Source organism: Eptatretus burgeri, chromosome 11 (assembly GCF_056783735.1).
Source record: "Eptatretus burgeri isolate ZD-2024b chromosome 11, Ebu_testis_v1, whole genome shotgun sequence".
Lineage (NCBI taxonomy): Eukaryota > Metazoa > Chordata > Myxini > Myxiniformes > Myxinidae > Eptatretus > Eptatretus burgeri.
In genome coordinates, this window is record NC_140971.1 from 7,239,167 (window position 1) to 7,373,587 (window position 134,421).

The window sequence follows — 134,421 nt, forward strand, 5'->3', positions numbered from 1 at the left end:
GATTTCCCTATAAGATTCCTTCAATACATGATGCAATGTAAGGTGCAAACAAATCACCGTGTACCAGTTGGTGGGCCACCTTGTAGGAATATGAAAGAATATTTGGGATGAGAGAAAACCAAGCAGTTACAATTGTGCTCACTACAGTCCACTACCCAACCCCATCCTGAAGGTCTGTTTGAACCAGGAGATATGAAATACGAACAGGAAAGGAATAAAATAACAGACCCTTCACTCCTCGATATGGTGAAAAAGGCAGTGGAGATACTGAAGAAAAACTCCAAAGGATACTTCCTTCTGGTTGAAGGTTGAAGGGCATGACACAGCATTCGTGCACACACACACAAAATGAGAAATTTGTGTTTACACATTTAACAGGTCTGCATTAACCAAAACACTAACTTACCAACACCTGACCTGTCAAGAATTTCACAAACTCAGGTTCTGACTCTAACACATCCTCCCTTTGTTGATGATCAGGTGGACGCATCGATCATGGCCACCATGATGGTTGTGCTCATAAGGCACTAACTGAGGCAGTTGCTTTTGACGACGTCGTCGGGAGTATAACAAACATGGTGAACAAAGATGAAACCTTGCTGGTGGTCACCGCAGACCACTCGCATACATTCTCCCTCGGAGGCTACGCCTTGCGTGGAAACCCCATCTTTCGTGAGTACCTGGGGAGATGAGGCATAGGGTGGTTGATCTTGAGAGACAACTTTAACATCCTGACAAACATCTGGCAGTAGATGACAATTGTTGCTTCTGGGACAACTATTCAAATGAATGGGGGAAAAGGGAAAAACTTTCTGACCCAAGCCCAAACAGCTCAAAATGAGAGATTCACTTCCTCCCCACCTATCCCCTTCCCTCCCATATAAGCAAATGAAAACTTGAGACTTACTGATTTAAACACTTCTTCCCCCCAACATAATCGCAGTCCTTTTATATTTTCATTATACTCAAAGAGCGAACAAATGAAAATTTTTTCATGTTCTACTTTAGGGAATAACTTAATTTTCTTATAACATTCATTTCCATCGAGTATATTCACAAAGCATAACTTGGAACTTGGTTCTTGGTTTAAGTATCTTTGTTGAGCAAAGATGAAATGATAAACTTCTCTTCATGCTCTTGTCTGACCACCTCCTGAGCCACATATCATTTTGAGATTGCAGTAAATAGTTTTTCCATTGTTCAATTGATAACAATCAAAGTTTTCAGTCCATTCAAAGATATTAATTTTTTTCTTTACATCCTCCAACTTGTTTGTAATTAAATTTATCCACTTATTTGTTTTATCTACTTTTACTCCAGTTATTTCTTCAATAAGACTTATTTGATACTTCTCAAATTCATTAATTATGTTTCCCATTTAAATACCAAGGTTGATTACATCTCCACTCTTTGGTTTGGTTATTGCTTGGTTCTATCATTTATAAATCAGCAAAAAAGACGGCGGAAGCTCGTTAAAATCCCCAACCCAATATCTTAACACTTAAATATATTAACACTCATACTTATAACCAGAAGGGAGATTATTGATTCCATTCTCTAAAATATATCTTTTATCATCAAAAGCTCCTAATGCTTTCTTATTTACATCTTCTGTATATAATTTATGTTTATAACTTCTTATTGCATTCATTTTTCTCTCCTCTTCCTTCTTTAAGGTTAAACAGTTGTAATAATGTTTAAAGTTTATTGTTTCCTTGATTATATTTTTCCATGTTCCCTTGAGCTTCTTATCACACCCTTCAATATTATTATTATTATCAATATGCTTATAAGCATAAGACTTTGATCTCAATCCCACAAATTCACTCATTACCTTCCCACCCAATTCATCTTTAAACTTACCAACAACCTTTTTATTCTTTGATGAAAACAACACATCACCTGATTTATAATTACTTGTATCATATATATCAATATTATCAATCATATCGTCATATACATCACTTGTTTTAATTTTGAATATAAAACTATCTGTATCCATATATAACAATGATACATTATCCTTATTCCTTGGTTTTAAATTAGTATCGTAATAGTCATACATTAACGACTTTGAAAAGCCAAGAATTGATGTTCCCATATCAATTGGTTTGTCCATTTCAATACTCTCTTTTTTCAAAGGAATCGCACAAAAGTTCTCTGAAAACACCTCCACTCGCTCAAAACTTGGTCAATGATTTAACTTTAAAGCCTGTTTCCAAGATGTAGCAAGTCTTATGTTTTGTCAATTCCTAACATTTTCCATAGTCTTTCCAAATACAGCATTATTCATTAATTTATAAAAGTCCTTAAAATCTGTTTTTGCTTCTGTTCTCCGTTTTGTATTAAAATCAATATACTTCTTCAACCAATGACTTTGTTTAAATTTCAAAATCTGATGAATTTTCCTCACTCTCAACCCAGCAGATAAATATTGTCTCTAGTTCCTTTGATGCAAAACATAACTTTCTTTATCATTTAATGTAGTAAGTAGTTTTTCTGGAGATTTACCTTTTATGTTAAATGACTGTTGGTAATCACTTAACCATTCTTTTCTTGGACTTTCTTTATCAGGGGCAAAGGGTAGGTCTTTATGTTTGTTATAAAGTTCTTTTGGATATTTTGAATCAACCTCAAAATAATATCCAACTTCAGCTTCATCCAATTCTTTTTGAGAGGAGATAACAATGTCTTGTAAAACTTTTTCATAATGTTTTTCTTTAACTCATTTAAGTTTTCCGTAAGGTAAAGATTGAGACATAGCCCACCCATACAAATTGTTTGCATCATCATACATCAGGTAAGAGTTGTCCTCATTCTTATTATAATCAGGAAGATATTTGTTATTTGCTTTAGCATATCTCTTGGAATGAACTTGAGACATTCCTCCTCTTTTAGCCTTCTCTATCATTAAAAGCATATCTATGTCACTGATTAACTCCAAATGCTGTTGTCATTTTTAACATGGCACTCCAAGCCAAACCCAGGGCTGTGTAATAGTGAGGAGGGTCTAATCCATTGTTTCTCAACCGGGGTTCCCTGGAACCCTAGGGTTCCGCGAGAAACAGTAATAAATAGGCTAATGTATTTTTGAGTAGTTTTTGTTTGATTTAATATTCGTAATTTTACTATACATGTATGGCATATTGTTGGAAACTCCTTGGTTATTATAATAGAGGCTTCAACCTCTAATATCATTTACAATTATAACAACCATAGGGAATGTATTTAATGATGTCTATATGGCGCCAGTGTGAAACCGCACTCACTGGTTAGTGGACGTCCTGTACACGGCGGATTCGTGTATCATTGAGTATGGGATTCGTGTATCATTAACTCAAGTACGGGACGCATGCATGGTGTCCATCTATCTTCTCTGTGCTTCCGAGCGCGAAGTCTGTCTGTCTGTCTGTCTGTCTGTCTGTCTGTCTGTCTGTCTGTCTGTCTGTCTGTCTGTCTGTCTGTCTGTCTGTCTGTCTGTCTGTCTCTCTCTCTCTCTCTCTCTCTCTCTCTCTCTCTCTCTCTCTCTCTCTCTCTCTCTCTCTCTCTGTTAGTTCTTCTGGTTACCTTTATTGCTTCAGCTTTATTTGTTTAAGTTTTGTTTATCAAGTTACATGAGGTGTTTTTTAAAATTGTCAAACAGACTCGGGGTTGACAAACACTTTCAAAAATGATGTTTTTAAATTGACCAAGCAGCATAACCCAATTACAAAGCAAGCAGATTGGCCCAATTCAATCAGATTTTTTAGTGGTTTGAAACATGTGTTTGAACAGTGAATCGCGGAAACTTGCAAGAAACGACCTCGTGATGTCATCAATGTAAACAAAACAAGAGTAATAGGAGGTACATCGCAGCTGCGATAGCGCATAAGTCTAATATATATATATATTTATATATATATATATATATATATTTTTTTTTTAATCGAATATTTAAAACCTCGGTGTGAGGTCTCATAAACGAGCAGTATGTTTTTTTTTTTCATTGTCAATAAATTTGACAAAAAGGGGGTCATTTTTCCCTTAAACCAGGTATCCGAAAAAATTATTATATTTACCACGTGAACTACGATAAAAATATAAAAGAGCTAGATATTAATAATGGTATGTAATAATTTTTATGCAGGGGTTCCCTGAAACATGAAAACTATTTCAAGGGTTCCACAAGGATAGAAAGGTTGAGAAACACTGGACTAATCCATAAGAATTTTGATTATGACAGACTGTTCTAAAAGTCTCAAACACATCAGTCAATAATAATACATCAGTTTTAAGATAAAATCATGATATTCTCCAAGATTCTTTATATTAAACTTCTCCCAAACCTTTTTAGCTTGGGTATAATTTCTCTCAGAAATATGAGTTTTATTCAACTTGCTATAGAAACTTCCCCTTGAAGGAAGTTGTGTTTCTTTAAACTTCTCAAATGAATCCATACAGTCATACGGATATATTCCCTTTTGTGATAAGAGATCAATCCCTTCTTGATTTGAGAAATGTGATTTAAGATTTGGTAAGTTTTTAATATTTGATGTTAAGTTAGACAATGGACTTGCCATAAACTTGTATGTGTCAAGAAATCTGATATGGGTTATGGGGGATGTATGAATTGTTTTTGTGAATGAGATGTATTTTTAATCTATGTTAGGAATGGCAGAAATATCTCCAGATGTCTTTGAAAGTTCATTTATAAATATATGTGTGTCATAGTGAGCGTTGTTGTGAAAAAAGACAGGAATAAAGTTTGGGGGCATGTAATTAAGATTACAACGGGAATGATCTGGACCTCTATATTTACCAGTAAGATGACAATGCTCCCTAACCTTGACCTCTCCCTCAATTTTCTCCTCACAAATATGGCAGATACTGTTCTTCCTAAATTCCTTTTTCTCTTCCTTTGTTAATGACATTGGCTTATAGGTTTTAACCATGATTTCTCTTAGTCTTATACAGTCTTTTTCCAATCGTCTTACAAACTCCTCTGAGGTATCTTGTCCTCAATAAAGTTTGAACTTGTTGTATTTATCACCAATAGATGATTTGATATAATAACAGAAACCACAAGGAGTATGTTTTTGATATTTATTTGTGTATGATTTATTTGGATTTGGAGAAACAGTATCTATCTTTTCAAGGATACTTTCAAAATCAGCACATATCACAAATGGATGTTTGTGAGATTTGTTGTAATCTTTGAAAGATATTTTCCTTCCTACTTTTGGTATATTAATTACGATCGATTTATGATTATTACAGTATTTTGAATGTTGATTTAATCGTTCTTTCGTATGAAAGAAGTTGAGACATCTCTTTCAGGGATATGCTTTATTTGTTCTATTGAATACTTGTGAGGCGATTAGTCTTGATAAATTTTTGATATAAGCATAATGTGAATTTTTCCCCGAACTATAACAAAGAAGATCAATGTGTGTTTCATCATTTTTATTGTTATTTGAAATTTTCAATATTTGAACTTTGTTTGTATCCGTTAATCCATATGCATTAACAGATAGATGATTCATTTTCTCAAATTTAGGAATATCTCTCAATGACATTGGAAACTTTAAATCTTTAACATTTAGCGTATTCTCATATTTCTTATAATGTTCAACCCTTTCAGGTTTCCATTGTGGAGGATGTAAGTGGGAAAGAACAGACCATAGAAAACATTTATTATCTTTGTTTTGAATATTAACCGCTTTCTTAAGTTTTATCTCTTTTGTTAAATCAATATAAGAAGAAGCATTAAGAGGATCTGATTTTAAGATGTGAATATCTAAAAAGATTATTTTTGTCATAGCAAATCCACAACCTACTACAGTGTTATCAACATCTTGTTCTTGTCTGGAGTTCATCGAAAACATCACATCTTACAAAATCTTGAAATGATGTGATAAAGTGAGGATTTGTCCTCATGTAGGGAGTAGTTTCATCACCTTCTCTTACCATATTCAATTTTACTCCCATATATAACTTAAAAGTTTTCATTTCACTTAATGTGTTTTGAATTATAGTTTCAATACTTTATTTAACCACATCAACAGCTTCAATGATTGAACATGATCCAGGGTCTTCAAAGCAAAACAATCTTATTTTTATGTCCTTGAAATGTTGTCAGGTCAGGTTCGATCTGTGACCTGCTACAGGTACCATGTAAACCTGCACTAACCTGTTCCATGGTCGGGTTGTCGGCGACTAAACCGTCTCCCCCACCAGGTTTTCTGGTGAGGAGGGTGTTTGGATATGGACACCCAGCAGGATTAAAAACAAAACCTGTCAAAGGGCGGAGGAGCTCCTTGTGAGCCAACGGCCATCCATATCTAGTGCCCAACAGTGTCTGCGGACGTCCTCCTGCAGTTGGGTTACTTCTTATTAGGAGGTTGGTGGCAGGATTTGCACTCCGGCCACCGTAAAACCCTTCATTCTGCAAAACGCAAAAACGCAAAAAAATATGAAAACCCACTCCGTGGGAGTACCTCCTGTGCAGCTTCCCTTCGCAGGGCAGCTCACCGGATGACGGGATTGGGGCAAAGCCTTCGGGACCCCCAATCTTTGATAGGAGGGAAACCACGGGGTAACATCCCTGGGTCAGATTGCGGGAGAGTGTGTCGGAGTGGTGCTGAGGTATCGTCCACCAGACTGCGGTCTCCTTGGGTTAACCTGAGGCGGTCCCTTCGGGTGGGTGCCTGGAATGTCCTATCCCTAAGAGAGGATGATCACCTGTCTCTGTTATCATCTGAGCTCAAGCGTTTGGACATCGGGATTGCAGCTCTCTCTGAGGTTCGGAGACCGGATTGCGGCGAGATAATGGTGGGTGGTTACACCTACTATTGGTCTGGTCGCTCTGATGAATTACCATACCCAAGGAGTTGCTGTAGCTGTGTCCAATAAGCTGACCCCAATGATAATTGAGGTAACACCGGTCAACGAGCGTATTATGAGATTAAGGATTCGTCACTCCTTAGGTGTCATTTCCCTGGTCTCTGTTTATGCTCCGACTGAGGCGAGTGATCTCACCGTGAAGGATGCATTCTCGCCACACTCGAGTCTGTGGTTGATCAGTGCCCCAGACGAGATACACTTCTAGTCTTGGGGGATTTCAATGCATCGACTGGAACAGATAGGGACGGTTATGAGGTGTGTGTTGGTCCCCATGGGTCAGGAACTATGAACCAGAATAGCACTAAGTTCCTTGACTTTGCAAGAAGTCATGGACTTAGGGTGGCTGGTTCATGGTTTCAGCGCCCACAAGCTCATCGCTGGACTTGGTATTCCAACGCTGGCGGTGTGGCAAGGAGATTGACCATGTCCTCATTGACGGTCGTTGGAGGATGATCCAGAACTGCAGGGTCTACCGGAGTGCTCAGTTCCTCAATACTGACCACAGGCTTGTTGTAGCAACTCTAAAGATGCACCTTAAATCCTGGAGAATGGTACCATCCCAGCCGAGGCTGGATGTTGCCAAGCTCAGGGATGAGAGAGTAGCTGAGGAGTTTGCGAACAGGCTGAGTGGACACTTGGGGGTCTGGGTGCTTTGGGGGGTCCTGAAGAGTTGTGGAGCGCCTTCAAGACCACCGTCCTTGATGTTGCCGGTGGATGCCTTGGAGCTCAGCGCAGGGCAAAGAAGAATTTTGTCTCTCAAGGGACACTGGATACCATTGACCAGAGTCGCAGGGTCAGGCTGAATGGCAGAGCTGAGCTGTTCAGGGAGCTGAGGCGTAAAACTGTACGTGCACTGAGGGTGGACAAGGAGGCCTATGTGCGAGGAATCTGTGAGGGGGTAGAGCATCACCTGTGGACAGGTGATTCTCGTCCCGCTTACAGGGGAATTCACGCATTACGTTCATCCAAGCCCATCCCTCGGAGCACTACAGTTCGAGCAGAGAGTGGTAGACTCTTGACAGAGGAGTCTGAAGTGAAGGCCCGCTGGGCCGGTTACTTTGAGCGGTTGTACCAGGCTGATCCCCCAACTGTCGAGTTGGACGTCAAGGGTGTTACAATCCCTGTTGCTGACCTTCGAATCAACTGTGGTCCACCTTCGCTTGTGGAAACACGGGCTGCGGAGAACCAGTTGAAACGGGGCAAAGCTCCAGGGATTTGTGGCATCCATGCCGAACTTCTCAAGGCTGGTGGAAATGCTGCACTCGTGTCGTTGCATGCAGTTTTGTGCTCTGCCTGGAACACAGGCATCATCCCAACTGACTGGAAGAGGGGCCTTGTTGTCCCTCTCTGGAAAGGGAAGGGTGATCGCCAAGACTGCAACAACTACCGAGGGGTGACGCTGCTCTCAGTGCCGGGCAAGGTCTTTGCTCGGATAATTCTCGAGAGGGTTCGTCACCATCTGCTTGAGCACCAGCGTCCAGAGCAGTCAGGCTTTACACCAAAGAGGTCAACGATTGACCGTATCCTTGCACTTCGTGTCCTCACCGAACGCAGGCGAGAGTTTCGGCAGGGGCTGCTTGCAGCCTATGTTGATCTCTGTAAAGCGTTCGAATCAGTGAATCGGGATGTCCTCTGGAGGATTCTTGGTCTTCGTGGGGTGCCACCAAAACTGATCGATCTGATGTCTGAACTCTACTCTGGTACTGAGAGTGCTGTGAAGTGTGGCGATACCATCTCTGACTTATTTCCAGTTGTTACTGGAGTTCGTCAGGGATGTGTACTTGCCCCCCCCCCCCACACTTTTCAGCACTTGTATGGACTGGATTCTAGGGAGGATGTCGGAGAGATCAAGTTGCGGTGCGTCATTTGGGAATGTCAAGATCTCGGACCTTGACTTTGCAGATGATGCAGTCATCTTTGCGGAGACTTTAGACATCCTCTTGGGGCCCTCGAGGTGCTGAATGAGGAGTCGGAGCCGTTGGGATTACGGGTTTCTTGGGTCAAAACTAAGATCCAGGCTTTCGGTGACATCTTGGATGCTGCTGTCCTGTCTGTGTCTGTTTGTGGTGAGGATGTTGAGGTCGTGGAGAGATTCACTTACCTTGGCAGTGATATTCATGTCTCTGCTGGCTGTGAGTCAGAGGTCAATAGACGTCTGGGTCGGGCCTGGGGAGTCATGGATTCACTGGATCACGGGGTGTGGCGCTGCCGGTACCTGTGCGGGAGGACGAAAGTCCGAGTCTTCAGGTCCTTGGTACTTCCAGTCCTGCTCTATGGGTGCGAGACTTGGACTCTGACCAAGGATCTGAGACGGAGACTTAATTCCTTTGGTACCGGGTCTCTTCGGAGAATCCTTGGCTATCGCTGGTCGGATTTTGTGTCCAACGAGCGGTTGCTGAGAGAGACTCGGATGAGATTTGTTACCTGCATAGTCCGTGAGCGTCAGTTGCGGCTGTATGGACATGTGGCTCGTTTTCCTGACTCTGATCCTGCTCACCAGATTCTCTCAGCGAGGGAGTCTCATGAGTGGAGGAGGCCAGTGGGTCGACCACGTGCCTCATGGTTGCAACAGGTTGACCATCATCTCAAGGAGATGGGGATGGGCCTGGCATCTGCCTGGGGGATGGCCAGACGGAGGCCCCTGGAGTACCGGCGGAAAGTGGACGCAGCGACGTGCTGTTCTGGCACATGCTCCCATACCTGACCTGACCTGAAATGCCCCATCAGTGTTTTCAATGGAGAATTTAGTAGCCCCTTCCCTTTCTTCATTCTTCTTGTGTTTGCGTGATTGAAGGTGTTTATGATAATTTTTTAAAAAGAATATCAATATTACATCTCTCATCATGTTTTGTTTCTTGTTCAAATGGAGATTTATTGTTTCCTGTCTGAAGAGATTTGTCTGAAAAGATTGAATGTGTGTTTGTTGGTTTGAAGTTGTTTTTTTTAAAATAACATTTATATTCATGATTATAAACGTCGCAGTACGTTGTATTCATCATATTTATATCGCAAAACTTTGCTTCAACTAAAATTTTCTTGATGAAAATTTGATTTAATTTATAGGTGAATCTGTGCTTAAAACTATTTCATTCACCAACTTTTTTTTACTTAAAAAATACAATGTATCAAGATACAAAAGACAAGTTTCAATCAACCTCTCCATTTGTAAAAGATACTGAGAAATATGTCGAGGATGTAAAATTGAACAAAGATAAATATAACAACTATTGGATAAAAACAATTATGGCAAATAATATAAGTTCTTCAATTTCCTTCAGTGGAAGGGCTTTTAATATATCTGGAAGAACATCAATTAAAGTAGCTTGAACAAAAGTTTCTCTTCTCCTTCTGACAATATATTCAAAACTAGAAAAAGCAATGAAACAAGAAAAAGTATCAAAAAAGAAAAACCTGATGGATGAAACTTTAGAAAGAAAAGATAAGATCATCTGCAATATGCAAGGAGAAATTTGTATTTTTTCAACAACCATAAAGATATGAAATAAAGGATGTTAATATATCAGGTGAAATGACATTTTGTTCAGTGGTAGTTAAGGAGCATTTTAAAATTACCTTGAATATAAAAAAATATATAGTGGTTGAATCTGTTAATGAAAAAAAGTATATAGATATAAATGGTAATGATTTTTTCTACTAATTAAATGAGTCATTATTCAACTGAAGATTTTGAAGATTATGACAGTGATGATAAAAATCTCTGTGGAACAGAAGACAGTTATGATTCCGAGAGTTTGTGTTCAAACGATAGTTATGAAAGTAGTTTTATAGATGACTGTGAAAGCACCAATGAAATTACGGAAGATGATATCGAAGATGAATTTTGTTTGAAGTAAAGTTTTACTGTATAAATATGAATAGTATACTAGATGTTGAGCCTCTTGAATTCCCTGATTTTCCATTTGACAAATTTTAGAATTGTCCTGCATGTAATAGAGTGGGATTAAACAGAGTCAGAAGCCCATAAACAATGTATATTCTGTGATTATCTTCGAATTAATGAAAATAAAAAATATATAAAAAAGAACATCACTGTTTCAAAATTACATCAAAAATGAATTACTTTACAAGATTAACAAGATAAATGAATGTTAAGGATGAGGGTGATAATACACCTTTTCTTACAAGAGACGGTAATGATAATTTTCTTTTTTTTCTTATAAAATGTTTTAATTTTTTTATAAAACAAATGTAATTTTCTTATCAAACAAATGATGGTAATGTTTCATGGATTGATGATTTATATTATTAACGATTGTCATTTTCAGGGAAATATCAACACAAGATATTGTACAAATAAAATAATGGATTATCTTGAAATTAAACCCGAACTTAGGATAAAACAGTTTCTAAAAAAGCCAATAAAAAATTAAATAACCTGTTTTCCAAATATATAAATGAATGATTTTTTACCCATTTGGGAAAATAAGATAAAGATACTGAGAAATAAGAATTTAACAACCATAAAAATCTTCCAAATTCATTAAGATATCTCATAGCTGGTTCAAGAGGATGTAAGAAAACCTGTCTGCTTTTAAAGATGCTCCTTACTCCCAACTTTTTAGATTATGATAATTCAATAATTTTCACGAAGTCAAGTTTTTAACCTGAGTATCAACTACTCTCACAAGGTTTTAATGCTCGTCTTCAAAAAGAAGATATAATCGGTTAATTTAAACTTCAAAAGAAACTACATGATTATAACATTGAAGATATAATACAACTATTTTGTGATACACAGGGATGTAAAAAGAAATCAAAACTGATAACTTGTATTCTTAGAGATAATACGGATGATATACCGTCTCCCCAAGACTTGGATAAATCAAAAAAGAACCTCGTTATCTTTGATGATTGTGTTAATGAGAGAAACCAAATGGTAATGGATAGCTTCTACACAAGAGGGAGACATTATTCTTGTAATTGTATTTATCTTAGTCAATAATACTTTCAACTCCCTCGTCGCTCAATGAGAAACAATGCTAATACATTTATTTTATTCAAGTTAAATTCAATAGATATACACAATTTTTGGAGAGACAATTGTTCTACATTATGTAGAAAAAAGGAATTTGGGAATTATATGAAGCACACGACTGAAAAATATAAATATATTGTTGTGAAACAAGATGAGATATTAAGGGATATATTTTTTATTTTATAAACAATTACATATATAAATGACAACTATTATTAAAAATCTTGTGGGTAAATCTGGTTCTGGAAAAAAAACTTTCATAAATCAAGGTTCTTGTATCGTAAAAATGAAAATATTGTAAGTTTTTTTTTTAAAACACCACGTGATTCATATTGTATCTACAACAACCAGAGCAATGCGACCAGGAGAAGTAGAAGGTGAAGATTATTACTATATTTCAGTCGAGGAACATATGCGATTGAGGAATGAAGGTCAAATATTTGAGGAGGTTTCTCTTGGTACAACAAAATATTCACATTGTAAGAGTGAGTTAAAGAAACTAAAATCTGGTGATCTTGGGATATTAGAAACTAATCCAGAAGGAATGAGACAAATTATTAAACATCTGAGTGGTAATGGAGTTAAGATTTTATCATTCGGTTTTGATGTTGATGAAGAAACTCAACGCAAACATATGAAAAGCAGAGATACAGGTATTAGTGAAGAAGAAATTACAACTCGCATTAATATTAATAAAAAGTTTGATGAAATATTTAAAGAAAAGGATTTATTTGAACACATCTACTTTCATGATGAAGAAAAGGAAAATTTCCCTGTTGACCTTTATAATTCAGTAAATGATATTTTCCAATAAATAAATGGATGCGAAAGAAAGAGCAAGAAGATTTAAGGAACATCAAGAGTTGGTTTCAAAAGTTGTAAAACAACAGGAAGAAATAAAGAAGAAACACAGACAGAAACTAATGGGTGAAGAAGCATTTGAAAGAAAACAAGATAATTTTTTTTAACCACTTTCAAAACTTCCCAAGAAAAAATTATAGATGCTTCCACAGTTCCCACAATAGAATATACTCCTAAAAAATTTCAAATGCTAAAATATTTCGGTCAAATGACGGAGGAAGAATTAGAGAATATAGGAGAATTAGAATATGATGATGAAGGATTATGTCAACAACTGGAAGAAATTAATCAACCCCCTGATTATATTGTGAAGGCTCTTCAAAACAATGAATATTCAGCAGATTCAAAACCCAAAGCAGCACTCATTCCAAAAGAACAACCAGCAATATTTCATCTTGTTCAAGAAAAGGGATTGATATTTCATGATGAATTAAGGTTCTTGAGTTCTGCTCAACTCCCTGTTAAACTAACTCCGAGATTCATGTTTCTTCCAAACAAAAGATGGAAAACAAGGTTCAACTGTGAGGGATGAATCAAAGTATTTTGATAAACCATTGGATATGAAAAATAATGATGATAGAGTATACGTATATTGATCTTCTGGACTCTTAATTATAGGGTCAATATATCTGGTAAAAGTAGGAAGAATGAGAAGGAGAAACACATTATTCAGGCTTTAAGTTGGCTTGGTTCAGGTGTTAGTTTTCTTCCAAATGACCTATCACAATTAGTTAATAGACAGTTATTGTTGTTCGGTAGCAAGAAGGCTGGAAATAACAATTGTTTTAATGAAGCATCAGCCATTTTAGACGACTTGATGAACAGGAAAATAATTAATAAATGTCAATACAAAGATATTTTATTTCATATTAAATAAGATGAGAAGCACAATCATTAGTTTTAATTTCACAAGCAACCACACATCTTCATTTCTATACCCACTACAACTAGATACAACAAAATAATATGAGGAGTCTTTATTGTCTATGGAAACTTATAATACCTTGTTTAATATCACAGAGAAAAATGATAAGTTTAGTTATAATGGATACAAAACGATAAAAGTTTCACCCGGAGCACATGAGATTTCTCAACTATCTTCCGAAATTGCTCACCTTATGAAAGAACAGGGTGATGAACCAAGAAATATTGTTATAGATATTCTAAAACATACTTCAAAATCAACGATTAAACTTAAAAAATAACTACAAAGTTGATTTCACAATTGACAATTAATTTAGAGAGTTATTGGGTTTCTCCTCAAAAAAGATTGAAACTAATGGGACGTTTTACAGTGATAGTCATTCAAATATCCTCAGGCATAAATTCGGTATTAATTCACTGTGAATTGATTGATGGCACAGATAGTGATGGAATAAGAACAAATACAATATTTTCATTCAGTGCATACTCAACCCCAATTGGTTATAAATTCAATATGGAACCCAAAAATCTGGTTTATCTACAAGTGTCAGGAAAAACCAGATACAGAGTAAATTTTAGGATAACCGACCAAGATAATCACATGATTTCTTTTAATGGAGAAATTATATCCATCAGAATTCACCTACGTGAAGTTTTCCAATAAATAAATAAATACGATGGTTATTGTGAGGAAACACGAGTTGGGAAAATATAAAATAATTACAGGGGATGGGATGTTCCTTTCCCCATACTACAGGGGTGAAGGTATGTATCTTGGTAGAGGACACTATAAACCTGAGAGACAAGGGGTGTAGGACATCAATTTAGAAAAAAAGGAGATGGGATAATTGATACTCTAATGGGTACAGGTTCAACCATTCTTAAACATTAAGACCTAATTGGTTCAACTGTTTCTGCTGTGGGAAATGTAGCGGGTGCTATAAAGAGTATAAAAGATGCCCAAAAGGAATCTCATAAATTACAAGCAATAGAAGAAATTAAGAAAGGCAAAACTCAGTTGTCTCCCCAAGAACGCCAGAAAATAATTCAAATACTTGGATCAGGGTTTAAAAAGTTTTAACATCTTTTTTTCTAAATAAATACAAGTATGGAAGCAATTGATAGTATCTATGATTTGGATGATTCTATTGTCATCTCAAACTCTACTAAAAAAGAAGACTACTTCAAGGTAAATGCCAGAACTGGAACAGACTGGAATACAAATGGAACAAAAAGTTTTGAAATAAATAATCAACAAACTTATTTGAATCTTGCCGAAAGTTTCTTGTTGTGGAAATTTACATTCACGAAGGCTGCGAATAACACAAACGCTATACTCGTAAATGATTTCTTCTGGAAAATGCTTGATAGTGTTCATTTGTATATTGAAACAGAAGAAGTTGAAGCGGTTGATTATGTCTCTGCTACATCTGAAATGAAGTTTACACTATATTCATTTAGTGAAAGAATGGGAAAGGGAGCTGTCAAAGGTTTTATTCCTGATATGGCAACGGGAACAAACACAGACCCTGGATATAGTCAAAGAAAAGGAATGTATAATGATGATACAAAAGCAGTGAATAGTTTTACTGTGGCAGTTCCTCTTCAAGGTATATTTGGATTTTGTGATCATGATAAAGTTCTGCATGGTCTTAAAATTAGATTTCAACTGCAAAGGAATGATAATGAAAATAGATTGCTTTTTGGCATTGCGAATGCTTTTGCTGCTCAGAATAAATTTGTTACTGATGAAATTAGTTGGTATATTAGTGAATATAATCTGAATCTTAAAACAGAAGAGATGTTGAATCGAAGACTTAACTCAAAGAAACCACTCGATGTATCATACCTAAAAAGAAGATGCCAACACAGTAAACTGAACCAAACCACTTACACATGGAACTTGGGTGTTCTGGAAGGAAAGCCATGATATCTGTGGCTCATTAAAAAAAACACCAGATGGTGATAATGGTACTGATAAGAATAATACGTTGGGTGATAATGCTAAGGTGAAACAACTTGGCATTTCTCGAGATTGAACATTTTATCCACAAGATAGATTGGAAATTAATTGGGGAAAAAATGGTTATGCTGAAGCATACAAGTCTTCCCAAAAGGTGTGTTAAAGAACACCTTTTGGTAAGACTTGTATGACCCATGTGGAAATAAAGAACCCATTTTGGATAAGACAGCATTTAAAAGCCTGCACACAATCTATGCGATTGACCTGAGTACTCAAAAGGAAACCATAAAGTCTAATAGAGTGGATACTTCCCTCCACATTGAAAGAGGAGAGAGTGAAGAAGTTGATACATATTGTTACGAATTTGGAACTCGAATGCACACAACATACAGGTTCCTTTAGTCAGCTATGTCGATAAGTGCTTGTTCCATAGATAAAGAGTTTTATATTTCATCACCTTTAGAAGTTCATTTTTATACGCCTGATATGTATATATATATATATATATATATATATATATATATATATATATATATATATATATATATATATATATATATATGTATATATATGTATATATATATATGTATATATATATATGTATATATATATATGTATATATATATATATATATATATGTATATATATATATATATATATGTATATATATATATATATATATATATATATATATATATATATATATGTGTATATATATATGCGTATATATATATATATGTATATATATATATATATATATATATATATATATATGCGTATATATATATATATGAATATATATATATATATATATATATATATATATATATATATATATGTATATGTATATATATATGTATATATATATGTATATATATATATATATCAGGCGTATAAAAATGAACTTCTAAAGGTGATGAAATATAAAACTCTTTTAGAAATCATCAACAAATATTATTGGTTTCCTTTATGAGAAAAATAATTGTGGATACAAGAGTATGGCAGAATCCAGAGGAATCTTCTTCTTTCGGCTGCTCCCGTTCGGGGTCGCCACAGCGGATCATCCGTATGATCCGCATAGTGATTTGGCACATGTTTTACGCCGGATGCCCTTCCTGACGCAACCCTGGTCGCCTCTTTCGACACAGGGATATGGTACACCTATTTTAACCGGGGTATACACCGGCCCAGTATACTGGTACTCATTTCGCCGACCTCGGAAGGATGACAGGCTGAGTCAACCCCCTAGTGTATTAATTCAGTGGCTCAACGGGGCTTGAACTCAGGACCTTTTGGATCCCAAGCCGCTGCCCGAACCACTGCGCCAACACCAGGCTCTAGAATCCAGATGAATATATGTTTGATATTCTCTGGGATGAAAGTGGTTCAAGGATAGTAAGGGATGAGGAAGGAATTGAAGAAACTGAGGCAAGAGAGGAGGAGAGGGAGAAAAAAAGAGAAAGAAGAGAGGGAGAATAGAGAGAAGGAGAAGAGGGAGAATAGAGAGAAGGAGAAGAGGGAGAAGAGAGAGAAGGAGGAGAGGGAGAAGGAGAGGGAGAAAAAAAAGAGAAAGAAGAAGGAGAGGGAGAAGAGAGAGGAGGAGAGGGAGAAGAGAGAGAAGGAGGAGAGGGAGACGGAGGAAAGGGAGAGAATAAATAAATATAAAAATATGGAAACCAGTGAGATTATAAAAAGATCAAGGGTATTACAGAAAATAAATCAATCTCTACGCACTGAGGAAGAAAACAAAGAATTGACAAGTCTATTCGAAATATATGCGTCGAGTGGAGTGGAGATAAAGAAGAGAAAGAACAAACCACACCCACATAAGCCCCACCCACACAAGCCCCACCCATTCATCCCACCCTCCCCTTTCCCTTGTGCACCCCCACCTTTGACCCATCACACCCCCTCATCCTTCCCCCACCTTTCCCCACACACACATGGGGAGGGGAAGGGGTGGGATGAGGTGGAGTGGTGGGTCGTTGGGGGAGCGCACCTACCCCCTAACCCTCCCCCCAACCCCAACCCTAAGCCTCCCCCACCCCACCCTCCCCTTTACACCTCCTTTATTCTTTTCTTGTAATTAAGAATTAAATAATTATAAGCAAAGCTTATACAATTGAATAACATTGAAAACATTAAACACTTTTCTTTCGGTAAATATTCAATTGTGAAAATGAACGTTCTTTCCCAGCAGTCTGCTTTGGATATCTTGCAATTTTGAAACTCGGATACTACATTCTGTTCAAAACAATGAGGGGAGAACCAGTAGGGTACATTAAGATGATTACATAATGATATTAATAAAATAATAAATAAAACATTTACCTCCAGAAGACTGAGTTTTGTGCCAGATTCATCCAGACAGGCGTTTAAACTGAAAAAAAAATTAAAAACCGAAAATTAGTCAACACTCTGTGGTTAGACAGACAGAGACAGAGATACAGACACAGAGACAGAGAGACAGAGACACAGAGACAGAGATAAAGAGACAGAGACAGAGACAGACACTCAGAGAGAGAGAGAGACAGAGACAGACAGACACAGAGACAGAGAGACAGAGATAGAGACAGAGACAAAGACAAAGACAAACAGAGAAAGACAGGGGGATAATTTCTCACCTTTCTTTTGACATCCAACGTCAGGGGATGTGAAAGGTCTTCCAACATCCGAGACATGATGTCATTTAATTATCTTCAAAGTGATTGAAGATCTATAAGGATTTCATTGATATTTTGCCATTCTTAATGATCGACGTTAGCTTCATTTTCAATATCAGTTATCAACGATGTTGTTATTGGGGACAACCTGTCAGAAAAAAAACATACAATAATTATTATTGGTTGTATAGTGATTTAATTCTGTATAAAACAACAAATAGTGAATTGGTTTAAGGATCTCACCTCTCATCTTGTGAAAACGATTGATCTGCAAGGTTGGAATAATCACCTGAACACTCCATATTCTGAATAAAACATACTAAGTTCACGTTTGGTATGAAATAGGAAAGTTGATGACGTCAATGAAATGTGAAAACAATAGGTTTTTTTTCGGGTGCGTCTCATAAAGGAAATGACATTGGGCTTTCGGGGCTTGGTTCGGGCAAGGGAGCTTGTCTGACTCATTTTAATACTAAAATAAAATGAGTCAGACAAGAGCATTAAGAGAAGTTTATCATTTCATCTTTGCTCAACAAAGATACTTAAACCAAGAACCAAGTTCCAAGTTATTCTTTGTGAATATACTCGATGGAAATGAATGTTATAAGAAAATTAAGTTATTCCCTAAAGTAGAACATGAAAAAATATTCACTGGTTCGCTCTTTGAGTAGAATGAAAATATAAAAGGACTGTGATTATGTTGGGGGGAATAAGTGCTTTAATCAGTAAGTTTCAATTTTTCATTTGCTTGTATGGGAGGGAAGGGGATAGGTGGGGAGGAAGTGAGTCTGCCATTTTGAGCTGTTGGGAATTGGGTCAGTAAGTTTTTCCCTTTCCCCCTTCATTTGAATGGTTGTCCCAGAAGCAACAATTATCATCGACTTCCGGCCCTGTGCCCAAACGATCAGTTTTGGACAATTGAGAAGAGGTTCCAGTTGGAACACACTTTAAAATTGTATAACTTTTCTTTATTTGTTCTTGTATTGTTCCAATTTGGTGAATCAACTCCATTGATGCGTGTTTGCAGGATTTGCAAAGGACCTGAGTGATAAGGATAACATGACGTACACATCAATCCTGTATGGTAATGGCCCAGGATACCTAGCCAACCGCACAAACCTTACAACTGAGGAAGTTGGTGGGTATTGAACTCATGTCTGCCTTCCACCCTTATGTCTACCTTCCACCCCCATGTCTGCACTAATAGAATAGAAATACGTCCATGACATGTCCGAGAAATGAATCAACCACACAGTTGAACATGAGGGACATTGGCACCGAGTCTCAGAGCAGACCTCTTTCATTTCCTCTCCGGGTCTGACCTCGCTCTACTAACACTGAACAACAAATTTCAAAAATTTTTTTTTACTGGAGATGTGTAAAGTGATTAAGACTAATTTGGGTACGCTGATTTCAAAAATCATAACCGTTTTGCTGTATCACGTCAGGATTTTCAGGAACAGAAATATTCCCATTGCCGAGAAGTCAGGATTTCAATGAAATTTACATATGTCTTTAACATGGCTATTTCGTACAATTGTTGTTAACTTGTGTTATATTTCTTTCTTTCAGATAAAGATGAGTAGGCGTTCCTGTACCAATCATCCTGACAACTTCTGTTATGTCTGTGGTCGGTATACCAAAAAAGATCAACAGCGAAGTATATCTACAGCAGTGAAAATGAAGGCCGCCTACTTTCACTACTTCGGGTGTAAGGTGGGGGACCAAGAACAGAGCTGGACACCACACATCTGCTGCACAAGCTGTCACACAACCTTGACTCAGTGGTTTGTGGGCAAGCGCGCGAGCATGCCATTTGCGGTGCCCATGATATGGCGTGAGCCGCAGAATCATCATGATGATTGTTATTTCTGCTGCACAAGCATCGCCGGCTTCAACAAGAAGAATAAAGGTCACATCAAGTACGCTGACTGCGTCTCTGCTCGTAAACCTGTGCCTCATGATGACGAGAACCCTGCTTCCAACACCTCCAGCTGATCAGAACATAGCTGTAAGCAGTGGTGAAGAGGATGGTGATGATGAACCTTTTGAACCCGACACTCAAGAATCACACCTTCTGAACCAGGGAGACTTAAATGATCTTGTAAGAGATCTCTCGCTGTCAAAGGCGAAGGCAGAGCTGCTTGGATCAAGGCTGCAGCAGTGGAATCTACTTGAACCTAACACCAAGATATCCTTGTTCAGAGCACGTCACAGAGACATGGCTGAGTTCTTTGAGATGGAAGACACGATGACATTCTGCAGTGACATCAACGGTCTGTTGAAAGAACTTGGGTGTGATCACGATCCTGCAGACTGGCGCCTCTCATCGACTCGGGGAAGAACAGCTTGAAGGCTGTTTTGCTCCACAATGGCAACGAGAAACCATCAGTCCCACTGGCTCACGCGTTCGGGGCATGACAGAGACCTATGAGACTATGCGGCAGCTGCTTGATTCCATCAAGTACAATGACTTCAACTGGCACATCTGCGGAGACTTGAAAGTGGTGGCGCTGTTGTTAGGCTGCAGTCAGGCTACACGAAATACATGTGCTTCCTTTGTCTCTGGGATAGCAGAGACGACAAGAATCACTGGACGAAGAAAGATTGGGAAGAGTGAAAAGAGCATGTACCTGGTCGACACAACGTGAAGCATGTCGCCCTTGTCGACCCAGCCAAGGTTTTCCTTCCACCACTCCACATAAAGCTCGGCTTGATGAAAAGTTTTGTACGGGCAATGGATCTGAATGGGCGTGGGTTTTATACCTCAAGGAAAAGTTTGGCAACACCTTGTCGGAGGCCAAGATCAAGGCTGGTGTCTTTGTTGGACCGCAACCGACAGATTATGAAGGACGAAACTTTTCCGACAACTCTAAACCCCAAAGAGCTGGCAGCGTGGGAGGAGCTTCAAAGCTGTGACGGACAACTTCTTGGGGAACGCAGCGCGCGGACAACTATGAAGAAATAGTGCAGCAGCTGCTGGAGTCCTTCAGGAAACTTGGCTCCAGGATGTCCCTGAAAATCCATTTCCTACACCAGCACCTGAACTTCTTCCCTGACAACTTGGGAGCAGTCTCGGACAAGCACGGCGAGCGATTCCACCAAGAGATTTCACTCATGGAGACGCGTTACCAAGGGCGGCACAACCCGAACATGATGGGCGATTTCTGCTGGTTCCTGCATCGTGAAACTGACACAGAGCAGCACAAACGCAAAGCCAAATGCCTAAAGCATTTTTAATTACATTCTAGTGGAGTTTTTCTGTAATTTCTATAATTTTGAAGCATTCATGATGAAATAAATGAATAAATGAATTTTTGTAAATTTCATTGAAATCCTGACTTCTAGGCAATGGGAATATTTCTGTTACTGAAAATCCTGACGTGATACAGCAAAACGGTTATGATTTTTGAAATCAGCGTACCCAAATTAGTCTAAATCACTTTACACATCTCCAGTAAAAAATTTTTGTTGTTCAGTGTAATCTACCTCCCATAATCTATCTATCTTCGCTTCAGATACTCTTGTCCATACATACACAATCCAAAAAAGCCACAATCATCTTCAAAATGAGCTGTAGCCTCGGCCTCACCATGACCTTTGCATGTGTCTCAATCAATCTGATGTCGGGTCTTAACCCAACCCTTAATGAAGTGTACGATGTGCTCCCCTCCTCTGTTCCCTGCAGAAAACAAGGACTACAAGCAACGAGCAAGCGTTCCATTAAAAAGTGAAACTCACGGCGGTGAAGACGTGGCGATCTACGCCCAAGGTCCCATGGCCCACTTCTTCCAGGGTGTGAAGGAACAGAATTACATCGCACATTTGATGTCATACGCCGCCTGCATGAAATCGCCCGTCGACTACTCCACTGAACCTCACTGCAATTCTGCTTCACCTCCTGCGATCTCACCATTCCTCTTCAGCTCCTTATTTGCCACTTCAGGCCTTCTTGGCCTATGGTTATGCACAGGGACATTGGAGTAGGAGGGTTTGATGAGCTCGTTCCAGGGAATTGCATTTTCGCAGCTTCTTTTTAATGTTGGTCTTTCGGCGGTGACTGTTGCTCTTTTTGCACAAAACGATTGTGTTGATTTTGAAGACAATTTTAAGAATCAGGGAACTTTATGCTGCATCTTGCGTATCTGTCAATGGAAAATAAACTTCAAACTAAACAGATGGGTGTGTGTACTCGATGTACGATATGTGTGTGCCCTGGGCGTGCATCTGTTCTCTCCGAGACCTAATCCAAAATGCTGGGCGATTAAGCACACTGCTGATGGAATTAGATAACACCTCAACGAAGTGAGGTCACGATGATATGGATATGGTCTGTGGATCTGGTACGGTGAGATAGGTGAGGTGGATAGCACGGTGACACAATGGGCTCTGAGTAAGCCAAAAGGCAAAATACGATTAAGACAAGAGAATGTGATCGAACCAAATGGAAGCCAGTGCAACTGCCAAATGGAGTGTGAATGAACAAATGAGTGGCAATGGGTTTGATTACTTGCGAGTGAAATTGAATGATTTCTCCTGCACATGCTCAGAATGTTGAAATACCCAAAATGGCTCTGCAAGTCCCACCAATAATGGTTGGGAGAAAAATAACGCCTTTTCTACTGCAAACTTACAATGGGTTTCGAGACCTACGACGAATTACTCTTACTCCATATGTGTCAAATCAGACACAGCTCCAATTTGGTTCCTTTACCTCTCCAGACACATTTGAGACATTATCGGGATGTCCTCTGGATCCACGGGAATCTGATGATATGCATGAACAAGGTCGACCTTGGAGAAGATTGCAGCGTCATGTAGTGGAGCGGTAAAATCCTGAACGTGTGGAATGGGGTAACCGTCAGGAACAGTCGCGTTGTTTCAGGATTGGTAATCCTCGTAAGAATGCCAATCCCCAGGTGTCTTTTTGGGTATCATGTGTAGCGGTGAAGACCAACTGCTGGACGATGGTCTCCTGATCCCACGTTGTAACATTTAGTGAAATTCCTGGTGGGTGATACATCCATCACACTGGATGACACCAGGTTTGCTACTGGGGTGTTGGAATAAGTCGAGTATGCTGATTTAGAATCTGAAATCAGAAATAAACCAACATGTCAGGATTTTTCGTGACAGAAAAAAATTGGAAATGCAATGTCACATATTTTGAATGGTTATGTTTTAACACTGTGTATACTTCAATATTATAATTTAATATTATTAGCTTATCTGGAATTTATATTCCAGAAAAGGTGTCATTGCGCACCGTCCGTCCGTCAGTCCGTCTCGTCTCCTATTTTGACTTCACCAACCAAATCACTGGGGCCATCCGGCTGAAATTCGGCAGCAACGTTCCCCTCCTGACTGGTAACAGGGTGTTGTGGATTCTCACCACTCCGGTGTGCGGACAGCCGCCTTTATACCGATTGCGGCCGCGCGCCCACCGATCATGGCAATCCAGTCGCAGCTTTCGGATCAACGCCCAAATCCAGCTACGGGTGTGTTTTTAACCACACCACAACCTTGTCAATGCTCTGCCTTGACCCTTGTCAATACCTTTGACAATACAGGATCGATCGCCGAATTGTCGATTTACCTAATTATTCGCACGGTCAGACTACCGAGAGGTTGTACCTCAACGGGACCTGTCCGGAAACGAGCCGCTTTAAGCAGCTCTTTCCGTCTGCGATTGCCGAGCGGTTTATTATCGCCAAGCCCCATTGGACCCGATTATCTTATCGGCTATTAATTACCAGCTGTTTATTCCGAACGCTATTATGGCAGTTTAATGGAGGAAGGGACACAACGAGCAGATGAATATTCAAACGATGCGGACACTTATTTGTACATGCACATATGCAAGCAAGGCAATGAATGGGCGTAAGGGACGAGACACGAACAAAAAGACCTACAGCCGTTGTCTATTTATTATGTACATGCACTTAGCAACAATTCTACTTATCGGACAAGGCGCCACAGACTTCCATGCAAAAACCCCAAGAAAGAAAAGGGATAACTGGGCCCGTAGGCCTTTAATGTTCCTCGGAGCTTGGAAGACCGAAGGAGCTCCGCGAGGCCGTGCAGGTTACCTTGTCACCCTGGAGACAACTCGATTGGTCTTTCGGTCGGCGACCCTCCGTATGTCTCATCGTCAACACGGCAGCTGGTGTAACGGCAGCTCGGTTGGTCCAGGCCTTGCCGTGCGGCCTGGTCGATCGGGCCTGGCGAACGACGCTTCAGAGGAGCGAACGGGCCTTGCTCTTTTGGAGTTGATGCTCTTTTAAGAGCCCGCTCACTCCTCAGTGTCGCTCAGACTGTCCCGGGGCCCGATCACTTCGGACCGTTATGTCGCTGGCTGGCGACCTCTCTCCGGCTGGCGACTTCGCTGCCGCCTCCACCAACCCACAACTCTGCACTGCACTGCAGGCTCGACTGGACTCCAGGCTCCAAACTCCACCGACCGAGCTCCACTCCGAACTCCAGAGCTCCACTCCGAACGAACTGATGTCGACGTTTCAGACCGGCCTTTTATGGGGTTCGGGGGTGGTGTTTGGTCTTTCACCTATAACCCTTCACCCCCGGCTGGCTCCGCCCCTTTTGTCATTCTGATCCGATCTTGCCGTCAAACGCGGACGTGGTAGGAATCACCGGCTTTCACTCCAACGAGGAAGTCGTCTTGTTTGTCGGCGGAGATGTTGTTCGTTTGTGGATGCCGTTGTTGGCGAAGATGTGAAGATGATGTGAAGATGATGGTGAGGAGATGTTGTTCGTTGGTTGAAATGGTTGCTGTTGGTGAAAAGATGGCGTTGTTTGTGGAGATGATGGTGAGGAGATGTTGTTAGTTTTAAAATAAAGATGGCAAAAGAATAACGGCTAACTCGAATATGCACAGCCCGGTTCACAAATAATTTCCGTTATACATCGGTGGAGAAATCTAATCTGAACACACACTTATCGACATAACTGATCTCGGGGGAACCTGAATGGTGTTCTGTGAATTTCCACAACTGTAACAACGGATTGCAAAGCTCATTCCGGTCACGTAACTTTAAGTCGGTCAAAATGGCCAACTTCGTAAATTTCTTTAAAAATCTTCTTCTCCAGACCCATCAGTCAGAATGCGACCAAATTTGGGTTGCAATATTAGGACGGAGTCCTGATGTTAAATTGTGGAGACCATGTTGATCACATGACTGGAAATGGGTCAAAATGGTGGTCATGCAAATTCTTTTCAAAATCTTATTTTCCAGACTCACCATGCAGAATGCTACAAAATTTGGGTGACAACATTAGGCCAGGGTAAGGATGTTAAATTGCCGAAGTCATACCAATAAGGTTAGGTCAGGTATGGGAGCATGTGCCGGAGCAGCGCATCACTGCGTCCACTTTCCGCCTCCGTCTGCACTCCAGGGACCTCCGTCTGGCCACCCCCAGGCAGATGCCTGGCCCATCCCCATCTCCCTGAGATGCTGATCAACTTGCTGCAACCAGGAGGCATGTGGTCGACCCAATGGCCTCTTCCACTCACGAGGCTCCCTCGCTGAGAGAATCTGGTGAGCAGTATCAGTGTCAGGAAATGAGCCACATGTCCATACAGCCGCAACTGACGCTCACGGACTATGCAGATAACAAATGTCATTTGAGTCTCTCTTAGCAATCGTTCGTTGGACACAAAGTCCGACCAGCAAAAGCCAAGGATTCTCCAAAGAGACCTAGTATCAAAGGAATTAAGTCACCGTCTCATATCGCTGGTCAGAGTCCAAGTCTCACATCCGTAGAGCATCACGAGAAGCACCAAGGACCTGAAGACTCATACTTTCATCCTCCTGCACAGGTACCGGCAGTGTCACATCCCATGATCCAGTGAATCCATGACCCCCCCAGGCCCGACCCAGATGTCTATTGACCTCTGGCTCACAGCCAGCAGAGACATGAATATCACTGCCAAGGTAAGTGAATCTCTCCGTAACCTCAACACCCTCACCACAAACAGGTACAGACAATATAGCAGCATCCAAGATGTCATTGAAAGCCTGGATCTTAGTTCTGACCAAGGAAACCCATAATCCCAGCAGCTCAGACTCCTCATTCAGCACCTCGAGGGCCCCCAAAAGGATGGACATACAGAGTCTCCACGAAGATGACTGCATTGTCTGCAAAATCAAGGTCAGAGATCTTGACATTCCTAAATGATGCACCGCAGCTTGATCTCTCTGACATCCTCTCCAGAATCCAGTTCATACAAGCAGTGAAAACTGTGGGAGCCAGTCCACACCCCTGACAAACTCCAGTAACAACTGGAAATAAGACGGAGATGGTACCACCACATCCCACAGCACTCTCAGTACCAGAGTATAGTTCAGAACTGAGATTGATCGGTTTTGGTGGCACCCCAAGAAGACTAAGAATCCTGCGAAGGGCATCCAGATTCACTGAAGAGCACTTTGCAGATATCAACATAGGCTACAAGCAGCCCCTGCCGAAACTCTCGTCTGCATTCGGTGAGGACCTGAAGAGCAAGGATACGGTCAATCGTTGACCTCTTTGGTGTAAAGCCTGACTCTTCTTGAGGCTGGTGCTCAAGCAGATGGTGGTGAACCTGATTAAGAATTATCCGAGCAAAGACCTTGCCTGGCACTGAGAGCAGCGTCACCCCTCGGTAGTTGTTGCAGTCCTGGCGACCATCCTTCCCTTTCTATAAAGGCACAAGACCCCTCTTCCAGTCAGTTGGGATGATGCATGTGTTCCAGGCAGAGCACACAACTGCATGCAATGACATGAGTACAGCATTTTCACCAGCCTTGAGAAGTTCCACATGGATGGCACAGATCACAGGAGTTTTACCCCATTTCAACCCTTCACATTCCTCACCCTTAAACTCCTTGTCCACCCTCAATGAACGTACAGTTTACACCTCATCTCCCTGAACAGCTCAGCTCTGCCATTAAACCTGGCCCTGTGACTCTGGCCAATGCTATCCAGTGTCCCCTGGGAGACAAAGTTCTTCTTCCTCTGACAATAACTGGGTTCCAAGACATTCACTGGTAACATCAAGGATGGTGGTCTTGAAGGTATTCCACAACTCTTCAGTATCCCCCGAAACACCCAGCCTCCCCCACCCCTTCAAATTCCCACTCAGCCTGCTTGCAAACTCCTCAGCTCTACCCTCTCATCCTTGAGCTTGCCAAGATTCAGCTCATGCTGGGATGGTATCTTTCTCCCGGATTTAACCTGAAACTTCAGAGTTGCTACAACAAGTATGTGTACAGTATTGAGGAACTGAGCACTCTGGTAGACCCTGAAGTTCTGGATCATCCTCCAGTGACCATAAACAAGCACATGGTCACTCTCCTTTGCCACACCACCAGCGTTGGAATACCAAGTCCAGCGATGAGCCTGTGGACGCTGAAACCATGAACCAGCCACCCTAAATCCACAACTTCTTGCAAAGTCAAGGAACTTAGTGCTATTCTAGTTCACAGTTTTAGACCCATGGGGACCAACACGTGTCTCCTAACCATCCCTATCAGTTCCAGTCGATGCATTGAAATACCTCAAGACGAGAAGAGTTTCTCGCTGGGGGCACTGATCAACTACAGACTCGTGTGTGGCATACGATGCATCCTTCACAGTGAGATCACTTGCCTCAGTCGGAGCATACGAAACAAGTGATCATCTCTTTGGGATAGGACATTCCAGGCACCCACCCGAAGAGACTGCCTCAAGTTCACCCGAGGAGGCCGCCTTCTGGTGGACGACACCTCAGCACCACCCCGACATACACCACCGCAATCTAACCCAGGAAGGTTATCCCGTGCTTTTCCTCTGATATATAATCAAAGAATGGGGGTCCCGAAGACTTTTACATAATACACAATCCCGTCATCCGGAGAGCTGCCCGACGAAGGGCAGCTGCACAAGACAAACTCCGACAGAGTGTGTTTTCAGTTTTCTTTGTGGAATGAAGGGTTTTACGGTTGCCGGAGTGCAAATCATGTCGTGAATCTCCTAAAAAATGGTACCTAACTGCAGGAGGACGTCCGCAGACACAGATGGGTACCAGATATGGATGGCCATTGGCTCACAAGGGACTCCTCCACTCTGACAGGTTTTGTTTTTAATCCTGCTGGGTGTCCATGTCGATACACCCTCCTCACCAGAAAACCTGGTGGGGGAGACGGTTTAGTCGCCAATAACCCGACCATGAAACAGGTCCGTACAGGTTTACATGGCACCTGTAGAAAGTCACGGATATGATCTGGCCTGACCTGACAAGGAGGTTGAAATGACACAACAAATCCACACGCAGGACGGAACATCATGTGTCGGCAAAAGCAAAAATCCACGGATATGAGTGACGTAAAGCCAAATCAAGCTGGAGTAGACATTCTCTAAAAGTATCAATAGCATTGTTGTTTTGCGACATGTATTGTATATTCCTGTCGATTTTTCCGTTCAGCGGGAGATGGTGGCGCAATTCTCACCTCTGCCCCTCTATCCACAAGAAAACGAATTCCGCTAGTACGATCCACGAGGAAGAGAAGGCGACTGACGTATGGCCCAGGTGAACTCGTCGCCATTAGTTGTGGACCTCATCGTTTTTCTGTGGCCGGTTCAAGCACGGTGCTCGACCCTTGACAAGCATTAGCACCGAAGGTCACATGGTACCAACACCAATCGGGAGTGTTCACGGAAGGTGAAGGTGAATGGTAGCATGAGGTACGGCATTCCTCTGTTCTGACAAGGGGTACACAAAGACGACCATGACTGTCGTTGCACAACATGGAGCTCCAGGATAAGCTTCTTAAGGTCCGCCATTTCAGACTGTAGCTGTCTGAAGTGCTGTGGTGGAGGTGGGTGTCACATTAGCCATGGGTCGGTGGCAGGTAGAAGAAAAGACGTTCGGATTAGGAGTCAATTCTTTATTAAACCACAAATGAGAAAAGCTCTCAAAACCACCTACCGGGAAGGCCCGTTAAACCAAAACAAAGGCAAAATTATACCGGTAGAAGTTAAGCCAGGTGTCCCGTCTTTTAGCATTCGGAGTTAGACGTTGAAGACCTCAATGTCTTTCACAAAGAGCAAGCGAGATATCGCCAACACCCTGAACACATTTCTGTCCAAATCGGCTCGAGTCGACCATGAGGCCTCGCTTATATTCATTGGGTCAAACTTGTACGTCAGAAGACCCCAAAATAAATGGGATTCATTGAAGTCGCTGGAGTAGTGGTCATAGTTAGTTATTTAGGTAAAGGCCAGGATTTGGAATTTACAGGCAAGGTGACAAGTCCACCACTAATGCTACTCTTCAACACAAGACATCGTGGGATATTTGACTGCTCTACCCCTCCCCCCAAACTAATGCTGACAGACTGGACACCCATCTTATCGTCCATCCAAGGGATGTTGTACTCATTGATGCAATACCCTACACGCAAAATAGAGAGGGGTAGTTTATGTCGTCTGGTCTGGGATCAAACCCAGATGAGGGTTAGGATCACGAACCCAGATCATGTTCGACGACGTGAGTGCTGAAACCGCTTATTGGATCGAGCCAAAATTTTCACCATAGAAGTGACTACTCGTGTATAATATTTTATTGATAATTATGACGTCATCAGTCACGTGGTTTGGCAGCCATATTGGATTCACACGAAAACCTAAAAAATAATCTTCTCCAGAATGGCTGGATAGATCGAGGGGAAACTTCACACATATGCTTCCTTTGGGGGATACCAGGGTATTCATGAATAATTGATGTCACATAGTCTGGCAGCCATATTGGATTGAGCAAAATCTTTTTTTTTTTTTAATTCCCTCTTGAACCGCTTCATCGATCAACGTGAAACTTCACATTTATGATCCAGTAATGAAAGGGAATATATGTTATAAATTTCAACCTTATCAGACACATGGTCTGGCAGCCAGAATTATTTAATTTTGATCCGAGTTTTTTTTTTTTTTTTGAATAAGGCTCACTTGGCTGCACCTGGATGGGTCTGAGGGTAGAGGAGAAGCAGCTGAAACCCGAATCCTATCCAGGTTCCTCTTGATGACTTATCTTTGCTTTTTGCTTGTTTGGGTTCCTTCTGATGACTCCAAATGCAAGACTGTACGTACAGTATTTGGTCTTCCATTTGATTTGAATTGAATTGATTTTAATGCCATTCTGAATTCAATTGAATGATAATAATAAATATCATGGGTCAGGGTCAAGTGTCTGATAAGAGCGGGGATGCATCAAAATGGGACCTCTTGGTACCCGGTCATCACTGTAAGCAGTTATAAAGTGGCAGTTCTAGTTATGTCTATTTTTAATTACATAACACACCAGTACACAAACACCACATAAAAGTACTGGCAAGGGTCTGCAATCTCTGATTGCGCTTTTTCTTGTTTACCTTTGTTTTCCTCTCCAGTGCCCGAGGTTCATGGAGAATGTGAGGAGGGTGATCTACATATTATGTACACACAAGTGTGGAGGAGGAGTGAGGATTCAGGCTGTTGCATACTAGGGGAAAGGGGTTGGGAAAGGATGGGTTAAAGCAGTGACATGTGCACAAATCATGATTGTTGCTATTAGATTTCATATTTTCATTTCTTGTCTTTCCTTTGATTAATGACTAATGCAGAGCCAAGTACAGGTGCAGCTTGTTAACATAGGATGGCAAACTGTTAACATTTTGCAGGTTGCTAACATAGTTGTTAACATTTGAAATGTCAGGACGGCAAACTCGCAGAAGAGCGAAATTAACGAGCTGTGTTACCAATGTCTACTTCATACCAAGAGGGGAGGTTGTTGGGGTTGGTTATTATGACTCTTGTGCTTTAAGGATTGGGGGAGGGATCAAATTACTACTTTTACACATGTAATAATTGCACATCCCGTTAAATAATTAAGAAATAAATGAAGACAAGTCTGGAGACGGCGATGGTTCACGAGCAATGTACACGGTTCGCCTTTTTTATCTTTTGACCTTTGAGGGGACGCCACGGGTAAACTGGCGGGAATCGGGAAAAACGTAAATGATGAAAGTTGTAGTACTCGAAGAGCACTACTTGCATACCAACTTTCATTCGAAACAGTTTAAAACCCGAGGAGCTGGATGCCCAATTTATTGATTTTTTTGACATTTTCCAAGTTCATGACCTTGTGACCTTGACCTTGGGATGAAAATGAAAAAAAAAAAAATCGAGCTCCGTGGGGCTATGCAGGTGCCATTGGGCTAACCAAATACCGAAACCCCTGCCAGATTCGACAAACCCCCTCGGAGAAGATGTAACTTGAAATCGGCTACCCCCTAAAAACACATGTTTTTTGGGGCGTGGCTCTGCCCCTAATGGGCGCACAGCACGCCCATTCTCAGGAAAACAACTCGATCATGATATAAACCTCCCACCCAAATTTTATCAGAATCAGATGAAAACCCACGGAGCTATGCTCGGGACAGACACACACCCATAACGAATATAGTGGTCACTTACTGACTCGTGAACCAATACAATGAATAGATGAACACACTTAAGGGATTTGAAACTCGAGTCCTTGGATCACGAGGTGGGTTTGGATGAAATACCAGGTATGTGGGACGCAGTTATGTTACAAATATAATACTAAAAGTTCACCAAGATTCAAATATGGGAGTTAGGGGTGGGGTGTTTTGAATGGGTTAGGGGGAGCGTTAACAATTTTGATTGACAATAAAATGTCAGAATTTTTCCAATTTGCTGGCAATGCTTTGATGTGAATGGTCGCTAAAACCAATGCCGGCATTCCACGCAATTGTGATGCATTGAGCAGTGCCGATATTTAAAAGCTGGAAATTTGGTGTGAAAATTGCTTTGGAGGCCTTGGTCATCACTGATGCTCAACTTGGGGCGTGGTTACCACCTTTTTTGGCGTGGTCATCTGCACTGTGGGTGGTCACAACCCCCTGCAAAAGTAAAAGGTCCAGTCTCATTCAGCCTCTCCTCATAGTTTAGTCCAGGAAGGCTCAGAATCAATCTGGTTACCCTTGGCTGGCGATCAAAACTGTACATAATATTCTCGGTGAGGATATACAGGTGAGTGATCTTACCGTGCCAATGGTACACAGGTGCGTTCCATTCAGGAAGTGCATCACATTCTGGACTGTAGGTAAGCAGCTGGGTGACACAAGGACACCAAATGATTTCTGCGAATCACATCACATTCCTCCGAGAGCCTTCCTCCAAACCAGCTCAAGGTTAATCCTGAACTAACAAACTGTCGAAATGCTGATGGAAAGTGAAACTTCTGGTGTAAAAGGGCACTCAGGTGAAAACCCTACAAAGGTTGACATAATCATGAATGTGACATGAAAAGCTTGGTTGTTTGAATCATTCACTCCAAAAGCAAATGGTATAAAATCATTCAAATGTAAATCAAGGGTTACGACAACATTAACCTCAAGAGGTCACAAACATGAATTGCTCGCATTTATGAAAGAAAAAGGGTTAAACTTGCAATGGGGATGGAGTGCGGAGGAGAGAGGAGGAAGGATAGCGGGGGAGAGAGAGTACCTTCCGGTACAAAAATAACTTGTCTTCCTCATTCTGATTAGATTTTACATCAACTGCAATGAAGATAAAAGCTTTTAGCGATTTTTAAACTGTCACATTGAGAGACAAGCACATTTACCTCCTTCGTGCTTCCAAATGATTGGAATGGATTGATCAAAATTAAACGACCAAAGGAAGCAAGTGGTACATTTGAACAGTCGAGAACCCTCATGGTGGGACCACAAATACAAAAGAACAATAAAGCTTCACTCGAGTTTAATAGGGATATAAAAATCCATCAGAGCTCACAAGGCAAATAAACAAAAGCAAACACTTAACTGCTCCATGTAAGTGTAAACAAAACAAAACAAGATTACAAATTCCATGATAGAACAAGGTGCAACAAAATGCAGTAAAAGGTACTCACCCAAAACCAAAGTGCATGACAAGGATGGGGAGAGGGAGGAAGGAGGGAAGATCATGGAGCAAGACGCCAGAGGACAAGGATGACAGGAAGATGGATGAAGGAAGAAGAGTTGGGGCGGGGGTTGGAGGAAGTAGGATTAGGGTGAGAGGGAGGGTGAGAGGGCGGAAGCAGATGGAGGCTGAGATGGAGGAAGTATAAGAGGAGGAGAGAGAGAAGCAAGAGAGGAGGAAAGAGAACAAGGAGGAGATGTGATGAGGGTGACAGGAGGTTGAGGGTGAAGGACAGGTGGTGAAGGTTGAGCATGAGGGTAAGTGAAACAAAAACACCACATGGAGAATCCATGAGACAGTAAAACGAAAAGGAAATAAAATAACAATGATTAATGAAATGAATACATTGTTTTCAAGAACATGTTTTTTTTTTCCTTCCCCATATATTTAACCCAAATGGTCCATCAATTTATTTGCTAATGCACGACTCCCTTGAAAACCAATCATTCATCTATTATTCACTCGAAATTAATTTCCTCTTGTCTATCTTCATTTAAGTCTTGGGACTTCTGAGCTGCAAATGCAGTTTTGGTGCTTTAGTTTCCATTCAAGTCCGAACAACTGCTTTGCCTCATTCGAGGGGCCGTCTGGTCTTGGGATGACGATCAAAAAAAACTGGAAATAACGCAACTTGTACAAATTGGATCATTGGCACACTTCCTCTTTTGGGCCGTGGTCTGTTCGAGTGGCAGCAAAGTTTACATTTCAAAATTAAAATATCGACAAAATTGATTCAAAAAAGATGGGAAAATGAAAAGTAGTAAGGAGGAGGAAGAATAATGGATTATTCACAGCAGATGGAACCAAAACAACCAAACACAGCAAATTCATACCTCATGAACACTTAATTGTAAAGTCAACAGTGCTGCACCAAAAAGGAAAAAAAAATAAAATAAAACACCTCGGTACACATTTGCGTTTCATCAAGATAAATATTTCGGACCGGAAAGATATTTGCTGTGTACAAGAGGGACCACAAGTTAAAGAATCCTTACCACCGGCGGCATGATTACCATCATGATGTAAGACCCCCCCCCCACCACCCCCATCCTCCTGTTGGCATGGTGCAACACCCGCATCCTGCCCTTTGGCACCGTGCAAGACCCCCACGCACTGAAAGACCCCCACCCACTGCAAGATCCCCCGCCCACCCACTGCCACTATGCAAGACCACCACCCAACATCTGCCACAGTGCAAGACAGTAATTCCAACCAGTCGTGGTTCAAGACCCATGCCCCGCTCACAATGGCATGAAACCCCGCACCAACTTTCTACTTTGTAAAGCTGGCTGTCCTTCCCTGCTCATTGTTCTTGTTGCTGCAGATACTGATGAGAAAACATGTTCAACTCGCTCTCCAACCAACCAGCCTTGTTTCTGTATGGACGAGGGTGTGAGTGAGGGAAGAAAGAATGAAGAACGAAGAAAAAGACAAAAGGAAAAGGCAAAGGAAGGAGAAAAGAGGAGAGGGGAAGAAATTTTTTTTTTTTGAAAAAGGATGGAGAGATGAATGGGAAAACACAAGTAAGAAAAGAGGAACATAAATATAGGGAATAGGAGGAGGGTGGGATTGAACAGAGAAAAGCATAAAATAAAATGAGAATAAAAAACAAAGAAGAAAAGAGAAATGGAATGAGCAAGAGAAAAGGAGGAGGAGGAGTGAGAAAGGATGTGATGGGGGAAAGATGACAGAAAAACAAGCAACTGAGCACGTTAACATCAAGTCACGAACATATTACAAACAAACCACATAATATACACAACACAAACAAGTAGTATCCAAAACATGCAACATAAGAAACATACCACTTCATAAACATGCAACATCATTAACATGTTATAAACACGTAGCAAACACATAGGGTCAAAGTTACGACAGCCACTTAGCGAGCCTCTGGCTAACCCATGCCTAACTCTTAAACGGTGATAAAAAAAACATCATTGTACGAGCACAACTAATCGCCCTTTACAAAGGGAGATAAACAGCTGATTAGTTGTGCGCACCTAATTTATGATTCTACGCCTTCAAAACATTTATTTTGTTCAGCGCACCATATAAGAGGTTACCGAACCAACTCGTCAAAATGACTGCGCATTGGCCTCACGTACGTCAATTTTTAGTTTGTGTGTTCCAACGACGACGTGTCGGGAAAGAAAAGAGAAGACAATTTTTCATTGGAACAACAAATGGGTTTAATTGAAGTAATCAAGGTTCACCAAGGAACAATCCAAGACGGGAGAAGCGATACGGGCACAAATAAGAAAGAGCAGCTCACATGGGAAGATATTTCAAAAAGGATGGCAGCCCATTTCCCAGAGTGCCCAAAATCCTCTGCTAGGCACCTCTGAGAATTCCGTAGGAGGTTGAGGACGAAGGCAAAGGAACAAAAATTTGATATCGTCATACGGTCACCTCACGTTTGACACACGTTTGCGTAATGTGATTTTGAAATAATGCGTGAGAATAATTAACACTTATTTTTGTAATGTGTGCACTATATTTGAAATGACATGCTCAAGCACTGGCTGGAGTATGTCATTTATAATGTATGAGATCATGGTGTACAGAACGGAGTGGCAACAACCACAAGTATGGGAAGCAAGCATCAACAACTCCTTCTTGCATGATATTTTGAAGATCTTGTCTGCGTGAACTTTGTCTCGTGCACACGGGATCTCTGCAGTGTCTTCTGTTTTTTAAAACTTTTTTCATGGTGTTACACACCTTTGCCGAACAATATGTCTGGTAAACATCCAGCTATATCCAAAAATGCCTCCATACCCAAGAAGCAGTGGAACCATTGCCAAATTGTCTATATGGCCAAGGCAGTCAGCTTTAATGAGGTGGAAGAGGATGATGTGGTGGAGTTTCTTGAATCACACGATGATGAATTGCTGATGGAGGATCTGCTCCAACTGTAGAAGGAACAGCAGAAGGATGATAGCGGGGAAGATGATGAAGAGATGAAGGAGGTGCGTTCCCTCACAAGCAAGCGATTGGCCAAGGTGTTCAGCCTCATCGAAGAAACCATGGCTATTTTAGACGAGGACGATCCGAACAAGGAGCAAAGCTGTAAAGTAGCCAGAGATGTTTTTTCCATCATGTAGTGTTATCGGGAGTGTTATGTTATGTAGTGTAGTGTTAGTGTGTAGTGTATGTTATCCATCATGTAGGATAGGGGTAAAAAGAAAAAAAAATGATGAAAGCAATGCAATCTTCGTTGCTTTCATTCCTCTGAAAGGAGAAAAAGAATCAGGAACCTCAGCCATCCACGTCGAACATGCCATCATCCCCGCCATCATCCCCACCATCATCTTCCGATGTAGATGACCCCCCCCTCCCAAAACCCCACCACTCGCCACAGTGTGCCACCCAAGTAAAAAAAAAAAACATTATTTGAAAGAAATATTTATTTATGTATTTTTTCTTTCTTTGCATAGGCTATTATTCTTTTTAATACAGTATGTGTATGGTACGGTCGTACGTATTGCAATTATAATATGTACGTACTGTAAACAGTGAAATATGTAGATGCAAGAATAAGGTTCTACAGCATGCTCTCCCTAACCCTACCATTCCCTTTATTTCTTATGGGAAAATTATGTTTCATTTCCACAATTTTGAGTCACACGCTGGTTTTCAAGAACACAACCCCCATGTAAAAGGAGAGGTACCTGCACTTCTCCAGAGGACTGCATATATCCTCAAAGATTCTCAATGAACGCTGGTGAAGTTCCCTATTCCTATCCTCTTCTGCCTGATCTTGAGTAAATTCAAGCACTCCGAACCCATCCATATTCACCGTCCCATGTAAACTACCAATGACTATAGGCTACTGGGCACAAATAACTTCGTGCCCCAGCAGGTTGTTAAGGCCTAAGTCACATTTGCTCTGACGGCTAGGATACGGCGGCCGTACGCCCTCTGAATTGACAGAAACGTGCGGCGGCCACAGAGTTTCGGCGGTGGCCTCAGGGTGGCCCAACACCGTTTGGCTATCTTTTACAGGCCGTAAGGTCGTCGTGGAATTATAACGCGGAGTTATAACTTTTTCATTTCTACGTTCGCCGTAGCAATTCGACAATCCGAAACAAAAAAACTGGTAAAAAAAAACCCACTCGTTACCGTCCGTCTGGCCGCACGTTTGCCTTAGGGCCCCTTGCAGGCACCTTGAGGCTACCTTGCATCTGCCTTGAAAATTCTATGGCCGCCGCAGGGCCCCCTTAAGGTCACCGTGCGACATCAAATCAATGACCGTACGACAACCCCACGTTTTCGGTCTCCACAATTTCTAAGACCTAAGGCCTATGTCACATTTGCTCGACGGCGAGGATACGGCGGCCGTACGCCCTCTGAATTGACAGAAACGTGCGGCGGCCGCAGAGTTTCTGCGGTGGCCTCAGGGTGGCCCTACACCGTTTGGCTATATTTTACAAGTCGTAAGGTCGCCGTGGAATTATAACGCGGAGTTTTAACTATTTTCATTTCTACGTTCGCCGTAGCAATTCGACAAGCCGAAACAAAAAAACTGGTAAAAAAATAAATAAATAAAAGAACCAACGAGTTACCATCCGTCTGGCCGCACGTTCGCCTTAGGGCCCCCTGCGGTCGCCTTGCGGGCACCTTGCATCTGTCTTGAAAATTCTATGGCCGCCACAGGAACGCCCTAAGGTCACCGTGCGACATCAAATCAAAGACCGTATGGCAACCCCACGTTTTCGGTCTCCACAATTTATAAATATGCCGTGCGGCTCCCCGAAAAATAAAAACATATGTGACTGCTACATTGTGTGACCGTAGAAATACTGAGGCCGCCGTATAATTGCTAGTGGTCGTAGATTTTGAAGACCCCACGGCCGCCGTGGCAAATGTGACTTAGGCCTTAGCAACGATGAATGCTGATTGGTACTGCCAATCCTGGCAGGGTTTCACTACTTCGCATGTTACTGTTTCCGGTGGATTGGCAGCATCAAGGGGGGTCTCGTGCCCTCGATGTATACTTGTGAGGAGCTTACCGCATCAGATGCAGCCGAGCGGACCTGCCAAGTACGCACCGGCTAACAAGAGCAAATCACTTGGGGTAAAACTTCCCGGATAACTATGTATGGACGATGCTCGACGAATGGATGAAATGGGTACATTCACAAAAGCAATAGGTGCAGCAGGGGAAAGAGAAAGAAAGGATTGATGAGGTGCCGTGAAAGAAATGCAAGCATTTACAAAAGAGGACACAGGCCAGAGCTATTCCGATCTAATACGTACACAGGCTTATCTTATACAAACATGATAAGCACCATCAGAAACATACTCCAAGGAAATATAAACACATTACATCTTAAAAACATGAAAAACTCCTGATAATAGAAACACTTTACATCATAAACATGTAATAAACATTAAATATGTTTTCCATTATAAACACATCTTATCATAAACATGTAATAAACACATTACATTACAAACACATGAAAGACACGATATGTATATATATATATATATATATATATATATATATATATATATATATATATATATATATATATATATATATATATATATATATATATATATATATATATATATATATATATATATATATATATCCAGTCATGCGCCACTTAACAACGAGGTTACGTTCTGAGAAATGCGTCGTTAAGCGAACATCATTTTTTTTTTCGTTTTCGAACATCGTACTTATACAAACCTAGACACCTAGGCTCTATGGTGTAGCCTATTGCTCCTTGGATACAAACCTGTACAGCATGTTACTGTACTGAATACTGTCGGCAATTGTAACACACATCCAAGAGAGACGGAAGACACGTTAGTTATACCTTTGTGCTGTTCATGACGGTCATCGGTGTTGTTTGCAGCAGCCGCTCTCGCATCGATTATAGAAAGGTGAATAAATAGCATTTGTATTTTATAAATACGTAATCATCGCATCGATGTTATAATTTACAAATGAATAAACGAGCACCTGTCAATTGTGATATATATTTTCAGAACAGTGCGATTGTTTTGACAACATAAAAAGCTTCACTAAAAACAAATATGTGTTTTAATTTCGACGAACAACAACGATTTATTCGCGGAATTCTTCAATTCAAAGGTAATTTACATGCTCGAAGGTAAACGTGCAAACATTGGTTCAGTTTGAAAGCAGATTTCCTTGAATCCCGATTTAGCATGACCCTGCTTTTTCGCGATGACATTTTATGGACCTCAATGATCGCATTATAACAGGGCCACACTGTCATTGTTTATTATCATTATGAGGTATTATGTACTGTACCGTGTACATAATTGTACGTGCAATTTTTATACGACTGGCAGCACTACGTCGGCTACATCACTCAGCGATAGGAATTTTTCAGCTACATTTTTTTTTCAGAGCTGGCAGATCCGTCGTATATGCGATCCGTCATTGCCCGGAATGTCGTTAAGCGACGCATGACTGTATATATATTGTTACAAATTCGCGCCCACCGGCGTGCGATCGACCGCGTTTCCCTTATAGCAACCGCGTCACCCACCGGACGGACAATTCAGTCGTGACCTTCCCGACCAACGCCGGAACCCTGTCACGGGTGGGTCTTCAACCCCACCACGGCCTAGCCAAGCTGTTAGGGTTTGTGTGGGACTCGTGGGACTTAAACTGCGAGGAGCGAGGCGTTAGAACTGAGGAATATAAGGGCGCACAGGACACCAGTTGGGGGCTTTTTGTCATCTTCGGGTTGGTGGTAGTCTTTGTGGTGGTTCACTGGTGGTCTTCTTCGTGTGCATTGGTGGTTTCGTCGTCGTCGAGGTGGTGCCTTCTCCTTGGGCGGGTTTGGGGCTAAGCTGTTAGGGTTAGGGTTAGGGTTAGTCTGTGTGGGACTCGTGGTAGTGTGGGGGTCGCTCGTCTCGTCGTTGGTGTCGTCTCATCGCTGGGCTCGTCCCACCTTCGCTTTCACAAGCGACCAAGCCAGACAGCCATTCCCCTCGCTCGACCTTGAGCATCAACAACCCCCCACCCCCACCATCCGCGCTGAGATAGTGCCGGTGGCCCCGTTCATTTCCCACCCTAACCGTGGTGCCGACCAAACCATGTTTGCGCGGAGCACGCCGGAGAGGGCTCACCGACCACGCCAGGGGCACGGAGTCGGGGTGCAGCTGCGCTGATATTGCGGCTTTCTCGCCATCGCGTCACGAGGACGCGGGTAAGACCTTTTCAGTCTCGTGGACCTGGCCGCTCCTCCAGGTTCCGCGCACATTTGGTCCACGGACCCCATCTACCTCCCTGCCTATGGGGAGGTCTTTCCTGTTTATTTTGAATGAACGATGTGGTGCCGAGTCCCGACAAGTATAATTGTTTAAGTGTTGTAAATAATTATAGTCGGTAGTAGTGCTTTTGCTTTTGTTGCATTTTGCTTTTGCTGCACATTGCATTACTGCCTTACGTGCGTGTGTTGTATGTGTGAAATAAAGGTGCTTGCTTGTTGAACTGTTTCCCATTTCGCTTCGTCCTTTCCTTTGTTGAAAGTTCCATCTTGCATCACGTAAGGGATTGATAGTGGGTTTAAAACACACGGTAAATAATCTGAACCGTCGAGGTCGACGATAACTCCGCTCGGTTATACCTGCAGCATGGAACGATCCGCTTAAGCGGTTCGTGTCCGAAGTCGACCTGCGGCGAGGTACGATCGCCCGGTCGACCACTCGCGCAGGTAATTAGGGAGGTCGAATTTGGCGAGCAACCCTATCCTGCGCGAGTGGGCAATTGGCACGATCATGGTGAGGTTAAACCCCCACCCGTGACTGGCTCCTGGCGGTAGTTCCAGGAGGGTCATGACTGAATTCTCCGTTCCGGTGGGCGACGCGTCGAGATTCGAGTTACGTGGCCGATCGCACGCCGGACGGGCGAAATTCGTAACAAAAAAAAAAATATATATATATATATATATATATATATATATATATATATATATATATATATATATATATATAATAAACATACGAGATTATAAACACATTACAACCAAAAAATGGTATTAGCAGGTGACATTACAAACATATCATAAACATAAAAAAACACGAGCACGCACACGCACACACTTACTACAGGACTATACAATCTATCTGACAAGATTAGATCACTTCCGACGACACTGGCAGAACCATTACCCCTGAAAGTGATCCACCAATACCTTTAAATGCCTGCAGCAGATCGAGGGTGGTGATCATGCCGAATTTACCCACAATACTACGCACAAAGCAGTGAAATGATTCTTGAGCAATCACATAGTCATCGTAATTTAGCATCTTAAATGTTTGCAACACATTGCAAACCACACCAACAGTGACTGAACGACGAGTTACCTGAGTAGCTTCGCCTTCGCTCCAACATTCTCAAGCACCTGGACCTTCTGAACCAATGAAGCGACCTCGGCCTCGAGTCCCTGGCGGGTCTCGTCCACCTGTTCACTGAGGAGCGCGAGGGTACCCGTCAGGACTCTGTGGGACAAAGGACAAGGGGTTGACATTGAGATGTGATGCAGCACTGGATAACCAATAAAAGTTCCTTTTAATGCATCAAAGAAGGAAAAAAAGAAATCAGTTTGACAACGGATGGGACAAAATACATGTGAATAGTTATGGAACTTATATTCATGTTCATATTTGCTCTACCCCTACTCTCACCCCTTTTAAACCTTGTGCAAGACCTGAATTTTAGAAACGAGCCTTTGGGGATTACACACCATTTCCTTTTATTTTGACTCAAACATTCTCATACTCACCAATCATACTCATGTTATCCTGAAATAAAATTTATTACATCTTCCTCCTGATTCGTTTATTATCTCAAACAGGGGTTGTAGATCCACCGTTTGGAGAGGTTCTGGGCTGAAAGTATCGAAACCTCGATGAAAAACGGTGACCATCTGATGATCCGGGAAGTTGAGAAATCAGCAAATTGCTTATAAGTGAAGGTTATAACTTCAAATAAAATAGCTTTTGTAAGTACTTACCAGTGCATAATATGTCCATGTTTGAATGTATATAGGTGTGTGTGTGTGTGTGTGTGTGTGTGTGTGTGTGTGTGTGTGTGTGTGTGTGTGTGTGTGTGTGTGTGTGTGTGTGTGTGTGTGTTGTTGTTGTTGTTGTGTCTGGCTTTGTTCTTGGGACTACGGTGCAGTAATTGGTCTTTATTTTGATTCCTATCCCCTCTTTCCTACTTTTGCTTTTGTTCAGGCACCACATATTTTCAAAAAGCAATAAAGTGATTTCATTGATTGATTCGTTTGATAAATAAAGGAGAAAAGGAAGACTGTATGAGGATGAAGAAACTCATTTTCCCCCCTTCAAAACAGTTTTAGGGGGCAAATGCCCCGACCAATCTTTGCGACTGGGTATTTTGAATGCTCGTGAGCAGTCAAAACCGTTTTAGGGGCAAATGCCCTGACCAATCTTTGCGACTCTGGGTATTTTGAATGCTCGTGAGCAGTCTGCCACCTCCATGGGTTGCAGCAATGCAAGCCGAGAAATGTCAGACTATAAACAGGCTTCAAATGTGCAGGGAATGACAAAACTGACACACCTATGTTTTGGTGTGAAGGCACACTCCCAAAGGAAAGTTGTGCAAGAGTAATTATTATTTTCTTTCGCAAGAATAGAAAACTATGCATAATCGCAATACTAATGTCATGAGAAGCTTAAAAATGTGAACAGCTTGAACTTGACCCCTCACCCCCAAAGGAAGGTCTGCTGTTACTCACTGGAATTCCTGCATTTCAAAAAACACACTTATGCACACAATTCCACGTTAATGTAATGGGCAAAAGATTGGCAGATGCAGTTTAACATAAAGAAATATAAGATTCTGGGATGGGCAAGAATAATGAAAACAGATATGACGTGACACAAGGGGCGGTCTTGGAGCGTGTCACACAGGAGAAGAATAAGCAGACATGACAGTGCCAAACATCTCTAGATAATAGGGTTTTAGGTTGTATTTGAAGAGGGATAAAATATAAATCAAAAGAGGTCGTTTTAATAGTCGAGGAATTTAACGAAGCCTCATCTAAAATATTGTATTATGGTTTCAGTTATTACACCTGAGGAAGGACATAGCTGCAATAGAGAGGTTTCGGCATGGGACTACGAGAGTGGATTTGGGCCGAGCTGGAAAAAGCTACCAGGAATGGTTGAAGGAGACAGGACTTCATACATGCAAAAAGGAGTTTTAAAGTTTAATATATTGAAGGTTGTAGACAAAATAGGTGCAGGGTTCTTCAGGACAGCGAGAGTATGAACAGTTTTAAGGCAGTGGACTTTTAGTCAGAGAGTGGTTAATGCATGGAATGGTCTCCCCGGTAACGTAGTGGCAGCAGAGGAGATGAATAAGTGTCAGTGGGTTTTAGATTGGTACCTGGAAGCATTGGATAGAGAGGGGTGGGGGGATATTCACTCTATTGGTAGGTAGCTTGTGTTTGGATGGGTGATGATAATGAGGCTGGGATAGTGCGGGCAGGATGGGCTAAATGGCCTCCTCCTGCATCAAAGTTCCTTGCGGATAAACAAATTAAATTTTATTTTTCTCTTCACAGGATCTGAATAAATAATTAATATGTACATAATGTGGTTTTGTATTTATTTGATAACACAACAGGCGAGGGGCTGAGCCCAAAATCAAGAGGGCCTCATTGGTGAAAAGGTAAAGATAGAAGATGGGAAAACGTAATAATACAGAGGATTGATTCACAAGTTGATAGAAGTTGTGAACACACTGCTGGAGCTGTTCCAAAGAGGAGAATTTGTGGGGGGTAGAGGGATGGTAAAGGAGGAGTGGGAGAAAGCATTAAATGGAAATATACTGTTTATTTTTTTATTCATTCACCCATTTCCATCACCTTTACCAACCATAAAACTTGTCTCACTGGGTCCCCCAAGTGGTTGTTGGAATATATATATATATATATATATATATATATATATATATATATATATATATATATATATATATATATATATATATACATACATATATACATACATATATATATATATATACATATACATATACAATATATGTATATATATATATATATATATATATATATATATATCTTCTTCTTCCTCTTTCGGCTTGATCCCGTTAGGGGTCGCCACAGCGGACCAACTGTCTCCATTTCGCTCTATCCTCCACATCTTCCATTGACACTCCAACCACCCGCATGTCCGCCCTCACCGCATCCATGAACCTCTTCTTTGGCCTTCCTCTTCTCCTCCTGCCTGGCGGCTCCATCTTCAACATCCTTCTCCCGATATACTCCGTTTCCCTCCTGTGCACATGTCCAAACCATCTCAATCTCGCCTCTCTCACTTTGTCTCCAAACCGTCCTACCTGCGCTGTCCCTCTAATACACTCATTTCTTATCCTATCCATCCTCGTCACTCCCAACGAGAATCGCAGCATCTTTAACTCTGCCACCTCCAGCTCTGCTTCCTGTCTTTTTGTTAGCGTCACCGCCTCCAAACCATACAACATAGCTGGTCTCACTACCGTCTTGTATACTTTCCCCTTCACTCTTGCAGCTACCCTTCTGTCACAAATCACTCCTGCAACTCTTCTCCACCCACTCCATCCTGCCTGCACTCTCTTTTTCACTTCTCTCCCACACTCTCCGTTACTTTGGACAGTTGATCCCAAGTATTTAAACCAATCCACCTTCCCGACCTCAACTCCTTGCAACTGCACCATACCACCACCCTCCCTCTCATTTGCGCACATGTACTCCGTCTTACTCCTACTGACTAACATTCCCCTTCTCTCCAGTGCGTACCTCCACCTCTCAAGGCTCGATTCAGCCTGCTCCCTACTCTCCCTACAGATCATGATGTCATCCGCGAACATCATGGTCCATGGAGACTCCAGTCTGATCTCGTCCGTCAACCTGTCCATCACCATTGCAAACAGGAAAGGGCTCAGAGTCGATCCTTGGTGCAATCCCACTTTAACCTTAAACCGGTCCGTCATTCCTACCGCACACCTCACCGCTGTCACACTGTCCTCATACATATCCTGCACGATCCTCACATACTTCTCCAACACTCCCGACTTCCTCATACAATACCACAACTCCTCTCTCGGCACCCTATCATAAGCTTTCTCTAAATCCACAAACACACAATGTAACTCTTTCTGGCCTTCCCTATACTTCTCCATCAACATTCTCAAAGCAAACATCGCATCAGTGGTGCTCTTTCCTGGCATAAACCCATATTGCTGCTCACAGATCATCACCTCTCCTCTCAACCGAGCTTCCACTACTCTTTCCCACAACTTCATGGTGTGGCTTAACAACTTTATCCCTCTGTAATTTCCACAGCTCTGCACATCACCCTTATTCTTGAAAATCGGAACCAGTACACTTAATCTCCACTCCTCCGGCATCCTCTCACTTTCCAAGACTTTATTAAACAATCTGGTTAACAACCCCACTGCCATCTCTCCTCAGCACTTCCATGCCTCCACTGGTATACCATCTGGGCCAACCGCCTTTCCACTTTTCATCTTCTTCATAGCAGTCCTCACTTCATCCTTACTGATCCACCCCACTTCCAGATTCACTATCTCCACCTCTTCCAACCTTCTCTCTCTCATTTTCTTCATTCATCAGCTCCTCAAAGTACTCCATCCACCTTCTCAACACACTCTCCTCGCTCGTCAGCACATTCCCATTTGCGTCCTTTATCACCCTAACCTGCAGCACATCCTTCCCAGTTCGGTCCCTCTGTCTTGCCAATCGGTATAAATCCTTTTCCCCTTCTTTTGTATCCAACTTCTCATAGAGCTCGTCATATGCCTTTTCCTTGGCCTTAGCCACCTCTCTTTTTGCTTTTCGACGCCACTCCTTATACTCCTGCCGACTTTCTTCATCTCTCTGACTATCCCACTTCTTTTTCGCCAACCCCTTCTTCCTTATACTTTCCTGTACTTCCTCATTCCACCACCAAGTCTCCTTATCTTCCTTCCTCTGTCCAGATGTCACACCAAGTACCTTCCGAGCTATCTCCCTCACAACTTCTGCTATCATTGCCCAATCATCCCACCCATCTTTACCACCATCCAACGCCTGTCTCACCTCCTCCCTAAATTTCACGCAACAGTCTTCCTCCTTCAGCTTCCACCATCTGGTCCTTGGTTCAGCCCTCACTCTCTTCCTCAACCTCACCTCTAAAGTCATCCTACAGACCACCAATCGATGCTGTCGAGCTACACTCTCCCCTGCCACAACCTTACAGTCACTAATCTCTTTCAGGTTGCATCTCCTACTTAAGATGTAATCCACCTGTGTGCACTTTCCTCCACTCTTGTATGTCACCCTGTGTTCCTCCTTCTTCTTGAAATACGTGTTTACCACTGCCATTTCCATTCTTTTTGCAAACTCTACCACCATTTGCCCTTCCACATTTCTCTTGTTGAGACCGTACCTCCCCATCACCTCCTCATCCTCTTTATTCCCTTCCCCAACATGTCCATTGAAATCTGCTCCAATCACCACTCTTTCATCCTTGGATACACTCTCCACCACTTCATCTAACTCACTCCAGAAATCTTCTTTATATTCCATCTCACACCCCATATGTGGGGCATATGCACTGATGACATTCATCATCACCCCTTCAATTTCCAACTTCACTCATCACTCGGTCAGACACCCTCCTCACCTCCAATACCCTCTTGACATGATCTTCCTTCAGGATTATCCCGACACCATTTCTCCTCCCATCCACACCATGGTAGAACAGTTTGAAACCACCTCCAATGCTCCTCGCCTTACTCCCCATCCACTTGGTCTCTTGTACACACAGTGTGTCCACCTTTCTTCTCTCCATCATATCAGCCAACTCTCGCCCTTTGCCAGTCATCGTCCCAACATTCAGAGTTCCAACTCTCACCTCCACACTTCTACCCTTCCCCCTCTCCCACTGCCTCCGGACTCGCCTTCCCCGTCTCCTTCTCCTCCTTTGCCCAGCAGTAGCACAATTTCCACCGGTACCCTGCTGACCACCGGTACCGGTGGCGGTCGTTGGTAACCCGGGCCTCGACCGATCCGGTATGGAAATTCGTTTTGTTGTCCGCATAATGATTTGGCATAGGTTTTTACGCCGGATGCCCTTCCTGACGCAACCCTGGTCGCCTCTTACGACACACAGGGATATGGTACACCTATTCTAACCGGGGCATACACCGGGCCCAGTACAACTGGTGCTCATTTCGCCGACCTCGGAAGGATGGCAGGCTGAGTCAACCCCCTGGTGTTTTAGACTTGGTTTATATATATATATATTTATATATATATATATATATATATATATACATATATACACATATATATATATATATACATATATACACACATTATATATATACATATACATACATATATTAATTCAGTGTCCCAACGGGGCTTGAACTCAGGACCTCTTGGGTCCCAAGCCACTGCCCTTACCACTGCGCCAACACCAGGCTTATATATATATACATATATATATATATATATATATATATATATATATATATATATATATATATATATATATATATATATATATATATATATATATATACTAGCGATACCCGTGCACATGCAGGGGATAGCTGTACAACATAGCTGGTAGCAGACGACAGACCGTACATGGGGAATGACAAAAATATGCATTGTGCAAAATGCAAGTGGTACTATGGAACGCCAAGACTTCCCAAACATTGTCGGCATGTCCGCGAGTGCCACAGCAATTTCATAGGGATCGTGTGACGGCGAGCCGAGTTTTTAGTGTGCAAGCTTGGTATTATAATAGAGATACAGTGGGGAGAACAAGTATTTGATACACTTCCGATTTTGCAGGTTTTCCCACTTACAAAGCACATAGAGGTCTGTAATTTTTATCATAGGTACACTTCAACTGTGAAAGACGGAATCTAAGACAAAAATCCTGAAAATCACATTGTATGATTTTAAAATAATTAATTTGCATTTTATTGCATGAAATAAGTATTTGATCACCCACCAACCAGTAAGAATTCCGGCTCTCACAGACCTGTTAGTTTTGTCTTTAAGAAACCCTCCCATTCTCCACTCATTACCTGTATTAACTGCACCTGTTTGAACTCGTTATCTGCATAAAAGACAGCTGTCCACACTCAATCAATCAGAGTCAAACCTCTCTACAATGGGCAAGACCAGAGAACTGTCTAAGGACATCAGGGACAAAATTGTAGACTTGCACAAGGCTGGGATGGGCTACAGAACAATAGGCAAGCAGCTTGGTGAGAAGGCAACAACTGTTGGCGCAATTATTAGAAAATGGAAGAAGTTCAAGATAACAGTCAATCTCCCTTGGTCTGGGGCTCCATGCAAGATCTCACCTCGTGGAGCCTCAATGATCATGAGAAAGGTGAGGGATCAGCCCAGAACTATACGGCAGGACCTGGTCAATGACCTGAACAGAACTGGGACCACAGTATCAAAGAAAACCATAAGTAACACACTACGCCGTCATGGATTAAAATCCTGCAGCGCACGCAAAGTCCCTCTGCTCAAGCCAGAGCATGTCCAGGCCCATCTGAAGTTTGCCAATGACCATCTGGATGATCCAGAGGAGGAATGGGAGAAGGTCATGTGGTCTGATAAGACCAAAATAGAGCTTTTTGGTTTAAACTCCACTCGCCGTGTTTGGAGGAAGAAGAAGGATGAGTACAACCCCAAGAACACCATCCCAACCGTGAAGCATGGAGGTGGAAACATCATTCTTTGGGGATGCTTTTCTGCAAAGGGGACAGGACGACTGCACCATATTGAGGGGAGGATGGATGGGGGCCATGCATCGCGAGATCTTGGCCAACAACCTCCTTCCCTCAACAAGAGCATTGAAGATTGGGCGTGGCTGGGTCCTCCAGCATGACAATGACCCGAAACACACAGCCAGGGCAACTTAGGAGTGGCTTCGTAAGAAGCATCTCAAGGTCCTGGAGTGGCCTAGCCAGTCTCCAGACCTGAACCCAATAGAAAAAATCTTTGGAGGGAGCTGAAAGTTTGTGTTGCCCAGCGACAGCCCCGAAACCTGAAGGATCTGGAGAACATCTGTATGGAGGAGTGGGCCAAAATTCCTGCTGCAGTCTGTGCAAACCTGGTTAAGAACTACAGGAAACGTCTGATCTCTGTAATTGCAAACAAAGGTTTCTGTACCAAATATTAAGTTCTGTTTTTCTGATGTATCAAATACTTACTTCATGCAATAAAATGCAAATTAATTATTTAAAAAATCATACAATGTGATTTTCCGGATTTTTGTCTTAGATTCCGTCTTTCATAGTTGAAGTGTACCTATGATAAAAATTACAGACCTCTACGTGATTTGTAAGTGGGAAAACCTGCAAAATCGGCAGTGTATCAAATACTTGTTCTCCCCACTGTATGGTAAAAGTCAGGTTGAATGAATGTATTTTAAACAATATATTATATCATTTTTATCCATTGATTATCATTCAGGTTTTCCCCTTCGACTGTCCCGCAGTCGCTCCACTTCAATGACATTACCACGTAGTTTAGTGACTGCACAACGTGTACCATTCGTGAGTTCCAGAGGATCCATAGAGCGCATTAAAATTACAGGGCACCCTACTTTAAAGTGATCCAAAAGGCAGGATCAGTTTCGTGTACATATTCATATCTTTTAGATTTTAGCTGATTCTGAAACTGTTAACAGCATGTCGATCGGATGGTTCTGTGATTTTCTACGGTAGTAAACAGAAGTACGACTTAAGCCTGTACGCCGCGATGCGGAGACCCGAGGACCTAATATTTCACAACAAACTAAAAACTCACAAAATTTGAAAATATTTTAAATAAACAATTTATAATATCAATTAAATATCATTTTTATCCATCGATAATATGAATTGTTCTGTACAGCTATAGTTGTTCTCCTGGGATCTGCGCATCCATCCACGATCTATGTTCTAATGAAGTGCAGTAGGAATAATGAAAAACAGCACCATGCGGGAGTGTAAGTAATCTCTCCAAAGCTCTCTGAAAGCCTTAAAATGCATCATAATCGGTTTTTGTGAACAGATATACGGACGGACGGACATCGAAACCGGTTTTATTAGGTCATCATGTAGGTACCGCTTGATATTACGCATTGAAATAGAGATATGAATACTTAAGTGAGTTTATTATATGCCTATGATTGATAGCTAATTGACAGCTCAATAACATGAGCAATTTACTATGGCGTATAGTGATTAATAATAACATACTCTACAAAAGGTTTTACAAACTCATCTTCGTGGTCCTCTAAATAATGGGAAACATTTTTTTATTTATTTTTTTGTGCAATAATTTCTCCCATTTTGCAAATGGAGAACATGAACTGTTTAACTACCATAATCATCAAAACGAATTTTGAGGGGCCTCTTAAGGAAGACAATAATATCATCTATATTAATATTTCGGCACGCCCCTTTTTTTGTTCCACCATCAGATTACTTTTTTGTCAAAGCTTGTTTCATTTCATGCAGTAACAAAAATCTGATGGTGGAACAAAAAAAGGGGCATGCCAAAATATTAATATAGATAATAATAATATTTAACTACCATAATCATCAAAATGAATTTTGAGGGGCCTCTTAAGGAAGACAATAATATCATTACTACATATGTCAAAGCTTGTTTCATTTCATGCAGTAACAAAAATCTGATGGTGGAACAAAGAAAGGGGCGTGCCGAAATATTAATATAGATATGTGTGCACAAATATATATATATATATATATATATATATATATATATATATATATATATATATATATATATATATATATATATATATATATAGTTACGAACTCTGGCCCGCCCGGCGTGCGATCGGCCACGTAACTCAAATCGCGACGCGTCGCCCACCGGAACGGATAATTCAGTCGTGACCCTCTTGGAACTACCGCCAAGGAGCTAGTCACGGGTGGGGGTTTAACCTCACCACAACCCAGTCCGCATTCTACCCGCACGAAATAGGGTGAATCGCCGAATGTCGATATACCTAAGTACCCGCGCGGGTAGTGTACCGAGGAGTTGTACCACGCCGCAGGTCAACTCTGGACACAAACCGCTTAAGCGGCTTGTTCTGTGCTGCAGGGATAACCAAGCGGAGTTATCGTCGACCTCGACGTTTCATGATTATTTCCCGGGTGCTTCCACCTTTCTACCAATTTATTCTGGGATTCAAGATGGCACTTTCAAAAAGGGAAAAAGACGACGAACGGGATACATTTCACACAAGGACATTTATTATAACACACAAGCAAGGGGCAGTCATGCAATTTACAGACAATGCAATGAAAATTAATCATGCACGGGACGGGGACAAAGACATGAGCAAGGCAAAAGCACTACAACCGACTATTAGTTATTCTTTACGAGCACTTAAACTGTTTTACTTATGGAGACTGGCGCCACAAACACACATACAAAACCCCGAAAAGAAAATGGTGACTTCCCTTTGGGCCGTCGAGTCCTCCTCCCACGACTGTCAACATGGTCGCGCCTGGCCTCGACTCCTCTCGCGGTCTGTGAGCTCTCTCCGGTACTCCTCGCCCAAACGTGCAGGTCCGCCACACCACCGGCGCTGCCGAGTCTCCCGTCCGTGCCTCCGTGGACAGGCCGCTCGCCAAACCGCGAGCACAGGACCAGAACGAGCCAAGACCCAGCCTCCACAGCTGCCAGAGCAGACGAGCGCAGAGGAAGAGGAAGAGCCAGCGAGGAAGAAGAAACGCGGAGCCAGGACCAGGACAAGAGAAGAGGGAGTGAGATCCACACGGAAGGAGAAGAAGAAGAAAAAGCAGAAGCACCCGGCGTGCGTCCGCCCTTTATGGAGCGGGGCTCCGCCCTGTTCTCGGCTCCACCTCTCTTTGAGGCGTTTCCAGAAAGCTCTCGAAGGGGGGCGTGCCTCCACTCCGACCGCCTCACGCCATGCATCCACCCATCGGGAGCGAGCTGCACCACCCTCCCCTTCACACCAAGTGGGGTGGGGGGATTCAGGCGGAAGCATCAGGCGGGGAAATTAGGCGGGAAAACCCCACAGGAGTTGTTGGTTTTCTTCTCCACGCGCCGTACGCCCGCGTTCTCGGACCCTTTCCAACGCGGAAAGGGTCGTAGCGTGGTCCGTGGAGAACAGCGTTCGGAGTGCGGGAAGTGGCGAAGGTGGTGCTGTTGTAGGTTTGATCAAAAATAACGATAGAACAGAAAAATGGCTAACTCAAAGCGTCGCAGCCCGAATGAATCACACATATTCCCTCTAAACAACGGGTGTGGACAAACTACACATGAACTTATCGATATATCTAACCTGAGGACCTTTCTGGTGTATTGCAAATTTCCACAGCCGTAACAATATATATATACACATATATACATATATACATATATATATATATATATATATATACATATACATACATATATACATATACATACATATATACATATACATACATACATATATACATACATACATACATATATACATACATACATATATACATATATATACATATATATACATATATATACATATATACATATATATATATATATATATATATATACATATATATACATATACATATATATATATATATATATATATATATACATATATATATATATATATATATATATATATATATACATATACATATATATATATATATATATATATACATATACATATATATACATACATATATATATATATATACATATACATATATACATATATACATATATACATATATATATATATACATATATATATATATATATATATATATATATATATATATATATATATATATATATATATATATATACATATATATATATATATATATATATATATATATATATATATATATATATATATATATATACATATATATATATATATATATATATATATATATATATATATATATATACATATACATATATATATATACATATATATATATATATATATATATATATATATATATATATATATATATATATATATATATATATATATATATATATATATATATATATATATATATATATACTGAACAAAAATATAAACGCACCAAGCGCAAAAATATAAACGCACCAAGCGATTGTTACTATTTTACCTCGAACTCATTAATACTAAATCTTCACAACAATTTGGTTATAGAATCCATGACAATTGAGCATTAAATTTCAAAGAGTTCCTTGAGAATTCTGGCGACAGTCTTTGTGCTACAACAGCCGACACAACCGAGGTGTCACTGTCAGAGTTCACACAGTCAGTAGCGGGTGTGTCCACCGTTGGCGTCGCGCAGAGCGGTGCATCTCCGGCGCATGGACATCACCAGATTATCGATGGTGGCCTGAGGGATGTTTTCCCATTCCTCCTGGAGAGCCACACGGAGCTGGCGGACGTTCTCTGGGACTGCGTAACGTTGTCGTACGCGTCGATCAAGAACGTCCCAAAGGTGCTCCAAGGGCGACATGTCGGGAGAATATGGAGGCCAGTCGAGGACATCAATGTCCTCCTCACCGAGGAAATCCATGCAGATCCTGGCAACATGGGGGCGAGCATTGTCGTGCTGAAACGTCACATGGTGAAGGCGCACAAACGGCACGACGATGGGTCTGAGTATCTCGTCCCTGTACCGCTGCCCGTTCAAGTTGCCTTCAATGAAATGAAGCAGAGTGCGCTCTCTATGGCATATGCCTGCCCACACCATAACACTGGCACCATCGTGTGACACCCGACGAAGGACATTGGTGTCAGTGTAGCGCTCCCCAGCCCGACGCCAGACGCGGAGTCCGCCATCAGCCCGATACAGCTGGAACCGCGACTCATCGGTGAACAGCACTCTCCTCCATCGTGCGAGGGTCCAGCGCAAGTGAACATTGGCCCAGTTCAGTCGGGTCTGACGCCGGACTGCAGTGAGGTCGAGTCCCTGGTGTGGTTGGCGGCCTCGGAGGTTGGCCTCCCTCAAGCGGTTACGCACCGTCTGGGCTGAAATGCGCCTGTTATGCAGCCCGACAGTCTCATCGGCAGTCCTCGTGGCCGGTCGGAGTCGATCCTGGAGATGTTGCAGCCTCATGTGACGATCCTGACTGGCGGTGGTCACACGTGGTCGCCGGGCATGTGGGCGGTTCACGGTGCTTCCAGTCTCTCTGAGGCGCGTTCTCAGGCGGCTAATGGTGGAGTGGTGGACATTGAAGTGTGCTGCAACGGCCCGTACTGACGTCCCAGCATTCAGAATGCCAATGGCGCGCTCCCTCAAGATTTGTGACATCTGTGGCATGTTGACATTTGGCACCAGTCCACATTTTGGGGAGGCCTTTTATAGGGCAAGCTATAGGGAGTGTTTGTGTCCTGGTCACGCTCACTGACCATCACTCTGTCAAGCCCCATGGTGCTCATGGGAAGGATTACTCAACGTGTGAGTCCACACACTCAGAGTGGTCAATTTCAATGGGAACATCTGTCTTGAGCAAAACAAAGGAACCATTGCTCAAACATATCATCGGTTTGACCATTTTCCCGTAATGGCAATCTTGACTTAGATATTTAGGTTGGTGCGTATATATATATATATATATATATATATATATATATATATATATATATATATATATATATATATATATATATATATATATATATATATATATATATATATATATATATATATATATATACATAGATATATATATATATATATATGTATATATACACATGAGCGATACCTGTGCACATGCATGGGATAGCAGTACAACATCATAGCTGGAAGCAGACAGCAGACCGTACGCGGGGAATGACAAAAATACGCATTGTGCAAAATGCAAGTGGTACTATGGAACGCCAAGACTTCCCAAACATTGTCGGCATGTCCGCTAAGTGCCACAGCAATTTCATAGGGATCGTGTGACGGCGAGCCCAGTTTTTAGTGTGCAAGCTTGGTATTATAAGAGATGTGTACACACACACACACACACACACACACACACACACACACACACACACACACACACACACACACACACACACACACACACACACACACACACACACACACACACACACACACACACACACACACACACACACACACACACACACGCCCTACATTTGGAATATATTGTTCAATCCAGACAAATCCTGCACTCTCACTCTGTCTCTCCAAAAACAATGTCTGGCAAACCCTCCCATCTACCTCCTTCATAATCCTCTTGAAGATGTTCAGTCACTCAAACTTTTGGACCTCACTATCAGCGATGACCGTTCTTGGTCAAACTACATGTCTAAGTTGACCTTCAAAGCCAGTCGCTGACTTGGCATCCTTTGTCGTGCAGTCTTTCCTAGACACACCTGAACCCTTATCCGCCTCCAAAGCCTTCATCCTTAGCTCGATGGATCCAGAGTACTGCTCCCCCCCCTGAACTGGCAAAGCGACCTCACACCTTAGAAACCAAGGCCTTCAAAATCATCGGTCCCTACCCCGATGAAGATGAGTCTCTGGGACTATCACTTTCACATCGCAGACAGGCCGGTGGTCTCACAGCCACAACGAGACTGATTCTGATGGAATCCCTGTGATTGTATTGAAAATGTGTTGTCCTGAACCGTCATCAATTATTGCCAAGATATTCATCCTGATCTTGTCTCCTTCGGTGTTTCCTTCATCCTGGAAAGTGGCTTCTGTTGTTCCTGTTTTCAAGGGTGCTGGTGAGTATTCAGAGCCAAATTCCTGGAAGACCACATCTTCTACCGCCTTCTTTCTGGTCTTGTACCCTCTTTCCTTTCCATGTTCTGTCCAACACCCCCTCTTCCCATGTTTCCGCACGGTGCACCCAATCTGCCAGTAACCCCATTCTGTTGAAACTCCAAAATCTAGACTCTCACTGCTCCCCACTCATTTGTTCCTGTTTTCCCACCTGTGGAATGAACTTCCACATTCTCTTCAATCTCATTCTTCCCTCCAGGGCTTCAAGAGAGCAGTTCACCACCATCTCAGAACATCCCCATACACAACAACGCTAAAAGTTAATGACGATTCTTCAAGATTATTTTTCACTGTTCTTGCCACTTGCTTCCTTTTCACGACAAGAGACACCTCCTTAATACAAAAACAAAATTGAGAACAATGGCAACAAAGGATAGCTGCAAGAGGAAAACTCGAAGCTTGGAGCAGCGAGGATGAGCAAGTGAAAATCAAAAGAGGAGGTGGTCAGCAGTTTTGCGTCCTTCCCTTTTATGAAAGACCACCTGTCTTGAGAGAGCACTTTGGCTTGGTAGGATGAGGTGGTCGCCCAAGACACAGTCATCTTGTCCTTGTTATTGTGGATCGAGGCACTTACATCTTTGCTGTGGAGCAATCATATTTGTTTTCCAAAGTAAAGACAAAAGTAAAGCTTGGTTGGTCCAGAGTGCAAGTAAGGTCACAATGTGTGCCATATACAATCAATTCAAACAGTAAAGCTGGTATCCAACAAACAGCTTCTTCGTCGTCGCCACCTTCATCTTTGGCACCTTCTTTTTCTTCTTCTTCCTATTTCTAGTCTCCTTTCTTTTCTTCAATTCTGCCATTTCTCGTCTCAGTTATTCTGCATCTTTCTTGTCCAGGACGCCCTGTGGAATATTATGAATTCTGTCCCTCTGAAGGGTACCGGAAATAAACATTGGCGGCCTGGTAGTACAGGATCCCAAAGCCTTTGGTAATGCTTTGAGAGACTGACTCTGGCTTCTTCTTCTTCTTTTTCTTCCTAGTTTGGCTTGTGCACTACCTTTTAAATCACTGGATATGGTTCTACAATCTAAGAATAATAGATCTCTTCCTGCACACACCAATCCACCAGCCAGTGCGCAGCGAAGCTCAAATCCTTTGAATACATTTCTCCAATGTCAGGGGCTTTAGTTACAACTTTTCTTCTGTGCAATCTTTTGTTCAGCTTAACTCACGTGACCTGTTGGCTCTATCTGAGGGTCCCTTGGACAGTGGCATCTCCTCAGTTTTTGTCAAGTTACCTGGTTACATTTTTTACAAACTTGATCACCCTCCTCCTCATGGTCTTGGTATCTATCTTCTTCTTGCGTATGGCAGCTTAGCTGCCAGGGTATCTATCATTCCTTGGAAGCGCGACTGTGTCGCTGATGCAGTGCCCCTCGCCCAGTACACACACTGGTACTCATTTCGCTGACCTCGGCAGGATAACAGGCTGTCACAACCCCCTGGTGTATTAAATCAGCGGCCAACGGGGCTTGAACTCAGGACCCTAGGATCCCAAGCCGCTACCCTAACCACTAAGCCAACACCAGGCTACCTTGGTATCTATGTTAAGGACTCTCCACCTTGCTCTCCTGCATTCAACAACATATCTCTTCTTTCTGTATCGCTCACCTTCCTTTCCCTTTTGTGTCATGCGCAATGCGATCTAAGACAGCAAAGACAGGGCTATTTTACTCCACCCTTCTGCACACATCATGATAATTGGTGACTTCAACATTCACCATGAAGAATGGCCGGTACACTCTCGTAATACTCACACTCATGGTATCGATACCTATAATTTCTCAATCTCTCAAAATCTCAACCAAATAGTTTCCTCTCACACTCACATTCCTGACCGTGCTTCTGCTCGGTATACTTCTGCTCAAAGATACTTGCTCGGTCTCTTTTTGTGTTGTCACCCTGATGACTGTGTTGCTGACGTACTGACTCCAATTGGTAACTCGGATCGTTCAACTGTTTCTGTTTGTGTGTCTTACTCCTCATTCTCAATTCCAGTGCATCCTTTTCATGGCACTTTGTTTCAGTTTGGGAAAGCAGATTGGGATGGATTTCCTTCATTTCTTGCTTTTGTGCCATGGACCTCAACTTTTAGTCTTGGTCCTGATATGGCTGCCGAGGAAATATCCCAATGGATTTGCATTGGTATGGACTTTTCATATTCCCTCACGTATCGATCAAGTGAAGGTTCATTCCCATCCGTGGTTCACTCCAGTTTGTGCATCAGCAATTGCTCATTGCAACCACTATTTCAAGCAGTACCATATGCAAGGGTCTCTGGAGTCCAAATGTCTGTTTTGCAAAGCAAGTAACCTCTGCATAAGTTCTTGAGGATGCGAAGCAGCAATATGCAGCTTCTGTAGCCGATTCCATTGCGACTCAGCGGCTTGGTTCTCGGGACTTTTGTTGGATTTCCAACAGTGTACTCAACCGCAAAAAAAATTCTATGCCTCCTCTTTTTCATGGACCTGGGGTTGTTGAATCATCTCTGGATAAGGCTAACCTTTTTTCAAATCACTTTGTTTCTCATTCTACACTTAATGATCAAGGCCACCCTCTTCTATTTATTACTCCGAAGAAGGCTGCCAGAATTATTCACACTCCAGAAGCCTCAAAAGAGACTGATTCCGATGGAATCCCTGTGATTGCATTGAAAATGTGTTGTCCTGAACTGTCATCAATTATTGCCAAGATATTCAACCTGATCTTGTCTCCTTCGGTGTTTCCTTCATCCTGGAAAGTGGCTTCCGTTGTTCCTGTTTTCAAGGGTGCTGGTGAGTATTCAGAGCCAAGTAACTATGGTGTATCTGGAGTGAAGCATTCAATCATTTCAGCTTTCCTCACAGATCACAAGATGAAGGTGGTATTTGAGGGTCAATCTCCGACTTGCTCCATCAATTCTGGTGTTTCACAGGGCTCTCTCCTTGGTCCCATGTTCTGTCTCAGCGAGCCACGTATACTGATGACTCCTCACTTTACTGTACATTTGCCGATTCACTCAACACTACTTAGAAGAGGTTTGAATTTCTCTGGACAATGATTTAGAGAATGTGTTGAAGCGGAGGCATGACTGGTTGGTAACTTTCAATGTAAAGAAAACTAAATTGTTGTCCATGTCTCGCTCTAGAAGCAGGTCTTTCCCATCTGTGCACACGGAGTTTTCAACCTTTACAGAATCATCTGAGCTTCAGCTTCTTGGTCTGGACATCTGTAACCTTCGTTGGGATAAGTACATTTCTGGTATTGCGAAGAATGCTTCCAAGCGAGTTGGTTGGCTTTCTCGAGCGCAGAGGTATTTACCTACTGATGCTGTCTTGTACCTGTACAAGACAACTATAGTCCCCTCATGGAGTATTGTTGCCACATCTGGGCTGTAGCACCAGCCTGCCACTTATCTTTACTTGATAGGCTCCAGAAACCTAGTTGGTGCGGAGATGAGTTCAACTCTACAACAGCTCTTTGACCGTAGGTCAGTTGCCACGCTTCCTTTGTTCTGCAGATATTTTCATGGCAAATGTTATGCTGGACTTTCCAACTTGGTTCCTCGTTTACGAGTATTTGGACACAAGACTTGGTTTGCCATTCTGTGCACACCCATGCACTATAGTTGATCCAAAATGCAGAAGAAAAGGCTATGCAAATAGTTTTATTGCTCGTGCTGTCTCGCTTTGGACTTCACTACCTGTAACATGCTTCCCATTATCCAATGATCTACCCAGCTTTCAGAGGAATGTTAATTCCTACTTCTTCCAACTTTGAGCCCACATCGTATTTCACCTAACTTCTGCTACTTCCTGTGTCTTGGATGAATTCGTTATTTTTCTTTCTTACATTTAGTTTTGCTTTATCCCTATCTTTATCTAACCTTCCCTTAGCCCCCTTACCTAGTGTGGCTTTATGCCTTGTTTTGTACATTTTTTTGTAGTTACTGCAATTGACAGTTGACGCTAGTATCATCCCAGAGTATCTATTACATAAAAGGAGCTCGGTCTCGGCACGCCTGCGTCTGTCCGTTCCACCTTCAACAATTGTCCTATCAGTGATAGCACTAATCAAGCCCAATCTACAAACAGTGTGATATAGTTGTGTAAAGTGAGGATAGATGAGCCGGGTTCAAACAGTATGATGTCATTGAGTAAGGTGAGGATAGAATGGCCGGTTTCAAACAGTAATGATATAGTTGTGTAAGGTGAGGATAGATGGGCCGGTTTTAAAGAGTAATGATAAAGTTGTGTCAGGTGAGGATAGATGGGCCGGTTTTAAACAGTAATGATAAAGTTGTGTAAGGTGAGGATAGATGGGCCGGTTTTAAACAGTAATGATAAAGTTGTATAAGGTGAGGATAGATGGGCCGGTTTTAAACAGTAATGATAAAGTTGTGTAAGGTGAGGATAGATGGGCCGGTTTTAAACAGTAATGATAAAGTTGTGTCAGGTGAGGATAGAATGGCCGGTTTTAAACAGTAATGATATAGTTGTGTAAGGTGAGGGTAGATGGGCCGGTTTCAAACAGTAATGATATCGTTGAGTAAGGTGAGGATAGATGGGCCGGTTTCAAACAGTAATGATATAGTTGTGTAAGGTGAGGATAGATGGGCCGGTTTCAAACAGTAATGATATCGTTGAGTAAGGTGAGGATAGATGGGCCGGTTTCAAACAGTAATTATATAGTTGTGTAAGGTGAGGATAGATGGGCCAGTTTTAAACAGTAATGATATAGTTGTGTAAGGTGAGGATCGATGGGCCGGTTTTAAACAGTAATGATATAGTTGTGTAAGGTGAGGATAGATGGGCCGGTTTCAAACAGTAATGATATAGTTGTGTAAGGTGAGGATAGATGGGCCGGTTTCAAACAGTAATGATATAGTTGTGTAAGGTGAGGATAGATGGGCCGGTTTCAAACAGTAATGATATCGTTGAGTAAGGTGAGGATAGATGGGCCGGTTTTAAACAGTAATGATATAGTTGTGTAAGGTGAGGATAGATGGGCCGGTTTTAAACAGTAATGATATAGTTGTGTAAGGTGAGGATCGATGGGCCGGTTTTAAACAGTAATGATATAGTTGTGTAAGGTGAGGATAGATGGGCCGGTTTCAAACAGTAATGATATCGTTGAGTAAGGTGAGGATAGATGGGCCGGTTTCAAACAGTAATGATATAGTTGTGTAAGGTGAGGATAGAATGGCCGGTTTCAAACAGTAATGATATAGTTGTGTAAGGTGAGGATAGATGGGCCGGTTTCAAACAGTAATGATATAGTTGTGTAAGGTGAGGATCGATGGGCCGGTTTTAAACAGTAATGATATAGTTGTGTAAGGTGAGGATAGATGGGCCAGTTTCAAACAGTAATGATATAGTTGTGTAAGGTGAGGATAGATGGGCCGGTTTCAAACAGTAATGATATAATTGTGTAAGGTGAGGATAGATGGGCCGGTTTCAAACAGTAATGATATCGTTGAGTAAGGTGAGGATAGATGAGCCGGTTTTAAACAGTAATGATATAGTTGTGTAAGGTGAGGATAGATGAGCCGGTTTTAAACAGTAATGATATAGTTGTATAAGGTGAGGATCGATGGGCCGGTTTCAAACAGTAATGATATAGTTGTGTAAGGTGAGGATCGATGAGCCGGTTTTAAACAGTAATGATATAGTTGTGTAAGGTGAGGATAGATGAGCCGGTTTTAAACAGTAATGATATAGTTGAGTAAGGTGAGGATAGATGAGCCGGTTTTAAACAGTAATGATATAGTTGTGTAAGGTGAGGATCGATGGGCCGGTTTCAAACAGTAATGATATAGTTGTGTAAGGTGAGGATCGATGGGCCGGTTTTAAACAGTAATGATATCGTTGAGTAAGGTGAGGATAGATGGGCCGGTTTTAAACAGTAATGATATAGTTGTGTAAGGTGAGGATCGATGGGCCGGTTTCAAACAGTAATGATATCGTTGAGTAAGGTGAGGATAGATGGGCCGGTTTTAAACAGTATTGATATCGTTGAGTAAGGTGAGGATAGATGGGCCGGTTTTAAACAGTAATGATATAGTTGTGTAAAGTGAGGATAGATGGGCCGGTTTCAAACAGTAATGATATCGTTGAGTAAGGTGAGGATCGATGGGCCGGTTTTAAACAGTAATGATATAGTTGTGTAAGGTGAGGATAGATGGGCCGGTTTTAAACAGTATTGATATCGTTGAGTAAGGTGAGGATAGATGGGCCGGTTTTAAACAGTAATGATATAGTTGTGTAAGGTGAGGATAGATGGGCCGGTTTTAAACAGTAATGATATCGTTGAGTAAGGTGAGGATAGATGGGCCGGTTTCAAACAGTAATGATATAGTTGTGTAAGGTGAGGATAGATGGGCCGGTTTCAAACAGTAATGATATCGTTGAGTAAGGTGAGGATAGATGAGCCGGTTTTAAACAGTAATGATATAGTTGTGTAAGGTGAGGATAGATGAGCCGGTTTTAAACAGTAATGATATAGTTGTATAAGGTGAGGATCGATGGGCCGGTTTTAAACAGTAATGATATAGTTGTATAAGGTGAGGATCGATGAGCCGGTTTTAAACAGTAATGATATAGTTGAGTAAGGTGAGGATAGATGAGCCGGTTTTAAACAGTAATGATATAGTTGTGTAAGGTGAGGATCGATGGGCCGGTTTCAAACAGTAATGATATAGTTGTGTAAGGTGAGGATCGATGGGCCGGTTTTAAACAGTAATGATATCGTTGAGTAAGGTGAGGATAGATGGGCCGGTTTTAAACAGTAATGATATAGTTGTGTAAAGTGAGGATAGATGGGCCGGTTTCAAACAGTAATGATATCGTTGTGTAAGGTGAGGATAGATGGGCCGGTTTTAAACAGTAATGATATAGTTGTATAAGGTGAGGATCGATGGGCCGGTTTCAAACAGTAATGATATAGTTGTATAAGGTGAGGATCGATGAGCCGGTTTTAAACAGTAATGATATAGTTGAGTAAGGTGAGGATAGATGAGCCGGTTTTAAACAGTAATGATATAGTTGTGTAAGGTGAGGATCGATGGGCCGGTTTCAAACAGTAATGATATAGTTGTGTAAGGTGAGGATCGATGGGCCGGTTTTAAACAGTAATGATATCGTTGAGTAAGGTGAGGATAGATGGGCCGGTTTTAAACAGTAATGATATAGTTGTGTAAGGTGAGGATAGATGGGCCGGTTTTAAACAGTAATGATATAGTTGTGTAAAGTGAGGATAGATGGGCCGGTTTCAAACAGTAATGATATCGTTGTGTAAGGTGAGGATAGATGGGCCGGTTTTAAACAGTAATGATATAGTTGTGTAAGGTGAGGATAGATGGGCCGGTTTCAAACAGTAATGATATAGTTGTGCAAGGTGAGGATAGATGGGCCGGTTTTAAACAGTAATGATATAGTTGTGTAAAGTGAGGATCGATGGGCCGGTTTCAAACAGTAATGATATAGTTGTGTAAGGTGAGGATAGATGGGCCGGTTTTAAACAGTAATGATATAGTTGTGTAAGGTGAGGATAGATGGGCCGGTTTCAAACAGTAATGATATAGTTGTGTAAGGTGAGGATAGATGGGCCGGTTTCAAACAGTAATGATATCGTTGTGTAAGGTGAGGATAGATGGGCCGGTTTTAAACAGTAATGATATAGTTGTGTAAAGTGAGGATAGATGGGCCGGTTTCAAACAGTAATGATATCGTTGTGTAAGGTGAGGATAGATGGGCCGGTTTTAAACAGTAATGATATAGTTGTGTAAGGTGAGGATAGATGGGCCGGTTTCAAACAGTAATGATATAGTTGTGTAAGGTGAGGATAGATGGGCCGGTTTTAAACAGTAATGATATAGTTGTGTAAAGTGAGGATAGATGGGCCGGTTTCAAACAGTAATGATATCGTTGAGTAAGGTGAGGATAGATGGGCCGGTTTTAAACAGTATTGATATCGTTGAGTAAGGTGAGGATAGATGGGCCGGTTTTAAACAGTAATGATATAGTTGTGTAAGGTGAGGATAGATGGGCCGGTTTTAAACAGGATTGATATCGTTGAGTAAGGTGAGGATAGATGGGCCGGTTTTAAACAGTATTGATATCGTTGAGTAAGGTGAGGATAGATGGGCCGGTTTTAAACAGTAATGATATAGTTGTGTAAAGTGAGGATAGATGGGCCGGTTTCAAACAGTAATGATATCGTTGAGTAAGGTGAGGATAGATGGGCCGGTTTCAAACAGTAATGATATAGTTGTGTAAGGTGAGGATAGATGGGCCGGTTTTAAACAGTATTGATATCGTTGAGTAAGGTGAGGATAGATGGGCCGGTTTTAAACAGTAATGATATAGTTGTGTAAAGTGAGGATAGATGGGCCGGTTTCAAACAGTAATGATATCGTTGAGTAAGGTGAGGATAGATGGGCCGGTTTTAAACAGTAATGATAAAGTTGTGTAAGGTGAGGATAGATGGGCCGGTTTTAAACAGTAATGATATAGTTGTGTAAGGTGAGGATAGATGGGCCGGTTTCAAACAGTAATGATATAGTTGTGTAAGGTGAGGATAGATGGGCCGGTTTTAAACAGTAATGATATAGTTGTGTAAAGTGAGGATAGATGGGCCGGTTTCAAACAGTAATGATATCGTTGAGTAAGGTGAGGATAGATGGGCCGGTTTTAAACAGTATTGATATCGTTGAGTAAGGTGAGGATAGATGGGCCGGTTTTAAACAGTAATGATATAGTTGTGTAAGGTGAGGATAGATGGGCCGGTTTCAAACAGTAATGATATAGTTGTATAAGGTGAGGATCGATGAGCCGGTTTTAAACAGTAATGATATAGTTGAGTAAGGTGAGGATAGATGAGCCGGTTTTAAACAGTAATGATATAGTTGTGTAAGGTGAGGATCGATGGGCCGGTTTCAAACAGTAATGATATAGTTGTGTAAGGTGAGGATCGATGGGCCGGTTTTAAACAGTAATGATATCGTTGAGTAAGGTGAGGATAGATGGGCCGGTTTTAAACAGTAATGATATAGTTGTGTAAGGTGAGGATAGATGGGCCGGTTTTAAACAGTAATGATATAGTTGTGTAAAGTGAGGATAGATGGGCCGGTTTCAAACAGTAATGATATCGTTGTGTAAGGTGAGGATAGATGGGCCGGTTTTAAACAGTAATGATATAGTTGTGTAAGGTGAGGATAGATGGGCCGGTTTTAAACAGTAATGATATAGTTGTGTAAAGTGAGGATCGATGGGCCGGTTTCAAACAGTAATGATATAGTTGTGTAAGGTGAGGATAGATGGGCCGGTTTTAAACAGTAATGATATAGTTGTGTAAGGTGAGGATAGATGGGCCGGTTTCAAACAGTAATGATATAGTTGTGTAAGGTGAGGATAGATGGGCCGGTTTCAAACAGTAATGATATCGTTGTGTAAGGTGAGGATAGATGGGCCGGTTTTAAACAGTAATGATATAGTTGTGTAAAGTGAGGATAGATGGGCCGGTTTCAAACAGTAATGATATCGTTGTGTAAGGTGAGGATAGATGGGCCGGTTTTAAACAGTAATGATATAGTTGTGTAAGGTGAGGATAGATGGGCCGGTTTCAAACAGTAATGATATAGTTGTGTAAGGTGAGGATAGATGGGCCGGTTTTAAACAGTAATGATATAGTTGTGTAAAGTGAGGATAGATGGGCCGGTTTCAAACAGTAATGATATCGTTGAGTAAGGTGAGGATAGATGGGCCGGTTTTAAACAGTATTGATATCGTTGAGTAAGGTGAGGATAGATGGGCCAGTTTTAAACAGTAATGATATAGTTGTGTAAGGTGAGGATAGATGGGCCGGTTTTAAACAGTAATGATATCGTTGAGTAAGGTGAGGATAGATGGGCCGGCTTCAAACAGTAATGATATAGTTGTGTAAAGTGAGGATAGATGGGCCGGTTTCAAACAGTAATGATATCGTTGAGTAAGGTGAGGATAGATGGGCCGGTTTTAAACAGTATTGATATCGTTGAGTAAGGTGAGGATAGATGGGCCGGTTTTAAACAGTATTGATATCGTTGAGTAAGGTGAGGATAGATGGGCGGTTTTAAACAGTAATGATATAGTTGTGTAAAGTGAGGATAGATGGGCGGTTTCAAACAGTAATGATTTCGTTGAGTAATGTGAGGATAGATGGGCCGGTTTCAAACAGTAATGATATAGTTGTGTAAGGTGAGGATAGATGGGCCGGTTTTAAACAGTATTGATATCGTTGAGTAAGGTGAGGATAGATGGGCCGGTTTTAAACAGTAATGATATAGTTGTGTAAAGTGAGGATAGATGGGCCGGTTTCAAACAGTAATGATATCGTTGAGTAAGGTGAGGATAGATGGGCCGGTTTTAAACAGTAATGATAAAGTTGTGTAAGGTGAGGATAGATGGGCCGGTTTTAAACAGTAATGATATAGTTGTGTAAGGTGAGGATAGATGGGCCGGTTTCAAACAGTAATGATATAGTTGTGTAAGGTGAGGATAGATGGGCCGGTTTTAAACAGTAATGATATAGTTGTGTAAGGTGAGGATAGATGGGCCGGTTTTAAACAGTAATGATATCGTTGAGTAAGGTGAGGATAGATGGGCCGGTTTTAAACAGTATTGATATCGTTGAGTAAGGTGAGGATAGATGGGCCGGTTTTAAACAGTAATGATATAGTTGTGTAAGGTGAGGATAGATGGGCCGGTTTCAAACAGTAATGATATAGTTGTATAAGGTGAGGATCGATGAGCCGGTTTTAAACAGTAATGATATAGTTGAGTAAGGTGAGGATAGATGAGCCGGTTTTAAACAGTAATGATATAGTTGTGTAAGGTGAGGATCGATGGGCCGGTTTCAAACAGTAATGATATAGTTGTGTAAGGTGAGGATCGATGGGCCGGTTTTAAACAGTAATGATATCGTTGAGTAAGGTGAGGATAGATGGGCCGGTTTTAAACAGTAATGATATAGTTGTGTAAGGTGAGGATAGATGGGCCGGTTTTAAACAGTAATGATATAGTTGTGTAAAGTGAGGATAGATGGGCGGTTTTAAACAGTAATGATATAGTTGTGTAAAGTGAGGATAGATGGGCGGTTTCAAACAGTAATGATATCGTTGTGTAAGGTGAGGATAGATGGGCCGGTTTTAAACAGTAATGATATAGTTGTGTAAGGTGAGGATAGATGGGCCGGTTTCAAACAGTAATGATATAGTTGTGCAAGGTGAGGATAGATGGGCCGGTTTTAAACAGTAATGATATAGTTGTGAAAAGTGAGCATCGACGGGCCGTCTTCAAACAGTAATGATATAGTTGTGTAAGGTGAGTATAGATGAGCCGGTAAAAAACAGTGATGATATAGTTGTGAAAGGAGAGGATAGATGGGCCGGATTCAAACAGTAATGATATAGTTGTGTAAGGTGAGGATAGATGGGCCGGTTTTAAACAGTAATGATATAGTTGTGTAAGGTGAGGATAGATGGGCCGGTTTCAAACAGTAATGATATAGTTGTGTAAGGTGAGGATAGATGGGCCGGTTTCAAACAGTAATGATATCGTTGTGTAAGGTGAGGATAGATGGGCCGGTTTTAAACAGTAATGATATAGTTGTGTAAGGTGAGGATAGATGGGCCGGTTTCAAACAGTAATGATATAGTTGTGTAAGGTGAGGATAGATGGGCCGGTTTTAAACAGTATTGATATCGTTGAGTAAGGTGAGGATAGATGGGCCGGTTTTAAACAGTAATGATATAGTTGTGTAAGGTGAGGATAGATGGGCCGGTTTTAAACAGTAATGATATCGTTGAGTAAGGTGAGGATAGATGGGCCGGCTTCAAACAGTAATGATATAGTTGTGTAAAGTGAGGATAGATGGGCCGGTTTCAAACAGTAATGATATCGTTGAGTAAGGTGAGGATAGATGGGCCGGTTTTAAACAGTATTGATATCGTTGAGTAAGGTGAGGATAGATGGGCCGGTTTTAAACAGTATTGATATCGTTGAGTAAGGTGAGGATAGATGGGCCGGTTTTAAACAGTAATGATATAGTTGTGTAAAGTGAGGATAGATGGGCCGGTTTCAAACAGTAATGATATCGTTGAGTAAGGTGAGGATAGATGGGCCGGTTTCAAACAGTAATGATATAGTTGTGTAAGGTGAGGATAGATGGGCCGGTTTCAAACAGTAATGATATCGTTGTGTAAGGTGAGGATAGATGGGCCGGTTTTAAACAGTAATGATATAGTTGTGTAAGGTGAGGATAGATGGGCCGGTTTCAAACAGTAATGATATAGTTGTGTAAGGTGAGGATAGATGGGCCGGTTTTAAACAGTATTGATATCGTTGACTAAGGTGAGGATAGATGGGCCGGTTTTAAACAGTAATGATATAGTTGTGTAAGGTGAGGATAGATGGGCCGGTTTTAAACAGTAATGATATCGTTGAGTAAGGTGAGGATAGATGGGCCGGCTTCAAACAGTAATGATATCGTTGAGTAAGGTGAGGATAGATGGGCCGGTTTTAAACAGTATTGATATCGTTGAGTAAGGTGAGGATAGATGGGCCGGTTTTAAACAGTATTGATATCGTTGAGTAAGGTGAGGATAGATGGGCCGGTTTTAAACAGTAATGATATAGTTGTGTAAAGTGAGGATAGATGGGCCGGTTTCAAACAGTAATGATATCGTTGAGTAAGGTGAGGATAGATGGGCCGGTTTCAAACAGTAATGATATAGTTGTGTAAGGTGAGGATAGATGGGCCGTAAATATTGATATCGTTGAGTAAGGTGAGGATAGATGGGCGGTTTTAAACAGTAATGATATAGATGAGGATAGATGGGCGGTTTTAAACAGTAATGTGTAAGGTGAGGATAGATGGGCAAACAGTAATGATATCGTTGAGTAAGGTGAGGATAGATGGGCGGTTTTAAACAGTAATTGATATCGTTGAGTAAGGTGAGGATAGATGGGCGGTTTTAAACAGTAATGATATCGTTGAGTAAGGTGAGGATAGATGGGCGGTTTTAAACAGTAATGATATAGTTGTGTAAAGGTGAGGATAGATGGGCGGTTTCAAACAGTAATGATATCGTTGAGTAAGGTGAGGATAGATGGGCCGGTTTTAAACAGTAATGATATAGTTGTGTAAGGTGAGGATAGATGGGCGGTTTTAAACAGTATTGATATCGTTGAGTAAGGTGAGGATAGATGGGCGGTTTTAAACAGTAATGATATAGTTGTGTAAAGTGAGGATAGATGGGCCGGTTTCAAACAGTAATGATATCGTTGAGTAAGGTGAGGATAGATGGGCGGTTTCAAACAGTAATGATATAGTTGTGTAAGGTGAGGATAGATGGGCGGTTTTAAACAGTAATGATATAGTTGAGTAAGGTGAGGATAGATGGGCCGGTTTTAAACAGTAATGATATAGTTGTGTAAGGTGAGGATAGATGGGCCGCTTTTAAACAGTAATGATATCGTTGAGTAAGGTGAGGATAGATGGGCCGGTTTTAAACAGTAATGATATAGTTGTGTAAGGTGCAGATAGATGGGCCGGTTTTAAACAGTAATGATATAGTTGTGTAAGGTGAGGATAGATGGGCCGGTTTCAAACAGTAATGATATAGTTGTGTAAGGTGAGGATAGATGGGCCGGTTTTAAACAGTAATGATATAGTTGTGTAAAGTGAGGATAGATGGGCCGGTTTTAAACAGTAATGATATCGTTGAGTAAGGTGAGGATAGATGGGCCGGTTTTAAACAGTATTGATATCGTTGAGTAAGGTGAGGATAGATGGGCCGGTTTTAAACAGTAATGATATAGTTGTGTAAGGTGAGGATAGATGGGCCGGTTTTAAACAGTAATGATATCGTTGAGTAAGGTGAGGATAGATGGGCCGGTTTCAAACAGTAATGATATAGTTGTGTAAAGTGAGGATAGATGGGCCGGTTTCAAACAGTAATGATATAGTTGTGTAAAGTGAGGATAGATGGGCCGGTTTCAAACAGTAATGATATCGTTGAGTAAGGTGAGGATAGATGGGCCGGCTTCAAACAGTAATGATATAGTTGTGTAAAGTGAGGATAGATGGGCCGGTTTCAAACAGTAATGATATCGTTGAGTAAGGTGAGGATAGATGGGCCGGTTTTAAACAGTAATGATATCGTTGAGTAAGGTGAGGATAGATGGGCCGGTTTCAAACAGTAATGATATAGTTGTGTAAGGTGAGGATAGATGGGCCGGTTTTAAACAGTATTGATATCGTTGAGTAAGGTGAGGATAGATGGGCCGGTTTTAAACAGTAATGATATAGTTGTGTAAAGTGAGGATAGATGGGCCGGTTTCAAACAGTAATGATATCGTTGAGTAAGGTGAGGATAGATGGGCCGGTTTTAAACAGTAATGATAAAGTTGTGTAAGGTGAGGATAGATGGGCCGGTTTTAAACAGTAATGATATAGTTGTGTAAGGTGAGGATAGATGGGCCGGTTTCAAACAGTAATGATATAGTTGTGTAAGGTGAGGATAGATGGGCCGGTTTTAAACAGTAATGATATAGTTGTGTAAAGTGAGGATAGATGGGCCGGTTTCAAACAGTAATGATATCGTTGAGTAAGGTGAGGATAGATGGGCCGGTTTTAAACAGTATTGATATCGTTGAGTAAGGTGAGGATAGATGGGCCGGTTTTAAACAGTAATGATATAGTTGTGTAAGGTGAGGATAGATGGGCCGGTTTTAAACAGTAATGATATCGTTGAGTAAGGTGAGGATAGATGGGCCGGTTTCAAACAGTAATGATATAGTTGTGTAAAGTGAGGATAGATGGGCCGGTTTCAAACAGTAATGATATTGTTGTGTAAAGTGAGGATAGATGGGCCGGTTTCAAACAGTAATGATATCGTTGAGTAAGGTGAGGATAGATGGGCCGGTTTTAAACAGTATTGATATCGTTGAGTAAGGTGAGGATAGATGGGCCGGTTTTAAACAGTAATGATATCGTTGAGTAAGGTGAGGATAGATGGGCCGGTTTCAAACAGTAATGATATCGTTGAGTAAGGTGAGGATAGATGGGCCGGTTTTAAACAGTATTGATATCGTTGAGTAAGGTGAGGATAGATGGGCCGGTTTTAAACAGTATTGATATCGTTGAGTAAGGTGAGGATAGATGGGCCGGTTTTAAACAGTAATGATATAGTTGTGTAAAGTGAGGATAGATGGGCCGGTTTCAAACAGTAATGATATCGTTGAGTAAGGTGAGGATAGATGGGCCGGTTTTAAACAGTAATGATATAGTTGTGTAAAGTGAGGATAGATGGGCTGGTGTCAATTTACATTCAAACAAAAACTCCTCCTCCATCTTATTCTTCACTTATAATTATGGTGAGTCTTATTCAATCCTGTCTGGTGTTGGCTTAGTGGTTGGGGTGGCGGCTTGGGATCCTGGGGTCCTGAGTTCAAGCCCCGTTGGCCGCTGAATTAAAATACACCAGGAGGTTGACTCAGCCTGTCATCCTTCCGAGGTCGGCAAAATAAGCACCAGTGTACTAGTAAGGGGGACACTACATCAGCGGCATAGCCACGTCCCAACCAATGATGCAACCAGCAGCCACAGGCTGCATTCGATAGAGAGAGATTCAATCCCGTTCCTCATATCGATTAAAGAATAGCTATATTGAGTGGTCGCTAGAGTACCCTTATTGTCGGGTTTTCCGTGTGTGTGTGTGTGTGTGTGTGTGTGTGTGTGTGTGTGTGTGTGTGTGTGTGTGTGTGTGTGTGTGTGTGTGTGTGTGCGCGCGCGCAACGTGAGGCTCCACAGCACAAACCAGCAAACCGATTTCGATGAAACTTGGCGAACAGGTGCCGTATGAGCTGGGAGTGTGCGCATTTGAGTTTTGTTGCTAAGCAACCACCCGTTGCTATGCAGCGGCCGAAAAACCGCGTTTTAAGAATCCAAACGGTATTTTCAATACTTGTCCTACAGTTTTGAATGTGGAGAAACGAGACTTCGGAATTAAACACTTTGAGATATTTAGAAAATTTTACTCGAGCCGATTTTTGATTTAGGTTTTATTTTTCAAATGGTAGTCCTTCAAAAATAGAGTGTCTATTTACCATCATTTTTTTTGTTTGTTTGTTTGTATGTAATGGACAGCTCTGGAGGCCAGAGGAGTCAACCGATTTTGATGAAACTTGACAGGTAGGATCTAGTTCTATGCTTTTGAGCACCGTTGCTATGGACACCACCGTTGCCTTGCAACGGGACTTTGAAATTTTAGAAAAATCCAAAAAAATTAACTTTTTCGAAAATCAAAAATGGGCTTCCAGGCTTTTATGCGCACTATAATCAACCTCTTGGTCAAAAAATTTCAGCCTGATTCGTCAAAAACTGTATGACTAGTATGCAATTATGTCGCGACCACCCATGTCGCCTACCAGCTTGTTTAATACTTTTTTAAATTCAACATTTCCATTTTATTCAGATCACCCTATCAAACAGCATTTCCGATTCTACACCGCCTTTTAAAGAATCACAAAGCAGGTCGCTCTACTTGCAACACAGGTGAGAAAAGGACAACAACAAAAAAAAAAAGCAGCTGATATTTAAATTTAATAATTTATTTGCACGATTTTTAAAGGGTGAAAGTTAATTGTTATTTTATTTTCTCTGGAAGTGATGGATCTTACATTCTAGTATATACAATTCAGTTTGTGGGTTTGCCGTCGACGTACTCGTAAACCACTGGACAGAAAGAGTTGAAAATTGGTGGTTGTACTGGCAGGTTTCAGGTGGTTCAAAAAAGGAATACTGTAGTATGGCAAGTGAAACTGCAGTGATACTGTTGTGAGGTGAAGATAGACTATAGTAGTAATGCAGTTTGTAAAGTACAACTACAGTGGTACTTTAGTGATCTGCAGTTGTATTGTGGTGAAGTGTGTTGCACTTTACATGGAGTGTACTGTCGTAGAAAGGAAATTCAATTTTCCAGTGTATAACTCGTGGCATACAATTGTACTACAGTACAAACTATAGTGTAGTACTTTATAGTTACTATAATATAACTACAAAATGTACTACAGTAATGCTACAATATTTAAACTGTAGTACTTTATAGTTTCTATCGTACTATGATAGGAATGCTCTTTCCTGGGTTGATGCAAGTTGCATCGATGAATGTTAATCTATAAATCCACCATTCAGATCAAATATTTAATTCTTAATTAAGGTATATCTGTATTAGTACTGTCTGTCTTGAATCTCTCTCCAAGTAAACACTGCACTTGCACCTTGCTTTGAGACAGCTTCATGCACAGGTGGTACGATAAGCCGGTGTGATTACTCGACTCACTGCTGCACTTGGTGGCTGCAGTTTGAGCTGGTAAAGCTCACGACCATTTGGAGCTTCTCGGCAGCATAAGCGACAAACTGCCGTTTAAACGCACGTTCCTTTGCACGGTTTGTCCACGTCAAGCGTTCATACACATACAGCAGGCCATACAGGCCGAAAGAAAGTGCCACAACTCGCCAACCAACAGCTTTCCACACCTGCGGATGTGGAAACGACAAATACAACACACGTTTAGAGGAACGAGCATCACAAGGCTGTAAAATGTATAAGCAAGCACCACAGGGTCACTGCAATGGAGGTTCAGAGGCCAAGCAAAGCGGGGTGAGGGGGCTCGACTTACCAAACCCCCCACCATGATAATACCCATTGATGTGCTAGCCAGCGGGGCAGCAGCTCCTTTAACCATAGAAACCATCAGCTCCTCTTGGCTCAATGGCCCGGTGGGTGGAGCAGGAAGCGAAGGATTAACAGGAGTCAAAGCCAGACCACGTGCAACCTGCAATATGGAATGGAAATATATATTATATAAGCACAAGTTTTAAAGTATTTTGACATACTGTATGTTCAATTATTAAAGAATAAGAACAAAGAAAATGCTTTCATAGACATGGCCAAATGAAAATGCAAACATGAATGATTTATTTTAAAGATCTTAATTGACTATTCATACGAAACGATACTGTACAGCCTTGGTTGACATCACCATCAGAGAGAAGGAAATAAACACATAAGCAATCTACAATTTGGAGAACATGACATCAAAAATTAAAGGTTGAACATTTGCGCACACAAAGAGAGCAGTGCTTCCTCCTGTTACATACATATATATACACACACACACACACACACACACACACACACACACACACACACACACACACACACACACACACACACACACACACACACACACACACACACACACACACACACACACACACACATACACATACACATACACACACACACACACAGTTGAAGCTCGTGGAAGAGTTAGAGCAGAATGGAATGGAACAAGGGAGAAATACCAACAGAAGAATACAAGTGGGAGTACAATCAAGGGGAGGGGAGAAGGAAACATGGGGGTGAACAAGCTTCACACACAAGGTGAATGAAACAACACGATGAGGAAGAGGAAAGTGGGGATGAAACAGAAAATAAACAAACCAACAAACAAAAAAAAGAGTGAGGAAGGGGGGGGGGAAATCACAATAACCTGGTGAAGAGGTGTACTTGGGAATGGGGTCATTTGGGGTTGAAGAGATCACCACTTCGTATGCAGCCTATCACTACTGGTTGCATCATTGCTGAGAGCACAGCTGTGCCGCTGATGCAGTGCCCTGCTTCCAATAAGCTGGTGATCATTTTGCCGACCTCAGAAGGATGGCAGGTTGAGTCAACCCACCTGATGTTTTCTAATGGTATACAGGGGCTCGAACTCCAGACACTAAGATCTTAAGCCAACCACCATAACCGTAAAGCCAAGCGACCTTAACTGTAAACACCAGGCTTGATGAGCAAGGATGAGGAATGACCTGAGATATTGCTTTTCTTCTATGGTCATATGCAGCACAAGGCTGTGGGGTGGTGTCATTGACTAAGGGTGCAGCTGTGCCGCTGATACAATGCCATCTGCTTGCTAAGGCAGGAATTTGTAATTTGTTGATGGTGATGGGGCGATAGCTCACATACTCTTCACAAAGGACACTATGGGATATTTGACGTCCATCAATGAATGCTGGCAGATGCAATTCCCATTTAAACTTTAATCCGAGGGACGGCACGCACATTGATGAATCACCCTGCCTGTGAAACACCGGGATGACAGTTTATAGCTGGGTCAGGATTCAAACCCAAGCTAGACAGCTTAGAGGCAAGTGGGCGTACCTCTCGGCCATCCTGTCAACCTTGAGATAATGATGAAGAGCTGTCTTGAAGTCCAGCAGGGAAGAATGGGACTGAACAGAATGAAAATTCGTTCCACAGACGAGAGAAAAAAAAAAAAGAGGACTAAATGAGTGGAGGAGAGTAGTGAGCCTAGATTTTGGGAGATTAACAAGAAGAGGGTTACTGACAGACTGTATGCACCCCTGCAGAAACCTAGGAAGGACACAGCCGAGAGGACAGAGGGTGTAAGACCAAAAAGGAGGCAGTAGAATACAGCGAGACCACCAACCTGTCTGCGACGTGAAAGTAACAGGCCGAGACACTCAGCTTCATTGCTGGAGATCCCAATGATTTTGAGGGACTTGCTTTCCATGGCATCAAGAAAGGCAATGCGAGGGGAGAGCAGTACTTCATCAAGCTGCGAATGAATGCCTCGTCGGCAGTCAAAAGTTCAGAATGGCCAAGGAAAGAACTTAAACAATGGAGGCTGCCCAGTCGGTGTCTGTCTTTGGAGGCCATCTTGAAAATATTGCAGAGGTTGCCTGCATTCGACGACGGTTATCCCGCCCGCGGGTATGGGACAAAAATATCTCCATGTTCACTGGGTAAAATTGCCACGAATCAGAGTTCCAGAACACACGACCAAGTAACGAATGATAATTAATAAATCACACACTACGCACTCTCGGATCCACATTGGCTTAACTTGTACACCTTAGCTCTTTTATTTGGGGAAACACGGGACAGAGAAAGGAGAAGACAAGACCACGAGAAAATCTGCTCTGCACACAACACTCGCACGTGTGGTGAAGGGCACTTTTTTGGGTGCTCATGGACAAGTGAAGTGATGGTCCGTGTCATGCATTACGTGCTTCCCTCGTCACATTCACAGTGCACCGGCTCTCTATTGTAATGTGGCTTGTGCCACGAAGCCGAAGGACAAACCACCGTACACCACAGAACCACGAAGAACCAGGCAGGCACCAGACATCAGCAGGCAGAAAACAACCTCACCGCCAACCAACTGCCCTTTACCCCCAACACATGTGTGGTGATTGTGCTTTTATAACATCCCATGAGGGTGATCACGCATCCCGCGGGGGTGGCGGGCGAGAAGAGATCCAAACGACACATTTTATCTCTTATGGGAATTACATTACACTTACTCCAATAGGTAATATTAAACAACTTCTAATATGTCCCCCATTTTACCAATAAGACCAGATGTTAGACTAACTGCCGATTCCATCAAGGTTTGAAGAGAGGGAAGAGGATGCTGCCGGCTTGTCTGAAGGATGACAGATGATGTGGCAGAGGGTTGAATAGTCAGCAAAGAGATAAACAGAATTTCCAAGGAATCAGAAAGATCATTGATGAAGGTAAAGAACAAGACTGGGCCAAATAAATTGTCTTCAGGCAGTCCAGTTTTGAGAAGATCCCAGAGGTGAGAGGATCCTGTTAACTACAACACACTGACTAGAGGAGTGGAGGAAGTCAGTGATGCATGTGTGGAGGTGTCATTGGACACAAAAGGAAGAGAGTTTGGACATCAAGGTGAGGTGTAAAACTATCAAAAGCATGAGATATGTCCAGAGAGATGGTCCTGATATCATGTCTGAGAGCGAGGGTTTCCATTTATTGTTGAGAGAGTGTAAGAAGCATGTCCAAGTGAGAATGACTAGGACGAAAACTGAACTGAAGATTTGAGATCAGGCCGTTGGAGAAAATGAATTATTTTATGTCAACTGCAATGATAGATTCCATGACCTTGCTGATGATGAGAAGTGAGCCGATAGGTCTGCAGTTAAGGAGATTGCTTTTTGCACCATTTTATGCAATGTGGTGATGTTGGCTGACTTCCAGGCTTCCAGACTTCCAGACTTAAAAGTATATATTAATTTCTGAATCAAAATCAAAGGTTCTGTAATATTAACAGTGAAATAAAGAATCCTTTCATCCGCAGCCTGCTGGAGTACTGCTCTCCCCTCTGGGCTGGTACTCCTGCCTCTCACCTTTCTCGGCTTCACGCTGTGGAAACCAAGGCATTTAGGATCATTGGTATCTCCCGTGATGAGGCTGAGTCTTTGGGCTTCTCACTCTCTCTCACCGCAGGCAGGTCGGTGGTCTTTGTCTTCTATAGTCTCCTCTTGGTCTTGCCCCCCTCCCCTCCTGCTCTGTCTACGATATATCCCCCCCCATATTTCTGCAGGGCGCTCAAGGTCCGCCAACAACCCCCTTCTGGTAAAACTACCAAAATCACAAATCACTGCTCACCTTCACTCTTTTATTCCTCTTTTTCCCCGCCTTTGGAATAAACTCCCACACACTCTTCAGACCCATTCTTCCCTCCAGGCCTTCAAAAGAGCCGTTCACCACAACCTCTTATCTTCCCCCATCCAAAACCTCGATCTTTTCTATCTCCGTTAATCCACCCCACACCCACCGCCTTCAAAGTCCCTGTAATGTCCATCTTGTTTACCCCGTGTTCCCCGCCCCATCCCTCTCCCTTCCACAGATCTCCGAATGTCTCTGTTCCCCACTGTTTTGTCCTTCCCTCTCCCGCCCCTCTTGTCTCATGCTCCCTTGCTGTGCATGTGTTAGCTCTCATACGAGCCTCGACAATGTATACAAAAAATAAAAAAATTGTGGAGACCAAATACTTTTGTCAATTTCAACATATTTTTAGAGAAGATTGTGAGTTATTTGAAAAAAGTGCAAGGGTGCCAATATTTTTGCCCACAACTATTATGTGTATACAAATATATATATATATATATATATATATATATATATATATATATATATATATATATATGTATATATAGACTAGCCGAAACCACGTCATAGACAGATTCCGTTCATTCAACCACCCTCACCTACACTCGAGGGACATGGACTGGACAGGGCGTGCTTGCCCCTGCCTACTCATCCCCCGCCCCTGCCCCATTCCCCTCCACCTTCAATTTACTTACCCCCGCCCAAAAATTTAATTACCCCAGCCCCGCCCCCGCCTCTTCACTCCCCGCACACGCGCGCGCGCGCGCACACACACACACACACACACACACACACACACACACACACACACACACACACACACACACACACACACACACACACACACACACACACACACACATACACACACACACACACACAGGTCTCTTGATTCCCCGCCCCACTTGCCCCCAGGACCCAGCCCCCGTCCACCCCTCACACTCAACCCCGCCTAATCCACTATGTACGATGCACTCTTACAGGTACGAAGTTTCTTTCAGTCCAGGTCACAGTACCGAGAAAAACGTGACGCGACCACGAGGAGGAGCACAAAATTGGTCCTTCAGTATTAATATATAAATACGATGTTTCTTGTGACATTTTTGTGCCAAATTCACATTCTGAGGTAGTCAGCATGTGTAGAAGAGGGTTTTACATTGCAGACGATATTTTCGAGGAGTGAAATTACACCTCTCAGCGGTAACGGTCTGTCGACGGCAGACGTAATGACGTCAGCGAATGACCGATGATGTCATGACGTCCTGACGCCTCTCAGTGATGACGTCACACGTCACCATGTAAACGAATGTAAAACGAAAAGTGTTTATTCTGCTTCAGAGTTGAAGGTTGACTATTGGCACGATGTGCGATGCACTCTTCCAGGTACGAAGTTTCTTTCAGTCCAGGTCACAGTACCGAGAAAAACGTGACGCAACTGCTAGGAGGAGCACAAAATTGGTCCTTCAGTATTAATATATAGATATTATATATGGTTACGGATTTCAGAATCCGGTCTGATGAATGCAGATATTTTGTCAAAATAATTATTTATGATAATGTTGTGCATCCACACATCCAGGTCCTCAGACAGTTATTTCCTTAAATGCATGTTCAGATTAGCCCCATGTCAAATGGGATTTTTAAATGTGATGCATTGAGGAGGGTAAAGAATAGATCCCCTCTCTCATGGGAAGCTTTTTTCTTTACGACAGACACGTTTACACACATTTCTTTTGCGAGCTCTGACGCGAGCCCGTATTTTTGTTCAGCAACGTTCTTTCGAGAGCTCCGACACCCGCCTTTTTTTGGAGTGCACGGGTCGTCATGGTAACCGTGCGCAAGTGGGGCGGGGTGAGCTTGGGGCAGACTGCGCCCGCCGAGATGGCCTGCAGTATAAAACGAATTGGAGGTCCATTTGGAGGAAGAAAGCGGGGCGAAAGAAAGCCAGGGAGGGAGAAGAGAAGCGAGTAAGAAGCGGGCAAACGAGCCGAGAAGCAAGCAAGAGAAGTAAGCGTGAGAAGTGAGCAAGAAGCGGGTGTAAGTGCGCAAAAGAGGAGAAGAAAGCGAGCGTGTGGTGTGTGTGTGGGTGTCTGACCAGCGCCAACAACGAGACAATTCGTCCTTCCCAGTGCTTGAGCAAGCGAGCATGTGGTGCACGTGTAGGTGTGAGCAGCACCGACGGCGAGTGAGGTATGAGTCTGTCACCAACAAGAGGCGCGGATCAGTCACCGACGGACTGTGTGGGTCAGTCACCGACAGACTGTGTGGGTCACTGGACATCACCAGTTTCGTGAAGTGTGAGAAGCTGCCCGTGTCGCAGCACCAGGGTTTAAACCCGTGACAGACGATCTTGGTGCCTTCCCAGACGTCAACTGGCGTTCAAGGCTGTTCGCGAGAGGGTACACGGCAAGGCCGGGTGCTGGCGACGGACATGACACGCACGCACATATTTCAGGACGTTTTCACTTCACGGACGACCACTTTCTCGTGAGCGAGACGATTCTTCTCTCCCCCCCCCCCTCCAAATGATCAGCTGGGTACCCTTGTCTGTGTTTAGCTGTAAGTTAGTCAACCCCTGATAAGCATCTGCTCGTTGTCTCTTTCCTGGCATTTTGATTGATTTTGCTTTGAAATATATTGTTACAGCTGTGGAAATTCGCATTACACCATAAAGGGCCCTCAGGTGAGATATCTTCAGAGGTACATGTGGAGTTATCCCAAACCCGTTGTATAGGGGGAATTTATGTGATTCATCCGGGCTGCGACGCCTTGAGTTAGCCATTTTTTCTTTTCTGTCGTCATTTTGAACCAACCACCTTAACCACCACACCAGCCATCATCACCAACTACAACCACGCTCCAACCTGCAGTCAACAACCACGCCATCCCCACCACAGCGCCAACCACACGACGCCACACCACCAGCTTCGCCTTTACCTTCACAACCTCATCCCACATCATCGCTTCTACAGCCATTCCCGCACCACCTGTGAACACTGAACGTCGGGCTGTCTCGGGCCCGTTCGGCGATTGGTGTCGAACGCACCGAGCCGCGAGCGCGAATGGCGGCCTTTCCGAGGGGAAAATTCGGATCAGAAACGCTTCACGCCCACTTCTCCTCTGTCCAATTGGCGAGCGCGGGGCGGCTTGGCCCCGCCTCCAAGCGTGTGTATGTGAAATCTGTATAGGCAAATTTTAGGATCAGGAGAGGTTCACGCCCATTTTTGCCCGACCAATGGCTGACCGGGGGGGGGGCGGCGTGGCCCCGCCTCCAATCGTGTTCTGATCCTAAGATTTGCATATTGGCTGCTCCTGCCGCCTATAAAAAGGCGATCGCAAGGCGAATTGGAGAGAGTGGGGTTTTGGAGTTGCTTGGAGAGTGTCATCGGGAGGTTGCTCTTGGGGACAAGGAGCGTTGCGTTGGCGGAGTTGAGTGCGCGCGGTGGAAATGCAAGCAAGGGAGCTCGGGTCCGAGGCAAGAAGGACGGCGGTCGGCGACGAGGTTGCGGTGTGGGGGATCGCTCGTCTCATCGCGGGACCCAAGCCAGCCAGCCACTCCCCTCCCCCAGGGCATCAACAATTCCCCCTTTCCCCCACGCTGAGATAGTGCAAAAAGGGGCCCCATTCCCACCCCACCCCAAACGTGGTGCCAACGAAACCCGCCAAGGGGCACGGAGTCGGGGCACAGCGGCGCGGCCACATTTGCGGCTTGCCCGCCAACGCGTCACGAGGACGCGGGTAAGACCTCCCCGGTCTCGCGGACCTGGCCGCTCCTCCAGGTCACGCGCACATTTGGCCTACGGGCTTGTCTGCCTCCTTGTCTGTGAGGGTGGCTTCTTTCCTTTGCTTTTGTGTAAATGTGTGTTGGCGCCGTCTGTGAAGTAAAACTGTGTAAGTGTTGCCGTGTGTGCGCGTAGTCGGTTTTAACTCTTACATTTGCTTTATGTGCATTTTGATTCTGTATGGCTGTATATACGTGCTTTCCGTGTGCCGGGAAATAAAATGCTTGCTTGTTGAACTGTGCCCGTTTCGCTTTGTCTTTTCTCTATTGACTCTCCATCCTGCTTCACGTAAGGGGTTTCTAGTGGGTGCAACATCCCGGTAATTAATCTGAACCGTCCAGGTCGACGATAACACCGCTCGGTTATCCCGATAGTACGGAACGGGCCGCCCAAGCGGCTCGTGTCCGGAGTCGACCTGCGGCGAGGTACGATCGCCCGGTTTACCATCCGCGTGGGTACTTAGGTAGGTCAAGTTTTGCGAACAACCCTATCCTCCGTGGGTGGCTGATTGGCACGATTGTGGTGAGGTCGGAAGGCCCACCTGTGACTAGCTCCCGGCGTTGTTCCGAGAGGGTCACGACAGAATTGTCTGTCCGGTGGGCGACGTGCCGCGATTCGAGTTGCGTGGCCGTCCGCACGCCGGCGGGCGCGAGTTAGCAGCAATATTCTTTATTTACCCCAGAAAATAAAAAGCTCTTTCTATTTATTAATTTTATTATTAATAAATCATTTGTCGACTTCCAACCTGTCAGTGTTTGTCCTTTCCTTCCATTGGTCTATCATTGTCCGAACCGAGATAGACTGGGAGGTAATTACCACAGATTTGACCAAAAATAGTCGGCACGCACCAGCGGTTAAAATGCTCGGCCGCCTTAATTAAAATCTAATCGAGATAACATTGGTGCTTTGCCGAGGGTGAGCTCCCTGCTCAGGTAACCACGTAACCTCTAGTGAAACGGCATAATTAGACGGTGGACACTGGAACTCGTGGTTGACTGGGTGGCGTACGTGGTTTTAAAACAACCCACCGTGACACAACGTTAATTGTGAGCGGTGGCCCCAGGTCCGGCTCTACAGAGGACCCGAGTAACAAGCTGGTGTCTCGGTACCTGTGGCCGCAAAAATATATATACAGTGCCAACAGAAAGTCAACAACCTCTTTCAAAATTTTCACCTTTCGTTACCTTATAGCCTGGAATTAACTTGCATTAAATCAGACGTTTTCCACCTTTTTTTTTATTTTTTTTTAATTTTTTTATTTTTTACACATCATAGCTCACACTTTCCAAGTGCAAAATAAAAAAAATAAATACACAAATTTCACAAAATTAATTAAGAATACAAAACTAGAATATCTTGGTTGGATAAGTGTCCACCCTCATGAGTTAATAATACTTGGTGGAAGCACCTTTGACAGAAATTACAGCTGCGAGTCTGTGGGATAGGTCCTATGAACTTTGCACACCTTGATTGGGAAATATTTGCCCGTTCTTTTGCACAAAACTGTTCAAGTTCAGTGAAATTGTGTGGGGAGTGTTGATGGACAGCAATCTTCAAAAGTTCATGCCACATATTTTCGATTAGATTTAGGCCAGGGCTCTGACTAGGCCACTCAAGGACATTTATCTTTTTGTTCCTGAGCCACTCCAACGTAGCTTTGGTTGTGTGCTTTGGGTTGTTGTCATGCTGAAAGGTGAACTTCGATCCCAATTTCAGCTTTCTTGCAGAGCGGAGCAGGTTTTCCTCTCGGATTTTTCTGTATTTTGCTCCATCCATTTTCCCTTCTATCCTGATCAGTGTGCCCCAGTCCCTGCTGATGAGAAACATCCCCATAACATGATGCTGCCACCACCATGCTTCACAGTAGGGATGGTGTTCTTTGGGTAATGTGCTGTTGGGTTTGCACCAAACGTAACGTTTTGCATTTAGACAAATAGTTCCATCTTGGTTTTGTCAGACCTCAAAACATTTTGCCATACGGCTTCAGAATGTTCAGAGTGGATTTTTTGCATACCTTAAATGGGACTCAAGGAAGGTGGGCTTTTTTGAGCAATGGGTTCCTTCTTGCCAGACTTGTGGAGTGCTTGGGATATTGGTGTCACATGCACACAGTGACCAGATTTTGCCATAAAGGAATGTAGCTCTTTCAAAGTTGCCATCAGCCTCTTGGTCACCTCTCTGATCAGTCTTCTCTTTGCTTGGTCATCCCTTTTAGAGGGACGGCCTGCCCTAGGCAGGGTCTTAGTGGTAACATATGCCTTCCACTTAATGATTGTCTTGACTGTGCTCCAAGGGATATTCAAGGCCTTTGAAATATTTTTTTTATACCCATCCCCTGATCTGTGCCTTTACAGTAACTTGGGTTTTTCTTTTTGAAAGCTCCTTGGTTCTCATGGTTGAGTCTTTGCTGTGAAATGCACTACCTAGCAGGGGAAACTGACAGGAAGAGCTGCTTTTATTCTGAAATAATCAGAATCACTACAATTTAACACAGGTGGAGGCCAATTAATGCCTGGTATTGGCTTAATGGTTAGGGTGGTGGACTGGGGATCCTAGGATCCTGAGTTCAAATCCCCTCGGTCGATTCATTAATACCAGGTGGGGTTGACTGCTTGTCATCCTTCTGAGGTCGGCAAAATGAGTGCCAGCTTGCTGGTATCCTGTATCGGAGTGGCGACCGATCCAGGATTGTATCCAATAGCCAAGGAGACCGCTTAGGCAGCACCAACGCTCTGCACAGAGTATGGTCCCAATGGATGGATGGAGGCCAATTATCTTGGTGTGCAATTTTGAAGATGAGCCAATTTATAATTGCTGTTTCAAGTCGGGGGGGGGGGCGGGGGTGGACACTGATCCAACCAAGATATTCTAGTTTTGTATTTTCAAATAATTTTCTGAAATTTGTTTTTAACTTGGAAGTTGTGGATTACGATGTGTAAATAAAGGTGGAAAAAAGTCTGATTTATTGCAATTTAATTCCAGGACACAAGGCAACAAAAGGTGAAAATCTTGAAAGGGGATGAAGACTTTCTATATATTTGAGTTTTTGGCCCCATCTCTCAATGGTGACGAATCACTATGAAATTCTCGTATCCAGATCCAGATCTTCACCAAAATCGAATCAATGCATCCTTGTCAGGCACCCAACCTGTCCATCAATTTTGTCCGAGTCTGTCAATAACTTTTTGAGATATCTCACAGACAGACAGGGGTGAAAACATAGCCACCATCCACCTTCGGTGATGGAGGTGAAGACACAGAGTCCAGAAGCAATTAGGTGCCCCTGGGTAGGTAGGGTACAGAGATTGAGGGAGTTTGGGACAGTATTTAGAAGCAAACACAGAATTGAGGATTTCGGCCTTCTCACAAGCGGAGGCGGCAGTGGTGCCATTAGAAGAGAGGGAAGGGATGGAAGGGAAGCATACATCAGAGACAGGCATAACAAGGTACCACCAGGTTTTAGAGGAGGAGGGAGACAAGTTTGAAAGTTCATTCTTGAGGTTGGACAGATATTTTCTGGCTTTTTTGAGGATAGACACATTTGATGTGGGCTTTGTGGAATGAACTGAGATTGCCATAGTTTGGGTGCTTTCCAGGAAGAGAAGGCAGGTTGTTTCAAAGCAACTGCCTCACCAGAGGATTCAGTGTACCATGGGCGGGAAGAAGGGTAGAATAATTCAAGATGAGGGATGGTTCTAATGTGCTTCAAAGAGAGCAGGTTTCTACGGAAGAATTCCCAGGCTGAGTTAACATCAGGGGCAGTAGATATGGGAGACCAGTCATGAAGAAAGATGACTGTTGGTCATCCCTACCAGTCTGCCTGAGTGTATTGCAGACTCACTGGCTTTGAGGTAGCTATCTGAGAATAGCCAGAAAGATGGTGAATCTCACAAGTATATGATCAGATGAAACAACTGGAGTAGAGGAAGAGCAGGAGACATTTGCAGAGAAGTTTGTCACCACCAAGTCCAGAATGGAGGATTTGCCATTGGGAGAAATCCAGGTTGGAAAGTTCACACAATTGAGTAAGTCCAATGGAGTAAATCCAGTGAATAAATATTCCTTGTTGTACCTGTGTAAACTTAGAAAGTAATCATGTTTGGTGTGCGAAAGTTACAGAACAAGAAACAAATTTTAAAGAAAAACCACGAAAGATAATTCCCACGAACAATAAGTATTTTGCGGTAAATGGGGCAAGACCACAGGAGGCGGTAGAACCCACAAAGCAGCCAACTTGCCTGAAGAGTGCACACCTTCAGTTTATCAACATCGCAATCAAACTGGATTTGTGCGTTATTAGTACTGAAGCAGGGATAACTCCCTTTATACCCAAAGGAGTGACATGCAATTGGAGAGGGTGGGGGGCATAGTTCACACGTCATAAGAGTCACAGAGTCACGGGAGGGTGAAATGGCAAAGATACGAGAGGGATTGGAGATTTAGAAGCTGTGGAACCTCACAAATCACAATCACATCACAAAAGGAAAAAGAAGACTGTGGGCAACATTGAATCAATATTCTCATCTGGCTGTAACAGATTTTGGATCACCGAGTTTGACATAGATCTCTAAGTTTTGTCTAAGCATCGACCTTGAATAAAACCCATAAGATGGAGTTATTGTCCCACAATGCTCAACAATCTCTACAATGTTGCAAAATTAGTGAAAAATATATTGGCCAAAAATCCATTATCTCACCAATATATAACCTTCATTAGAGAATCACCTAAAGTTCTGTCCCATACTTTGCTTCACAATGGAGCCATTGTTTATTGCATTATCATCTGGCTTCATCACACCAAAGGGGTGTGGAGCTACAGATTAGGGACGATGGTCAATATCCCTCAATTTCCACACACACACCATCCCTCCCTTACCCAAAACCGTTTTTACCAAACCGCATCAAAACCTTTCTCCCAAACTTACCTGCCCCGGTATGGAATACAAGGCATGCCTGGCTCCATCACGACCCAGGTATCGCGCTACGAGGGCCGACCAACCAAGAGAGAAACGGAACTCGATGTTCTCCTGGAAGTCAGCACAGAGGTGCTCACAGTTCAGTTCATAGCTCAGGTTGAAACAGCAGCGGGAAGTCACTGCACCTGCCATTGTGCGCTGAGATGGTGGGAGCAGTGGCTTAACAATCTCTGCAATGGAGAGAATGGGGATTAAAGACATGTTAGGTGGGAGATGCTTCTTCATCTGCCTCATACCACGTCCCTCCGTCATGGCTCTGATCAGCCTTCAAACCGATGCTCAAGGCACTGCCCTGCCCCTCTCCACAACTTTTCAAACATTTTTGGTTGGGAGGACTTTTGGCAGCGCTCTTTTCATGGAAATCGATTCAGTGCAGATTCAAAGCTGCTCTGGGAATATGCTTTTTTTTCAATCCGACCACAAAGTATGAACTACATCACATGTACACCAGAATAAACCTCATGCCTGAAGATTGAGAGTCAGCTTGGTTTTGTGGTCGACTTCAAAATATAACCAACCATGAATACAATTATCATTCAAACTCAAAATTATTGCAAACTAATGCCAAGACTAATCTTCCACCACCAACACTCCAAAAACAAAAAAAAAACCTACCAACCATATCTTCCTGCGTCGCCTGAAGGGAACTGTTCACGAGGTTTGAACAGCGGTCTGTCAGGTTCCGGCCAAGCCCATCTTCCACATGTTTATGCAATTCCTGAGAGTAAGAGTTATCAATCATTTCTTTAATGAACTAAAACCATACTTTCTTGCCCCCAATCTTACATTACAATCCCCATTGAAAGAAAAAGTGAAAACGGGACCTGTTTATAAATTTTCAAAACCACAGGGCTGGAATGAAACTCGCACTGAAAACTTTCCACCAGGTGCGCCAATCGGCGAATTTCCTCCAACATAGCTTCCGACACCTGTGGAAATCAAAGCAAACATGTAGAGGCTGCAGGAGTTCAACACAAGGAGGGCGCAGGGAGGGGCTGGGCAGAGAGCATGGGAGTGCGCACGAAGGACACAGGAGCGAGGGATTGGAGGACACAGGCGAAAGAGTGCAGAGGACAAATTGGAGAGAAATGTAGTGATCGGTAAGACAGCAGCAGAAACGTCACCTTCCTCTCAACGAGCTCTGCGAGCTTCGCTATTCGGTCACGGCATTGTTGGCTGAGAAGCTTCAGCTGTTGCTGTATAAATGCCGCTCTGTCTTCTCTCTCCTCACGCTCTTCTTCACATTGTTGCCTGCCACATACACTCGGCTTGTCAATATTTTCAGCTGTTTGTTTTGGACAAACATGTGGAAATGTGACCATTTTCATGACATCGGCTGACTGGACATGGTGAGCAGTTACCTCTAATGAAATGTCAGGAAGGTTCTGATTCACTGTTCTTCTCGTTGGGAATTTCAATGGGTAATCTTTGTCAAAGATCACTGAACAAACCCAGTCAAGACATGCATCGGAAGGGGACGAAACTGTTAAACACATTAAATCTCCACAAACCGCCAAGCCCACCTACTTTCAAATTATAATTTTTCCTTCTTGTCCATCCCTTGCACCCTCTACCCCTCATTCTTACACACATCCCTTGTTTGAGAGAGAGAGGAAACACCAAGACCCTACTGTTGGTGTTTCCCCCTTCCCTTTCTGCTGTTCCTTTTGCTCTGTTGGGTCCTGATACATTGTGTGTTTGAGCTCTTCCACGAGCCTAAACTTTTCACACCGAAAATATTTTTTTAAATGGCTGTTGAAAAGTTGATGTTTTGGAACGTCGGAAAATGCTGACCTATGCTCTGCAGCAGTCAAGTGTACAGAATCCATGACTTGCCGCATGGTCCCCACAATGGCGATTGCCCTCAAGGTGTGTTGCTCAAACTTGGTCTGAACAGCTGCCTGTGAGATGCATTCCTGTATGGGGGCACAAAAAGGGTGGAGGAAGGCAGAGGAGGGGGAAGGAGGGGTATGTGTAGGCGGGTCTAGTACCAGGAACTCAAACAATACCCGGCAGTGAACATCCCAGCCAATGAAGAAACAAACAAAACGTTTTAAACTCCCAAAGAAAATTAAGGTTGATCCACCTCAAAGCGCCGTTCAAAATTTTGAAACTCGAACAGCCGAGCCTGAAATCCCTCAGCCAAAGCTCCTCCTGTAAAAACATTCCTCGGACTCAATGAGTTTGTCTTTCACATCACAAAAGATAAGCAAGGAAAGCATTACAAAGAGAGGAATCAAGAGTGGATAAGGGAACATGAGGGCCGAGAGAGAGACAGAGAGACAGAGAGACAGAGACAGAGAGACAGAGAGACAGAGACAGAGAGACAGAGAGACAGAGAGACAGAGAGACAGAGAGACAGAGAGACAGAGAGACAGAGAGACAGACTTTTGACTTTTATTACAAAAAAGTATAAAGGATAAAAATTCAATACAACAAAGCAAAGGATTATATACAAGAGTGGAAAAACAGAAGAGAAGAAACCAATTCAATTTTCAAGTTATCGATAAAGCATCGATTACAGTTTATACACAAGAAGTACCCCAAAAAAACACATTGGAGAAAGGAGAAGGAGATGATAAGAAGAGAGAAAGCAACACAGGTTCCACACGTACCGCCGGAGACTGAGCAACAGCCCCTTGCGTTTGCACGTGCAAAAAAAGAGAGAGAGAGAGACAGAGAGAGACAGAGAGAGACAGAGAGAGACAGAGAGAGACAGAGAGACAGAGAGACAGAGAGACAGAGAGACAGAGAGACAGAGAGACAGAGAGACAGAGAGACAGAGAGAGAGAGAGAGAGAGAGAGAGAGAGAGAGAGAGAGAGAGAGAGAGAATGGAACTCAAGCAAGAACCATGAAACAGCCACAGGTAAGACAATTCATCAACAAGTCAGATTGAAAATTTTTAAAGATTTGTAAACAACAATCGATTAAATTTGTGACGAAGAAAACCAAAGTATGACCATCCATACACCCTTACAATAAACATGTGAAATGTTTTTCCTCAGTCACAGGTATGACATGAAAGAACTAGAGAGTTCATAGAACACCTTACCCCACCCAGCCTTGAGAAAAAGGACATCTGAAGGGTCTTTTCAACTCTTGCTTTGCGTTCCCGAGCACGATCTATATTAGCATTGTTTTTAAACTTTGAACAATGGGAGAGATGGCAGCAATGCAAGGCTAATGGGTCAAACGGAACTTTCTGCCAACTTTTCTCGGAGAAACTGACGACTTTGAAACGATCTTTGAGAAAAAGATGGGATAAACAAACATCTTTTGGACGAAGTTAGCTCTGTTGTTGCATCCCAAACGGCACCACTTTTTGGTTTGAATCCCGCTGCTACTCCGCCCTCAGAGCATGCGGCAAATTTGATCGGTCGAGACAGCGTGAAATCTTTTCCAGGTACTGCTAAATCTGAAGGTTTGTGGAAGTGCAAACAAGGCGATTTGTGTTATAAAATGTTAAAATATATTGTTGTGGAAATGTCTCCTAGAGGTTAATAAGGCTTCAAATAGAGCAGTTATTTCCTTAAAATGAATGTCGAATAAACGTAAAGAAACTAATCGCATTATTAGATATGAGGCACTTATGTGTCTAGGTTCAATAATGTCCACCCATCCCAATGTGTGCATCTAAAATGATCAACCCTTTTGATCCCATTTTACTGTTTTACCCTCTGTAATCCGTCATACATCTTCTTCAAAGCATTCGCCAAGCCAGCGGTGCAAGTTTTGGTGGGAAACCCTGCCACACAATCGCTACCGGGCTGTGCACCTCAAGAGATAGGGTTGAGGGGAAACGGAAGGGTTTGCCCTCCCCACAAATGGGCCCACAGTCCAATGGTGAGCAACAAGGATGGTGTGTCATTGGTGAGGCACGGACCTGAAGCAATAAAAGGCGGAGTGACGATGGAAGTAGGAAGAGAACACCCTGACCTGCACGTGGAAAGCTGTGCTGAGTTTGCTTGCCCCAAGCATAGAGTTACACCCCACAGAGACCGGAGCCATGGACTTCTTTTTCCTAAACAACTGCATGGGACGTTCACCGGCCTGAGGTGCCAGGAATTCATCCTACTGGCACTGTCAGGTTTGGTCTGAAAACTCTCCTGTCTTGTCAAACCTGCTATGTCTCTGTATTGTGATGTGTCTGATGGATATAAGGATGTAGATAATTAAGGCCCTCGTTCGTCATTTGGTCCATGGGCATGTATGATCGGTCGTGGGCATGTATGATCCATGGGCATGACATCCATGGGCATGTATGATCTAATCCACACGGTATTGCCCCATTGGAGGTGTAATTTGGTGGGGAAAATCCCTAAATGATCAACCGTGACAGTTGCATCGAGACGACTCGTGAGATTTGAACCAGGTGAATGGGTGACAATAGCAATATAATTTAATTGAAATTTTCAAAAAACTTTTAAAGACTCCAATTTTAATTTTTTTTGGAAGTTTACCACCGATGATGCACCTTCTTTTACTGCCACAACTACTACTGCTAATCTGCATGCACAAGGGGCACAGAGCAACCCCCACAACTGTTGGACTTCACCTTCTGCCAACATTCACATGGGCCAAGGCCAATTTCAATGGCACACTGGCGTAGCCAAGAGTCTTTGGTGTCCTTGAGGACTGTGACAGGTCCAATCAGGTCATTGACTGTGGTATAGGATTATGGTGAATTCCAGGGAGATGTGGGCCAGAAATACATCGCGTATGATCAGGCCAAGTTGAATGATCTTACAAATGGTGCTGTTTGAGACTCGGTCATACCATCGAACCCCAAGGATGCAGCGCTGACTTCACATATGGAAAGCTTGCAAGGTGTCTTGGTCCGTTTTCAGAAGTGTCTAACTCTGACAACCTTTGAGGAGAACAGGTAGGATGCATGTTTTATAAATACAGAGCTGGTAAACCAAGTTCATGCAATTTCCAGATGGTGTCTCGTTGCCACATGGCATAAACAGCCATGCCAATCCGTCTATGCACATCAGGGCCACAGTATCCAGATCAGTAAATATTTGAGCCCAGGTAGGTGAAGTGGTCCACTGACTCCATGATTGTACCAGAGGTAGGTATGACGTGGAAACCCATGGCAACATTCTGTACCTTCGTTTTTTGCCATGAGAACTTGAGATTCAGAGTAGTTGAACACGGCTGGCTAGTGGGCTGGGTCTCTCGCACATTAGGGCAGCATCACCTGGATAAAGTATATCGTGACGACTTCTCTACCGGCATAAATTCCGAGCTGGTCTGCACACCTTAACACGATCCAGTGCATGGTGTAGCAGAAGAGAGGGAGCAAGCATAAAGCCCTGACAAACTCCAGAAGAGGTGTAAAAAGGTGATAACTCCAGAAGGCTTCCATGCCTCAAATAAACCCGATATGATGTGAAGATTTGAAAATACCCCCATTTTACACCATCTTATTTAAAACGTCAAATTACTTATTTGTGCCCGTTGTTTGTGTCCTTTGTGACATCTCTAAAAACAGCAAGTTTCCTGTTTGGAATGATTTCACTGAACAACAAATTTCAAAAAATTTTTTTTACTGGAGATGTGTAAAGTGATTAAGACTAATTTGGGTACGCTGATTTCAAAAATCATAACCGTTTTGCTGTATCACGTCAGGATTTCAATGAAATTTACATATGTCTTTAACATGTCTATTTCGTACAATTGTTGTTAACTTGTGTTATATTTCTTTCTTTCAGATAAAGATGAGTAGGCGTTCCTGTACCAATCATCCTGACAACTTCTGTTATGTCTGTGGTCGGTATACCAAAAAAGATCAACAGCGAAGTATATCTACAGCAGTGAAAATGAAGGCCGCCTACTTTCACTACTTCGGGTGTAAGGTGGGGGACCAAGAACAGAGCTGGGCACCACACATCTGCTGCACAAGCTGTCACACAACCTTGACTCAGTGGTTGGTGGGCAAGCGCGCGAGCATGCCATTTGCGGTGCCCATGATATGGCGTGAGCCGCAGAATCATCATGATGATTGTTATTTCTGCTGCACAAGCATCGCCGGCTTCAACAAGAAGAATAAAGGTCACATCAAGTACGCTTACTGCGTCTCTGCTCGTAAACCTGTGCCTCATGATGACGAGAACCCCGTTCCAACACCTCCAGCTGATCAGAACATAGCTGTAAGCAGTGGTGAAGAGGATGGTGATGATGAACCTTTGAACCCGACACTCAAGAATCACACCTTCTGAACCAGGGAGACTTAAATGATCTTGTAAGAGATCTCTCGCTGTCAAAGGCGAAGGCAGAGCTGCTTGGATCAAGGCTGCAGCAGTGGAATCTACTTGAACCTAACACCAAGATATCCTTGTTCAGAGCACGTCACAGAGACATGGCTGAGTTCTTTGAGATGGAAGACACGATGACATTCTGCAGTGACATCAACGGTCTGTTGAAAGAACTTGGGTGTGATCACGATCCTGCAGACTGGCGCCTCTTCATCGACTCGGGGAAGAACAGCTTGAAGGCTGTTTTGCTCCACAATGGCAACGAGAAACCATCAGTCCCACTGGCTCACACGTTCGGCATGACAGAGACCTATGAGACTATGCGGCAGCTGCTTGATTCCATCAAGTACAATGACTTCAACTGGCACATCTGCGGAGACTTGAAAGTGGTGGCGCTGTTGTTAGGGCTGCGGTCAGGCTACACGAAATACATGTGCTTCCTTTGTCTCTGGGATAGCAGAGACGACAAGAATCACTGGACGAAGAAAGATTGGGAAGAGCGAAAAGAGCATGTACCTGGTCGACACAACGTGAAGCATGTCGCCCTTGTCGACCCAGCCAAGGTTTTCCTTCCACCACTCCACATAAAGCTCGGCTTGATGAAAAGTTTTGTACGGGCAATGGATCTGAATGGGCCTCAAGGAAAAGTTTGGCAACACCTTGTCGGAGGCCAAGATCAAGGCTGGTGTCTTTGTTGGACCGCAAATCCGACAGATTATGAAGGACGAAACTTTTCCGACAACTCTAAACCCCAAAGAGCTGGCAGCGTGGAGGAGCTTCAAAGCTGTGACGGACAACTTCTTGGGGAACGAGCGCGCGGACAACTATGAAGAAATAGTGCAGCAGCTGCTGGAGTCCTTCAGGAAACTTGGCTCCAGGATGTCCCTGAAAATCCATTTCCTACACCAGCACCTGAACTTCTTCCCTGACAACTTGGGAGCAGTCTCGGACGAGCACGGCGAGCGATTCCACCAAGAGATTTCACTCATGGAGACGCGTTACCAAGGGCGGCACAACCCGAACATGATGGGCGATTTCTGCTGGTTCCTGCATCGTGAAACTGACACAGAGCAGCACAAACGCAAAGCCAAATGCCTAAAGCATTTTTAATTACATTCTAGTGGAGTTTTTCTGTAATTTCTATAATTTTGAAGCATTCATGATGAAATAAATGAATAAATGAATTTTTGTAAATTTCATTGAAATCCTGACTTCTAGGCAATGGGAATATTTCTGTTACTGAAAATCCTGACGTGATACAGCAAAACGGTTATGATTTTTGAAATCAGCGTACCCAAATTAGTCTAAATCACTTTACACATCTCCAGTAAAAAATTTTTGTTGTTCAGTGTTTTCAAGACTGACAGACAGACCGAAGCAATTGCTTCACCGTGAGTGCGCATGTGTACTTGGGACGAGACGGCATACAACATGGCAAATTCAGAGTCCAAATATTGCTAAACTGAATGTTCATGTTCGGATTCATGTTCTAGTGTTGAAATATAACATTTAATTGAAATCAAGTAGTTCTGCAATCATAGACTGACGTTTGTCAGACAGAGTGAACAAATTGCTTAGCCCTGCTTTGCGCTCAGCGTGCGGGGTAATGATGGGTTTCCATGTCACGTGACTGCATGAAATCAGTCATGCCACGGTGTGATTCGCACTGCACCGAGAATCCTTTCCAGTACAAGAAGAAGCGTTTGTTCGGAACGTTAACTGTTAAACGTTTTCAAACATTTTCATTGCTTATTTTCTGCAGTGATGACTCGATTGGATGAAAGCAGTGTTACAAAAAGGTCATTTTTAGCTCGCCTGTTCGAAGAACAGAGAGCTATAGCGATACCCCCGGCATGAGCGTCAGCGTGAGCGTGAAAATGTTAAAGTTTTTGGTGCAAGTTATTTAGAAGCTTGCCATTCATTTAATATGTGTACTAGGATGCTGATATTTGGCATGGAGGTTCCTTTGGGGTATATTATTGATGTAGTGAAGTTGAAATTAAAAAATAATAACAATTTTTTTTAACTTAACTGTTTTGTAGCACATCAACGTTAAAGTTTTTTCCTTTCTAATGTTTATATCTACCACAATATTTTTTACTGATTACAATATACAAATACATATATTGCTTTAAAATTATTTGGATCAGACTTCACTGCAATGCTTTATAAAAAATATTAATTATTAGACGAGTCTTTTAAAAACGACAAATGTATAAACAGGCGAGCATTGGGTGGCTTTGACACCAACTCTCTGGTTAGCTCGCCTGTTCGAAGAACAGAGAGCTATAGCGATACCCCCGGCATGAGTGTGAGCGTCAGCATGAAAATGTTAAAGTTTTTGGTACAAGTTATTTCCTTAATAATGTTTTTATCTACCACACTATTTTTTACTGATTACAATATACAAATACATATATTGCTTTAAAATTATTTGGATCAGACTTCACTGCAATGCTTTAAAAAATATTATTAGACTAGTCTTTTATAAACGATAAATGTATAAACAGGCGAGCATTGGGTGGCTTTGACACCAACTCTCTGGTTGAAGTTGCAGCAGAAAACAAAACTCCTTCCTGGAAGGAAGTTAAAAATGTTTCAACAGCTTTGGGGTCAGGTGAGGTTGGGGGTTGCTTTTCGATAAGACTGTTTTATTTGATAAGGATGATGATGTATCCCATGCATTTTAACAGGTTGCACACTCGGGCAACACTCCCATTAACCCCTTCCAGACAAACCGCTGCTCAATTTGCAATCTCAGTGAATATGGCTACACCATGCTGGTACTTCATTGTACCAGATGCACCCTCATGATCCATTTTATGAAGATTATACACCTCACTCACATTTATACACATAAAGAGTATGTAAATGGCCCAAAGCAATTGTAAGCATGAAAAGGAATCAAGTTCTGGAGTGCTGATCATATAACTAGAGACAAGTCAGAGCAGTAACTGAGGTCAAGTCGAGCCCCTTAGACATCCAAGCTAATTGCCAGGTTTCACTGCACAGGGTCTCACCTGCTTCAGGCATACCCTGTGCCCGCTGAATTCGGGAGCTCAACACCTCCTTAGCGGAGATGAAGAAGATTCGATCGGGCACTTGGTCACGTGCTACAACTTTTAGTTCATCTACCAGGAAGGTGGCACACCGCTCCATGTGCTGGCGGCGTACCTGTGTGTGCACAAGGACCTTCACTTGCACCAGGAATGAAAATAAAAGGACGAGGGTTTGGGAGGAGGGAGTTGGTGGGGGGGGGGGGAGGAATGGTATTACAAACAGCATGCGTACCTCCTCCATGTACTCTGGCTCCAAGGCAGACGCATCCCACCGATTGTTCAGGATGAAGATATTCGGACGTGATAGGCGCTCACTCACCTTGTGGAAAAAGTGTTTCTCCTGAAAAGAAAAAGGAATATAATGCAAGTTGAGTGGAGGAAAACAAAAGGTGCTGGTTCCATAGAATATTGTATCTTCATAAGGAGAAAACCTACACCATCAAACACTGTCACACCTGCCAACCTCAGAATCAAAAATACTGTTACGCATCTGATCTATGGGGTAAAATTAGAATAGTTATTTCATAGTTCTTGTTGGAGCAAGTGTGGTGCAATTCTCAAAAACAATAAAACGTGTTGAGCACAGGTTTAGAAAGATCTAATTAATTCCACCGCCCAAGTGTATGTATCAACATCCCGCTTTCTCCACCCTCATCCGCCTCCCCTCCCCTACCTTCTTGAACCTTCCCTGTCATTTATCCATCTCTGTCTGGAATCTCCCTGGTGTAATAAGAGAAGCCAATGGGCATGCCTCATGGACGATCACAGTATCTGTGTGGAATTTCCCAGACACCACAGCCAGTGAGTGTGAACCATGGGTGATAGCGGAGTCGGTGCAGGGCCACGGGATGGGCCAAGGGCATGCCCATAAAAGGACATCTGTCTGGCAGTGCTATCCAATGGGCGAACCCCATGAGCACTGGAATGGGCCCTGTGGGATATATAAAAGCGCAGACGGTGAGTGTGCGGGATGCAGTACAGCGGTGCGTTCCGTCCTTCACCACTTGTTGTTGCGAGCTGCTGCTAGTTGATGCAAGAAGTCCCGAATAGAAGGCACGCAGGGCGCAGCAGGGACCAGCCCTGGACGGAACTGCTGCACGCATGGACAGCACCCCCAATGACCAACCAGTTTGAGGCACGAATGGAGAGCGATTGTGGAGAACTGGACCACATGTGCAAACAGGGCTCACAGAACACAGGTTTTTCTGTCATCTTGTTATTTCAATTCTCGGTCTGCGTTTCCTCGGTGAATGGTTAGGTGTATTTGTTAATCCGTCATTATTCCAGGGCACGTGAGTTTAACTTATTCATAGTTTCTGTTTGTGATAGTCGCTGCACGGTCATGTTCTTTTTCTTGTCATAATTATCAATCCCCGTTTTGATGATAACAAGCGTGGTGATTGGGAGCGGGAACCACAGGGCTTAAACAAATGGATTATTATTTTTCTATTAGAACGGCACATTGGGTCCATGCTTAAGCACCCCTATTGCTGACGAGCTTCGCACGGCGTTCCTGTCGACTTTCCACCATGGCCGTTGCGTTCAGACACGTCGTTTCCCACCAAGTTAACCCGGCAGACGTGGCAATCTTTTCATCCCATACCTGCCTAGCGGCATGACGGTTGTTGAAGACCACACGACCGTAACAACACCATCGTTTGTTTCAAAAAATAAACAAACATAACAGGGAACAACTAGAGGGGGAGCACTCGGGAGAGTGCAAAACCTCCGCCGCCTCAACTGGGTCATACTGCTGGGTCACTCAAGTGAACCTTATATCTTATTCATTAAATATGATGTCAACATTGCTGACAGAGTTATAGTTTTCTCCAACATTTTTTTTTTTGGGGGGGGGGGTTGGAAATCACTGAAAACATGTAAAAAGGAAAAAAAAAAAAATTTTCTCAAACAATTTTTTTTGGGGGGGGGAGGTTGGAAATCACTTAAAATATGTAGAAATGCAAAAAATAAATTTTTTTCAGGTGGGGTAACATTTTTGGGGGGGGGTTAGAAATCACTTAAAACATGTAGAAATGCAAAAGAAAATTTTTTCTCTATTTTTTTTTTTGGGGGGTTGGTAATCACTTAAAAATGTAGAAATGCAAAAAAAAATTCTCTATTTTTTTGGGGGGGGGGTAAAAAAATTTTTTGGGGGGGTTGGAAATCACTTAAAACATGTAGAAATGCAAAAAAAAATTCTCTTGGGGGGGGGGACCAAGTCCAAAATTTAATGGCATGATCCTTGGACCATACCTAACCCCCCCACCAAGTTTCGTCAAAATCCGTCGAGTAGTTTTTCCGTAATACTGTTCACAAACAAACAAACAAACAAACAAGCAGTCATAGACTGGTACTTACGAAATCGTCAACTTGACCTCTGACCTTGTCTAATAAAAGCTGTCTCTCGAGAAGGTAGCGATGCAAACCAGAAGTTTCTGTGATGATTCTGTATCAAACCATCAAAAATCGTAACGTCGACCGAAGCAAAAATCTCCATTTCTCCACGCAATTATATTGTTGTGGTTGAAGAAATTCGCAAACCACCATTCAGGTCCCTTAGGTGAGATATCTCTGTAAGTATATGTGTAGTTAGGCCCAAACTCGTTGTTTAGAGGGAATAAATGTCATTCATTCGGGCTGCGACCCCTCGAGATAGCCGTTTTTCTTTTACTATCTTTATTTTGGACCAGCCGCCATTGCTACCATTACTACCACCACCAACCACGTCTCAACAGCCATCACACAACAACCACCAACCGCAACGCCGCTTCACAACAACAGCCATGACCCTTGCCGTCACATCTCGCTCTCGCAACCATCGCATCACCGCCATTCCCGCGCCGCTTGTGGGCGCCGATCCTGGACTCGTGCAGGGCGCGCACCGAGCAGCGGGTGCGAAAACACCAGCCTTTCCGAAGCAATCGGATCAAAAACGACTCACGCCCACTTCTGTTCCGTCCTATCGGTGAGCGTGGGGCGATTTGGCCCCGCCTCCAGGTGCGTCGGAGTATAATCGCTATATGCAGATTCATGGATCAAAAAGCATTCACGCCCACTTTTCTTCTGTCCAATGGGGAGCCAGCCAGAGGTAAAGGGTCGAAGGTGAAGGAGCGAAGCCACGGGGGCTATAAAGGGCTGCGTTCGCTCGCCAAAGAGTCAGTTGAGTTGAGTTGGGAAGAGTCAGTCAAGAGAAGAGTCGGAGAAAGCAGTTGGACGGAGCTGTGGAGAGTGGGAGAGTTGGAGAGGTGGCGGCGGCGAAGGCAGTCGAGGGGGCGCTCGTGTCAGAGTCGGGGAGCTGCGGAGAGGGGAGGCCGATAACGCGACCGAGGTCGCGGTGGAGACGCTCGTCGCGGGACCCGAACCAGCGAGATATCCTCATCCCCCCGAGCATCAACAACCCCCTCCTGTTTCCCCCCGCGCTGAGATAGTGCGAGAAGGGGGCCCCGTTCCCACCCCATTCCATTCCAGACACTGTCCGCGAGGCCCGCGGAGTCGGGGGGCCAGCGCCATTTTGCGGCTCATCACCAGACGGGTAGGCTCGACGCGGTCTCAGCCCCAGTCCCGTCTGCCCCCATCATCGTTGAGGGTGGTCCCTTTTTCTTTTGCTTTGAGTATATGTGTTGTCGGCGCCGTCTGTGAAGTAAAACTGTATAAGTGTTGCCGTGTGCTCGGTAGTCGGTGGTAGATCTGCATTGTGTTTTGCTTTTACATTTGCTTTTTGTGCATTATTGTGTGTTTCTTCTTCTTTTACATTTGCTTTTGGTGTATAATTGTATATGTGTGCTATCCGTGTGCCATCGCGAAATAAATGTGCTCTATGTTGAACTGTTTCTCCCGTTTCGCTTCGTCTTTTCTCTAATGGAATCTCCATCTTACTTCACGTAAAGGGTTGGTCGTGGGCTAAAACGCCCGATAATTAATCGAACCGTCCAGGTTGACGATAACACCGCTCGGTTATCCCGATAGTACGGAACGGGTCGCTTAAAGTGGCCCGTGTCCGAAGTCGACCTGCGGCGAGGTGCGATCGCCCGGTCTACCCTCCGTGTGGGTACTTAGGTAGGTCGAATTTGGCGAGCAACCCTATCCCACGCGGGGGGCCGATTGGCACGATCGTGGTGAGGCCGAAAGGCCCACCCGTGACTAGTTCCCGGCGTTAGTCCGAGAGGGTCACGACGGGATTGTCCGTCCGGTGGGCGACGTGCCGCGATTCGAGTTACGTGGCCGTTCGCACGCCGGCGGGCGCGAATCCGCAACACTGGTGTCAGGTCGTGCGATATAAACTCATCCCCCTCCTCGCGGCACTGGTATCGGAGAACGGGAAAACGGGCTCTCCTGTCTCCAGCTAAATTCACGGGAATCGGTCCAGGGGTGAGAGGAGCGACCCCCGATTCCCTCCAAATTACGAGCGAGCTAAATTAACCCTTTACGAGAAATAAGATGGCGTCTCAAGGCGAGCGGGAGCCGGGGGTATTAGAAATGGATGTAGAATGTGTAGAATCCATGGTCCAGGATGAAATCCCCGTGCAGGAAATGTTGGTTGTGCAGGAACACGAACTCCCCCAACTGAACCCAGAGCCCGAAATAGGTGCGGCGGCGGCCGCGGTGTATGACACCACCCCTCCCCCTCTCCACCAAAACCCCCCGATCCTTGCCGAAACGGCTCACCCAAGCGCACCTGACATGGCCCAGCTATGCGCCATGCTGGCGGCAATGACAGCGAGGATGGATGCGAATACACAAAAAATGGATGCGAATACACAACAAATGAACGAAAAAATGGATGCGAAGACACAACAAATGAACGAAATAAAAAGCATGAACGAAAAGATGGAAACAAACATGAAGGAAGAAATGAAAGAGCTGCGGGGTGAGACGCGGAACATGGGCCGAAGCCTGCAGGCGGGCATGAAGGCAGTAACCGGGGAGCTCAAAATGGCGACGCCACGTGTGGGAGCGAACGAGCTGGGAGGGAGTGCAACGGTTGTCGGGCCCGCGGTGGAGGCGGGTGAAAAAATAATTCGGGGGACGTGTTGGGCGAGGGTCGTGACGGAAAAAGTGACGGTAACCGAGAGGGACAAACTAATTGGGGTGACGGAGACGTGCACGAGGGAGATAACAAGGGAAGAGACGGAAATAATAGTTGAGACAAGTGAGGTAAAGGGTGAAGAGGTGACTGAGTTGGCAGAGACACGGGAGATGGGAACGATAGAGGGAAGACTGCACGATGAAGACGGGGTAAGTGACGCACACACACACACACACGGAGGTAGTGGAGGATAATGGGGGTGAGCTCGCGGACTGGGTGGAGACCAGGTGCGAGCAGTTGGATGGCCTCCTCCAGGAACGAGGGGAGGGAGTATGCCCCCTTGAGGCGAGTCACGACCAGGTGGGTTCGGTCGTGCTTTGAGAGGTCGAGGGGAGGAGTGCTGTGGACAGGTGCATGGAGAGCTTGGGGGGTAAAGAGGCCCCGGAGACCCTTGTGGGGACACGAATCCCCAGTGTGGTTGTCCCTGTGTGTGTGTGGTGCAAGGTGTGAGTGCGTCCCCGTGTGTGGAAGCGACCCCGTGTGTGAGTGGTGTGGTGGCGATTGTGCCGGAGTACGTGCTTCCCAGCACGCCGTGTGTAAAAGGGGCACCGCAAGTGGAAGAGGCCGTGTGTGAGTGAAACGGCCAGTATGAGTGAGGCACCGCGGATGAGTGCCCCCGCGTGTGTGAGTGGTATGGTTTGTGTGAGGGAAATGGCACGAGTGAGTGGAAGGCCGCGAGTGAGTGGAGCCACGTGTGCGAGGGAGATGGCATGCGTGAGTGAACGGCCGAGTGCAAGGGAGACCGTGTGTGTGAGAGAGCGGTATGTAAGGGAGATGTCGGTGGGCATGTGTGAACATGCAGCCGCGTCTCCCGGTGTGAGTTTAATGGTGAGGTGTGTTAGCGTCGTAACACGCGGGAGTACGTGTGTCAAATGGCGACGACGGCGACATGTGAGGAAAGAAAGCCGAGTAGCGGCTGTAGTTGTTTCGGGGACCGTGCCGGGTTCACCCAGCAGTGAGCACGAGGTCCGTGCTGTGCGACGCACGAGGCCCCCACGTGCTCGCTTGCGAGAGTGAAGTCCCGGTCCGGAAACGCACGCGGTGGATTTGCCGATCCCGCGGACGGACAAAGTTTAGGCAGGATTACGGATTTGTACCGGACGGGTTCTCCACGCGATCGTGTGTGTTAAGCTCCAACGGGCAAAGCACATGTGTTCGCGTGGGGAACCCCTCGAGACGTGGGGCTTGTGTTTTTTTTTTTTTTATGCGCACGGTGACGTCATGGCTGCACGCGGGGTTGGAATCCCGCAGGAGGGGTATCCCTGCCGGATGGTACCGTCCAAGGAGGGACGAGGTACACGTGCAGCTGCGTGACGTCACGGGCAGGTGCAAAGTGCGCGAGCTGTGAGTTGCCGCGCTGGTGCTGCGCATGTGGAAAGAAAGAAAAAAAAACAGCAAGCCTCACTTTCAGGTGAACAACATTCCTGGGCAAGGGATGGATGATCCCCTTGACCAGGGCACAGGAGGAAACTAGTTAGGGGGAAGGGTTAGCTTAGCTAGACCGGCTCCATGGGGCAGGGGCAAGTCCTCATGGGGCCCGTGGAATGGATTAGTTAGAGGGATTGTAGCGAGATTTAGGTTGGGAAAGTTATTTTTTTGATTTTGAGGACATGGACAGACTTGTGAATGTGTAGAGGGGATGTAGTTTAGCGACGTAGTGTTAAAAGGAACGTGCTATAGTTTAAGGGACGACGTGGGAGCACGAGTTAGTTAGGGGGTGCAGATAGAAGGATGGCAGAGTTCAGCGGTGAGTGTGTTGAAGAGTTGGTGAGTTGTGAGGTGGAGACATGAGTGAGTGAGGCCAGCGGGTCTGTGTGTGTGGAGTGAATGGGGAATGCATGGTGCGATGAGTGATTGGGGGGAGGAGTGACTCCCGCCCAAGGGACCCCGGGGTCAGTGTAGAGTGAGTTAGTTGGGTTAGTCAAATTGAAAAATGGAGGTTGTTTTGTTGTTGGTGGGAGTGTAGGCTCGAAACCCGTTTGGAGGGGTGCAGGAGCCCTGTTGACGGGCTGGGAGCGTGGCTGCGAAAAGTGAGTATCGCTGAGTGGGTACCCCGGGCACCAGGCTAGTCGGCCGTAGTAGGCCAAGGGCCCATGGGGGGCCGGGATAGCGCAGTGGGCACGGGTGCGCCTGCTTGGTGCGGGGGCCCGGGGCGCCATTAGCCGCGTGGGCAGTGTTGTGGGCACGGGTGACCCTCGGAAAGGGGCCCGGGAAGCCAGCCTGCCAGGTGTGCGTTTCAGGGGAGGTGCCATGGGGGGCACTCCCCGGTGTTTAGGGAGCTGGTAGGCTCGGAGGCAGTGTAGTGCCCGGGGGTGCCATCGTCGGAGAATTGGCAGAGGGTCGTGCCTGCCAAAGGGAGCCACGTGTCCCAGCCATGAGACCGTGTGAGGGCACGGAGAGAAAATTGGGGGGCGAGGCCCGAAATTGTGAGGACACCAACACAGGCGACGGGAATCTGGGTTGTTAGAACCAATAGCTTAAGCGCGAGGCGCTTGTTGAAAGCCCCGGGGTAGTTTAACAGTTAATGGATAGGGTAGATTAGGAAGTGTACCCCTCCGCACCATCCATCCCCTCGCTCTCGTTGTGGGCCGCTGGACCCACTTTGGTTATAGATCGCTGAAGTCTGGGGAGGCCATCCTGAGGCTTGAATTGGGCCTCGGCACAGGACGCGAGCTCTCCCTTGTTCCCCTCCGGGAAGGGAACGCAGGGGTTGGGAATAGGCTAGGTGACAGGATAGGTTAGCCGAACAAAGACGATAAAGGGGGTTAGGGGACGATTTATAGTGGGGAAGTAAAAATAAAAAAACAAGTTGGGGCTAAATTGGGGTTTGACAAATTAAGGGAGTGGGTATAGACAGTGACAGGCAAAGGCGATAGGTTGGGAGGGAGACCGTAGGGTAGGTCCGAGCCCGCCTTCCGAGTGGCCAGCACCACCGCACTCCCTCCACCAACCTCCACTGAACGGCGAAGGCTGGCCAGCTTCATCGGCAGCTGTTGTTTTGCTGCAAGGCCTGTGCCGGCTGGATCGGCTGCAGCTGCTGTGCTGCAAGGCCTGTACCGGCCGGATCGTCTGCAGCTGTTTTCTGCAAGGCCTGTGCCATCGGCTGGCCGTGTTTTGCTTCAAGGCCTGTGCCGGCCACTTCATCTGCTGGCTGTGTTGCTGCAAGGCCTGTGCCGGCTCACTTCATCTGCCGGCTGCCTGTTTTTCTTCAAGGCCTGTGCCGGCCAGTTCGTCTGCCGGCTGTGTTTGCCTGCAGCGGCCTTCTTCTGCGGGCTGTGTTTGCCTGCTACCTTTGCCATGCCATGCCCACAGCCCACGTTCACCAGCCCCGTTCAATTTTGCTTTGCCCCCCCCTGTTCGTTTCCATGCGCGCCGGGATCATCATAAAAGCAACAGTTTGCAAGCTGCGAGAACTGCCCTGTCGGCAGCTACAACACGGGCCTGCAGTGGCGGCCCGTGCACCGTGTTTGCATGCATCCATTCATCCATCCATTCGTTGTGCTCATTGCGTGTGCCACTTGAGCTGGCACGAGAACTGCGTTTGTGCAGCCCATGCACCGTTGTGGTTCACTGGGTTCATTTTAAAAAGGGAAGGCCTTGGACTGCGTGTGAGCAGCCGGCCACGTTCCCTGTCACCTGCATTGTTTGAGCCAGAGACTGCATGTGAGCAGCCTGGCTCCCTGCTAACTGCTTTGTTTTTGCAGAGTCCATTGATCCTGGGCCATGGTTTACTGTAAAATTTGTAAGTTAAGGTTAAGATGTACTGTAAATATGAGTGCGCCCCCGGCATGTCTGTCCTAGCGCCGGCAATTTTATTTAAGTCGTCCGTGTGAGTGAGTTTGTTTAGGTAGTTACTCAGCCCTCAGGTTATTTATTTTGGGGACACGAATACCATGAATGTCGCACCTCAGGGATCCGTAGGTAAAATGTACTAGGGGAAAACTACACATGATGGCACACGAAAATTTGACGACTCGGGACGAGTCTGTAAAAAGGGGAGGGGGTAGTGTTGTGGTTGACGAAATTCGCAAACCACCATTCAGGTCCCTTAGGTGAGATATCTCTGTAAGTATATGTGTAGTTAGGCCCAAACCCGTTGTTTAGAGGGAATAAATGTCATTCATTCGGGCTGCGACCCCTCGAGATAGCCGTTTTTCTTTTACTATCTTTATTTTGGACCAGCCGCCATTGCTACCATTACTACCACCACCAACCACGTCTCAACAGCCATCACACAACAACCACCAACCGCAACGCCGCTTCACAACAACAGCCACGACGCTTGCCGTCACATCTCGCTCTCGCAACCATCGTATCACCGCCATTCACGCGCCGCTTGTGGGCGCCGATCCTGGACTCGTGCAGGGCGCGCACCGAGCAGCGGGTGCGAAAACACCAGCCTTTCCGAAGCAATCGGATCAAAAACGACTCACGCCCACTTCTGTTCCGTCCTATCGGTGAGCGTGGGGCGATTTGGCCCCGCCTCCAGGTGCGTCGGAGTATAATCGCTATATACAGATTCATGGATCAAAAAGCATTCACGCCCACTTTTCTTCTGTCCAATGGGGAGCCAGCCAGAGGTAAAGGGTCGAAGGTGAAGGAGCGAAGCCACGGGGGCTATAAAGGGCCACGTTCGCTCGCCAAAGAGTCAGTTGAGTTGAGTTGGGAAGAGTCGAGTAGTGGAGTTGGGAAGAGTCAGTCAAGAGAAGAGTCGGAGAAAGCAGTTGGACGGAGCTGTGGAGAATGGGAGAGTTGGAGAGGTGGCGGCGGCGAAGGCAGTCGAGGGGGCGCTCGTGTCAGAGTCGGGGAGCTGCGGAGAGGGGAGGCCGATAACGCGACCGAGGTCGCGGTGGAGACGCTCGTCGCGGGAGCCGAACCAGCGAGATATCCTCATCTCCCCGAGCATCAACAACCCCCTCCTGTTTCCCCCCGCGCTGAGATAGTGCGAGAAGGGGGCCCCGTTCCCACCCCATTCCAGACACTGTCTGCGAGGCCCGCGGAGTCGGGGCGCCAGCGCCATTTTGCGGCTCATCACCAGACGGGTAGGCTCGACGCGGTCTCGGCCCCAGGCCCGTCTGCCCCCATCATCGTTGAGGGTGGTCCCTTTTTCTTTTGCTTTGAGTATATGTGTTGTCGGCGCCGTCTGTGAAGTAAAACTGTATAAGTGTTGCCGTGTGCTCGGTAGTCGGTGGTAGATCTGCATTGTGTTTTGCTTTTACATTTGCTTTTTGTGCATTATTGTGTGTTTCTTCTTCTTTTACATTTGCTTTTGGTGTATAATTGGATATGTGTGCTATCCGTGTGCCATCGCGAAATAAATGTGCTCTATGTTGAACTGTTTCTCCCGTTTCGCTTCGTCTTTTCTCTAATGGAATCTCCATCTTACTTCACGTAAAGGGTTGGTCGTGGGCTAAAACGCCCGATAATTAATCGAACCGTCCAGGTTGACGATAACACCGCTCGGTTATCCCGATAGTACGGAACGGGTCGCTTAAAGTGGCCCGTGTCCGAAGTCGACCTGCGGCGAGGTGCGATCGCCCGGTCTACCCTCCGTGTGGGTACTTAGGTAGGTCGAATTTGGCGAGCAACCCTATCCCACGCGGGGGGCCGATTGGCACGATCGTGGTGAGGCCGAAAGGCCCACCCGTGACTAGTTCCCGGCGTTAGTCCGAGAGGGTCACGACGGGATTGTCCGTCCGGTGGGCGACGTGCCGCGATTCGAGTTACGTGGCCGTTCGCACGCCGGCGGGCGCGAATCCGCAACAATATTATACCTTAACGTAACTCAACGACGCGTCTGCTTGAGCGCACTGCATCATGGGACGACCCGTGATGCGGCGAATGAAATATTTTTTATACAATCTTAAAACGTCTCCAAAACATCCGATTTTTACCAGATTTTCGACAACCGAGTTTTAAGCGTCCTAAGCGATCGCAAAAACCAAAGACAAAATTAAAATCGAAGTTAAAACGAACTCGTAACGTCGAGCGAAGCAAAAATACTCCATTTCTCCACGTGAATTTTCGGAATCATGTTTGACCTCACTGTGACCTTGACCTTTGACCGATTTTGACCAAAATCTAATCAGCACTAGCCATCACCCTCCTGAATCACGTGGTGTAATTTGACATTGGGAGCTTCTTCCGTTCTCGAGTTATCATGCCAACAAACAAACAAACAAACAAACAAACAAACAAAAAAACAAACAGAAACGGAAGGCATCAATATATTTACGAAATCTTTAGATTTCGTAAGTAACAAACAAACAAACAGAAAGGGGTGAAAACAGTAACCTCCATCCATCTTCGAAGATGGCGGAGGTTAAAAATCACTCTGCAAGATTCGTTTTGCTAATATCGATACAACAACGCATTCTTTCATAGCAAACACAAGCTGAGAAGCGACAATTTCTAGTCGTACAATCATCACATGGCAAACACCTGTGGAATTGTTTGAGGTCAGACGTAAAAAATATTACACTGATTAAAAAAACAAAAACAAATCCTGATTAAATGAATATTCTGTCTCAGTTGTAGTTTGAAAAACATAAAAACCTCTCACTGTCTTATGCAGTACCAGCTGCAACAATGCCAATCACAGCATCAGTCAACGTACATAAGCTTTAAAAAAAACGTTTATTGGCAAATTGCCAACCCACCCTCTGGGAAACAACAAAAAAAGGAAGGAAAGAAAACATGACAATAAATGTTGTTGTTTTTTTGTTTTTTTTTTTCTTCCCCCACCCTGTGTAACAAGAATAGCGATTTCCATATGATGTACTTGCTCTCAAATCTAAGTATTTCCATATGTATTCAACTCAAGATGTTGAGAGTCAAGTCAAGTGTTGTCTAATGCCTGTCTGCTTGTGTATACATGTTCTATTTGACAGCTTTTTACAGGAGTCTGAAACCATGGAACGAATAAAATTATAAAATGACACAACTATCTTGCTCTCCAGTCCCCACCGTACCGTCACCATCAACGTGGATTCAGAATTGGCGACCAGGACAAAGACGTCAGCATCCAGACAGAATCTATCTATCCAGCTGTCCAACTCCGTCGTGACATCCACCCCTGGGCTTTGGTGATAAACAGGGAAGAGGGGCCACAAACAAAGAATGGCGCAACGTGGCAAACATTTTAGAACAAAAGAGGGGGAAATAAAAGATGGTGTGGCAAACCTGTCGACAAGGACAAGGTCATCCCGAAGCAACGCACAGCGGGACTTAGGCCAGAAGACCCGAACAAGGCTGCCCGTGCCCAGATTGGCCTTCTGATGGAGCGCGTGGGCCAGTTGGTTCACAGTCTGTTAAACACAACAGTCGCTTGAAGGATCAGCATGCACATTCGCTAATTTTGCAGCAAACCGTTACAATCCTCAAAAATACTGAAAATCAAATCGTTTTTTTTTTTAGCAATGTCACCGACATCACATACATCAATCTACAATAGAGGGCAAGTATGTTGTATGTATGGATTCTGTCTGTACCATCTACTCCGAAAAGATTGGACGCCGGAAACTGAAACTTTCAGGGATTAATGAGGGCAACCTTAAATTATGCCAATGGAAGTTTCATTTGATTACATGGATTTTTGAAAAAAAAATAAAAATAAAAATTCACCCATCTTGGAATTTTCTTCCTTTGGGGGCAGACGGTACGTGCAATTGGAACTGGAATGGCACTCGGTGGAGCACATACCTATTCCAGGCTGAACAGTTTACATTTTGTATCCCACTGATGAGCCGGATCTGCACACATACCTTAACCAAAATCTAAATCGGCTTGTTATCGTCAGCTCGCCAACTCGTCCACCAAGTGTCATCTGAATCCGTCCACGTTTTGAGATATCGTGCGATATATCTTTTTTGTCCCCATCTCTCAACAGTCAAGAATCACTTCAAATTTGATTTAACTTCTAGTGTCCAGATCCAAAGCCAGATCATCACCAAAATCGAATCAATTGTGAGGCTAACATGTCCACCTTCAGTTTCCTGACAAATCTCACATCGTCACCACGCCTCTCCGAAAGAACCAACCCCCCCCCCCCCCAAATCTACTTTCTCAACAATCCTCTGGAAGAAGTCCTTTCATTCAAGCTTTTGGGTGTCACGATCTGCCACGATCTTTCCTGGTAAAGCCACATCTCAAAGCTGGCCTCCAAAGCCAGTCGCTGATTGGGCATCCTACGTCATGCAAGGTCATTCCGTGGCACAACTGAGCTTCTAAGCATTTACAAAGCTTTCATCCACAGTCTGATGGAGTACTGCTCCCCCCCCCCCCTCTGGGGTGGTGCGCCTGCCTCACACCTACTTCAACTTCACGCTGTGGAAACCAAGGCTTTTAGGATCATTGGTATCTCCCGCGATGAAACTGAGCCTTTGGGTCTCTCACTCTCTCACCGGAGGCTGGTCGGTGGTCTTTCTGTCTTCCGGCCTCCGCCCCCCCCCCCCTGCTCTGTCTGTGATCTGTTCCCTCCTATATTTCCACAGGGTGCTGAAGATCTGCCAAATATACCCTTCTGGGGAAACTACCAAAATCAAGAATCACTGCTCACCTTCACTCTTTTATTCCTCTTTTTTCCCCGTCTCAGGAACAAACTCCCACATTCTCTTCAATCCCGCTCTTCCCTCCAGGTCTTCAAAACAGCTGTTCACTACAATCTCATATCTTCCCCCATCCAAAATCAAAACCACCTCCTTCAAATTCCCTGTAGTACCATCTTGTTTACCCCGTGTACCCCACCCATCCCTCTCCCTTCCACAGATATCCTATTGTCTTTGCTCCCCACTATTTTGTGCTTCCCTCTCTCGCCCCTCTTGTATCCTGCCTTGTTATCAGTTTCTGTGTATTAGCTCTAACAAGAGCCTCCACTTGGTGTCCAAAAAAATTAGTCCCCGTCATGCACCCAACTTGTCCACCAAGTTTCATCCAAATCCGTTCATAACTTTTTGAGACATCCTGCTCACAGACAATCAGGGGTAAAAGCATAACCTCCATCCACCTTCAGTGGAGGAGGCATTTATAAGAGCGATATAATCATGATATATTATTTATAAACAGAAGCACGAGTGATCGAGGCAGCAGTATGTTGTCTATACACCGCCCAAATAAAGAGATGTGTTCCGAAGAACGTGTTGCACGCTTGGAACACGACCACTTATAGGTTGGGTACTACCGAGACACGCCCAGGAAGAAAATTTATTTTGGGGACGTGGGAGTCGAAAATTTTCAAAAAGGCCGATAGGGAGGCCTAATTCGAGAAAATATCATAAAATAAAAGTTGCAGAAAATGATCGCTTTAGTGGTGGCAGAGTTATTCCGATCTTGAAAATACAGTAGACCCTCCAATATTGCGGGGGTTCGGTTTCTGGAAAATGCGGCAATCATGGAAACCGAAGGCCAATGGGAAGAGAGGGGTTCAGTTTCTGGACTTTGACAAAATGTCGAGATCGATAGCAGCCAGAAATAGATGTACAGTAAATATATATATATATATACATATATATCAAACACAAGACTGAGCACGGGATGATGCTATTAGAGGGGGGAGGATGCATTGGAGCAGGGGAAGGGTGAGCGGGTGAAGGCGATTCAGCAAACGGAAAAGCAGCATTAGCTTTACGATGAAGGCACCTGCAGCATTGCCACAACCCACAATGCAGAAGGGCAACACGATCCTGAAATCACCTGACCTTGAACCACGATCTTCCCTCATTGGAGAGCAACGTACGGAGGTATGGCATCGGTTTCCAGAGGTATGTTTGCAGCAAACATTCAATTACAAATCAAACAAGTGCATCACAATGCCAAAAAAAAAGCCAAAAGCGGCACAAAAAAAAAAACAAGAATGGATCCCATTTGTCCAAATGCAAGACAAAGGCATCAACAAGAATCAGCCCAGCAACAAAATTAACAAATGGATTCATTCTGCCTGTGAGCTGCGTCGTCCTCGTATAGTAGAAATAAATACAAAACAACATTGTTACTACTGCAGGTCTCACCTTGATACTGTGTCGTTCCTCACTGCCCTCCGTGGTGAGGAAGCCTTCACTCCCATCCGTACCCCCCACACTGATAAAGCAGTTCGTTGTATGTCCAATTCCACTGGGTAACACCTTGTCCCACAGCATCGCATTTATCACGGAACTTTTGCCGTTGCTCGTTCTGGCGGGAAAAGCAGGAGAGTTTGGTTCAGCACGAACGGACTCCAAACTTATCCTGACAAATCAAAGGTGCATCTCGTAATAAAATCCAACTGAACAGTCATACAAGTAAACAACTGTTAAGGAGCATCTTGATTAAAAGCTCACCTGCATTACATAGCTAATTCCCCCAACCCCATGCACAGTGTTTTTCAAAAGAAAGAAAATCTTGATTACGTGGTCACCCAATTAAGGTGGGCATCGGTCAGGTGCAAAAGGTCCACCTGTTCACATCTAAAAGGTCATCAGCAATGTCAATATATCCACATCCCAAATCACGAGGTGTATCGTTTCATGTTTGTCTCAACTTTCAACCCAATTACTTACGGATGTATCATTTCATGATTACAAACAATTTGTTTACTTCAGATGAGTTTGTATAGCAACAATGAGTTTATATAGCATGATTCCTGGACATAAGTAAATGCATAAACAATAGTAAAAATAGGTCACAGGAAGCATAGATCATAAATTTTTATTACAAAATGGAAACGCCCGGTTAATTTATCTATCATTTCAATGTCACTCATAAATAACACAACAACAACAAAAAAAAATACTCTGATATTAGACATGAACACAGCGATATAGCTGTCATTAATGATGTTTAAAGGTCACCAGTGCACCATCTCCCCCAACCCCCCTCCTGCCACAATCCTGCCCCATCACGAGTGGGAGTCAAACAGACCTGCCAAAAAAAGCAACCTTCATGTGCCTCCGTGCCAACACCTCGCTTATCCCAGCCACATTGGCGGTGTAATCCTTCACCTCCGCAACCTTCTTCTCATCGATCACGGGGTCATGTTCCTCACTCAGATGGATTTCTGGAATGGTGAAGAGTTTTAACAATGAAAAAAAAACAAAAAAAAACAAAAAAACATATTTAAGAATATGGCACGTGTCGAGGAATTTTCATCAACTCAAAAATATCCCTAGTCCCCAAAACCAAGCCAAATCAGGCTCTCACCCTCCAGGAAGGCCGCACTATCGGAGATGTAAGACGACAACTGTTCAAATATTCCATTGATCCGTCGCTTCGCTGTCACAAAGTGCTTAAGCGGAGATGCTGCTGCTGCGTCGGACATCCTTCCTTCCTTCCCTGGGACGAGCGACCTGGTCCGAGAAAACACCAAGGACATTGCCTGCATTGGGGGGAGTAGAGAAGGAGAGTAGAGGGGGGAGGGAGTGAGGGTGGACGATGCTCATGATAATCAAGCAAATGTAGACTACAAGATCAAAACTAGAGGAGGGGAGCACTCGGTAGAGTGCAAAACCTCCGCCACCAATACTGCTCGGTCACTCAAGTGAACCTGATATCCTATTCATTCAATTTGACGTCAACAGTGCTCACAGAGCTATAGTTTGCAACTTTCCCTTTTACTTTTAACTTTTACATTCTCTATTAATTTGTCATAACTAGATTCCTTGAGACAGAAATTGATTTTACGTGGGTATATCCACCTGAAGTTGCAAAATCAGCCGTAATTATAATTTTGACATGTTTTTTGTTGGAAATCACTTATAACATGTCGAGATGCAAAAACAAAAATCGAAATTTTGTTGAAAAAAAAAGGTGCAAAATTGTTTTTTTTTCTCTAACAATTTTTTTTGGGGGGGGGGTGGGGGGGGTTGGAAATCACTGAAAACATGTTGAAATGCAAAAACAAAAATTCTAATCTTTTTTCAAAATGGCCACCATCGCGGCCACATTGGATTTTGGACCAAGTCCAAAATCTAATAGCATGATCCTTGGACCGTACCTAACCCCCCTACCAAGTTTCGTCGAAATCCGTCGAAGAGTTTTTCTGTAATACTGTTCACAAACAAACAAACAAACAAACAGGGGTGAAAACAGTAATCTCCGTCCATCTTCGATGGCGGAGGTTAAAAATAGAAGGGCACTCACTAGAACGCATACCTCTGCCACGTAATGCCTGAGTCCTGAGACCTTATCTGGCCAATACATTTTTGAGATTTCATGCTATATATCGTTTTTGGCCCCATCTCTCAATGGTGAAGAATCACTTTTAAAATTCTAGTAGTCGGATCCGGATCTGGATCTTTACCAAAATCTAATGAGTTTGTCCGTGTTACACACCCAGCCTGCCCACCAAATTTCATCAAGATCCATCCACAACTTTTTGAGATATCCTGCACACAAACAGACAAACAGACAGAGAGGGTCAGTTCAGGTCAGATACAAGAGCATGCGCCGGAGCAGGGTGTTGCTGCGTCCACTTTCCGCCGGTACTTCAGGGGCTTCCGTCTGGCCATCCCCCAAACAGATGCATAGCCCATCCCCATCTCCTTGAGATGCCGATCAACCTGCTGAAACCACGAGGCACGTGGTCGGCCCATTGGCCTCCTCCACTCTTAAGGCTCCATCGTTGAAAGAATCTGGTGAGCAGGATCAGCGTCAGGAAAACGAGCCACATGTCCATACAGCCGCAGGTGAAGCTCACGGACTATGCAGGAAACAAATCTCATTTGATTCTCTCTCAGCAACCGCTCGTTGGATAGAAAGTCCAACCAGTGATACCCAAAGATTCTCCGAAAAGACCTGGTTCCAAATCCCTGGTCAGAGTCGAAATCTCACATCTGCAGAGCAAGACTGGAAACACCAAGGACCTGAAGACTTAGACCTTCATCCTCCTGCAAAGTACCGACAGTGCCACAACACATGATCCAGTGAATCCATGACTCCCCAAGCCCGACCCAGACATCTATTGACCTCTCACAGCCAGCAGAGACATGAATATCACTGCCGAGGAAAGCAAATCTCACCATGACCTCACTATCCTCACCACAAACATGTACAGACAAGATGGCAGCTTCCAAGATGTCATTGAAAGCATGGATCTTACTTTTGACCCTGGCAACCCATAATCCCAGCAGCTCTGGCTCCTCTTTCAGCACATTGGGGGCCCCAAAAAAGATATCCAGTGTCTCTGCAAAGGTGACTGCATCATCTGTGAAATCAAGATCAGAGATCTTGACATTCCCAAACGATGCACCGCAGCTTGAACTCTCCAACATCCTCCCCAGAATCCAGTCAATACAAGTGCTGAAAAGTGTGGGGGTTAGTACAGACCCCTGACGAACTCCAGTAACAACTGGAAATAAGTCAGAGATGGTACCACCACACTTCACAGCACTCTTAGTACCAGAGTAGAGTTCAGACATCAGATCGATCAGTTTTGGTGGCACCCCACGAAGACCAAGAATCCTCCAGAGGGCATCCCGATACACTGAATTGTGTGCTTTTCAGAGATCACCATAGGCTGTAAGCAGCCCCTGCCGAAACTCTTGTCTGCATTCGGTGAAGATCCAAAATGCAAGGATACGGTCAATCATTGACCTCTTTGGTGTAAAGCCTGACTACTCTGGGCGCTGGTGGCGAACCCTATCAAGAATTATCCGAGCAAAGACCTTGCCCGGCACCGAGAGCAGCGTGACCCCTTGGAAGTTGTTGCAGTCTTGGCGATCACCCTTCCCTTTCCAGAGGGGGACAACAAGGCCCCTCTTCCAGTCAGTTGGGATGATGCCTGTGATCCAGGCAGAGCACAGCACTTCATGCAACGACACGAGTGCAGCATTTCCACCAGCCTTGAGAAGTTCAGCATGGATGCCACAGATCCCTGGAGCTTTACCCCATTTCAACCGGTTCACTGCAGCCTGTGTTTCAACAAACGAAGGTGGACCACAGTTGTTGGAGGGTCAGCAACAGGGATAGTAACACCCCTGACACCCAACTCAATATCTGATGGTTTAGCCTGGTATAGACGCTTAAAGGAACCGACCCAGCAGGCCTTCACTTCGGACTCCTCTGTCAAGAGCCCACCACCCTTCACTCTCATTGCAGTACATGGAGAGACGGACTTGAAGGAGCACAATGCGTGAATTCCCCTGTAAGCAGGACGAGAATCACTTGACCACAGGTGATGCTCTACCCCCTCACAGATTCCTCACACATAGGCCTCCTTGTCCACCCTCAGCGCATGTACAGTTTTACGCCTCAACTCCATTGACCAGCTCAGCTCTCCCATTAAGCTTGGCCCTGCAACTCTGAACAGTGGTATCTAATGTCCCTTGAGAGACAAAATCAGTGAGCAGACCAATATTAGGTGTAACCACCCACCATGATCTCGCCACTATCGGGACTACGAACCTCAGAGATTGCTGCAATACTGATGTTCAAACACTTGAGCTCAGATGACAACAGAGACAAGTGATCATCCTCTCTTTGGAATGGGACGTTCCAGGCACCCACCCGGAGATCGTCTCAGGTTAACCGAAGCAGATGCCGTCTGGTGGACGACACCTCTGCACCACCCTGACACACTCAACGGCAATTTGACCCGGGACGGTTACCCCGTGGTTTCCCTCCCGTCATTAAAGAGTGGGGGTCCCGAAGGCTTTGCCCCACTCCCGGCATCCGGTGAGCTGCCCTTTCAGATTTCTTTAACTTTTGTATGTTTTGCTGAATGAAGCGTTTTACGGTGGCCGGAGTGCAAATCCTGCCACCAACCTGCAAATAAAAAGTTCCCCAACTGCAGTGCGACGTCCGCAGATACAGTTGGGCACTAGATATGGATGGCCGTTGGCTCACGAGGAGCTCCTCTGCCCTTTGACAGGTTTTGTTCTGCATCCTGCTGGGTGTCCATATCTTACACCCTTCTCACCAGGAAACCTGGTGGGGGAGACGGTTTCGGCGCCAACAACCCAACCATGAAACAGGTTAGTACAGGTTTACATGGAACATGGAGCAAGTCACAGATCTTATCTGGCCTGACGTGACCTGCCCTGATAACAGAGAGGGGTGAAAACATAACCTCCTTGACCTTCGGTAGCAGAGGTAACAAGTCAGATGTTAAATGTTGTGCAGAACACCAACAAAAGCATTGGCAGGACAAACGTTCAACCAATGCAGCCACTAATGCCTTGTCATGTAAAACACATGTTGAACAACATGGTCATTGACATTCGATGGACTGAAAGGATGGTGCAGCGAATTCCATCACAAAGGGCGCCGTCCTTCGGATGGACATTATGCCGGGTGTCGAGTCTTCTACCTTTAGCTGATGGACGTCAAATGTCTCACGGTGACCTTTAATTTAGAGTCGGTGAGTTGCCGACGGCATCTGAACATATTATACATTCCTGCTGTGATGTCACAACTTGACAGTCTAATTCGAAGCAAAGCCATGTTCCATATTGCAGAAACGGTGCAAGCACTCCATTTGCTGCGGACGAACGAACGACCAAACGAGTGTACGTTTTCATGTTCAGCCGAACACATGCTCCGGCGAAGACCCAAACCAGAAAGCCTGGCGAGTGCCGACATGCAAAGCCAGTCTGTCATTGCCTTTGAGGTGGGTATAAAAACTCTCCAACGCGTAGTCCAAGCTCATATCTCACGATCGAATCGGAACACGCTCGAGGAGGTCTCGTCCCATGAACTCTCACGCTGCTGAGCTCCATTCCCAGCACCTCGAAGCAATGCCCAAGCGTGCAGACGTGTCGGGGTGAAAGAGAACGTGTCCAATTTGGACACGGCACACAACACGTGGCATTTTAAACAAATTGGACAAAAAGTGAATCATGTACACACGTGACACCTTAACGGTTGTGTGACTCCGGATCTTCATGGAAAGGAGGCTTTTCTATCCGATAGAAGGCAAATTACGAGTCAAACAACGCATTGTGATAGATATAGATAGGCAAATAGGTAGGTAAATAAGTAAGTAAATAAGTAAATAAATAGGTAAGTTAATAAGTAAGCAAATAACTAATTAAATAATATGGAATAGGTAAAGCCAAGAAGCGAACGTAGAATTCTTCTAACATTCGCTTCTGACTTTAGCTATAACGTGTTCACAACTGTATACTTGCCAACTATACCGTGGTACGTGTAAACGCCGCACAGCTGATGATTTTGACGCAATTTCCGGTTACTTCGGCCTGGATTCGGGATCAGCGATCAAATAATGTAAATCACGATTAAAACATATTTTTTGATGATGCGGGAGATATCTTTATTAAAATTAACTTTGGGAAAAAAAATAATTGAATAAATAAACGATCACTTCTGGTCAAGAATAAAAGAAAATATAGGTTCTGGAAGGAGTTTCAAAATCACTCCCCGTAATGTTAAATACTAAATAAACACTTCCTGTCATGAAAAAAAAAAAATCACTTTCGGAAGAATAAAATTAACTTTGGGAAAAGAATTATTGAATAAATAAATAAACACTTCCGGTCATGATCTCCCGGCATGCATCATTCCCCATGACAAAAACCGGAAACAAAACAAAAAAACAGAAACAAAACAAAAAACAGAAGCAAAAGGGTCATAGCCAACGACACGGATTCACAATTGCCAGGGTATTGTGTTGTTTTTGTTGTTTCCTAGTCTCTCATGTGCACGGGTTAAGTAATATTCACAAGATAGAAATAAAACCCAATCGTGTTGATACACCGCACAGCGTTTAACAACAACCGGAAGCAAAAGGTGATGGCTAACGACACGGATTCCAAATAGCCAGGGGTATTGTGTTGTTGTTGTTGTTGTTTCCTATTCTCTCAAGTGCACGCGTTAAGTATGAAGCTCACTGCGTTCGCTATTAAGTAAGTAAGAAGGATTTTCTATCCAATAGAAGGCAAATTACGAGTCAAACAACGCATTGCGATTGATATAGATAGGTAAATAAGTAGGTAAACAAGTATATAATTAATTAAATATTAAGCAAGGAGGATTTTCTATCCAATAGAAGGTAAATTACGAGTCAAACAACGCATTGCGATTGATATAGATAGGTAAATAGGTAGGTAAATAAGTAAATAAGTATGTAAACAAGTATATAATTAATTAAATATTAAGCAAGGAGGATTTTCTATCCAATAGAAGGTAAATTACGAGTCAAACAACGCATTGCGATTGATATAGATAGGTAAATAAGTAGGTAAATAAGTAAATAAGTATGTAAACAAGTATATAATTAATTAAATATTAAGTAAGGAGGATTTTCTATCCAATAGAAGGCAAATTATGAGTCAAACAACGCATTGCGATTGATATAGATAGGTAAATAGGTAGGTAAATAAGTAGGTAAGTAAATAAGTAAGTAAACAAGTAAATAATTAAATATTAAGTAAGTAAGGAGGTTTTTCTATCCAATTGAAGGCAAATTACGAGTCAAACAACGCATTGCGATTGATATAGATAGGTAAATAGGTAGGTAAATAAGTAAATAAGTATGTAAACAAGTATATAATTAATTAAATATTAAGTAAGGAGGATTTTCTATCCCATAGAAGGTAAATTACGAGTCAAACAACGCATTGCGATTGATATAGATAGGTAAATAAGTAGGTAAATAAGTAAATAAGTATGTAAACAAGTATATAATTAATTAAATATTAAGTAAGGAGGATTTTCTATCCAATAGAAGGCAAATTATGAGTCAAACAACGCATTGCGATTGATATAGATAGGTAAATAGGTAGGTAAATAAGTAAATAAGTAGGTAAGTAAATAAGTAAGTAAACAAGTAAATAATTAAATATTAAGTAAGTAAGGAGGTTTTTCTATCCAATTGAAGGCAAATTACGAGTCAAATAACACATTGCGATTGATACAGATCGGTAAATAGGTAGGTATGTAGGTAAGTAAATAAGTAAGTAAATAAGTAAATAAGTAAGCAAGTAAGTAAATACATTACATACATACTTACTTTCTGTATTACGTGTATAATTGGAGGAATTTGAGAATGATGACACTCGATGAGTGAATAATTTGCTGGAGACGAGTCAGGCTCCTCCGCCGCCTCTTTCACGACGTGAAAATTAAATATTCAAAGCAAAAAGTAAAAACATAAAGTAGTTTAATCCTCAGATTTTGATTGATTAGTGCAAGGTCATCACCGTAAACTCAGTAATCAGCCCCCCCCCCCCACCCCGAGGGACAGTCAACGGGTTCGGGTGGAGAGCGGGACTCGACGACACGGGATGGCATGGGGTTCTCATGACGCCCGATGTACGACTCCCATGGTGGGGTGTGCAGATACTTTGTTGTGGTAAACAACACCTTGTCGTTGAAGAAACCGTGCGATGAGTTCACAGACGGGCAAGGGTGGTGAGGAGAGGTGTGTGTGTGTGTGTGTGTGTGTGTGTGTGTGTGTGTGTGTGTGTGTGTGTGTGTGTGTGTGTGTGTGTGTGTGTGTGTGTGTGTGTGTGTATAAGATACGAGAGTGAGAAGGAATAAACAGACACCTCAACACATCCCACTCACCTCCCAAAACCTTCTCCAGCCTCAGATCACGTTCTGACGGTCTAACCCGGAAGTGAATATTTCGACCTTTCACACATCATCAGGTTTATTTCATCCTCGTTTTCTTCGTCTCGGACACAAACAAGGACGATGAGACGTAAAAAAACCGTGGAAATGAAAAGAAAAGGAAAAACAAAATAACGTACCTCTTCAGATATTCAATGAATCCTTCATCAAATGCTCGTTGTTTCTTCTATTACACATTATTATCTAATACTCATCGTTCCTCGTTCGTCTAAATTAATAAACACCAAAAAAAAAGATTTGAAAACATTAAAATCAATTACCAAGCGTCTTGTGAACGCGCTCAGAAACTCCGCTGTGTTTCCGGTGATGTAAATAATCCCGTGAGGTCACAGCGCTGCTGCTCTGCTGCGCACTATACCGCCTGGCCCATCATTGACGAACTAAAATTAAATTGAAGAAGAATCTGCACGGCCGGGATTGGAGCGATGATTGTCATGTTTAATTAGCTTAAAAAAGAAAAACATAATTTGGCCACTCGAGCGCGAACAATTCTGAATATATTCACAAATTACAAAACCGTGGTTGGACGACGTTCTTGATCTTGCACAACATCGTCTTGATCAGTGTTACGGTCTATTTATTATGTACGCAAAAGTGGGGGAACATTTTGCATCGTGGTGGTGGTGGTGGTGGATAACAATTAAGGAACTTTGGCAGAGAAGGATGCCATTCAGCCCATCGTGGTGTTGTGCACCCTTCATCGTGCTACCTTGTTAGTTGCAAACTTTTGCATCATGAGCTTTATCTCATTTACTTGTCCAACCAATGGTAAAACGAGGTTAAAAAAAAACAAAAAAACATCTGCTTTCCAACCAATCATTTTGCCCAACACCACGATCCGGCTCATGGACCTCTGGAGACAAGGTGAGTGAGGCTTTAAGGGAAGTATGGCCACACTTCCATGTCTGGCAGCTCGCTATTTACACCGTCCTCGAAATGACTCACCGACGTAAGTTTCACTGGAGTTAAACAAAAATTCCATGGAGTTCACTACCAGAGTTTCACTGGAGTTAAACAAAAATTCCATGGAGTTCACTACCAGAGTTTCACTGGAGTTAAACAAAAATTCCATGGAGTTCACTACCAGAGTTTCACTGGAGTTAAACAAAAGTTCCATGGAGTTCACAACCAGAGTTTCACTGGAGTTAAACAAAAGTTCTGTGGAGTTCACCACCAGAGTTTCACTGGAGTTAAACAAAAGTTCCGTGGAGTTCACTACCAGAGTTTCACTGGAGTTAAACCAAAGTTCAATGTAGTTCACCAGAGTTTCACTGGAATTAAACAAATGTTCCATGGAGTTCACCACCAGAGTTTCACTCCATCCATAAGGACCATACTCTGTGCAGAGCGTTGGTGCCGCCGAAGCAGTCTCCTTGGCTATTGGGAACAATCCTGGACGGGTCGCCACTCCAACACAGTATACCAGCATGCTGGCACTCATTTTGCCGACCTCGGAAGGATGACAGGCAGAGTCAACCCCACCTGGTGTTAATTCAACAGCTGAGCGGGATTTGAACTCAGGACCGTAGGATCCCAAGCCCACTACCCTAACCATTATGCCAACACCAGGCATAGAGTTTCACTGGAGTTAAACAAAAGTTCCATGGAGTTCACCACCAGAGTTTCACTGGAGTTAAACAAAAGTTCCATGGAGTTCACAACCAGAGTTTCACTGGAGTTAAACAAAAGTTCCGTGGAGTTCACCACCAGAGTTTCACTGGAGTTAAACAAAAGTTCAATGCAGTTCACCACCAGAGTTTCACTGCAGTTAAACAAAAGTTCCGTGGAGTTCACTACCAGCGTTTCACTGGAGTTAAACCAAAGTTCAATGGAGTTCACCAGAGTTTCACTGGAGTTAAACAAAAGTTCCATGGAGTTCACCAGAGTTTCACTGGAGTTAAACCGCATTTGCAGCCCTATTTTCAGCGATGCATTTCCCCTCATGACTCATGTAGTTTTGTACCACGTGCCGTGTCACAGTCCTATCTTCAGTGGGTTTTCGTACCTTTCAACCGCAGGACAAGTACCATCTAACCCCTTTTAGTGAGCAGCTTCCACCCACGGGCACTGGCCATTTATGACACCCGAGTCAACGAGTGGATGATGTTTTTTGGTGGACACGACACCGAATTGGTCCACTGGTGATACGCCATTTCTTACTTCTTATTGAACTCGTGACTGTATCCACACACACAGCTTATGGGACACCGCTCAGACTGGATGAAGTTATCACCTGTTAGCGGTGAGTAGAAGTCGATAACTCGATTTTTCCATCATGGCTTTGCTACACCAACACCAGATAATATATCGCTATCCACACGCAAGCAAGTCCTTCTGATATCCCTCGAACCCCCCCACATACAATAAAATATGTACCTACATGCTACATCTAATTCCAATTTGAACTTATCTCCTCTTTCTGCTGCTACTACCTTTCCAGGGAGACCATTCCATGCATCAACTACTCCAACTTCCACACACCTCCACCAGGCTGAATCATTTACATTTTGTATTCCACTGATAGGTTGGATCTGAATCCGGACCTGAACCGAACCAAAATCGAATCGGCTTGTTCTTGTCACCTAACCAACTCATTCACAACTTTTTGAGAAATCCTGTTATATTGTTACAGATTTGGAAGCCTCTTCAACACATACAGTCAGCGGTCCCCGTAGTTCAGTTATCTCGATAAGTATGTGTTTATAGTTAGGGTCCCGTCCTTTTGTCTGGTGGGTTAATTTCATGTGTGTGCTGCGGGTTTCTTTTATCGTCAGGTTTTTTTTTTAACATCTTTAAATCTTCCTCCCAAACAAATCAATCCTTCACTACTTCGCACCATCGACGCCATTGCCCACGTGCGTTCGACCACGGACGTGAGCGGAGGTTTCCTCACCTCAGAGCTCCGACTCCGCCCAGGAAAGGAGGGGGTTCCCCCCTGTCCAATCACGGATGGCCAGCACATCACCCCACGAAACCCTGTCCAATCAGGGCAAAGATCACCTCAGGACAAACCCCACCCCAGCGAGATGGAATGTTCCCCCCCTCCGGCCAATCCAGAGGCAAGTTACCTCAGAGCGGTTCCCTCCACCCGCGGCGGGGGAGGGATAAGAAGAGAGCGAGCGGTGAGGAAGCGTTGGTCTGGTCTTGTCGGTCCTTTGGGTGTGTGAGCCTCTTAGAGTCGGTCTTTTCCGGGGTTCCCTGGTCGTGTTTGTGCTCGTGGACCGTGGTGGTCGATCGTCGTTCGAGGCTGGCCGGGTCGTTCGTGGATCCTGGCTGCGCTCATTTGGATTCTGGATCGTGGGTTCGAGTCCCAACGTGGTGGGTGGTGTTAGGGATCCCCGTTCCCCTCCACGGACCCCGAGCGCCACAAGTGCGGGCCGAAGAAACCGCACGAGGCAGACAGGTACCCGGCCAGACCCTGACTCCCCAGCTGACCTATCCTCCTCGGCTGGAGGGTCCAATAAAGACCCGACGGGGTCCATTTCGTGTGTGTGTGTGTGTGTGTGTGTGTGTGTGTGTGTGTGTGTGTGTGTGTGTGTGTATGTGTGTGTGTGTGTGGCGCCGTCCTGTAAGTCAAGACTGTTAAGTACCTGTGTTCATTATAAATTGCATTTCTTTTATTCAGATAACTCTGCTCGTTGTCACCCACTCCCCATTATAAATAAACCCCGTGTTAAATGTACCAGCTCGTTGTCTGTGCTTTTTACCATTGACCCAGCACGGTGCGGGCTTGAGAATTAGTGAGGGCGTCTGTGCCGTAAGTTGTCATTGGGACCGGCGCGGCTCTGGTAACTCCCGCTCGGTTACGCCGGACCCGAGTCAGGACATGCGACTCGGTTCGGACAGAGTCGGCCGAGGGTGTGGCTTCCCCGGTAGTTAGACAGCGTGAGTACTTCGGTAAATTGGAATAGACAAGTGGACCCTACCTCATGCCGTCGAAATATTGGCGACCACGGTCCTTTAAGCGACCCGTCGACTCCGGAGTTATCCGGGGTGACGACCTTTCAATTCCGGTGTTCGGTAGGAGACGGCCCAACTGCTCCGTCTGGCGGTCGTCCTCGCCACCGAACTCGGCACCACAACAATATTTCGGTTTAGCCCCATCTCTCACTGGTGAAGAATCACTTCTTTTTTTTTAAATCTCAGATCCGAATCCAGATTTGGATCTTCATCAAAATTAAGCCTTGCTGTCCATGGCCGGTCAACAACAAACACAAAAATTTCAGAATGATTGCTTGAAAACTGTGACCAAAAATCGTGCGACAAACAGACAGACAGACAGCTTCCAAATGTTTGTTTGTGCTGATGTTCCGAGAGAATGTTTGAAGGATCTTTGTGAGGTTATTTTTTTTTATCATTCCCATTACTCCACTTATCACTGGTACAATTTTGGAATTGTTCAGCCTCCGGGATATTTCGCTTCATTTTTGAGATTTGGTAATTTTCTTGATTTCTGCATTATTTAGACCAAAATCAATGGGTAGTGAAACCTCAAATTAGCAATGTCTTCTTTTCCCTTTTCTCTCCGAGGACTATATCCGGTCGCAGCGCTTTGTTTTCTATGTTCACGCTGGATGGGATCATCGGGTCGTACGTGAGCATTTTGTTCTTGTTTTTCAGTGATGGCTTTTGGTTCGTGCTTCCATGAGTTTTGTGGAACTGGGAGATTGAAATTTCTTCGGATGTGCCAGTGGATTACTTTACGAACCTTGTTGTGCCTTTGTGTGCACAGCTGTTCTGACACGAGTTTAACATCCCGATTGGAGGTGACTCGTGCTTTGTGTTTCTACCTTGTAAAACCTACTTTCTGTCCGATTGGCTCAGTCCTGCTGTCTTTTTAAATACATTTGTGTGGTGTCCTTGGTCTTCTCCGTCCCAATTGAGCTGACCTCTTCTTAACCATTCCAGTGATCCTTCTTTGTCTATCTCCAATCTGTTCAAGTCTTTTTGATATTTCCCCTGCTCTTTTATCGTTCTCCCAGTTGTCACGATATACATGTTGGTATTCTGTCTTGTATTTTTCTTTTGCCTTTTTTGTTCCAATCATTGGGGTTGCATTTGTTGCCGTTTCGGTATGGTATGTGACATCTTGTATTTGCACGTGTTTTTGGAAGTTTTTTTTTTGTTTACAAGGTAAGTGAGAGATACCTTTTCTGGTTTGTTGTATTCATGACTGCGAACAAATTGTATTCGGCAGTCTGTTGAAGTTTTCCTGGACTTTGCTAATCCTACAATCGTCGCTCTGCACACCTGATTCCGTTCCATCAGGCCGCCACCTCCTTCTTTTCTCGGCAGGTACATTCTTGGGATGCATTGATTTGTGTAGAACATTTTGTGGATAGTGAAGAGTTTCCCTGTTTTGATATCTAATTTTTTGATTTCCACTTGTGCCCAGTTTACTATTCCAAAGCTGCATTGGAACACTGGTACTGCTAGTTGGTTTATGGCTTTGATTTTGTTCGTAGGGGAAACATAAGTTTTGAGGATCAGCCTCGTTCGACGCAGGTATTCTTTGGTAATTGTTTTGTGCATTTTTTTTAATGACATATTTGGTGGCTCTCTTCTACTTCAAGGTATTTGTAAGATGCTTAATTGTCTAGCTCCTGTATTGTTATATCTAGATTGATTTTAGTTCACTTGGAACGTAGATACAGGGAGCTTATGGGATGGCACGTCATCCATCCGTCCGTCCACAAATACTTTCAACTTCTTCTCTGAAACTACAGACACGATTTAGATGAAACGATCACAACGTTCATCACCATGTATGTACCAAAGTTTTTTTTCATGGCATTAAAATAAATAAATAAATCGCCCCTTGAGGGGGTCTAGGGGGGTTGCCCCCCAAAATAGGTATTCGGTGTCTTCTCAGCAACTACACAAACACTTCTGATGAAATTGACCCCAACTTTCATCACCCATGATGTACCAAAGTTTGTTCACAGCATTAAAAAAAAACATTGGGGTTTAAGGGATTCTACATGGGGGTTGCCCCCCAAAATGCGTATTTGCTTTCTTCTCTGAAACCACACACACAATTTCGATGAAACTTAACCACAACCTTCACCACCCGTGATGTACCAAGGTTTGTTCGTGGCATGAAAAAAAAAATCCAAAAGGGATGTACTTTCTTGTCCATTTCATATTTTATGGGTCATCCATGCGTACCAGTGGTTCGCTGGTTATCGCATCCAGCCACTACCAGGTGAGTGCCCAGGGCGATTGTCCCAATGTTTGTTGGTCTACCTTGTACGAATGTTCATGTGGCACACTTATCTCGGCCAAACTCCATTTGGAGGTCGTCAGATTACCGTTTCACTAATTTCTGTTGTTCGGCCAATTTTTTGTCGTTCGACACAAAGAGTTTAAAATCATCCATGTACAGTGGATGTCACCTTTCTTGTTTCTTTGGACGTTATTTTGATTATAAGGGTATATCTGTCATTGCTCATTAATGAGATTACTTAGTGGATCCAGGGCCAGGAAAAACAGGAAGGGAGAGGGGGGGGATGGGTTGGGGGAAGGCTGTCTTCTTGAAAGATGCCACGTCGTATCCTTCACTCCTGGTATTTCGATCTTTCCGTCCGTGTTCTGCAGGAACGGTACAGTATTCCACAGATCCATGGCATTCCCAATCAGATTGATTATTTGGGTATTTATTTTGTACATTTGCATGAACTTTATCATCCATGAATGCGGTCTATCCACATTTGATTTTTATTTTCTATAGTCTATCCAGGCTGTCGACAACTTGGTTCTTCTTGTATTGCAGTTTTTGAGTATGGCCTTGTTTCGTAGAAAGTGCTCTATTGTTCCAAAGCGTCCTCTCTTACATCCCTTCTGTTCTGCCTCTAGGCCCCCTTGTTGTAATAGTGTTGCGGGGCCGGGTATCGGCTGCGAGCACGACCGCTCGATGGAGCAGCGGAGTCGGCTCTACCGATCTCCCGGAATTTAGATCGTACCTTTTCGGAAAACTCCGAAAAAGTACGGGTCCCTTATCAGATCGTGAGGCGTCAATACTTCTGCCACATGGTACAGGGTTATTTGCCAATTTTCGAAATACCTAGATTTCCATGTGGCGATTTACCGAGTCTCCACACCCTCGACGGCACCCGTATGGAATGAGCCGCTTAGCGTACTCGAACCGTGTGCGACCCGAGCCGAGATCCGTCGGTCCAAATATCCCGTTACAGCGGCAACAGCCTGGCTAATTTTCCAACATGCAGCACGCTAAGCCAATGGAGGAAAGGAGACGAACGAGCGGATACATTTCACAAATGGGGCTGTTTGTATAACAATAGGCAGGGAAGGGAACACAGAAGAGCAGAGTTATCCAAATATTAATAAGCACATATGTACAGCAAGGCACTTAACAAGTCATTACTAACTATACTGGCACCACAAACACACATACGCACACACCCAAAGAATCGGACGAAAATGGTCTTTATTGAGGCCTCCAGCTTGGATGGCAAGGACGAGCTGAACACCAGATTCCGCCTCGGACCTGTCCACCTCGTGTAGTCTTCACGTTGTTCGAACCGGGCACCAGCGAGGGCGACGAGCTGAATCCAGATACCGGCAAGCCGCGATCAGCTTCCCGAGCTCTGGCGGATCCTCTCGTGCTCCCGAATACGCGCTGGTGAAGACGAGGTGCCGATCCTTCACAATCCGCTGAGTTGATTCAATCAAAGAACCACCAACCACCTTCCGTGCTCTCCGAACAACCACCAACCAGGAACAAGAACCCAGAAGAGCCAGAACCACCAACCAAGAAGAGCAAAGAACAACCCACTTCTGTCTCTCCGTTCCCTTTTTATCCCTCTGGGTGCGGCTCGCTTCCGGCATGACTTGTTCGCCGTCGGTGGGGGCTGTCGCCTCCCATTTCTCGGAGTGCCCAAGCGAGCCGATTCATGTCCATATTAGGGAATGGAATTCGGTTCGCTCATCGTTGGGTGGGGGCTGTCGCATCCCACCCCTTGGAGTGCCCAAGCGAGCCGATTCATGTCCATATTAGGGAATGGAATTCAGTTCGCTCATCGTTGGGTGGGGGCTGTCGCATCCCACCCCTTGGAGTGCCCAAGTGAGCCGATTCATGTCCATATTAGGGAATGGAATTCAGTTCGCTCATTGTTGGGTGGGGGCTATCGCATCCCACGTCTTGGAGTGCCCAAGTGAGCCGATTGGTGTCCATATTAGGGAATAGAATTCAGTTCGCGAATGCATTCTGAACACACCCGGATTTCAGCGAGCACACGGAGAATGCCGGGAGCAGAGGGTCATCGTTGGTGTTGTTGTCATCGTTGGTGTTGTTATCGTTGGTGGTGTAAAATAAAAGGAAAACCTGACTATTAAAATAACTCCACAGCGCAAGAACATTTAATTACCCATTAGATAAGGGACTGGACCCTAACTGGCAACACATACTTACCGATATAACTGATCGATAGGACCTGTATGTTGAGTGCAGTAAACGTCCAAATTCGTAACAATAGGTGGTGGTACATTGTTTCTGTGATGATTCCTGTTAAACGTTTGGAACTTGTTGGGAGACAGTTTATTGGCCAGTATTTGTGAGGTCAATGAGTTTCTTCATATTTTGGGAGAAGGAAGGTGTTACCTTCTGTGAGTCATTCATCCATTTCCCGATCCCCTTGGATAAGTTCATTGAATGCTCGAGCGTAGTGAACGTGGAGATCATGAAATTGCTTCAGCCAGAAGTTTGGGATCCTATCTGAGCCAGGGCTTTTGATGTTTGCAATCTTTGCAAGTTGACGTCTTATCCTTTGTGCATCAATTATTACTGGGAGCATTTCTCCTGAGATGTTCATTCTTCTCCTCCAGGTTTCGGATCCATTCCGCCTCGTTGTTATTTTTCAATCCTCATCCGACTGGTGGCCTCGTCATACTTTTTTGGGGGTTTTTTTTCCTTGCTATAATTTCTGCTGCAGGTGACTCAGACCTGGGCCCTTGCAATCCAAGACCAAAGGGTGATCATTGACCTCTGAGTGGCGCATCAGTCGATGTGTGACACGGTTACACAGCTCCACATTGGTCTAACCCCGTACCTCACTATCCCAATCACCTGGTTTTAAATAAAATCGGGCCAGCTAGCAGCAAGCTATAATCATTCTGTCACCACTTACAATCTGGTCTCGTCCTTTCCATAATTCTTGCAACCAGCTGCCCTTCCTCATGGAGAACACATTTGTACACTTGCTTCCCGATATGATAATCGCAGGTTCAAATTCCCACTTACAATTAATTGTTCATTTCTTCCTTGCTGCTATGCCAGCACTTTAACCTGATCCCATGGACTTGGCATGATGAGGAAAAAGGTGCAACCAGCAGAAAGAACAAACTTACACACCACGGGGTTTACATTAACGAGCAACAAGAGTTGCACTAAGTTTCCCTGGTCTCGAAAAATGCTCCAACTGACTGTGAAGGACACATTCGATGCCGCACTCGAGTGTGGTTGATCAGTGCCCCAAGCGAGATACTCTTCGGGAATTTTAGTGCATCGACTGGCACTGACAGGGATGGTTATGAGACGTGTGTTGGTCCCCATGGGTATGGAACTATGAACCAGACTAGCACAAAGTTCCTTGACTTTGTAAGAAGTCATGGACTGAGGGTGGCCGGTTCAGAGTTTCAGTGCCCACAGGCTCATCGCTGGATTTGGTATTCCAACGCTGGCGGTGTGGCAGAGGAGATTGACCATGTTCTCGTTGATGGGCGCTGGAGGATGATCCAGAACTGCAGGGTCTACCGGAATGCTCAGTTCCTCAATACTGACCACAGGCTTGTCCATCCATCCATTGGGACCATACTCTGTGCAGAGCGTTGGTGCTGCTTAAGTAGTCTGCTTGGCTATTGGGCACAATCCTGGACGGGTCGCCACTCCGACACAGTATACCAGCATGCTGGCACTCATTTTGCCGACCTCGGAAGGATGACAGGTCGAGTTAACCCCACCTGGTATTAATTCAACAGCTGAGCGGGATTTGAACTCAGGACCCTAGGATCCCAAGCCCACCACACCAACCATTAAGCCAAAACCAGGCATTAATTTGCCTCCACCAGTGTTAATGTGGTGATTCTGATTATTTCAGAAAAAAATCAGCTGTGAGGTGGTAGAGCCTCACCTGTGGTCAAGTGATTCTCGTCCTGCTTACAGGAGGATTCGCACATTGCGTTCCTCCAAGTCCCTTGTTGTACTGCAGTTAGAGCGGAGGATGGTGGGCTCCTGATGGAGGAGTCCAAATTGAATGCCCGCTGGGCCGGTTACATTGAGCGGGTGCATCACAATGACCCAACAGCTGGTGAGTTGGATGTTAGGGATGTTAAAATTCCAACTACTGATCCGCCAATCAACTGCAATACACCTTTGTTCGTGGAAACAGGCTGCGGTGAGCCGGTTGAAATGGGGTAAAGTTCCTGGGATCTGTGGCATCCACGCTGAACTTCTCAAGGCTGGTGGAAATGCTGTCGTCATGTCGTCACATGCAGTTCTGTGCTCTGCCTGGAACACAGGCCTCATCCCAACTGATTGGAAGAGGGGCTTTGTTGACCCTCTCTGGAAAGGGAAGGACTGCAACAACGATAGAAGGGTGACGCTGCTCTCAGTGCAGGACAAGGTCTTTCTCGGATAATTATTGATGGGGTTCACCACCATCTGCTTGAGCACCAGCGTCCAGAGCAATCAGGCTTTACACCAAAGAGGTCAATGATTGACCGTATCCTTGTCCTTCGGATCCTCACCGAACGCAGATGAGAGTTTCAGCAGGGGCTGCTTGCAGCCTCTGCAAAGCGATCGATTCAGTGAATCAGGATGCCCTCTGGAGGATTCTCGGTCTTCGTGGGGTGCTTCCAAAACTGATCAATCTGATGTCTGAACTCTACTCTGGTACTGAGAGTGCTGTGAGATGTGGTGGTACCATCTCTGACCTATTTCCAGTTGTCACTGGAGTTTGTCAGGGGTGTGTACTGGCCCCACACCTTTCAGTGCTTGTGTGGACTGGATTCTGGGGAGGATGTTCGAGAGCTCAAGATGTGGTGCATTGTTTGGGGTATGTCAAGATATCTGATCTTGATTTCACAGATGATGCAGTCACCTTTGCAGAGACACTGGATATCCTTTTGGGGCCCCTCGAGGAGGCTGAATGAGGAGTCTGAGCCGCTGGGATTACGGGTTTCCTGGGTCAAGACTAAGATCCAGGCTTTCAGTGACATCTTGGATGCTGCTATCTTGTCTGTACCGGTTTGTGGTGAGGATATTGAGGTCAGATAGATTCACTTACCTTGGCAGTGATATTCATGTCTCTGCTCGCTGTGAACCAGAGGTCAATAGACGTCTGAGTTGGGCCAGGGGATTCATGGATTCACTAGACCATAAGATGTGGTGCTGTCAGTACCTGTGCAGGACGAAAGTTAGAGTTCAGGTCCTTGGTGCTTCCAGTTTTCCTCTGCAGATGTGAGACTGACTATGACCAGGGATCTGAGATGGAGACTTCAGTACTGAGTCTCTTCGGAAAATCCTTGGCTATCGCTGGTCGGACTTTGTGTCCAAAGAAAGGTTGCTGAGAGACTCAGATGATATTTGTTTCCTGTATCGTCCGTGAGCGTCAGCTGTGGCTGTATGGACATGTGGCTCGTTTTCCTAACGCCTCATGAGTGGAGGAGGCTAATGGGTCGACCACTTGCCTTGTGGTTGCAGCAAGTTGATCGGCATCTCAAGGAGATGGGGATGGGCCAGGCATCTGCCTTGGGGGATGGCCAAATGGAGGCCCTGGCAGAAAGTGGACGCAGCGATGCACTGCTCTGGCACATACTCCCATACCTGACCTCACCTAAACAACAAGACCATGAAGGCATCGTGTTTTTATACATATATACTCATAAAAGGCAGTGTGTGTGTGTGTGTGTGTGTGTGTGTGTGTGTGTGTGTGTGTGTGTGTGTGTGTGTGTGTGTGTGTGTGTGTGTGTGTGTGTGTGTGTGTGTGTGTGTGTGTGTGTGTCTCCTCCATGACTCCAAAACCATAAAACTTAACAGCCTGAAACTTTGCATGCATAAGAAGAAATTTCCAAAGAAGTGCTTGAGTAAAAATTGTGCGTTTGGGTTCATTAAAACACTCCTTTTGAAGATCATTATCGGCATTATTTAATTATACCCTTCATGATCCTCAGCCACCTCTCTGTCTGGGGTCTTAAGGCGTTTCCTGGGTAACCTCACGGGGGTCTTAAGCCGCCATGTCTTTTGGCCTGCTCAATCATGCTTTGACTTGGAACAGGCTGCAAGGATTTCTTTACGATAAAGTTTTTTTTTCACTTTCCTCACTCATATTATCGAATGCCTGTTCATCATAACTATGAATGGACGCGTCCGGGCGGTATTTATAGGATGACTGGTAGAAAATGGATTCCAGACATTATTTTGTTTCCATCTTCACTGTTATTCTCTGCAGAATAATTTTGATGAGACAGTATGAATCGTAATTAACACTACCACACGTCTGCCTTCCCTTCCTCTCACTGACTTCCCTTCCCCCCCCCCACTTCCTCACTCCACCATCTCCCCCCCCCTCCAATCTCAGTGTTCCCATCAGCGAAGCGATGGGTGGTATTTACGAGTTCATAATAAAGGTCACCCTGTGTCTATTGTTAAAAGAGATGCCCAGGCAAAAATGCTTCAATTAGAACTACTAGTACGGGCCCGTAGGTGCGTGCCAGTATTTGCAGCTTCGTTCCTTCGCTCTCGTAAACGACGACTGGATTGGGGCATTTTTTCAATTAGATCGGACAAACCGTGTCATAAATGGCCATAACTTGAGAAACACCTGGGAAGCACTCAGGTCCCCAGCGTCAATTGTGATGTCATATCAAACGAAGAAGAAGAAGAATTGTAACCCCCCCCCCGCTCTCTTGGCCCCCCCTCTCTCCCCCCTTGTCTCGCCCCTATCACCCCCTCCTCTCTCGCCCCCTCCTCTCTTGAATTGACGCCCCCTCTCTCTCGCCCCTCACTTGAATTGTGAGGGCCCCTCTCTCTCTCTCTCTCTTGCCCCCCCTCTCTCCCCCCCTCCTCTCTCGAATTGTGACGCCCCCTCTCTCTCGCCTTCTCTCTTGAATTGTGACGCCCCCTCTCTCTGAAAATGTATTCACAAATGTCTACCAAGCACAACAATTAATTCAAACCTTGGGAAAAAAAAACAGCTTTCAAACCCTTGGGAAACAGGGTTTCAATGGGAAAATTGGGAAATTGGGAAAATTCAAACCTTGGGATTAATTAATAATTTAAACAATTAATTTAAACCTAGGGAAAAAAAACTGCTTTCAAACCTTGGGAAACACTTGGGAAACAGCGGAAACGGATGAAGAACGATATCCAACCTTGAAAAGGCACATACTCAGGTCCCCAGCGTAGATTGTGACATCATACCAAACGAAGAAGAATTGTGACGTCAATCGTGCAAAAAAAAAACCATTGATTGTGACGTCATTCGTGATGTCATAGACAGTGTCTTGTCATTGGTTGACAGATAAATGGCCGTAACTTGGGAATTGCTTATCCGATTAATATCAAACCTCGAAAGGCACATCCGCGGGTCCCCAGCAATATTCTTGGCAAGTTTCAATCAGATCGGACCGTCAAGCGTGCAAAAATTTTTTTAAAATAAAGAAATAAATATTAATTGTGACATAATTCGTGATGTCATAGCACCATGTCTTGTCATTGGTTGACAGATAAATGGCCGTAACTTGGGAACCGCTCGTCCAATTGATATCAAACCTCGAAAAGGCACATCCTCAGGTCCCCAGCAATATTCCTGGCAAGTTTCAATCAGATCGGACCGGTGGTTGTTGAGAAACAGAGGTCGCATACAGACAGAGACAGACAGACATACACACACAGAGATTGCTGGAATTATAGATAGATAGTATATGAGAGTTGTACCCTCATATACTAATGATGACAGGTCCTACTGCAGTCATCTGCAGAGAATTACTACAAGAAAGGAATGCTATTTTTGCCTGGGGAAGATTCAATACCAGAGCGAAGCCTGGTGTTGGCGCAGTGGTTAGAGTGGCGCCTTGGGATCCTAGGGTCCTGAGTTCAAGCCCCGTCGGCCGCTGAGTTAATACACCAGGGGGTAGACTCAGCCTGTCATCCTTCCGAGGTCGGCAAAATGAGTACCAGTTCCAGTGTGTGTACTGGCAGAGGGGCAATGCATCAGTGACACAGTCGTGCTTCAAGAAATGAGAGCTACCCTGGCAGCTAAGCTGCCATACGACTACCAATACCAGAGCTGTTCAGCAATCAAGGAGAGTAGGAACCCACTGAGAAAGGTAAAGTAGAGCAATCAGAAGGAAACTGCTCGAGCATGTACACCTATTGATCACATCCCTACCCCGTCGTAAAAAAAATATAACCATCCACATAGAGGTTGACTTCAGGTATAATTGAGACATCTAAATATAAAAAAATAATAAATAGAATTGAATTTTTTTTGTTTGTACAATCAAGGCTCATGGAAGAGCTGGAACACTGAATGGATCAGGACGCAGCAGGCCAAAAGTAACAGGAGAGAGGGCAGGAGGCAGCATCAACAGCGGAATTGAAGGATAAGATAGAGGGAGCCTTAGATGGAAGAATGAGGGGGAAGTGGGAATGCATGGGGTGGACAAGATGGGTGCAGAAGGAAAACTGGAAATTTGGAAAGAAGTCGTCTTGGAGGTGGGGGAGGGGTTCAACAGGGGTAGCAAAGATCATGGTTTTGGATTGGGGATGATCTGCGATGGTGCTAAACAGCTGTCTAGAAAACTTGGAGGGAAGAATGAAATTGAACGGAATGTGGAAGTTGGTTCTACAGGTGGGGGGGGAGGGGAACGAGAACAGCACTTGGTAAAGTGCATACCTCCACCAGGCTGAACACTTGATGTTTTGTATCTGCTGATTGGCCAGATCTGGATCTGAACCAAAACCTCAATCAGGTTGTTCTTGTCACCTACCCAACTCG

General features: G+C 43.9%; 2 protein-coding genes across 5 annotated transcripts in view; one reads left to right on the forward strand and one right to left on the reverse strand.

Moving 5' to 3' along the window:
- The window catches only part of LOC147016422 (alkaline phosphatase-like), a 119,330-nt gene extending 96,862 nt beyond the window's left edge, over window positions 1-22,468 (forward strand). For both annotated transcript variants that reach the window (XM_085845067.1, XM_085845066.1), the window contains exons 9-12: window positions 173-307; window positions 481-672; window positions 19,317-19,427; window positions 21,978-22,468. In XM_085845067.1, coding sequence (XP_085701193.1) covers window positions 173-307; window positions 481-672; window positions 19,317-19,427; window positions 21,978-22,276 — 737 coding nt within the window. In that variant the 3' untranslated portion in view covers window positions 22,277-22,468. The remainder of the gene's footprint in view (window positions 1-172; window positions 308-480; window positions 673-19,316; window positions 19,428-21,977) is intronic.
- A 10,600-nt stretch (window positions 22,469-33,068) lies between these two features.
- Window positions 33,069-119,804, reverse strand: MFN2 (mitofusin 2). 3 transcript variants are annotated; one of them, XM_085845059.1, is made up of 19 exons: window positions 119,665-119,804; window positions 119,339-119,447; window positions 112,016-112,190; window positions 111,737-111,872; window positions 110,848-111,010; window positions 108,026-108,150; window positions 107,815-107,923; window positions 95,990-96,097; window positions 95,719-95,872; window positions 88,524-88,591; window positions 88,232-88,353; window positions 87,562-87,688; window positions 87,262-87,366; window positions 87,053-87,155; window positions 86,387-86,607; window positions 73,856-74,011; window positions 73,516-73,712; window positions 41,648-41,782; window positions 33,069-34,662 (listed from the first exon to the last, which is right to left on the reverse strand). In XM_085845059.1, the coding sequence occupies exons 3-19, from the start codon at window positions 112,185-112,187 to the stop codon at window positions 34,590-34,592; spliced, it is 2,274 nt and encodes a 757-aa protein (XP_085701185.1). In that variant the 5' UTR covers window positions 112,188-112,190; window positions 119,339-119,447; window positions 119,665-119,804; the 3' UTR covers window positions 33,069-34,589. The 3 variants fall into 3 exon arrangements, with proteins under 3 accessions (XP_085701185.1, XP_085701186.1, XP_085701187.1); XM_085845061.1 differs by lacking the exon at window positions 33,069-34,662 and adding an exon at window positions 37,916-37,952; XM_085845060.1 differs by lacking the exons at window positions 119,339-119,447; window positions 119,665-119,804 and adding an exon at window positions 119,524-119,618.
- Window positions 119,805-134,421: the final 14,617 nt, after the last annotated feature.

Coding starts and splice junctions, on each gene's coding strand:
- MFN2 (XM_085845059.1), bottom strand. CDS start 112,187: ATGTCCTTGGTGTTTTCTCGGACCAGGTCGCTCGTCCCAGGGAAGGAA. Junction 87,367..87,561: donor CAGAGCTCGTTGAGAGGAAG/GTGACGTTTCTG, acceptor TGATTTCCACAG/GTGTCGGAAGCTATGTTGGA. Junction 86,608..87,052: donor GACGCAGGAAGATATGGTTG/GTAGGTTTTTTT, acceptor TCTCCATTGCAG/AGATTGTTAAGCCACTGCTC.